This window comes from Triturus cristatus, chromosome 7 (genome assembly GCF_964204655.1).
Source record: "Triturus cristatus chromosome 7, aTriCri1.1, whole genome shotgun sequence".
Lineage (NCBI taxonomy): Eukaryota > Metazoa > Chordata > Amphibia > Caudata > Salamandridae > Triturus > Triturus cristatus.
This window is the reverse complement of record NC_140590.1, coordinates 509,151,337-509,295,515: the sequence shown is the minus strand read 5'-3', so window position 1 is coordinate 509,295,515 and position 144,179 is coordinate 509,151,337.

Genomic DNA, 144,179 nt, shown 5'->3' with positions numbered 1-144,179 from the left:
TAGTACTCAGAGGAAATTTACACTCGGATTTCCAATGCCCTATCCTACCGCAATTATGACATGGAAATTTCTTTTTAGCTTCCTCGATATTTCCTTTACTTTTCCCAGAATTAAATTTTTGTCTTGACCCTGCTTGTTCTGCTAATTGAGCTTCCTGTCTCTCTGCTACCTTTACTTGTGCCCATATAGCCTTTTCTTTTAATTTTCGCTGTTTTGCTTCCATTTCATCACTGAAATATTTAGCGTGTCTCAGTACTTCGTCTATTTTCTTATTTTGCCAATCTACGGTATGCTGTTTTATCATCTCACTAATTTCTGGACGAAGACCATATACAAATCTGTATTCAAAATGACTCAAATCCTTTTTACTTAGATTTTCATCTCCACTGAATTGTTTAAAGGCCAAAATTAACCTCTCATAATAGGCATGTACTGATTATTTGCTTTCCTGATGTGTTCTGTCAATTTTTACCCAGTCTGTCTCTTTAGATGGTACCTTGTTTTTCAAAAATGCCATAACCTGTTCATATTCCTTCATGACCATTGGGGTCTGGAGCCCGTGTTTTTGGATCCCTTGGATATTCCTGTGTTGGCCAATCTATCATAATTTTACTCTCTGTTCATAGATCTGCTGGTAATATTATGTCAAACAAGTTATTTAGATCAATCCACAATACTTTGGATAATTTTACAAATCTGTCCACCTGTCTATACCACGGGTTTTTCACGTAGTTGAGGGAATTCATTCGTAAATGACAAAATATCCTGTCTAGTCCATGGGACATGTACATATCCTCCTCCTGGAATCTCTCTCATAGGGCATTCTGTCACAACCTTCTCTTTCTCTCTGACAGGGAAAGCTGAAAAGGTCTTATCTGAAACTTCATCTCGTTTTCGATACCATCTACTTTTCCCTTTGTCCACATCTCCCCATTATCTCAACAAAATAATTATCTCTTTAATCTGACCTATTTGTCCTGTGGTATTCATGTTTTCAATGTCTTTTTCAGTGAAATCTACCCGATATGGTTTCTGTAGTGCTTTTACCTTTTCAATATCAATACTCATTTCATTTGCCACTTCTTCTAATCTTTCATGGAGACTTTTTGCTCTCCATGTTACGCTTTTACACAGAAATAACAACTCCTCATCTTGGTAAGTTTTTTACTTTTCCGTAGGGATCGTTCCTACTATTAATTCTTCCAGTACCATTCGTTGTTTGGCCACATCTATTGACTGAGATTCTTTGTCTTTCTTCTGCAAGCTTCTCAACCATTCACTCAATTGCTCTGTAGATGGTCCTACTGGCTTCTCTACATTTCCTTGCCAAAACTCCTTCTGTGTTTCTGATATTGACTCCACTATTGTCATACTCCTTTCTGCACAGTTTTGGCCTACAAACGGGTTATTTGTCATAGTCTGTCTCCATGGATTCTCATTCTGACTCATTCTTGGTTGTTCAACCGGTTTATTACTTTTATAGGGAACCGTCAAACAGTGTTCGCTATCTTTCTGTTTATCAAAAATTGGCATTACTGGACCTATCGTTACTGGAACTGTTACCGCTTCCAGATTTTTAGACAATTCTCTTATTTTCTCTGTTAATTCTAGGGTCGTTTTCGCTAGTTCTGCTGAATTTTCATTGTTTATTTTACCTCCGGACTTCTTCTCTACCTCTCTAATGGAATTGTTTCTTCCCAAATCTTGGAACTCTGGTTCCGATTTTATGATTCATACTGTTTCTTTCATTGGGGCACTTGGGGTTAAAATTTCTGGTTCTGTTCGATATGGAGGTGGATTTTTATAAAACATGTCATCGAGAACATCATCCTCTGATTCATTCACTCCATACCGTCTTGATTCCAGATTATGCCTCTTTTCTACACACTTTCTTCCTTCATTCTCTCCTGCAGTTCTTACGGGAAACAAACCCTCAGTCATACTCGCATTCTGCCACCTTCTCATTCGATCATCATGCGTCTCATGTCCATATGATCTACCAAACATGTACCTATACCCTCTGCCACTTCTCTGTCTTTCTCGGTCATGCATCTCATCTTCCCACTCCGTCAATGCTTCGAATTGTGTCGGTCTAGGTCTTGGTTCTAAATTCATCATTTTCTCTCTTAAATTTCTCAAAACTGCCAAATTAAATGAACCATGTTTTGGAAAAGCCAACACTCCGTCCTTTTCGGTATACTTGACCCAATTATCTAACCCAGTACAGGTGTGATATCCATATTTCGCAACCATAAAGGATGCAGGGGTTTTCGGTGAAGGAAGTAACTGTACTTCCCTAGTTACAATCGGTTTGTCCTTTTTAAACCACTTTTTAATTCTACCCAACCAAGACTTTTTTTCCTTTACTGGTGGATCGTAATACATTTTCCTTTCTTTCATGTATCACTAGTCTCTCCTTACAACTGTACCGCTATTCTGTCCAATCGTAGCGCGACTCACACTAACGCACAAATACGGAGCGTCTATGTCACTTTTTCAATTCACCAATCCCAGCGCGACTCACACTAACGCACCAATACAGAGCGTTTACGTCACCCTGTGCTTCTCCACTCCTAGCGCGGCGCACACTAAAGCACCAATCCAGAGCGTTTTACGTTTCTGACCGACTGTCCAATCCTAGCGCGATCGTTCTGACGTCAGCAGCTGCTGCCGCAGCTCCTGCTCCTGTCTACCCCTCCTTTACAAAATCCGCTTGGTACGTTTTTGTTTCAAATTTACAATTCTGTTTGTAACAACATAAAAACATCACCATTGTCCACTTTGCTAACCAAGGAATAGCAATAGACCTTTCTCACAAGAATTCCGTCTTTCCCGAGAACAGCGCTTACCTCTGCCCTACTATGGAATCGTTACTTCCGTTGTTAAAGTAGCACATGCCTCTACCTTACACGTCTAACAAGCATTAGCTAACCTTTTCTCCAGAATTAAGACACATAGTTGGAGACCCAATGCTCCTGAGAAATAAAACTAGAGTTTCACAATTAACCCGAATGCCTTTACATTCACGCACTTTCACACTAGAAAATGTAGTACATTCACACAGAATCCTGTCTTTCCCGAGAAGAGCGAACAGTCTGTCCTACTACAGAATTATGACATACGTTAACAAAGCAGCGCTTCCCTCTACTTTGTCCTTCTAACAAGCTCAGAGAACACCTGTTGCCATTTGGACTCCTGGTACCTAAGACCAAAATTTCACAGGTGACCTTCGCTATCATATACACTTCTCTCACACCGAAAATGTCTCTAATGGCAATACACGACGATGTCACCAAATCGAACCCAGACAATGCGTTGTGCAACTTCAATCGTTACACGTTTCTCCCTGTGTACCTACAGGGTAACAACAATTCCATCTTTCCCGAAAGCAGCGCTTACCTCTGCTCTACTACGGAACCGTTACAAACTTCCGACTTCCTACATCCCAGAAGCCGTGTAAACAACATAAAACTCAATGCGACTCACATAGTGTTAGTACATAAAACAATATCAATAACCAATACTTAATAAGCAATTTATAAGCTATATTCACCAAACCAAAACAATAAAAACCACAACTCTGCTACTAGAAAAACTGTTGCAGCGTGGAACATCACATTTCCCTTTTGTCACAGACCAAATACCGCAATAGCAAATTCACTCAAAACATTCATTGGTGGGGCCCATACCACCAACACATACTTCATTGATCTGCTTCCCTAGAGGAATAAGTTTCCAAGCGCTGACATGAAAGGAATATCTTTATCTAAACCCTAAATGCATTGAATACTTTATTAACTCCAACCTTGTGATATTCCCCTCATTGGGTGATTAATCATTTAGTTTTTTTGTTGTTTAGTGATCCAATTCATTTATCTATACTCTTCTCTTTATCCTAGTTCTCTTCTTCAAATAATCGACACAACACATTTATCAATTAATCAAATATTGTTTATCGAATAAAATTGCAAATTGTTAGAAATCATCATCCAAACCACAGAGCATCATATTTACCTAATCTGGCTAAAAGTCGTCCTCTAAGTCAGTCAAGTCATGGAAAACCTTTAAATTCATCAAAGTCAGGCTGCAATTCAGTCTTTTAAAGATTCAGGATAACAGCTGTCCAGCAGTGTTACCGTCCTCTCCGTCAGCATAACGTCAGGAAATCGTGTTCGTCAAAGAAGGAAGAGTTTTTTGGTTCACTTTGCTACCTACTTTTATAATGAAAATAATGTCAAAATGTATCAAGATTGGGGTTTTAGACTGTCCCCATTGGTGGACGTGGGGTCAAGCGGTAAAGTTCTCACATAGTCCGCAAAATGAAGTCATCGCACTTGCTGGTTCCGGTTTTAAGACAGTTCATTGTATTATCGTTGGCGAAGCTCCCAGAGTGTCCTTGGTAAGAACATCTTCTCCTGGGGTCAGGACTAGGCCATTGTTGCTGGCAGTGATGCATGTGCACTTCACCCAGAACCTCGTTGTTGGACTTGGCCCTTCTGATGGGTTCACCCCCAAAACTTTCTGCAATTATCCTAGTTTTTTTCCTCTGTTGTGTAAGGGGTTTTAGGCCTCTAGGCACTTTTTACACTGTGTCCCAGTGGAGAGTGCGTGCGCGCTGTGTATGTCTTTAGTGAGACTGACCTGCCCTCCCATAGGAATGCATGGGGAATGTGTGTGTCCATGGTAGTTCCTGGTGCGTGGGGAGTGCAGGGTCGAGTTTGGTATGTGCGAACTCATGAGATTGAATGCTGTGCGATGATGTGTGCGGCGTTACTGTGTCTAGTGTAGAAGTGCCACTTCTAGAAGCTGGCATGTCTGTGTAGTAAATATGAAGTGACTGTCTGGCTTGTGATTGACTGGAGTGCCTGGCTCCAGGAGTCAGGATGGGTCTGCCCCAGTGGTGAGTGGAGAGATCTGCAAGTTGATGAGTGGGAGGAGTACACCTGGGACCTGAATAGGGCTCAGCTTTCCCCACACAATGCTGGCTCCGCCCCCTGTGGTGCGACTGATGACCCTGGCCTGTTCTGTGTATAGGGAGAGGGGCTGAGCAAAACAAAGTGCTCAGGAACGTGTTGCATCTGGTTCGCCCCTTCCCTGCACCTTGAGACAAAGGAAACCTGTGTATAAAAAGGGGCTGTGACCCCATGTAAAATGTTCTTCTTCTGATCCTAACTGGAGGGGGGGCCTGCTGCTGCTGCTGGGTGCCAGGAGAGACCGCCACTGGGGACTGCCTCCCTGCCTGGAGGGCCCTGTGAGCTGGCCCATGGGCCCAGCCCTTGCCCCCCAGCCTACTGAAAGACTTTCTCTGGATTCTGCATGTAAGCACCTGAGAAGCGCTTTATTTTCATTCCTAAAGAAGCGCTTTATTATTCCTAAGGAGCGCTTTGCTTTCCACTGCTGAAGAGGCACCTGGCATTTCTAAAGAGCGCTTGACTTTTTGTCTTTGGAGCGCTTTCTGCCCCAGGAAGACTGCTGTTGGCCTGCAGCACGAGGCTGCCTCGGGTGGGATCCCCCCTTCTGGGCGTGGGGAAAGCGGGAGCCTACCCCGCATTCTTATGCCCTGTTATAAACTTAGCGGGAGCCCACCCCGCTAATTCATGCTCAAAACCGAGCGGGAGCCCACCCCGCATCGGTACGTTGAAAGCGGGTGCCCACCCCGTGTCTTCGCCTCGTGTTGGATTTATTGACAACGGGAGCCTACCCTGTATTGCAGGCGCCGAAACCTTCAGGGCCACCGTGCTGCCCGCGTCGACCCGGAAGTGGATCTTGGCAGCCCTAGTTGCGGGCGGGCTGGAGAGGAGCCCGGAAGAGAAGCACTGTGTCCCAAGACCCAGGCGGGAGCCCACCCCGCACTGGGACGTGCTGCCTTGAGGGTTTGGAGCCGGCAGGCTCTGCATCCAAGTCCCGGGTCCCAGGATGGGGCCGGGGTGAAGAGAGCGCGTCGCTTGGGCTTAAGAAGCAGATGGGAGCCTACCCCGCGCTCCCGTGCTCATGGAGAGCACCGCCATCCTTCCCGCCTCACCGGCCGGCGAGGAGACCGCCGAAGACGGAGCGGAGTCCCTTGGAGCAATCCCGGTGAGTCTCGAAGGGCTGGGGGGCTCCGTGGGGACTATTGTTGCTGCCAGATAAAGGCACAGTGCAGACCTGCCTTTAGAGCGGCCCCGGATGGCAGCGGGCCGCTCCAACCCCGGGGGTATGTGTTATTAAGAGCTCAGAGGGGCTCCATCGTTGGGGGCATTATTCTTTTAGAGCCCAGAGGGGCTCCACCGAAGGGGGCATTTTTAGTCTAGAGCTCAGAGGGGCTCCAACGTTTGGGGGCCCTAGCGTTTTCAGAGTCCCAAAGCAGGACTCCAACGTGCACCTGGTTGATGCTGGCATTTCCCCCAGCTGCCCCGTGTGATAGAGGGCAGCTGCAACGTGGCGCAGTTCTGTTAGAACGGGCACAGTGAATGCCCGGGCCCATCTTTGAGTCTACAGCTGCCCAGCAAGTAGTGGGCAGCTGCCACGTTTAGGCCTGATCTTTTGAGCCTTCTGCCTTGGCTGCCTGCGCAGCCCAGCCCTGACATTTGGCACAAAGGGCGTTTGAGCCCCTGAGAGGCCAAGTTGGCCTGGGGGCAGTTTTCTTGTGTTGTGCCCTCACCTAGGGTGCATGGTTATTTTTACGTGTGTACTTTTGCGCAATGTGCATTGCCTTTATGTTATTTTTATTCCTAACTGTGTCTATGCATAGGAGACTGTTTTCCTAGTATAGGATATGCTAGTGAGTTCATGGTTCCCTCGTGATATATGCCTAGGGTGTTTACGATTGCGTAGGGTGTACTTACCTTTTTCCAGTGGTTACTGGTTGTGCGCTACATTTATTATTTGTTCTACATTTCTACAGTTACATTCCTACAGTTACAATTGGAGATTTGTGATGATTCTGACAGGGGTCCATTGGCCCTGTCTGTTGTAAATAGTCCCCTGTAAATTCAGCCCAGTGCCAGTTGGCACAGTGTAAATTGTGTGAATATATTATCTAATGTGTTTATTATAATACAAAGGCTATTTTTATATATATCCTTGTGTGCAGTTCCTTTTGTGGTGGGCCTAGGGTGTTATTGCTGTGTGCGCGCGCAAACGCTTTACACATTGCCTCCGGGATAAGCCTGACTGCTCGTGCCAAGCTACCAAGGGGGTGAGCAGGGGTTATCTTTGGCGTGTAACTTCCTTGCCCTGACTAGAGTGGTGGTTTCTGCTTGGCTTTGGCGCAAGCCCTAGCCAACCAGAAATCCCATTTCTAACACTCGTGTGTCAGGAGTAGTCACGTTATACGTCTCGTTCAGCCATCTTGGATTAGGCCAAAATGGTCAACTTAAGCAAAACAAACACAAAAACGTAATTAAAACATAGAAATGGCTAACAAATTGTTAAACCATCACTAATTCCCTTATGTGTATAGTGATGTCATAAAAAAGCCTTCCAGTCTAGGCTAGCAGGCCTCCCTGAGAGTCTGCAAGCACAGCGCTGGATGTCTGCTTTAATAGTAAGCAGAAAGAACAGCTGCAGGAGGGGGAAAGAAGGCAATTCGGAGAGGGAAAAGTGGGCCCTAGCCTTTCAGGTCCCACTGACAGAGCCAGCTCTGTTCTGCAGAGAATCTTATCCTGATGACCTTGAATAATTTCTAAAGAGGTTGTTTTAAATACCATTTTCCCTTAACTTATTTTAATGTGATTGAAATGTGTGAGTCTATTTCAGGCATTTTGCAGAGAAATTTTGTGTTTATGTTTCATGTAACATACATACAAAAAGCTTCCTTTGGATCAAAACAGGACCTCACATATGAGAAAAGTGAGAGGTCACGGAGATTATTTGCAATAATATCAGTGAACTGCTGCTGTGTTACAAAATTGAAAACATACATCACTCTCCATGAAAATTTGAACCAGTGTGTCTGTGCACTGCCAGTGACCTTGCCAATTAGGTTATGAAAGAGCTGAAATTGGATCATAAATTCAAATCAGTTCTGAACTTGTGCCCCAGTATACGCTTGGCCCGGGGCCCCCAAAATCCTTAAGATGTGCCTGAGGCAAGTAGGGTGGTGGGTGTTAGTTATGGTTGGCAGGTAAGGCATTTTGTTCCCATTTGGGTCAGGTGGAGAGAACATGTTAAGTCTAGCTGCCCCATCAATCCTCTACCCATGTGTAGCAGCTGAAAGGAGGAGCAGATGATTTTTGGGGCCCATACATGACATAAAATTATACATGGGCAAAAAGTGAATTACGGGGTCGTATTTCACATTGGGGTTCCGACTGACATTGTAGACAACTCAAGCTTCGCTCTCGTTGTCTATTTGATGCCGCTCAGAATCCCTTGGTGAGAAACATCCCTGTGATTCACTCTTGCACGTCCATAAATCTATATCATATCTGTCTACTGAGGAGCATCTGTGGCGTGCTATGTTCCCTAGATTTTCATTACCAATTCCAATTTGCCTGCCAGAATCAATATTCCATTTTTTAAAGTTTAAATACAGTTCTTTGTGGTGGAGGCTCTTTGTGGGGTTATTGTTAATAGAGATGCATCTATATTCATTTCTCAAGGCTTGTGGCTTCTTAATAGGAAGGCGGGTTGCTTGCGATATCGAGCGCCATTGTTCAAAGATGAATTATTCCTGTAATTATATACTTAGACTGAAGAAGTTCTTAAGGAGACATGATTCCTTTGTAGAATGTAGTTCACGTCCCCTTTCGCTTAGGTTTATTGCTGATCGTGTTTTTACTTTGCACAATGCCTTCCTTTTGAGTGATTGCATTTCACAGCCTCTCAGCATCTAGCAACAGGGCGTCTTTGTTGATCTTAATGAAGAACCGTATCTCCCTGAGGATTTCCTTTTTAAACGCATTAAGTTTGCCAGCTTGACATATTTATATTCGTCATTATTTATAGGTTAATAGCTCTTTCATCTGCTGCTGAAAATGCACCCTTTTGCTTCTTTCGACTCTCGTCCCTCTTTCTTTATAAAATACATGTATTGGAATATTTTCTGTTATTAAGCATGGAGGGTTTAACATGAGCACATCATTTCTGTCATGTGTCCTAGGTTGATTTTATGCTTCCCCTGAAAGCCAACTTTGCCTTCGCCTGACCTTCTCCTCCCTTTGTTCTGCTGTGACGGATACACCCAGATGGCCTATGGAGTCTTATGCAGGTTTCTGATGTGTGGGTCTGGCATGCCTCCATTTAGCGCTCGACACCTTTTTCCTCTTTCTTTGAAGTAACGCATGCTGGGATTTGCATTGTGCTTTCCTCCTAGCTACCTTTGTGGTGTGGCTACTTCCCTGCGGTCAGTGGCGTAACGAAACTTGAGGGGGCCCCCCTGCAAAGTACATAGAGGGGGCCCCCCATTCTCCTCGCCAGTCAAGAGCCCTCAGGCCAGCGACCCGCCATACTGCAGGGGCTCACCCCAGCCATAAAAAAAGGATTCTGGTTCCTCTATTGGTCACATCCGCCCTCTCATCGAGCGATTTACATACATCAGTAAATGCTGCTGCGCCCTCCAGCAAAGTTACATAACACTGCCTCCAGCCGGCCCACCAAATACATCCTCCTACTTGATGAGCCACCTTCAAGCGAAGCCCTCTCAGTGGACCACCTCCAAACTGAGATCACTTCCGTCGTGCCTGCTACTAACTCATCCATTACACTCTACCCTCACCCCTATGAAACCCGCAATTATGCTTTTCTGCCCGCCTTTAAAACCACCCCTCGGATGTCACTGCAAACCTGTGACCGCCGCCTACTGCTCCCCTGTCCATCACCCACAGAAAGACTGATGACCGGTCACCATCTAACCACTGCCTACCAGTAAAGACAGAGCCTTTCAGCTGCTGGCCTCCCCAATGCCACTGTGGAAGTTTAAAAAATGTTGAACAATCTCTGCAACTGACCACCTCAAAACATTTCTTCCTGCTAGCCTATACGGCATCAAAGCCGTTCCTGCTACTTTTCATCCTCTGCATGATGCACACAATAATATCAAATGTACAAAGGGTCCGATTTTTGTTTCCTCACGCCAACATTAATTTACACTATGTACCCCACTAAACCATACCTGCTGTCAAAGGCAAACCAGATCCCATATGTAGCACCAGTCAACAAGTACCCCAAGGACAAACACCAGAGAGAATGAGCGATTCATGAATTAAACCTACAATGACAACGTAGCATTTCCCCACCAACTGTCAGCCCAGCGAAGTCTGCAACCGCACAGGAGCCATCAATACCGGCAACATCTAAAGCGCATTTCCACTTCCTTTCTTTGGCAGCTCCTGATACATATACGTATGCCTTCTGGGCGCCATCTACCACAGACCACAGCATTCTTTGTGTCCCTAAGACTAACCGAATGCTGTTGGTGAACGCTTCTCTTCCCCCTTCCTTACTAATAACTAATGGAGGATAACGAAAAAAAAATATAGTATTTTCTTATGCAAATAGCGTATCAAGCACTTGCTGCCCGCAGTCCTCACCAGATCCACACTAATCAATATTCTGCTATCGCACCATCCTGTCACCCCTATTATTATCTGAAGATATTTTTTTATCCCTTCCTTGAACTGGGAAAAGCAATACTTTGCACACAAACAAGTCCCTTTAAAACCTTTGCTACTTACAGACTCGCAAAGCACTTCCTTGTTTTAGTAACTGTTGTAAAGCAAACGGATAACTCATTCTAGGATTGGGATTATTGTTTAGAGGTGTGGAAGTTAATACTGAGACATAGGATGATTTTTTGCATACACTCGTTCTTCCCTGCATGCGCACACAAAGCAACATTACAATTTAGCTAAACAAATTGTTCAGAAATGTACCGGAAGGTAAAGAAACAGCCCAAATAATTTTTACAAAGAAAAATAGACAATCGTCAACTTTATACCCCATGACATAAAAGCCTTAGCGTGCACAGCTTGCTCAAATCCACGCTACCTAATTCTACCAAACTCAGCACATTTGAACATCTCATAATTCCATGCCACACAGTTCAACTATAAATAATTTAACCCTACATTCCATACCACATAATTACAATCCTAAAAATTAAAAAACATATATTTCTACTTCACTCCATACCACATAAGTCCACATCACATAATAACATTCCACACAACTTAATAGCACTCCAAACCACATAATTACACTCCACACAACAAAATTTAAGTATACATAATTCCACTTCAACCTATATAATTATACGTCACACAACATATTTACACTCAACTTTAAAACACAGAATTACCCTCCACAAAATACAACTCTGCAACATGCTACATAATTCCACTCCGCACAATTATACACCACACCATGCCACATAATTCCACACGTCTCACAATTCCACAATTCATCCCCACACAATTCATCACACATAATTACTCCACATAATACCACTCAGCACCACATAATTAACCTCCACATAATTATGCTCTCATCCATATTGCATAAATACACTCCACATAAATCTAGTCTATGCCACGTAGTAACATTCCACATTCACTCGTTCTTTCCTGCATACGCACAAAAAGAAACATCACAATTTAGCTTAACAAATTGTTCAGAAATGTACCGGAAGGTAAAGAAACAGCCCAAATTATTTTTACAAAGAAAAATAGACAATCGTCAACTTTATACCCCATGACATAAAAGCCTTAGCGTGCACAGCTTGCTCAAATCCACGCTACCTAATTCTACCAAACTCAGCACATTTGAACCTCTCATAATTCCATGCCACACTATTCAACTATAAATAATTTAACCCTACATTCCATACCACATAATTACAATCCTAAATATGAAAAAACATATATTTCTACTTCCATCCATACATCATAATTCCAAATCACATAATAACATTCCACACAACTTAATAGCACTCCAAACCACATAATTACACTCCACACTCCACAATTCAAGTACACATAATTCCACTTCAACCTATATAATTATGCGTCACACAACATATTTACACGCAACTCCAAAACACAGAATTACCCTCCACAAAATACAACTCTGCAAAATGCTACATAATTCCACTCTGCACAATTATACACCACACCATGCCACATAATTCCACACGTCACAATTCCACAATTCATCCCCACACAATTCATCACACATAATTACTCCACATAATACCACTCAGCACCACATAATTAACCTCCACATAATTATGCTCTCATCCATATTGCATAAATACACTCCACATAAATCCAGTCTGTCACGTAGCAACATTCCACATAACTACACTTCACACCATGCCTCATAATACCACTCAACATAATTTTCACCCAGCAGCAAACACTTCCACGTCACACATTTCAACTCTACACATTTCCATTCCACACCACATAATTCAACAACAAACTACATAATTCAAACCAACAACAGAATTACATAACACACCACATACATCCAATCTACACCACAAAATTCCACATCATGCTATAATATTTAACAGCACACCACATAAGTAAACTCCACTACATACCACTCCACAACGCAAAATACCATTCGAGATAATCTCATTCCAAGACACACAATCCCACTCCATGACACACAATCCCACTCCACATAATTCCAGTACACTCAATACCACACAATTACTATCCACATAATTACATTATTTCGCTACACAGATCCAATCCACACAATACAATGCCACAACTAACAATTCCAATCCAAACCACATATGTCCACTTGACACCACACACATTCACTCCACTCCAAGCAGAAAACACATAGGCAAAATACACTGTTCTTTACAATGTCAATAGCTCTAACTCTCACAAATGCGAGACCAATTGCATTGCAAATGCTTGTTTACCTTCCAATGCGACCGAGCAGATCCTGTTCATTTTTTTTATTTTTATTTATTTTATGGAGTTTTATATAGCTCGAACTTGACCCGTATCGGGTATCATAGCGCTTTACATGAGCACCAGTTGCGTTACATGAGGACACATTCATATTTGTTAGGCACAGGTAGATTAAGTGATTTGCCCAGAATCACAGGATGTTCAGCGTCATTGTTGAAACTCGAACCCAGTTCCCCAGATTGGAGGTCGACCACCCTAGCCGTTAGGCCAACTCCTCTCCCAAGTATGAGTAAGAATAGGCATAAGAAGGGCTAAGCAGAAGAGCTGAAGTATTTAGATGTAAAAGTAGTGGAAGGTAGGTTCAAGTAGGAGTATGCAGGAGTAAGAGTGCAAGTAGGAGTAGGTAGGACTAAGTTAATGGTAATAAGGGCATTGGTAAATACGGTAGCAAAAGTAAGAATAGCAGTTAGAAGACGTAATAGGAGTAAGAGGAGAAATGAGTAAGAGCAGGAGGAAATAGGCGTAATAAATTGTAAGTGGAAGCAAGAGTATGTTGGAATAATAAAACGTAAGAGTGGGAACAAATATGAGGTGTAAGAGAAAGGTAAAATTAAGAGGTTACGTAGCACAGTAAGAGGAAGTATGCAACATATGAGTAGAAACAAAAATCAGCAGTAGGCATAAGTAGGAAAAGTTAGTAAATTAAGTGCAAGAGTAATGAAAGTAAGATTGAAAGAGACCAAGATGAGCAAAGAAAGACGAAGACAGCAAATCCTTCCATTTTCTTCAAGGACTCCAGTGCTAACAAAGCGTGACATGCTTTTCATTTTATGTACACATCAGATGAAGAGCAAGGACCTTCCATTAAGCGCTATTGTAACACGCTTCAGTTGTAACTTGCGTGCAGCTACAATAGGTACAATTTATGTGTTTTATAGCGCTCACAAACAGCATAAGCGTGTTTCATGGCACTATTTCAACAAAAGTTAACACTATGCCACTGGCAGAGGTGCAATTTGTTTTATTAATGGGTTGCACACAGACCGCTCTCTGTGACGTGCTGTTCGACGAAAAAGTGCAAGAAAAGACTTCTTAATACCACGTGAGCAGCACTTCAGAACTGTTTGGATAAAGCTTAGCCGATGCCCGGGAGCCGAATAGTGATTTTTGTGTGTCTCTGGCGCCCAGTAGCAGTGTGTTTACCCCGAGGGCCACATTTGGCATGTTCTGATTTGAACTCACCATTATAGAGAGAATGTAATACTAGGTCATTTATTGTCACATGCAACAAGGGTTGTCAATCCCGGCCCCCTTTCTCTGTAGTCCCCGGCACCTGTTTAGAGGTGGACAGGAAGGAGCACTCTCTCCTTCCAGCACAGCAAGCAATACCACAGAACAGCGCCAAGACCAACACAAACGGCTCCCGGTAGCTCAGCTCATGTGCCCCGGTAGATGTGAGGCTGTGAGCTGATGAGTAAGAGGATTAGGAGCAGGGTGAGGAGCTGGCAGCCTACACCAGGGTGGAGCAACAGCACCGAGGCGTCTACAGCAACAGGGGACGGGTCTCCTCAGCTCCGAAGTGTGAGGCCAGCACGTGGGAGCCATGCAGCGGCAGCCAATGCTTGTGAAGCAAGTAATCAAGCATTGGCAAAGGTAAAATAAAACCAAGCTAGTGCCAACTAACACGAAGGGTGGGACGGGGAATGGTAAAATTGAGGGCAGGAGGCAGGCCCGGCTCCAGGAATTTTTATTTGGGTGGGCCAAGGGTACATTCGGGTGGGCCACTGCTGGCCCAATTTATCGCTTATATATCTAGCCAGGCCTGCTTCTGGGCCCTCCTTTATCTCTCCTTACTCTTACAAGGCACAGTAAAACGCACTCTTTTCAAAGTCTCTTTCTAAATGTTATCACTCTCAAAAAGTGCTTTTCTTCCATGCAATGTCCCTTTGATGGGAAGAGGAAGTTTCTAAGGTGGGAGTATCAAGCAAGTGACACTACCCGGGCTTCCTCTGTGCGAGCCTTCAGGGAGAAACCCTCTTCATTACTACCTCCACCTGACCTCTGACTCTGCAGCGCACTCTCTCAGAGGCTTGATTATCCACTTTTCTACCACCCTTCTCCATCACACCTTATCTCACACCTGACCTTGGGCCCTAGCCCCATATCAGCCACCATTCAGTTCCACTTTCACTATTCCCAGTAAAAAACAATAGTAAAATCACCTTCAAACTTGAAACATTGAATATAGCAGTAAAAATAATTAGCATGCATGATAAAGTATGCCCCACAGTTGTCCTAATCACCTGACTGTTAATTAAATAAATGAAAACAGAAAGGCCATGACAGGGCCGGCTTTATTGCTGGTGCAAACGTCTTTTTGACCTCTTTTTTGACCTCTTTCTCTGTAGATAGCTTAACTACCACCCTCCAACAGTACCCTTCATCTCGCCATAGCCACTCCCCCTCATGGCCTCCTCCTCAGACTCCCTAACTACCACCCTCCACCAGTGTCCCCCATCTTTCTGTAGCTCCCCCACACCCCATGACCTCCTCCTCAGATTCCCTCACTGCCACCCTCCACCAGCGCCCCTCATAGCTTTGTATTTCCCCCCACTCCATGACCTCCTCCTCGGATTCCCTGCCACCCTCCACCAGTGCCCCTCATCTCTCTGTAGTTTCCCCCCCCATGACCCCCTCATCAGATTCCTTCACTGCCACCCTCCACTAGTGCCCCTCATCTCTCTATAGTTCCCCCACCCCATGACCTCCTCCTTGGCTTCCCTCACTGCCATCCTTCACTAGTGCCTCTCATTTCTCTGTAGCCCCCCCACCCCATGACCTCCGCCTCAGATTCCCTCACTGCTCCCTCAACCAGCGCCCCTCATCTCTCTGTAATTCCCCCCGAGCCCCATGACCTCCTCCTCGGATTACCTCACTCCCACCCTCCACCAGTGCCCCTCATCTCTCTGTAGTTCCCCCCCACCCCTGACCTCCTTCTCAGATTCCCTCACTGCCACCCTCCACCAGTGCCCCTCATTTCTCCATAATTCCCCCACCCCCATAACCTCCTCCTCAGATTCCTTCACTGCCACCCTCCACCAGCACCCCTCATCTCTCCGTAGATCCCCCCACCCGTGACCTCTTTGGATTCCCTCACTGCCACCCCCCACTAGTGCCCCTCAGCTCTCTGTAGTTCCCCCACCTCATGACCTCCTCCTCAGATTCCCTCACTGCTCCCTCCACCAGCGCCCCTCATCTCTCTGTAGTTCCCCCACCCCATGACCTCCTCCTCAGATTTCTTCACTGCCGCCCTCCACCAGTACCCCTCATCTCTCTGTAGTTCCCCTCCACCCTGTGACCTCCTCCTCGGATTCCCTCACTGCCACCCTCCACTAGTGCCCCACATCTCTCTGCTGTTCCCCCCACCCCGTAACCACCTCCTCTGACTCCCTCACAGCCACCCTCCACCAGTGCTCCTCATCTCACTGTAGCTCCCCACCCCATTACCTCTTCCTCGTTTTCCCTCAATGCCACCCTTCACTAGTGCCCCTCATCTTTCCGCAGCTCCACCCCCACTCCAGGACCTCCTCCTCGGCTTCCCTCACTGCCACTCTCCACTAGTGCCCCTCATCTCTCTGTAGTTCCACCCACCCCGTTGACCTCCTCCTCTGACTCCCTCACTGCCACCCTCCACCAGCGCCCCTCATCTCTCCGTAGCTCCCCACCCCATGACCTCTTCCTCGGATTCCCTCACTGCCACCCTCCACTTGTGCCCTCATCTCTCCATTGCCCCTCTCTCATATCCATTCCATTTGTTGTACAGCGCTACTCATATGAGTGTAGGTTGTCACAGTACTTTACATAACAGCACGCATTATACAGAGACAATAAATCAGTCTATGGGGAATGTCACATAAGCCAATGAGGATTACAAGGTGTAGAAATCACGTCATCCATACTGGTGGGCAATATATTTTACGAGGGTTTGGACTGGAGAAGCACAAACTCAGGATTTAAAGAGTACTCCAGTGGTTGGGGGTCAGCTTTACTGATTAAAATGTATAACTGTGCAAACAAACTCTTTTTGGCAACATTAGAATAATGAAGGAATGGAGAAGTTCTAACTATATCACAATACAAAAAAGCGAAGTTTGTATGCAGCTCTTTGAAGACAGTTCATAGGTCACTGTCCTATGTTAGGATAGTAACTTCTGAACTGCAAGTAACACAAGGATATCTGTGACAGAGGTAGTAACCCACTGAGCTATTCTCATAAAATACAGTTTATCAGCACTTAAAAACTACCAACAGACAAATGGTTACTCTGCAGCAGGATCGTAAATCACCAGTTATCTGCACAGTTTTTATTGTAGTTGTACATCGGTGGCAGATTCACTGGGAGGTGTTTGGGTGGGCCAGGCTCATGTTTGGGTGGGCCTGGCTCACCCGGCCCCCCCACCCTCTAGAACCGGGCCTGGCAGGAGGTAACATATCCTGCACTTGTTAGTGGTGTGAGACAAAGAAAAGGGTCAGCGACAGGAGGATATTTACAGCTGGAACTAATTAAAGTCCCAGATAACCTATCTGTAGAAATGTAAATGCTGCATTTTAAAACATATCAGGCATTTGTTATCAACCCACAACATAGCATGTTTTTTGAAGGAGCTCACAATGAAAACTCACAATTAAAACTGCTAGACTTACCGACAAGCTGCAGAATGTTATCTGTCCTGCTCTTTACAAGTCTAACCTCTCTCCCTGAAAGCCCCGGTGTTTCTGAAGAGTGCAGGGCCCCATCCTTTTTCCGGCCGGGCTCCGACTGAAGAGAAACAATGTAACTTGTTACTTTGTTTCTCTTCAGTCCTGCCCTGGGTCAGCGCGAGGAGCTCTGAGCAGGCTGCAGACTGCACCTGCTTTCTAGAGCAAGCATTTCTCTCCCAGCTCTTTACCGAAGAGCTGAGGGGGCCCCCTTCACCTAACCAAAGACTGGGGCCCCCCCCCGCACTGCGGGGGCTGCGGGGGCGTTTGTTACGCCCCTGCCTGCGGTCCAGTAAGTGCTTGTCCCTTTGCTCTTGATACTCTGCTCCTGTTGCCTTCAACATGCTAGGCTCTCCTCTGAGAAGCCATGCTCGCCCTGATGACATATGGGCCCTGGAGTCTTCTTTTGCACAGAGTGTGCCTCACTCGATCTTCTACGAGGGCAGGGCCTCTGATCTGTGTGTCTCTCCCTCTCTGTCAAACTATCTTTCCCACTCTCTCCTTCACTCTCTAGCTGTAATTTTCTCTCTATCATTACCTAAGTTGTCTCTCCCTCGCTCTGCATCTCTGCCCTTCTCTCGCTCACTCTGTGTCTACCCCCTCTCTTTTTCCCAGTCACTCTCCTGTGCTCTGTCCACTCTCTCTCACTCTCTTTCTCTCTCTCTAAGTCAAGTCAATTGAAGGTAAAGCTGTGTGTGTATTTTGGGCTATGCTCGCATTGCAAATAATAATGTCTATACTTTCTAGTTCACGTAGATCAGGCTGGTTAGGGTGTTTCATAGCTCATGTTTTCCACTTAGGTCAGTGTCGACATGATATGATGTAGTTTTGGTGATTCATCCTTGACCAGATGGCTGCCTATCTGTGCTGTGTATTGACACACTGGTGAGGTTGTTGGAACGCAGTCTATGTGGGTGTTGAACATGTACAATCTTTCAATAAAGCAACAACACACATCTCTACTCATTGTCTAATTTGTAAACATTCACTGTCTCAGATCCTGCATCTGGATCATCTACCTGCATGTGCCTGTGTAATGTATACCTAAAACCAGACAAAAACAGTATTTGCCCACTTTTGGAACAGGAATGTCCTCTTCATGATAAATAGGTGTGCACCCCTGACCTGAGTGCTTGCTTGTGCAACTGGCATCCTGGCTTTTAATTTGGCCCTGGTATCACTCATGTGCACAGAGGCCAGTCCCTTGTAATGCGAGGTCCTAAAATGTTCTGTGACCTGAAGGGGCACACTGAGCATGCCCTCATAGTGGGCTCTGGGGAATTGTTTCTGCCATTTGTGTAAAAGTGTCAGCCTCTTCTTCCTAATCACCTCCTTCTAGCACCGTTTTCAGAGCTGCTTACCCTATCTCTTCACCACCACCACCAGCTACCTTTTAAAGGTGCTCCTCCCAACAGATTGCGTGATGTTTTTTTTCATATGGGATGTTTGGTCTCCAGTACCATAGTGTGAAGCATGCTTACATCGATGATCACGTGTGTGGCAAATGGAGCATATTTCAATCTTATCTTCCTACCTGCTAATCATAAACAAGTCCCAAACTGGGGGGGGGAGACATTTTTTAATGTGCCACTGCTAAACCTTGAAGAACTGGAGATAAGTGGGTATGTCATTTGCCTTTCTGCAGTGCGAACTTCGAATGAGATAGTGGTGGATGCAGGTCTCAGCAGGGACCTTACAGATATTGAAGCTGGCAATGGTGGTAGTGGAACCAGCGTCACATCCCTCACAGCAGGTTGAATATGAGGTCTAATCTTGCTGTCCTCAGAGCCGCCTTCCATAATTACAGTCACTGGCTCATGCTCTTCACTGTCAATTTCCAGAATTCAAAGGCTTTCAGGGATTTTCCTTTTCCCTTTTCTCTCGTGGCAAGTCTTGGGCTTGGCCGAGATCAAATCCTTTCCCAGATCATCAAAAGGGGGGCTTTTTCTTGCTGGAGATCGGAAAGCCAATGGTTCGACAGCTACATCTTTCTCAGCAGGAAGCTCAACCTCCTGTTCTCTAGTTCTGAGCCTACTTCAGGAAGAACTGTTGCTGGCTGCAGCTCCTATTGTCCACTTTGCTAGTTTTCTTGAAACAATTGGGTATTTTGTGGCTGAGACAAATCCAATTCAGACTTGCTGCTCATCGCCATAATTGCAGTGGCTGCCCCGCTGTGAAGCATGGCCTTGGGCTTAGGTTGAGGTGGTGCCATTCATGTGGGAGTGCTGCTTCCAGTTTGCTGCCCTGAGGACGGTGCGAAAGGCACACCCCGTTTCCTGAAAAAGGTGGAGGGTGGCACACCAGTGTTGGCAATCTGCTTCTTCTTCTCCTCCTCACTGGTCACTTTCTTGGCAGGAACACCTATCTTTGGGGCCATCTTCTAGCTCTGTCAGTTGGCACTTAATTGCACAAGCAGAACCAAGGGGAGGGCTCAGGTGGTGTGGTGTTAATTTCTGCCTGCGTTCTGTATGGCAGTACTATGGGTGATGTCTCTTGTGCACCTAAAAGCAAACTAAAAAGAAAACCCTACAGTGAAACCTGACGTTTTTGCACTTTGTATTATTCATACAGACACTATATTTTAACAAGGTTATCCCAAATTATTAACAACAATAGTGTATCCATTTCAATCCAAACTAAAACATAATATTTCATTTAGGATAACAACATACAATTTTAAAAGTTTGCTATATGTGTCTCTAAGGTGGGACACCTGTGGCATGCAGGTCGGTGCACTGAAAAAGGGAATAATCCCAGGGGCAGCTCCCCTGTAACTACAGAGGAGTGTCGCCCTGCGGCCCATGCCAGCAGATGATAAATGAAATAATAATAGCACAATGTTATTATTATTTTATGTATGCTGTCTGAGCCCCGCAATAAGTATAGGGCGGGCCGGGCATGAGTCAGGGAGGAGTAGTAGTGTGCACTTAAAAGTGTGCATGTGTGTTTGGCTGTCTGTCCTCGGCGGGCCAAACACACATGCGCACTTATGTTTCTACAACCCAGCTGTGTTACACAACCGAGTTGGGGAAAAGCCACAGGCTCCACTTTAATGTCAGAGCGGCAAACAAGGCTGCTCAGACCAATTCTGGCACTGCTCTCATGCTGTGAGAGCAGCGTCTCGATTGAGTGTGGAGCCTGTCCCCTTAGGGCCCATCCCCTTCTGGCCTGATGAAAGAAGCAACGAGAGTGCCATCAGCGGGGTGTTAGGTAAGTCTTTTATTTGCTTATTTTTATATTATGTATTTTTCCCTTCCCCTATTTCCTGCCCTGCCCCGCAGCCGCCCTACTCTTTAGATAGGAGGCGGCCACCACTGAATAATCCTTAACAAATGAATGCTGGTGTGCACCTATGCCATAACTGACCTATGACAGGTAAGCGGAAATGGAATAATCCTTTAAAAAAATCAAGGCTGGTGTGCGCCTATGGCAGCCAGGGGGTGTAGGGAAAAATGACATAATCCTAAATAAATTAATGTTGGTGTGCGCCTATGGCCTAAGAGACCCATTACAAGCAGGGGTTGTAGGAAAAATTTGAATAATCCTTAAAAAAGTGAAGGGTGGTGTGCGCCTATGGCCTTAGAGATATATGGCAGGCAGGGGGTGCACGGAAAAATCAAACAATATCAAACAAATAATTGCTGCTGTCTCACTAGGGATAATAAGAAATCCATTGAGAGGCAAGGAGGTGCAGGGGAAAATGGAAAAAATACATTTAATATTATATAAACACAGTATATGCATACTGCAATGATCCTCAATCACATTAAACTTATATTAGAGAAACAAGTAAAAAAAATACAAAAAACAAAAAGGCATAGCTTCTTCTATCAATGTGCCCATAAAGTGGCTTTGTAAACTGGAAAAAAAGATTTAACACATTGCGTGGCTACACAAAATGGCAGCCGGCCACATGTTCAAACAAGAACAAGGAAAAAAAAATGGCTAACAAAGAACACATGCAGGCCTATAACAAAAGCACAATAGATTGCTATACAACATGGTGCCAGTCACATATTTAAGCAACAAGAAGCAAAGAGACATGGACTACAAAGATCATATGCAGTCCGGCTGACTACACAAAATGGCCGCTGGACACATGGCAAAAGCACACTGTCTGGCTACACAAACATGGCCGCTGGACACATGGTCAAACAACAACCAGAACGAAGGCATGGACAACAAAGAACACTTGCAAGTCTATGGCAAAAGCAAACTGGCTGGCTATGCAAAATGACCGTCGGCCAAATGTCCAAACAGCAACAAGCAAGGAGGCATGGACAACAAAGAGCGTAGACACTGACTACACTGACAACACAAAATGGTTGCTGGCTACATGGCATGGAGAACAAAATTGGTGCCCTTTGGCAAACACACACAAAACCTGGCCAGACAAAGGAGGCATGTTAAATAATGCAGAAAACACTACCACCAATTCAGAAATGCAAACAATAAAAATTAAGTCAGCTATAACATTTTTCCAAGATCACACACCCTCCCAGGGAATCAAAATATTGTTATCTCACCTTGCCATGGCGACGAGAAATTGCACATGAAGCTGGCAAATCTAGCTCGCACTAGAAAGCATGCATTGCGGAGCCTCACGTTGTTCCTCTGAACAATGCGAGGAGTGAATATTAGAAAAAGAGCAAGATATATGAATTGATAATACCTGGTCTCTGTATTCTTCTGATGGGAGGGGGGCTGAATCTTTCCTCTGGAGATCTGCGCACATGTACTCAATATTATGCTATCCTATTTATAAAGCGTACGCAGTGGCGTAGCTAGGGTGGGGGGCGGTAGGGGCGGTCCGCCCCAGGCGGCACCACTTTGGGGGCAGACAAAGGCATTCAGATAAGGCTCGGCTTGCTTGCGGGGACGGGCAGAGAAGGAATAGGACTCGGGCAATGTCCTCTTCTTTTTTGTGCTGGCAGCTTTCCCCCCCCCCCTCTTCCTATTATTCCCTCTCTTTCTGTCTTGCTCCTCACTTACTGAAAACCGTAACTTGAAGAAACGGTTCACAACCTCTCTTTCCTTCTTTCATTTAGTTGCTTCCCTGTGAAATGGATACAAAAAAGAAAAACACTCTTGCGGGAAATGCCCTTTTTCTGACATTTTTCTATTCCAAAGTGCAGCGGGATGGAGAGAAATAGAAGGTTTTAAATATGAAAAATAAATACATAACTAAATAAAGCAAGACAGGGTGGTTGCAAAGTGGCCAGATTGCTTTTATTCACATCCAAACACATCAGCCTCACTTTACAGACTTTGCAGTGAAGCGCTACTTTTGTTTTCTCGTCTTTCTTTGAACAGCATTGTTGTCCCCAGGTGGGGAAGTGCACCATTCCTGGAGGTACTGCAATACCTGGTTGATGGATGAATTGGAAAACAAAATCTGTACCATGGCTCTGTTTATGGATGTGGTCTTTTTAAACCATACTGCTTACGTTTATTAAGGATATAAGCAATGGACAATGAAACGGTTCCCTTCAGGGCCCTGTAGTCATGTCCTTAACTTTTCAGGTAAAACCACTCGCTGATTTCTGAATAGTCAGTGAGAGATCGTTAAGGTAACCATGTTGTTTCTGCTTACATTTCACATGCTTTACTTAATCTTGCATTCCCTATGAGTGGTTGCTTTTACTTTTTTTTTTTTAGGCAGCATATTACTCTTATCAAGTGCATAATTTGAATTGAGCCTCATCCAAGTGTTTATAGCGGGCACAATTAGGTTGTAGCTGAAGGCAGTGTGAGTTTCTCTCAGTGGGGCAATATGGTGTTAAGTGTGGAGAGGATGTGGCACTATGGCCACAGCTGTCGAATTTGAAACTGGGGAACAGGGTTCAGCCTTCATGACCAGTCCACCAGACCACTCTACTGAGGGAGCATATTCCCATGCTAGACCTTACAAGGCCCCACTAGACCTTAGAAGGCTTGATGTCTTAGCACAAGCAGGTGTACCCTAGTGGTGTCAATTGTGAGTTAACCTTGAAGGCCTGTCCACCACAATCCATACTGAAGTTCATCTCCAGTCTTCCGGGCAGGCCTACGAAGCAGCACACCCTAGAGCAACAGTGATCCAGTCACTTTGACTCTGTCACCGAGGTCACATGAACCTTGAGCAGGTTAGGGCGGTGCAAACGGTGTGACCGCACTGGGTACCTATTTCGGGTGGGTGCGTAGTGTTTGCAAGTATATCATGGTTTAAAAAAAACTTGCTGCCACCTTCCTGGCCTCCAGCAATTTTCATAAACAATAAAAATGTCATGATAACTTCGGTGATTAATGTTCTTCCTAGAGAGAGATCCGAGTTTTGTCTAGTGGAAGGGTTGACTCCTGGAAAGGTAGCACAGAGGGTTAATATGCCTGCTGCAAAGAACATGTACCATGCAGATCACAAAGTGCACTGCTTTAATGGGGGGACCATGATGAATGGTCATTTAATGTCAGCTGTAGATGATGGATCCCTGAACAGTGTCATGTATGTGCATGTTTGCATTGTGCTGAGGGGATTACCAGGTAATTGTTCACGCAGCTCTCTGATGGATGTCACATGTGGTTTTTCTGAGTTCCCAGATAGATCATGCAGTCTGTGTGTTCTCTTTTGTACTGCCAGTCACTGCCAGTCACCAGTGTATTCAACTGTGTAGCCTTGGACCGTGTCATGTATGTGCATGTAACTTGCATGATCGAGGTAACCATTAGCGGCGATACTACGTGTCTCTCGGTCCTCTTTCAAGTGCTTGCCGTCCTTTTTCCCCAGCATCCTCCCCCCCAGGGGCGGCAATCTGAGGGATAGCCCCGGGCGCCACGAGCTCTAGCTACGCCTCTGAGCGTACATACACCACAGTTTCTTGGCACCAGGACAACATGAACCTTACCTAAATTGACACCAGATGTATTGTGGAACAAAAAGGTTTTCAATTGCCTTCTGAAATACATAATAGATGTTCTGAAGTTATTGACAGAGTTGGTGCAGTAGCACCGGGGCCCAGAGCCCTGATGGGCCCCTAAATCCTGATAGTGGCTGTATTGTACAACGTCAACAGCCGTCGGAGAGGTCATTCTCCTTGCTTGTACCAGAGCCCATGGCATCCTTGCTAAGAAGAAGCCACCGAGTATATACTAGTGTGTAAACAGTCTTGTGTCTGATGTAGCATCACACGAATGTCGTGCTTGAATATTGAGTTTGATTTGCGATGCTGTATACATCCTAGAAGCAGAGAAGCCTCGGGTCGATATCGATAAGCAGGAATGCAGTTTCTTGACAATATTCAAGCAGCTTTCATTTTTTTCCTGCACCCTGCCTGCCCTGCTAATAGGAGGTAATATATTCTGCGGCGTCTCAGACCTGCTCCACTGGACACGAAATTGCTACGCCTAATGCTTGCAAAAATGAAAACCTCAATTGACAATCTGCAAACACAACGCCTAATCCTCCAATCAATCGTGTCGTTAGCCCCGAGCCACCTGCCCCTCCCCTCTGCTCCCTGCCATTACAAGGACAAGCAATCACCAGCAGCAGCAGCCTGAGATTAGACTGCTGAGCCAGGCCCGATTAAAAAGCGCTCAGAGGATAACGCAGAAACATTGCTTTGTCTAAAAGGCTTGCTTGATTTGGTGCAATGCCACGTGTACGTTCTATGGCATCAAACGTGTGCAGGGGGCTCTCAGTGCATAGTTCAGGGAGAGCAGTGCTCAGGCCGTGTTGCTGACTGCCCCAGTTTCATGATACAACGCAAAAGAAAGGTAGCAGCTCGCAGGACACTGGATGTCGTAGCAAATATTAGTCTGATTTACCTGAGCACAAAATAGGATACTTATAAGCGAACTGACTTGTGTTTTCGCATCTTGACCCGTCGCAAAGTCTGTTCTGGTGATGTGCTGGGCGCATATTGCGAACTATGCCTCATCCACAAATGAATGCACTAAAGCAGGCTTCTCCAACAGGCACAGCTACTGGTGGCGCTCCAGCTGCTGGCAGGGGCGGCTCTAGGCTCATGGTGGCCCTGTGCAGGGAGCGCAGGTAGGGGGCCCCGGAAGAGTGGGTCCGGGCGAGGCGGAGCTCAGGAAGGTGTTTTAATAAAACGTCCAGAAAAGGCGTTAGATGACCAGTAACATGGTAACAGAAAAACGATGTTTACTTTTTGAGTGCTCATTACTTGGATACTTTGTTTTAGAATCTGGGTCTCTGGAGGGACCCCTTTCAACAAGAAAAACACGTTGCGCGTCCGTAAGAGAGTTCGACCACAAAGTAGGATCCCTCCAATCACATAAATCATATTCCGAACACGGGTCTGTAACATGGTCTTGCTCTTTGGCTTCCTTTTCAATACCAGCATCATCCGTCTGTAAACTCTGAACCTCCTTCAGAATGCCAGATGTTGATGGACCGATGAATGATGTTTCAGTTTCTCTGTCTGAGGGTCTTTTGTAATAATCCTCATCCTGAGTTGGTAATTGCTGCATGTTTGTATCAATTTCAGAGTCACCTTGTTCATTTTCATTGGTCTGCTCATGAGTATCATTCTGCTCATGGATATCATCATTTTTTTGTTCTTCTTTATGGTCGTCAGCGCCTGTTTTACCTAGTGCATCAGCAGTACTCTGGCCAGAGGATTCTCCATCTTTAGGTTTCCCTTGGGTGATAAAGTTCAGGATTGCTCCTTCCTGTGACACTACGAAAGCCTGCTGAGCCACCTTTCTCTTTCGTTTCGAATAACCAGATTTGTGTACTCGATTTCTTTTCATTTTGCTTGCAATGCAGCGGGCGAGGCTAGCAGTGGGTAGGGAAAAAATGAAGACAATCAGCAGTGGCGGCTGATGAAAGATTTTGATGTGTCATTTTTATTTTCTGGCAAAAACAACAGTTGAAGGACAGAATGCAGAACAATGTCATACATTCACCCCAGTACAGAGATCTGGGCCTAAATCCATCGTTTTTTTGCTCACCACACCACCCCAGTTCAGACATGGCCATATGCAAATCAGCCTTGACCCTGTGCCTCATGGGAACAGTCCAGCCCGAACTGCCAAGCCATATCTTCCCTGGACTACACAATGAAGGACCAGCATACCTTAATGAACGAGTGAATTTCCACCAACCTACCAGGAAAATATGTTCCAGAACCATCTCCCTAGCAGCCACCCAATGCAGCCGCTGATAAAACAGTGGAGGCCGCTACTTCTCCCACCTGGCAGTGAAGACCTGAAAACCCTCCCCTTGCACCTCAGAGCCTCACCATCGCTCCAGCAGTTCAGGAAGGACCACAAGACCTCGCTGTTCAACCAACAAGCAGCATGATCCAGCAGCATGAATCCCACACCGCCTTGAGACCCTTATGTGTGAAGCAGCTGAGCTTTACAAACCCTGACTGATTGATAGTAATTACCCTTCCCACTACATGTATGACACATTATGAGGACTAGCCACATATGGAAGGTTTATTTGAAGAGTGTTATAAAACTATAGGGTAGATCATGTAACTTGGCATACAAGGTCTGTTTTCTCAGTCCACTGAGAACAGTAGAGCCTGGAGAATAGTTCATGATCTATTTGGGAAGTGACCTTAGCAGGAAGAGAGTAAGCTACCTTGAAATCATGGCACACAGAGACCTGTCTCAGTACGTCACTAACTGATCCTGAAGACAGCCTACAGGTAACCAAAGACTCGTCCACTTTACCACATTGTCAAAAGACAAAATACAATATATTTAATTAAGGTTTCTTGTATAGTGCCATATTCCAGCAACCAGTTCTGCTCGCTTTCAGAGCACCTATTAAACAAGGATTAATTACAGTGAGTCCTAAGGCTATGAAAAGGCACTAGAGGTTCACTGAAGCAAAATTAATGTGCAAGGAACATCCAGTCAGGAGACAACTTTCAAGCAGACGTACGGATCACTAGCACAGCGTACCAACGACCCCATGGGCCGTGGCATAAGCAAGGAAAATGGCCACTTGTGGGACACCCCCGCGCCGCACGGCCACCAGCTGCTGCGTGTGCCCCAGTGCCTGCCTTCTGCCTCAGCGCCGGCCTCGCTGCCGCCTTGAGCGCTCCCCTTTGGTTTTCGACCACCTCTCCTTCAGGAAGAAGCTGAAGACCTGGCTGTTCGAGCAGTAGCGGCACCCCCCCCCCCCAGCGCCTTGAGACCCTACGGGTATGTAGCGCGCTTTATAAGTGTCATTGATTGATTGATTGATTGACTGGCATGCTATCCTCTGCAAGGCGGCCTTTCTTGCCCAGGGTCTCTAGTCGCGCCGGTGCATGGCCTCGGCCGGTCTCGGTGCTGCTCGCTGCACACCGGGCATGGGTGCTGCCACCCCTCCTGCCGCCAGTGATGCGTGGTGCTTCTGTAACCCCTTCGCTGCAGGACTCGCGGGCACTGCGCATGCGTGCGCATGCGAGCCTCCGGAGGTGCCAGATCTGGACTATTAAAACAAGCTCGATTCTCCTGGAAAAAAGTTCTAAACAAGCACAAGACCTACCAGAAGAGCCCGAAACAAGGCCGACCCCACACAAAGACGAGACTGGGTTAGAAAGGAAAAGAGTATAAGAACAACCATTCAGCGTGCATCACATTGGATTTACCACGCCTCAGTCGTTCATGCGCCAAATCCCTGCCAGGGGCCGCCACGAATTTGTATTGTATCCGATTCCTCGTGGTGGCCCCTGGGGTTTGGTGGCCCTGTGCAGGTGCACAGCTTGCACATGCCTAAGGCCGCCCCTGCTGCTGGTAAGATGCTCTCCGCTCCAAGCCGACGAAATGTGAAGCTTTTGATTGCCTTAATTAATATTTGTATATCAAAATTGAAAACCGTGTATTTGTGACGAAAATGCATTATTTTCGGAACTCGTAAACTGATGTTTGGAGAAAAAAGGTCGAATTACCAAAATATATTTAAAACTGTTGAGTGATGGGGCATTGCGTCTATGGCTGATATATATTACTAATGTAGAGGCATTCCCCATTGACCAAGCCTTTTTCTTACATTAATGCTGGCAACCTTGCCTGAGTCATTGAGGTGATTGCTGCCAGTGACAATATTAGTAGCAAGAGAGAACTTTCATTGAACAGAAGTAGCTCTTATTTCCCCTGCAGTAAAGTCTTCACTTTATGTATTTTCCTACCTCCTTTGACAGTCCTGAACAGGTGCTGGGTAGACAGAGGGGCAGTTGTTACGCATTCACTGAACAGAAACTTCCCATGTCTTCATCAAAGACCCCTTACTTAACGGTTCATGAAATGTCCAAGCGTTAGAGCACAGAATTACAATTCACCCCTAAATTCGGAATGTGAAAATAAATGTAAGCACGGACATGTTTGGGTATTTGCAAGGCCCGTGCACATCAATGGGCTTCTTTTGGTGATGTGGCTGCAAGTATGGGTGCCTGCTGACATTAGCAGGCTCCTGCCACCACAGTGGCTCATTGAGGTCAACAAATACTCCTGCTGCTCTGTTGTGCATCAGCGTGGAAGGACTTGGAATTAAAAGAAGTCCTGGAATTTTTTTTCAAGCAGACCTTCTCCCCTGCCTCCCTCCTTCTCTGCATCCATTCACTCTTTCTCCTCTCTCTCTGATCTCTATTCCCCCTCTCTCCCCCTGCTCTAATTTAACCTCATGGACCCCAAGGAACTGATGCACCAGCAACAGGCCTGGATCTTCAAAAGCAGGCATTCATTGACTCCAACCCCAAAAGATATACCCTATGAGATAAATATCTAGTGCGGCCCTGTCCATGAACGAGCAGGCTATATAGAGTCCTGGCATGGCAAGCTTTAAAACAAGGTAACGTATATGCACGTGTAGCCCAACCTACCTCTTAAACACATATAATGATGTCTCTGAAACTATTGTCGCTTCTTTTTGGGGTCTAAAAAATTAAATTGGCTGGAATAAGACCCAAGTGATTGACAGAAGATGAGACATTTGCAAGCATTCGCCTTTTGTTTTTTTTAATGCACATTCCTATAGGGGAATTGCATAGATTCTCATTTATTTTGCACAAGCACATGCAACATTTCTTAGCAATTATAAAATGGTTATAAATCTTTTATATTGATGTCAAAGGGTAAACTGCTCTTTCTAAAACGATATAATTATATATTTCATTTTGGTAATTCCATTGATTTTGCTTTCAAATGAAAACTTCAAAATCATATTGAATGAGAATGTTCCCATGATAGGGTTTATTCCTGTAAATTCTCGCAATGTTGGATAGCAATTCAGTTCAAATGTAGCAGATAAATAGTCAATGTGAAAGGAAACAGAGCTTTCTGCAGATGTCCCTCCATGTTTTGACTCCTTTGGAGCTACTGGATGCTGGTTTTCAACTCAGACAGTGCACTGAAGCCTGCTAACCAGGCTGCAGTGCCAGTGCTCTCTCCCTAAAACTGTTAGGTGTAAACTGGCATCCCCAATTGGCAAGGAATGTAACCCCTATATAGGTCCCTAGTAAATGGTACCATTGTAACCCAGGGAATGAGTGGTAAAGTGGTCACCTGGGCTTGCAGCACTGTTTGTGCTACTCTGAGTGACCCAAGTAAACCGCTGCCAACAGGCCTGCTATTGCAGACTGCAGGAACAGTGTAAATCCGCTCCATTTAAATTTTGCCCTCACCATGTGTGGCAAAGAGTTAATGCACTGCTTTTGATATATGTCTGTCACCCCTAAGGAAAGCCTCCTTAGACCAGGAGGCAGGGCGCCTTATATTAAAGGTGTGGGCATGTAAGTGCAAGCTTATATGTTCCTATAGTAGTCTTTACCACTAAAGTTGCCTATAAGAAATTGGCGGTCCATAGAATAACATGGGCTGGCACCTGGGCAAACTCGACGTTGGCAGCTCCATTGTGGTACCGCCTAAATATGTCATGTTTGGTAACAAACAACATGTCTCCTGAACCCTGACATGAATCTCGTCATGAGGGTGATGTAGCATGCACCAAGTTGGCTACCTTAGAGATTGCATACCTAGTTGCCACAGCTTTTCTGTGCTCTGGCTGTCAGGCTGCACTTGCTGCCACCAAAATAGGATTCTTACCTCCTGCCAGGCAGTGTGATCACTCCTAGGAGTCAGAAACAAAGGCCGGGGAAAGAAGAAGATCACTCCTCCTCCCTCCCAGGAAGGCTAGTGAAGTGGCATGTCAAGGCGGTGAGGTTCAAAGGTGACACCAACTCTGATATGCATCAGTGCTGATGCCCAAAAGAGGAAACAGTCCTCCTCCTGCCTCTGGCACATTTGCACTCGAGCAGGTGGGAAATTAGGAATGCAGGATGTGTACTCCCTCTGAAGGCTAGCCACACCTCTAGCTCAGTCTGTAGATCTTTGTAAGACTTCTGACATTACAAGTGGCAGAAATAGTGGGTTCTGGGTAGAGAAGGTGACCTACACCCCAGGATTGGGTCACCTCAGGGGCAGATTAGCCGCAGGAGCAAGCAGTCATTTGACCACTTGCACCCACACCTCTAATACTCCTAAATCTAGGATTTAAGGGCTACCCCTGACACCAGAACCTGAGTTCTGAACAACCTGCATCAAAGAGGACAAAGTGTCTGTGACAACAGGACATGCACACAGCCTGATCGAGAATTATCAGGCTGATCGAGAATCATCCTTGGCTTTCTCTCCCAGACAGAGGGACCCCTGTGAGACCCTGAAGCCTCCTCAAACTCCGCTGAACTAATGGCACTAGTTCCCTGCAAACTACAGGCAAAACAACATTGGATCGAAAGTATCACTGACCATCGGGCTCTCTGAGGGATTGCCCAAATCCAGATGGTCTAATGCATTGTGGGAACTGTAGTCCTGCCTTCCACAAAGTTACAGGCAGCTACCGTGTTCCTGTGACCACAAGACATTGAAGTACCTCTTTGCAAAGATCACTGCTGCCAAGGCTTGTTAGTCTCCAGTCCGGCAATCAACCCCTGCACTTGACAATGCACCTTAGAGGAAACTCCATCCGACCTTCGACTGACGTCAGCAACCACCCCATTGTTGTGTTTTTGCATCTTGTTTCCCACAGCACTGTGTAAGCGGTAAAATCAGATATCCCAAGGTTTCCGCTCAGCACTAGGGACAACCAAGACAACTCTGCACCCGGTTTCCGGTTCCACAGGCCAGGTAAAATTGAACTGCATGTTGTGGCCTGGTCCTGGGACCCACATCACCTTTACTCTGTAAGCGTTTCATGCAACTCGACTGTCACTAGTGGTTGTTTCCTATGAACCGCAATGTTAAAGTCTTACTGTATTCTTTTGCACTGATCTTATATTGCTTCTAAAATCTATTGTTATATGTTCATTTTGGTGTCTATTAAAATAAAAATACACTATATTTTTATAAATTAGTGTTGAATTTCTCTCAAGTTGTGTCAATGACTCATCGTCCATGTTGGTATTCTGAAATGCTACACATGTTCCTACAGTAAAGCCTGACTGCTCTTTGCCACACAACAAGGACTGAGCTAAGGACTTATAATTGTGAATCCAAGGACCATATTTGGAGTCTGTTAGATCTTGGGGTCTCTAGTTGGCAGGGGTAGGTACAACTGTCCAAATAGGGACCCTTGCTTCTAGTCAGGGTAAGGGGGATACACTCTTTAGATAACCCCCGCCCACCCCCTTGGTAGCTTGGCACGAGCAGACAGGCTTATCAAAGGCAATGTGTAAAGTATTTGTACCACCACTCACAGTAACACAGTGAAAACACCACAAATGGACTCCACACCAGTGTAGATAAATAAAGTACTTTTATATAAACTACACAAGACCAAAACGACAAAAATCCAACATACGCAGTTCAAGAATATGGTTTCAAAAGAGTTCTTAGCTTAGTGAAAAAATAATCCACATCAGTGTCGATTTTAGCCAACAGTACCTGGTGATGCGATAAAAGTTCCTAGCGGTGCTCAGGCGTCAGTCCTGAGACCCTGGGGAGGCGATGCGACAACCCCGCTGCCTGCAGCGGGCATGTGCGACGAATCCGGTCTGTATAGGGAGTGAGGCAATACCTGTATGGATTCCAAGGCGTAGCTTCTCCGGTAGAATTTTACTCGCAACGGCACGATGCGACGATCTTCGATGGCTCTGCGACAATGTTCACAGCGACGAAATGTGATCCGCTAACGAGCGGTGCAGCGATCTCACCAGCGACGGCAGATTCTGCGACAATACTCGCAGCGACAGGAATCTTCCCGCTCCGGGGGTGATGTGCTCCGAAGACGAACGCGGCGTTGACGTTGCAGCAGCGACAATCTTCGCGGCAACAGAAATTTTCTCGCTAAGCCAGCGGTGCGTGAAAAAGTTGCAGATCTTTTACTTCTTTTCTCTTGGTCAGCTTCCCAACAGCAGGCACAACTTCCAGAGGCCCCACAATTGGATCAAGCACTCCTGGAAGGGCAGAACTCACACAGCAGAGTTCAGGGGGAAGCTGGGGGTGAAGTCCTTTTGTTCCTGGGTCTTCTTAACAGGAGGCCAGCTCTACTCAGGCCCTTGGAGATTCCTTCAAGCAAGGGGACACAGCACACAGCAAAGTCCTTTCCCTCTCCTTGGCAGCAAAGCAACTGCAGGTCAGCCTTACAGCAGGTCAGTCCTTCTTCTTCAGTCTTCCAGCTTTCTCCTTGGCAGAGGTTCCTTCGTGATTTCAGGATGATCTAAATTCTTGGGATCAGGGTCCCAATATTTATACCCCAAAATCCTTTGTCCTCTGTGGGCAGAGGGGCCTTTGCCCAGTCCAAACCAGTTCTAGAGCACTCTGTTTACATGACTCCTTCTTTCCTTTCACAGTTCAGGGCAGAAACATCAGACGCCCCACTGGAGGTGGAGCCAGCATTGTGGAGGGAAAGCACAGCCCTGGAGCACTTTGTTGACATGATTCCTTCTCTCCTTTCACAGTGCAGGGCAGAGACATCAGACGCACCACAGGGGGTAGAGCCAGCACTGTGGGGGCAGGCACTGTCCTATTCAGGTCCCAGGTGCAATTCCTCCCTCCCATCTAGATGCAGATCTCTCTATTCAGCCCTGTGCTGGCTCACCCTGTCTCCGGGAATACCCCAGCCCCCTGGAATTCCCCAGCCCCTGTCACTCAAACTCCAAACAAGGAATACACAGCCTAGCAAAGGCAGGTGTGGATGGTTAGACAAGAAAATGCCTACTTTCTAAAAGTGGTATTTTCAAACACAGAATGTTAAAACCAACTTCACTAAAAGGTGTATTTTATCATTGAGTTGAGGCATACTAAACCCGAATTTCTACCATGTTCCCTGAGTCAGTTTAGGATTATAAAATGTAATAATCAAACTGCCCATTCTGGCCTATGGAGAACAGGTAGCCTTGCAATAGTGAAAAACAAAAATGGCTGTAATTCACTACCAGAGCATGTCGCCCACACTAGTACATGCTCTACCTTTCACATACACTGCAACCTGCCTAGGGGGGTACCTAGGGCCTTACATAGGGGTGTCCAATATGTACAGAAAGGGAAGGGTTAGGCCTGGCCAGTGTGGACACTGGTCAGGTCAGCATGGTAGTTAGCAACTGCACCCAGGCACTGTGGTGGCAGGCCTGTGACACCATTTTAGGGCTACTCCTGTGGGTGGCACAATCAGTGCTGCAGGCCCACTAGTAGCATTTGAATCACCAGCCCTGGCACACTCAGTGCACTTTACTAGGGGCTAAGAGGTGAAACAAATATACCAATCATGGATAACCAATCAATATAACAATTTACCTAGAGAGCACTTGCACTTTGACACCGATCAGCCGTGGCAAAGTGCCCAAAGCATCTAAACCAGCAAAAACGAAATCCAGCACAGCGTCAAAAACACAGGAGGTAGAGGCAAAAAGTCAGGGGAAACCACACCAAAGAAGCCAGGTCTGACAGAGTCTGTGAGAGTATTACCTGGTGAAGTCTAACCAGCATCACCACGTAATAGTCTACTTTCCTACACAATTTAAATATCCATTCCTACTACATTAATTAGATGACCATTTAACTTACTGAAACCTCTCTTTTGAAAAGAAAAACACTTTAATTCTTGCACTAGCAGAATTGTTAAGGGATATTTAATTAAGGGGAATCGCCAATCCACTAGTGTTGTGTTTTGAAACCCTGGAATAGCTTGTTGGCATCATGGAAATGAATGGCCTGGTTACTTACAGTTAATCTTCATATATCTGCGTCCTGGACTTCCTCATCACAGCCGTAATGCAATCCTTTTTACACAGACAAAATGCACCAGTTCAATTAAAAAGAAAAACTAGAATGTGTTTCTGTTTCCTAGACTAGACTCTTCACCTTGATGACAGTCTAAAAGAAGGGATCAGTTTAAACACTTCCTGTACTGCTCGGTGGATTCCTTATGATGGGAGAGCAGGAACTTGGGAGCATCATGAAGAGGACTGGAACTCGGTTTAATGAAGATTATTCGTAACCTACTAGTGGCCTAATTTAGGGGCATATTATCAAGAAACGGCGTTATGTAGAAAAGTAAGAACAGTCCGTGCAGAGTTTCAGTGAGCTAGTCTGGGCTATGCTATCCTCTCTAGACCAATTCTTCCTCACAGCAGTAAAGGAAGGGGAAGTCCAGGAGACCAGGCTAGCATAACCACAAACATAACATCAGCAGATAAGGCTTAGCATGGGCAGCGAGAGCAGGCCTGTTATTAGCCAAGGCCCAGCATCAGACCATGCTTGGAAAAAGAGAGCAATTAGAGGGCACAGGCTGGAAGGAAACTACAAATTAGTGGGAAATGTTTCAAAATACCTTGCAGTGTGTAATGACATAAGGCACCTAAAACTCAAGGAAAGGAAAGTTTGAAACTACTGGGGCCATAAAACCCATGTACACTGTGGTGAGCTACACATAAAAGAGTCATATATCGCATGAACATTCCAGGAAAACAACATGAAAAGACAAATACTCATAGGATATGCAAGATGAAGCACAAATTAAATGCAAACAGAGGCAGTATCGCTGTTATGGATTACTTCAATGCTTTCTCAAGACGTCATTGGGAATTTGAGCATTGCTTTTAATTGTAAACACATAAATTAGGACTCAAAAGAGACCCATTTCGAAGACAGATTTTAATTACTGCATCAGGACCTGACCCACTTAAAGCCCTGCAAGTGGCATACTAATGTGAAGTGAGAGGCCCAATTGAAGCTCAGGTTAGATGTCCTTCACATCTAACATGGGCTTCAATTGGAATTCCATAGAGCATATTATCAAGCCCATTATCGCCGTTTTAGCGGCAGTTTTCTGCCGCTAAAGCGGCGATAATTTTATCACCTGTCTTGATAATATGCCCCTTGGTCTCATCTAGAGGTTCAACCGCCATGCCCCAAACGAGCTGAGCTTTCATGCACCCTCGGCCCTCCTTGACACTCTAACCTCATGCCCCAAGAATTATTGACAAAAGCAGTGACCTTGATATAAAACAGGCAAGAGAAAGAGATACCACCAGCCCCAGCTTCTCTACGTGAACAAATTTAGTTATCAAAGGCATATATTTTATTTAACTGAAACTCCATTTTTCTCATTATCACAAATGAGAGTACCTTCAAATGCATGAGTTCAGGAAGAGTGCTGTACACAAACCTCTTGTTTTTGATTTAAGACTATAATGTTGCTCCGTCTATATTAGGAATGTAGGTCACATACAGACTATACATGCCATTCAGGCCTCTGATTTTAGTACTGGCGTAGTGGTCAGAGTGGGGGGGGTGGGTAACATTTTTAAATTCAAGTTTTAAAACTATAATGCATGCCTCTCAATTCAGTGAAAGTGAAATGCTTCTACATGTTAAAATAATGCTAGACATTTTAAAGCAACTTTATCATATTGCGACATGATTTACATGCTAAATATGACAAATATTTTCATGACTTGACTTGTGCACGGGCCCTTAAAGCCTAGCCAGATCATCGGCTTGGTTATGGCTTGGCTCTCTCTGGTCATATGCTGGCTCACCAGCCTCGGATTTGGAAGGCGGGCAGTCAGGCAGGGAGCAATGGGCTGATGCACGAGGCAGTGGCATAACGAAACATGAGGGGGTCCTGTGCAAAGTACAGAGATGAGCCCCTCTCCAGACTCACTCAGGAGCTCTCAGGCCAGGGAACTGTGCTAAGGGGCCCCCCTGTAGTGCTCACTGGCCCCATGCACTGGCCTGAGGGTCAATTGTGGCCCGTGTTTTGTGCGGAGTGGTGGGGAATTTTTGTGAAGTTTTGCACTGTGCGCCTTCGCTAAAAGTCAGTTCGGCAGCCTGCGCCCGTTACAGTATAAGAGCTGTCCTAGATGCTTGCACTAAAGGGAAGGAGTTTATTGGGTCCTCCTGGGTGGAAAAATGAACTGATTATGCTTTGTGTCCTTCCCCTACCAGCTAGGTGGGCACACTGTGCACGGGTGGGGGTGGGAATGGCTGCGCAACCACTGCAGATATCAAAAGCAGACACCAGGTGAGTCTTTGTCGCCCCTCGTCCCTGCAGTGCCAGTTCATTAGTGGCAATGCCAGGAGGTGTGGCCAGACTGTCTCCTTACTTCATTCTTTTTCGTCGCAGACCACTACAAAGTGTGACCAATCGTCCGTAAATTTCACGGACTGTCCGTAATTTGGACCTCACGTCCATTGTCCGTGAGGATCCCTTTAACAGACGCCTTTTATCTGTCATTTTGGGAATTGCAGGGAACAGCACTGTTCCCTGCATGAAGCCTCAACTCCCTGATGGGGCCGCCTTGCACTCCTCCTCGGAGCACAAGAGCAGCCCCACCCGCCCATTGTCATTCTGTATGCTGGCTGATTGCCACATACAGAATGACAATGGGCCAATCTGGGCTGCAAAGCATGTGGTGGGCCCGCCAGCCTCTGTCTAGGGTAGAGCATTCTGTCAGACAGAAGGAATGTGCAAAAACACCAATGCTGTTAGGTGAGAATCCACTTCAAGAAAAGAAGGTCGTGAAAGAAGTTAAAAAGAAGCGGCTGGAGTGCTTTCAATCTTTGTTAAAAGAACCCTCACTCACCAACCTAGTTGGTGACATGCTTCATCATCGGGTTCCCACCAGAGAGGCCGAATGCCTCTCTGGTGTGCTGCGACGCCTGTGTTACAGCGGAGCTGGTTTCTGGTTGTGAAGGGAAGTGAGATTAAAAGGTAAATGATTTTAACCAATGACAAGTTTATTCTTGGCAAATCAAAAACCAATAAAAACGTGAATTGGGCAAGATCTGGCTAGTGATGTTAACCAGGGCTTGACCAATTTTTAGGTCGACATGTTTCTGCTTTTGGTGCCCAATCGGCTAAGCTTTCATCAGGACCATGGGAGACTCCACGGCGGTATGCACACTCTAAGGCGCACCCTAACCTGTGGAGATCAAATGGTAAAACTCACGGTTTTACCCAGGAGCCTCCTAAATATCCGGGGCTCAGAATGTCTGAAAAAGAAAATAAGACAGACAAACCACATATAAAGAGACATACAGAGACAAAACATTGTTTGATTGCAGTTTTGAAACGTGCTTTAGTGAACAAACATTTTTTGGAACCGTGCTGTGGAGCGAAAGTGGGTGTCTTGGTAGCGATATTAGCTATCAACACCTCAATACGAGTGATTATTCATCGTACATAACTTGTGAAAATGTGGACTAATATTCACAAGACAAAAAACACTACTTGTGTCTACATTCGATTACATCAAGTGAGGTCAGAACTACTGACAAGGTGCAATCGTAGTGGCTAATTGGCCGGAGTGAATGTCGAACATATAGCGAACTCGTGAAGTGGCAGACATGCTGAAAAACAAGCGTCTGTGGTGTTTGCCAGGCGCCGTTGCTCCAAAGCATGTATAACGATAAAAATAGCTGCATGGAAAAACCAAATGGCCCTCTTACTTATGTTGTAGTTGTTACTAACATCATGGGTCCGGGAGGGGGGTAGTGAGCTATAGTATCTGGCGAGATAAAAAAGCAAATCGTAACTGTTATCATCTGCTTTAGGAATAGAAGTTGGAAGGAACCTAATGCGGTGTCAGAAAAGCGGTTCGTCAACTTACTTCCATGCTCGCACACTCCCGCGATCAACCTCGATCTGTCCTCCTCGGCCCGGATCTTAGTGAGTGAGCGGGGAATCCGACCCTAACATTCGTCATTACCCGCCCCTCCTGTTGCATCAATCACGAGGGTTAGACCATTAGGAATACATCCTCAACAATCAGAATCACCCGCCCCTTTGGGTTACACGCATACGTACGTAGAAACAATCACGTGATTGGAACCAGGAAGTATTTACTTCCGGGTTCCCCGCTCACTCACTAAGATCCGGGCCGAGGAGGACAGATCGAGGTTGATCGCGGGAGTGTGCGAGCATGGAAGTAAGTTGACGAACCGCTTTTCTGACACCGCATTAGGTTCCTTCCAACTTCTATTCCTAAAGCAGATGATAACAGTTACGATTTGCTTTTTTATCTCGCCAGATACTATAGCTCACTACCCCCCTCCCGGACCCATGATGTTAGTAACAACTACAACATAAGTAAGAGGGCCATTTGGTTTTTCCATGCAGCTATTTTTATCGTTATACATGCTTTGGAGCAACGGCGCCTGGCAAACACCACAGACGCTTGTTTTTCAGCATGTCTGCCACTTCACGAGTTCGCTATGTGTTCGACATTCACTCCGGCCAATTAGCCACTACGATTGCACCTTGTCAGTAGTTCTGACCTCACTTGATGTAATCGAATGTAGACACAAGTAGTGTTTTTTGTCTTGTGAATATTAGTCCACATTTTCACAAGTTATGTACGATGAATAATCACTCATATTGAGGTGTTGATAGCTAATATCGCTACCAAGACACCCACTTTCGCTCCACAGCACGGTTCCAAAAAATGTTTGTTCACTAAAGCACGTTTCAAAACTGCAATCAAACAATGTTTTGTCTCTGTATGTCTCTTTATATGTGGTTTGTCTGTCTTATTTTCTTTTTCAGACATTCTGAGCCCCGGATATTTAGGAGGCTCCTGGGTAAAACCGTGAGTTTTACCATTTGATCTCCACAGGTTAGGGTGCGCCTTAGAGTGTGCATACCGCCGTGGAGTCTCCCATGGTCCTGATGAAAGCTTAGCCGATTGGGCACCAAAAGCAGAAACATGTCGACCTAAAAATTGGTCAAGCCCTGGTTAACATCACTAGCCAGATCTTGCCCAATTCACGTTTTTATTGGTTTTTGATTTGCCAAGAATAAACTTGTCATTGGTTAAAATCATTTACCTTTTAATCTCACTTCCCTTCACAACCAGAAACCAGCTCCGCTGTAACACAGGCGTCGCAGCACACCAGAGAGGCATTCGGCCTCTCTGGTGGGAACCCGATGATGAAGCATGTCACCAACTAGGTTGGTGAGTGAGGGTTCTTTTAACAAATATTTTTGTTTTTTGCCCGTGCCTCTTTTTGCTCCCTATCCCCTTGTCACTCTTTTGTTGTTTAATTGATTTAACCAGGGGGAACAAGAGTGATAGTCCCTCACCCTCTCTGTGTTCTTATGATATTTTGCAGCGCACAGCTGCGAGGGTTAACTCCCTTTCCTTTTTGCCCTACTTTAGCGACTCTACTTATAGCAGCATGGATAACCTTGGCCTCTCTTACTCGAATGAAGAGGTGGATGCTCTGTTGGCAGACCCCTCACTTTTTTCTGACCCCTCGATCGCCCAAACAATCTCACAAACCACAGAGTGGGATAAATTGAGCGAACAAAAAAGAGGGCGAATACGTACCATTCTCCATGGCACGATCCTCACTGAGTATTTAAGAAACAACAGAGCACCCAAAGGTCTGCTGGTTACCAACGCCCCTCGCATTTTTCTGGATGATGCACAATTCAGAAAAGAATGGGCACAGATCGCCTGGCACTGTACCAGGGATTGGTTAGTGCTTATAATAAAAACAGCGCTAAGGCTCTCGGAGGCTATTATGGTAGAGATCCAACTAACGGAAACCCACTTCAGAACTACCTTAACTGGCTACAAAAAACGACTGGACGAACTGAATAAAGAGATTAATGAGTACAAGGATTCCCTCACGCAATCTAAAGCACAGAAATTCCAGAAGGATTTATCAAGATGGTCCTATACAAAGGCATACCCATACACCAGCCCAGACTATACTCCACCTTCAAGAAATGACTACAATACGGATAGTTCATTTGATGGTTCAACAGCAAGTGATTCGAGTGGTGATAGCTATAAAGCACGCCAACGGGGAAGGGGAAGGAATAGGCGACAATATAACAACCAGACCTGGCATCCCTTCCAGCAATCATCTTTCCAACCCCCACCATTCCATCCCATGATGGGTTGGAACCCTGGTTTTCTACCGCATCCCCAATACCAACAGAACCAGTATCGCCCCCCTTTTTTAGAGAGGGGCAGAAGAGGCCGCGGACGGAGAAGAGGACCGACTCAAGTCCAATGGCAACAGGACGAAACAGTGGGGGACAACACGCGGAGCAAGGCACCACGAGCAGGCCCCAGCAACCAAAGAGTTTAATTACAAATCTCTCCTCAGTGATACTGACACCTGATGAGACATCAGTCTTGGAAAAAGGGCTAGGTTTTGTACCTACGGCCCGTTTCGATAAATTCAAACTCAAATGTGAACTCTCAAATTTCTTCAGGAAACTGAAACTTAAGAGTTTCTTTGAAAGGCAGCCTCTGGATAACACCCAGCCGCTACCAAGTGACACAGGGTTTAAGGTAAAATCCACCTTCACCCCGCCTCCTTATGCTATTCCACCGGAGATTACAGCGTTTGAACAGGCAGTATCCAACGATATTGACGCCTTTGTAGAACCAAATCGCTTCAAGAACATGAAATCTGGCGAGTTTCAAGCTTTACATTCTTTACAAGCCAACCCAAACATCGTGATAAAATCGGCAGACAAAGGTGGCGGAGTAGTAATACAAGACACTACTGCCTATGACACGGAGTGCAGACGCCTCCTCAATGACCCTATCAGCTATACTCCTCTTGTTACTGATCCTACCGATGAACTCCGAAGTACAATTCACCAACTGGTAGAAAACGCAGAAACCCAGTGTTTTATCACCAAACAAGAAGCAACTTACCTCACAACCAGTGAGGGTATCATCCCTTACTTCTACACCCTCCCTAAAACTCACAAGAACAGGATACCTCCTCCTGGACGTCCCATAGTATCTGGGATTGGCTCTCTTTTGGAACCCTTGTCACGTTATTGTGATTTCTTCCTGAAACCACTGATACAGGCTACTAGTACCTACCTTAAAGACACGAAAAGTCTACTGGCCCTCCTCCAAGAGATCACTCTTCCGGATGGGGTAATTTTTCTGGTGACCATGGACATTGAAAGCCTGTACACCTGTATTCCCCAGGATGACACCATCAATGTAATCAGGAGCACCCTTAATTCCAGCCCTTGGAATCATACAACACCGCGTGATTTTGTGATCGCATGTGCCACACTTGCATTAAAAAGAAATTTCTTCGAATACAAGGGCAATCTGTTTTTACAGTCAACCGGCACATCGATGGGCAGCACTTTTGCGCCTTCGGTAGCAGGGCTGTATGTATTTGATTTTGAGAGTAAATTCATCCTAACGCCACAAAACCCTTTTTCGTCCAATATTTTCTTTTGGAAAAGATATATTGACGACGTCTTGATCATCTGGCAGGGTTCTGAGGATTCCCTCCTTGATTTCTACAACTGGGTGAATGGATGTGATCCTCACCTCAATTTCACACATACTCATAACAAAGATGAAATGATCTTCTTGGATGTGGTAATCACCAGGGTAGGCGATATCCTCCAAACTAAAACCCACCACAAACCGACAGCAAAAAACAATTTACTACATTTCACCAGTTACCACCCTCGCCCACTGAGGGAAAACCTGCCATTCGGTCAATACCTACGGCTCCGTCGTAACTGTAGTGAGGTTTCAATGTACAAAAAGCAAGCCAATGATCTTACTGCCAAATTGAAAGATCGTGGTTACCCTACCAAAATACTGGCTAAAAGCAACAAACGAGCTCGTAACCAAAACAGAGAAGCCCTTCTGGAAGTTTATGAGAAAGGTGATCAGGACACTACACCTCTCACTTGCGTCACAACTTACAACGCAGCCTCCAACGCAGTGAGCAAGTCCATAAAGAAAAATTGGAATATTCTGACGAGCAATAAACATGATTGGGAGAAGCCCTTATTCTCTTATAAAAGAGCAAGGAGTATTAAGGACTCCCTTGTACATACCCGTCCGAAAATTCAAGAAAGAAATCAAGATCAGTCAGTACTTGGGGTCTTCCGCCCATTGTTGGCCACTACCCCTGCGGGTCATGCAGTGTCTGTCATTTGACCTCCCCCTCTAAGTATTTACTACTGGAACAAGGCAAACAATGGATACAGAGAATGCACACCAATTGCAATTCCACCGATGTGGTCTACATGATCACTTGCCCATGTGGACTGAGATACGTCGGTATGACGAGTAGAAAAATAAAACAGCGCATTTGCGAACATCGCAGCACCATCCGATGTCGCAAACTGAGCACTAAATTGGCTGAACATTTTTTACAGTTGAACCATACCACAAATGACATGAGATGGACGATCATCGAAAAACTCAGGCCTGGAGCAAATAACAAACAATTGCTATTTGAGAAAGAAAAACGTTGGGTCTATCGTTTATCTACTCACCTCCAAGGTCTGAATGACAATATCCCTTGGGGTTCCATTTTGAAAAACTGATTCCACCATACATGACATCAACTCCTTAGTAGCCTCCGTGTAGTTCTTGGATCCGCACACTGCATTCTGTGTTTGTTACCAGCACGATTTACCATGTTGATATTAACTCCCTCGTTCATGGCTGCCCATAGATATTCCTTATGATGCGATATATGCCAACCCGGGTATATTAACATCCAGGAAAATAGTCTTTAATTTGAGATTATACGCTGGAAACTTACGTTTTAACAAACGTTTACATCAAAACAACCTCAAAATTACGAAGGGGAAGCACTAGATCACAATCACAAACTTTCCCATCGCTAGCCCCTTCAAACTGCATCACACGCATATGCACATAATAATTATTACAATTGGAGATCAGACATGGAAATCACGTTTTTCTAATGGTAGTATTTGACGGATAAATGCTCCAACTCACAACCTCCCAATCGTGAGGGGAGAGCCAATAGGAATCCGACCCTAACATTCGTCATTACCCGCCCCTCCTGTTGCATCAATCACGAGGGTTAGACCATTAGGAATACATCCTCAACAATCAGAATCACCCGCCCCTTTGGGTTACACGCATACGTACGTAGAAACAATCACGTGATTGGAACCAGGAAGTATTTACTTCCGGGTTCCCCGCTCACTCACTAAGATCCGGGCCGAGGAGGACAGATCGAGGTTGATCGCGGGAGTGTGCGAGCATGGAAGTAAGTTGACGAACCGCTTTTCTGACACCGCATTAGGTTCCTTCCAACTTCTATTCCTAAAGCAGATGATAACAGTTACGATTTGCTTTTTTATCTCGCCAGATACTATAGCTCACTACCCCCCTCCCGGACCCATGATGTTAGTAACAACTACAACATAAGTAAGAGGGCCATTTGGTTTTTCCATGCAGCTATTTTTATCGTTATACATGCTTTGGAGCAACGGCGCCTGGCAAACACCACAGACGCTTGTTTTTCAGCATGTCTGCCACTTCACGAGTTCGCTATATGTTCGACATTCACTCCGGCCAATTAGCCACTACGATTGCACCTTGTCAGTAGTTCTGACCTCACTTGATGTAATCGAATGTAGACACAAGTAGTGTTTTTTGTCTTGTGAATATTAGTCCACATTTTCACAAGTTATGTACGATGAATAATCACTCGTATTGAGGTGTTGATAGCTAATATCGCTACCAAGACACCCACTTTCGCTCCACAGCACGGTTCCAAAAAATGTTTGTTCACTAAAGCACGTTTCAAAACTGCAATCAAACAATGTTTTGTCTCTGTATGTCTCTTTATATGTGGTTTGTCTGTCTTATTTTCTTTTTCAGACATTCTGAGCCCCGGATATTTAGGAGGCTCCTGGGTAAAACCGTGAGTTTTACCATTTGATCTCCACAGGTTAGGGTGCGCCTTAGAGTGTGCATACCGCCGTGGAGTCTCCCATGGTCCTGATGAAAGCTTAGCCGATTGGGCACCAAAAGCAGAAACATGTCGACCTAAAAATTGGTCAAGCCCTGGTTAACATCACTAGCCAGATCTTGCCCAATTCACGTTTTTATTGGTTTTTGATTTGCCAAGAATAAACTTGTCATTGGTTAAAATCATTTACCTTTTAATCTCACTTCCCTTCACAACCAGAAACCAGCTCCGCTGTAACACAGGCGTCGCAGCACACCAGAGAGGCATTCGGCCTCTCTGGTGGGAACCCGATGATGAAGCATGTCACCAACTAGGTTGGTGAGTGAGGGTTCTTTTAACAAATATTTTTGGTTTTTGCCCGTGCCTCTTTTTGCTCCCTATCCCCTTGTCACTCTTTTGTTGTTTAATTGATTTAACCAGGGGGAACAAGAGTGATAGTCCCTCACCCTCTCTGTGTTCTTATGTGCTTTCAATCTTGCCATTTTAGAACTGATGCCATTTCAATATTATATTCAAGGAAGCCATGACTGCTACTTTTTTATTTTATGAAACTAACAACCATTGACAAAGCCAATAGTTCTGGCTTGTTGCAGGTGTAACATTTCTTGTTATATATCTGGATACAATGACAGAAGAGGCAAAATACCAGTCTGGTGGTACACTATACCACGCACAGATTTTTAGCTTAGGTGTTTTAAGCCACACCCTTAATTACATAGAACACCCCCTTTGGAGAGACCCCCCAGATTTTTCATCCCACTTAAAGCCTTGGAAACAAAACCATGTCATAGTCACCTCATGGCCTGGCACTGTGCCTCATGCATGACTCATGACTCAGATTGCCTATGTACAGGGGCATAGTGAGCCCTCCCCTGCCCCACCGCTTGCTTTAGGAACTACAGCAAGGGTGACATTCTTGATGGGCCTCTTCTGTCTGTAACTCTACAGACAAAGGATCAGCTCATAATTAATATGAAAAGGTGGGCGAGTGAGTAAGTAAAGGGATGGGTGGTCGGCTGGCTAGATTAGGGTGAATGGATGAATGAAAGGGTGAATGGATGGACAATGAGAGAAAGGATGGATGGATGAGTGAGTGGAAGGATGCCGGAAACTGGAAAACATATGGCACAGTGACAAGACGCCAGACAGCCGCGCTGCCCACAAAGACTCCATCTGCAACCACCACCACCTCATCAGGACCGCCAAGAGGACCTCCTTCACATACCGCCTTGACAACAACGCACACAACAGCAAGGAACTCTTCACCATCATGAAGGAACTCTCCAACCCCAGCTCCAACGCCAATGACATCCCACCATCGCAAGCCCTGTGCGACTCCCTCGCCGCCTTCTTTCACCGGAAAATCACCGACATCCACAACAGCTTCAGACCCCGAACGACCCATGCCGACCGCACCGCACCAAACTCACCGCACCCCTCCGCCCACGACACTCTGACAACCTGGGCCAACGTGAGCATCAAGGACACAATCAAGACCATGGGAACAATCCACTCCGGATCCCCGTCCGACCCTCTCCCGCACCACATCTTCAACAAAGTCGACAATTCCATCGCACCCCACCTGCACAAAATCATCAACCTCTCCTTCGAGACCGCCACCTTCCCTGAGAACTGGAAGCACGCAGAGATCAACGCCCTACTGAAGAAACCCAAGGCGGACCCGAGCGACCTCAAGTACTTCAGACCCATCTCCCTGCTTCCGTTCCCAGCTAAGGTCATCGAGAAGATAGTAAACACCCAGCTCTCCCATCACCTCAAAGACAACAACATCCTGGACCCGTCCCAATCAGGATTCCGCAGCAACCACAGCACCGAGACCGCCCTCATCGCCACCACAGACAACATCAGGATCCTACTAGACAACGGCGAAACGGCGGCCCTCATCCTCCTGGACCTCTCCGCCGCCTTCAACACCGTCTGCCACCGTGCACTAAGCACGCGCGTCCACGACGCAGGGATCCGAGACAAGGCCCTGGACTGGACCACCTCCTTCCTCTCCGGCAGAACCCAGAGAGTCCGCCTCTCCCCATTCCGGTCCGAGGCCTTCGAGATCATCTGCGGCGTCCCTCAAGAATCTTCCCTCAGCCCGACGCTGTTCAACGTCTACATGGCGCCACTAGCACGCATCGCCCGACAGCACGACCTCAACATAATCTTCTATGCCGACGACACTCAGCTGATCCGCTCCCTCACCAAGGACCCCCTCACCGCCAAATCCAACCTCCACCAGGGAATGAAGGCCATCGCAGACTGGATGGAGGACAGCCACCTCAAACTGGATATAGACAAAATGGAAATCCTCATCCTCGGGTCCAACCCCTCCGTATGGGACAACTCCTGGTGGCCCACGTCACTGGGGTCCACGCACGCAACCTGGGAGTCATCCTCGACTCGAAACTCTCCATGACCAAACAAGTCAACGCAGTCTCCGCCACCTGTATCAACACCCTCCGCATGCTCCGCAAGATCTACAGATGGATCCCGACAAACACGAGGAAAACAGTCACCCAGGCCCTAGTCAGCAGCAGACTAGACTACGGAAATGCGCTCTACGCTGGAACCTCTTCCAAGCTCATCAACAGACTACAGAAAATCCAGAACGCCTCGGCATGCCTGATCCTCGACGTCCCACGCCGCGACCACATCACCCCCCACCTGAGGAACCTGCACTGGCTCCCCGTCGACAAAAGAATCTCCTTCAAGCTCCTGATCCACTCAACAGTCGAATATCCTTCTACATACCCAACAGGAAACTCCGCTCCACTGACCACGCCCTGGCCACGGTCCCACACATCCAGGGAACTACTTCCGGAGGCAGATCCTTCTCCCATCAAGCCGCCAGGACCTGGAACACCCTCCCCCTCCACCTGCGACAAACCGAAAACCTGCTGACCTTCAGGAGAAAACTCAAGACCTGGCTCTTCGACCAATAGCAGCAGCATTCCCCCCCCCCCACCTCCCCCAGCACCTTGAAATCCTCACAGGTATGTAGTGAGCTTTACAAATCATTGATTGATTGATTGATTGATTGATGAGAGAAAAGGTAAAAAGATGGATGTATGGGTGGAAGGGTAGATGGATGGGTAAAAGGGTGGATGGATGAGTGGAAGGATTGATGGATGAGTGACAGGTGGATGATGGGGGAGTGAATGAGGGGATAGATGAGTGAAATGATGGATGGATTAATGAATTGATAAGTGAAAGGGTGAATGGATGGACGGATGCGTGAAAGGGTGAATGTAAGGATGGAAAGTGAGTGAAAGGGAGGGAAGATGTACACAAGGATGGAGAGATGAGTGAAGGAGTGAAAGGGTTGATGGATGACTGATAGGGTCAATGGATGGATTCATGAGTGGATGAGTAGATGGATGGGTGGAAGGAAAGATGGCAAAGTGAAAGGGTCGATGGAGAGAGAAAGGGAGGATGGATGGATGACTGAAAGGGTGAATGGGTGGAAGGATGAGTGACTGGGTGGATGGATGAGTAAGTGAAAGGATGGCTGGATGGATGAAAGGCTAAAAGGCTGGATGGACGGATGAATGAGTGAATGGATGGATGGGTGGAAGAGTGGATGGATGATTGTACCAATGGATAGGGTGAAAGGGTGGATGGATGGATAATGGATGGATGAGTGAAAGGGTGGATGGAGGGATGGATGAGTGAAATGATCGATGGAAGGATAAATGATGGGATAGGTTTGCAAATGATTGAATATGTTTGGATATGGATGGGCTTCATTATATTCTATTGCGCGAGCTCCTCTGATGTATCTGTAAAACTTACCTTTTGTCTGAAAGTTTTGTCCTGAATTTTGACCTCCTGTCCTGAATTTGTGTCCTGAATTTTGACACTTTGTCCTGCATTTTAACACTCACTGTCCTGAATTGGCACCTTTGCCAGTTGGTCACTCTACCACTACACCAGGCTAATGCATGAACCCCACACAGAAAAGACATATCAAACCACTGATCCCTTGCTCGACCTCGATCTTGTGTCCACACTCTCCCCGGCAGCTCCACTGTGCTCTGCTCGCCTCTGAGGCCAGCCCCCTCCATTGCAGGGTTTGAGGCTACCCTGATTCAGGTTTTTCACTGTTGGACACTCTGTGGCTTATTTTAAGTTTATTTTAGGCTGATTTTCCCTGCTGCTGTTTGTTTTCATTTTGCTTGCTCTGTCCTTTGCTGTGTACTGTTTTCTGTTTTACTGGTTTCCCTCCGCTCCCGCCGCACCCGCTGACCCGTGACCCCTCCCCCTACCACCACACTCCCGCCTCCCAGCTGCACGTCCCTCCCCTTCATATTCTTGGATCGCGCAGCAGGCGTGCCGCTGGCGCGCCTAAGGCGCGCCTACGGGAAGCCCGTCTGCGTCCATCTGCGACCCTGCCGCAACCAATGCCAGGACCCCTAGTTCTCCTAGACCCCACCGCTACGACGCAACCGCCCTCCGCGCACTCAACCCCAGAAGACATGCAGACTGTGCTGAATCCTCGCTGAGCACCACCCATGGGCAGTTCTCGTGCAGACCCTGCCGCAGATCCTCCACCATCGACAAAGCTTCCACGACCATCAAGGGAATGCCCAATGCACACACCACCGGAACCCTACTTGCATCCTTCTCAACATGCACTCCCTGCACCAACACGCCATAGAGATCTGGGACCTGATCAACACCCTCTCGCCCGACGTCGCCTTTTTCACGGAAACCTGGACCAACACCACCTCCAGTTCTGACATCACCACCCCAGACGGCTACAAGATGCAGAGAAGGGACCATCCGCACCGCCCAGGAGGAGGACTCACCATCGTACACAAGACCCCCCTCCGACTCTCCACATCCAGCACGAGTGACCCCCACTCCAACACAGGACACCTCCACCTCAAGATCCAGACAAGCCCCAGGACCACACTACACGGCACCCTCATTTGCAGACCCCCAGGACCTCGCACCCACCACGCATCTACCATCGCCAAGCTCACCGCACCCCACGCCATCACCTCCATGGACTACATTCTACTCGGGGACCTGAATTTCCACCTCGACAATGGCAACGACCCCGACTCCACCACTCTCCTCGACAACCTCGCCAACCTAGAGTTGAAGCAGCTGGTCAACACGCCCCCCCCCACAGAGCGGGCCACACCCTTGACCCCATCTTTGCGGGAGGAATAAACATCCGCTTCTGCCACACCACCCAGCAACTCTGGACTGACCACCACCGCATCCACTTCACTTTCAACACCACCACCACACCCAAACCCGCCCTGCGTTCGCCACGACTGAACTGGAGCAAGGTCACAGAGGAGCACCTCAACACCACCCTCTGTCAAAACCCCCCCCATCGCCTCGACCGACGCCAACTCCGCAGCCAGGGAATTTCACCGCTGGGTCTCCTGCTGTGCAGACAAGCTCGCACCGCTCCACCCCCGCCAAACAACACCCACTAAAAGCCGCTTGGTTCACCGCAGAACTTCCTGCAGACACCTATAGAAAACCTGATAAAAGCTGAAAACCACAGAAGCACGGAACAACCACAAGAATGCCCTGAAGGAATACCACCAGAGCATAAGGGACACCAAACGAACCTTCATAAGAGACAAAGTCCAGACCAACATGACCAACGTAAAAGACACACAATTGATGGACGGAATGCAGAACCAATCAAAACATTCACCCCAGTCAAGAGATCTGGGTTAAATCCATCATTCTTTTGCTCACTATGCCACCCCAGTTTAGACCAATGTGACCAACGCCAAGGAACTGTTCAAAGTCATACAGCAGTTCGCAAAGCCCACCTGTGAAGCCACGGATGTCACACCTTCCCAGGAACTCTGTGACAAGCTCAGCTCGTACTTCCATCTGAAGATCAAGGCCCTCTACAACAACTTCAGCGAACCAACCACGAACACCACCACCCCACCCACCGCCACCGACAAGCCGACCATCACGTCCTATGATCCTGCTACCGTCAAACTCAGCACCGCGACCATGAAGAAAACCCACTCAGGAGCTCCTACGGACCCCTGTCATCTGCACATCTTCCACTGGGCCGCCACCGTCATCGCACCCGAACTAGGACGCACCATCAACGCCTCCCTTAGATGAGGCATCTGCCAAGATTACTAGAAACAGGCGGAGGTGAACCCCCTCTCAAGAAACCAACGGCCATTCCGACAAACCTGAAGTACTACCGGCCCATCTCTCTCCTCCCCTTTGTGGCCAAACTCACAGAGAAACTCGTAAACGCCCAGCTGAACACCTTCATAGAAGAAAACTCCATCCTGGATGCCTCCCAGTCTGGATTCCGCAGCAACCACAGCACCGAGACCGCCCTCCTCGCTGCCACTGACGACATCCGCATGCTGCCAGATCAGGGACACACCACGGCCTTCATCCTTCTAGACTTTTCCTCAGCCTTCGACACAGTCTCACACCTCACTCTCGCAGCCAGACTACACGGCGCGGGAGTTCAAGGAGCCGCTCTTGACTGGATCCAATCCTTCCTCTCTGGCAGAACCCAGAGGATCGGACTCCCTCCCTTCCTCTCCAAACCAATGGAAATCAACTGCAGAGTACCCCAAGGATCTTCACTTGTCCCCACGCTCTTCAACATCTACATGACCCCCCTCGCTGCCATTGTCAGACAGCATGGGCTCAGCATTGTATCCTACACCGATGACACCCAGCTCATTCTCTCCCTCACGAACAATCCTGAAGACACCAGTCTCTGCTTCCAGGGAGGAATGAAGAAGTAGTGTAGTGTATTTCCTATATCCCTGATAGGCTCTGCGCATTGGATTAATATCCACTATAGATTTGACATAGGACTGAGGTCAGTATGTCTCTATCGAGTACATTAAACTTAATTACTTGTGTGTGCCAGCTAACTCAGAGGTCACTAGAAACTTTCCCTTAGAGTTGGAACAATCTCAGAACCGTGGAAACAACAGATAACAGTTTCACTCATTCAATCGTGCATGCTTCGTTTCTACAGAGTTGCGCAGAAATAGAGAGACGGCGTTTCAATAAAAAGGGTTTATTGAACAGTCTTATTTCTCATGCAAGAGATATGAACTGCTACAATCGTAAGACAGTCTGCGAAGTACAATATGTACAGAGTTAGCAGTAAGATAAAATAATACTGCAATAGCATGGTTTGTAGCTATGACATATATTAATTAAAATACATACATCAATAACACAGGCTAAAAGGTGAAAACTCATCTGATGCTTCTAAATAGTTCTACCCCAGTTTACCTAACCTAAGTGTAGTACGAGGTAAGAAGTAGGTGCTATTTTCTAAAGTATAGCTAACTATAGCTATAGTTTTAGTTTTGCCAAGAGTTGCCAAAAGTTTCTTTAAGTTCTAGTTTGCTCCTTACCTTAGAACACAGGCTTCAAACCGTGTGGCGCGCCCCCCTTGGGGGGCGTTGATGGGTTCCCAGGGGGGCGCAAAGGCCTCTGCTAGCACATGTAAATTAAGACGCCTGGAAGTGCAGCGATGTTTATTTGCTATATTTCCAGGCAGCGATGTTTATTTGCTGTATTTCCAGGCTGTCTTCATTTACTCTGAAGCCCTCAGAGTGCCGTGGGGCCAGAGGTCAGTGAGTGTGCTGCTGGGGGCTCTCAGCTTGGCAGTGTCTGGAGTCTTATAAAGACTCCAGCACACCCGAGATTTTCACAGGTCTTTAAAGACCATTTGCATACCTTTGGAAACTGGTTACAGAGGCTTAGTTTTTTTTCTTTTTCCAGTAACCCCTGGGCCCTGACTCTGCCTATTCCTTACATTTGTACTGTAAAATATACTGCTGTAGTGTGAAAATGTATTTCATGAAAAGGAATATAGAAAAGGGTTGCCAATAGAAAAAATGCCAGCCATGTATGTTTAAAGAGCCTGCAAAAACCTTGCTTTGACACTAAATAGGGTCATAAATAAAAAAGTTTGTGTTAATTTGTAATTTGACTTTCTGTCTGTTCCTTTTATTTTCAGTCATGAAACATTCAGGCAGCCCTAGAACACATTTAAAAGTGCTTTATATTTGCTTTTCAAAGTACGCACAGATAAGTGCTGAAAATAGGACTTTAGGAGACTGTTTATTTTTGTACCGTCTGCAACATCTGAATAATGAGCTGGCAACCCTAATCATAAGACTGGAAGTTTGTTGCAGGATCAGCACATTATTTATTTCCTTCCCCCTCGATTCTCTGATTAATTCCATAATAGCAATAGTTTAACTTATATCTGAAATCATACGCCCCGTCAATAACATGCTGATTAACTTCAAGTGTCTGGGAATTCACCCTGCATTCAGACAACTCACTCCTCATTCTCACCCTTCACTTTCACGCTCACCCTGCACTCACAGCGCATAGTAATGGTTTTCCCGCATTTGTCACATAATCCATCATCTGCTGCATAATTGGCAGATTAACAAATGCAGCAACACATGTTACCTCACAGTGGAAGGCCCTTTCTAAAGGTTGACTGGTCACCTTTCTATTGTTTATTGCTATATGTAGGTGTTCAAGCGGTACTTATGAGAGGCAATAAAGGCCAGGACAATGTTAACAAGTGTAAAAATAGGGAAGTAGTGCAGTAATGCTATCACAAAATATGCAGCATAATTCGCCTCTGCTTGCTGCAGAATTTAGTCAACAATGCTGCATAATTTGGCCATCTCCTGCAGCATAATTCCAATGGCCCTGTTTATAGTGCTATGAGGTCCCAGCCTGTGGCAGAAAGCACTGTGGATATGTAAGTCATTATTATAAAACAGTATTTACATACTTTAAGCTAGGCTGCTGCAAAATGATGCAGTGATTGAGATAAAACAAGTTCTTACAAAACATACTTTTTAGTAATAAGTAATCAAACTGTATATAATGCAGACATTTTTCTAATTGTCTCCACTATTCCAGATCCCAGCTGACAACTCCTTTACATTACATCTTAAAAAGAATATATATTTGCCACCATAAATCTTTAAGTAGATCCACTGGAATTATTCAGCAGAAGAGGAAAACATTATGCGGCAGGTTTGACTAAATTATGCAGCAAGAAAAGGTAAATTATGCGGCACAATGTGCCACATTTTGTGGTTAGCATTACTTCATTATTTTGTCATTTTAACTCACGGTAATGCTATCAGGGGAAATATTTCACCTTATTAGTACCAGTGTAGCACCAAAATACAGCAGTAAGCAACTACAAGATTAACAGTCAATCTTTGCAAAGGGCCTTCCACTGCTCCTGAACACTTGTCACGCTTTAAGTAAATTTTGTTCCGTTTGAGCTAGAATCAAGATTTTTTTGTTGAAATCTGCAGATTATGTAGCAAATGCAGTAAACTGATAATTATATGGAGAACTCTGCTGCTGCTGCAGAAACTCATAATTCCATGGTTTCTTTTTTAACTTTCTGCACTACCACCCACACTTCAATTTCAGGCAGAGGCATCTCAAAGTCATTGTTAACCATTCAGGGGCAGTTTTTGTGTGAAAGCGGAGTCCATGTAGTGGCCGGTAGAAGGCCAGCAGGGTTGCATTCAGATGCAGAGCCCTAATCCGCTCGATCCCTGGGGCCTCACAGTAATGGTCTAGAAGACAGAGGAAAGGAGCGAGATTCATAGATATTGTCAAAGAGAAGGCGCAGAATAGGAAGCACTGTATGCTGACTCATTTTTGTGTTTACAAATGGCCAGAGACCGCTTCTTCAGAGAGATACCCCAAAGAAGGGGACAATATAAGTGTTTTTTTTTTTTAAGAGAAATGTATTAGTGAAGCTGGTGCTGTTGCCAAGTGTGTAAGTGGCCACTACTGGTTATCATAAAGGAGCAGATGCAGCAGGACAGGGGCCCAGGGATTGAGGGGGCCCACTGCATCACAATTATGACTGTCTTCCTTTAAAAAAAGGGGCATCAGAGCTTATTGTCCTTTCAAGCATTAGGACAGAGGTGATGATCCATCATGGAGGGGAAGAGGTAAAAAAGGCAAAGGAGATAGCCTGCTACTCAGGACTGCAGTTATCATTAGTGCAGCAGGTATAGTTGCATTGCGGTCAAAGAGTGTGAGGGGCTCACAGCACCCCAATTATGGGAAGCAGTTTGTTTGGGATATCTGTTTTTGTTTGATGTATTTGCTGTTTTATAAGTCTTAGATTTGGTGCAATTCATAAGCTATAAAAAAAAGTATTCCTGAAATCATCTCATAAGCCCCGCTCCCTGCACGCAGCCATGTCCCTTCCGCTCCCCAATCCTTGTCATAAAGTTTTGGAGGGGGGCCCGACCTCAAAACATTTTGCTTAGGGGGGGCTCGGAGTTAAAAAGTTTGAAGACCTTTGCCTTAGAATGTGCGAAGTTGGAATCTCTTTTCCGGGACTCGATATCTAACATCCCGCAAGGGGAATAAGAAACACTGGAGCTGGATTCTCTGCAAAGAGGATGACAGCGTCTGGTCAGTGCATCAGGCTGGAACTCAATTTCCTTCCGAACTTGCCAAGGCGAACCGCAAGTAGGCAGTCAAGCTGGATCGTGCCGTAACCGTGGTTTACCAGGGCAAGTGCAGGTATTTATACCTTGAAGGTGTTTAGGAATGCCGGTACTGACATAAAAGTCGGGCATCGGAACGTCATGAATTAACCCCTAAGGAATAGATGTTCATGCAAACTAAATGGGTTCTCGGAGAAATCAATATCCAAGCAAGGGAAATCCCTAAAGGCTTAAGAGGCCGGTTTTCCAAGAACTTGTTGTAACGTGGATGAACGGATGTAGGAGACCATGCCTGTATTTGGTTAGCATGAACAATGCCTAAATAAGGGCTGGATTTTCTATGCTTAAATAAGGGCAATATGAATTGTACCTATATAAGGACATAAATCGGGAAACCTACATACGGAATCTAAATCTACACACAACACCCACACCAGTTTCGTATGAACGACATTACTAAATCCTAAACATAATAAGCATGTCTAAAAGAGAATATCGCATGATAATCGAAAACATGCTAAAACATATCTAAAAACATATGTATGCATTACAAACCCAGTGCTATGCATAAGGTGCTGTACATAATAAAAGCAATGTTTCATTCTAAGCATATGCGTGTATTGAAAAAACGCCAACAAGAATGAATCATAAATATATACATTTGATGAAATGGCTCGTTAATACAGAAGAAAAAAGGGCAGAAACCATTTCATATCAGGGCCAATACAAATCAAATGTTGATTTGACAAAGTGGCATAATGTCCCTGGAAGATTTTCAAATTATTCTATTCTCTATGAATAGTTTTACTATAAGCAGATTACTGTGCCAAAAATTAAAAATACAAATTTGGAGAAAAAAAATAATCATAGGAAAAAGTTCCAAAGTTAGTCCCTTGTTTGAAAAGAATGAAGGCCAAATTCAGAGTCTCTTCGGAACACTGTGTGCCTGAATCAAAAGTCAGTGTGTGGGCCTGGAGAAACATGAAATCTTCTAATCCTGTAGACAAAAAGTTGTCTACCATTGTAGGTGAAAGTTGGAATACCTCGTTTAGAAGATTAACTGCACATAGATCTGAACTATCACCTTCAGCATTGGTCGCATCAGCAATGTTCGAATCGGATGTTACCTGCGTGCCTGTTTTCTCCTCTCATACCTCAGCAGTAGCAATTTGCGTCTGTGAGATCTCAATGAATGCCATCATCAGGATTGGTAGCCGTTGGAGACAACACGGAGCATGGGCCGTTACCGGGTCCAGTAGAATATCAATATCCATAGGCATGACTGATGGGAGTGTTAGACAGATGTCTAGCACGCATTCTTCACCGCAGAGCAGGCAGCGTAGAACAGGTAAGATGCAATTTTGCCAGATTGGTCTGAATGACAGAAACCATGTGGTATTTAATTCTCGTAGACGAGGTAAACCCAAACTTTGGACGATGCACTCACGACACTTCATCTCCAATAGAGCTCTCTGTATGGTGCCTGGAGTGACGCTGGTGATGAGGCTTGCCATATCGTAGCAGTAGGAGCAAAAATAGGATCCCTGCAACCCGTGCTAAAAGGAGCGGCAGTCCGCCAAACACAGAGTGCACGAAGTTTGGAAAAATTCCAAGGACTGCTTGAAAAGGTGCTAACAGTCCTGCACACACGTTCTTAAATACATGTATAATACCGCTCGTATCAGACATGTTTAAGATACGACCTAACATTTCTGAGAAGTGTACAGGGCAGTTTGTATCTCTGCAGAAGTCCTTGCGACTTGGAGATCATAGGTTTCTTTGGCCGAGGTCAGTGGCACTGTGTTTTGTAAAAGAATGGCTTTCATTCTGCTTAGAGTATCAATTCGTATAGAAGAGATGTTCAGTGAAGGCCATAAAGGTGACTCCCTGACTGTATCTATTTGTGAAAACAAGACTTGCATACAGCAAGTGACCCTGGATGTAACCGTAACTAGATGTGGAATACCTGACAACATGCCACAGCAGCTGTGATCATTCAACATAATGTAACTCCCATTAGAAAGTTGGCCAAAAATTGGATTCATCACTGCAGCCGGTGAACCTTGCAGGTGACAGGATAAGTTTGTAGTTGAACCATCACAGGCCCCGTGTAAGTTAATACCCTGTCAAAGGATAGAATCGCTTAGTGTGTGCTCACAGTATTCACCGCTAAGAAACACTTCACGTTCCCCATTCCAACATCTATGTATGTAAGGTAATTCCCAGGATGTCTTGATGTATCCTTTACCCAACCTTTCATATTTGCCAACTGGTATATGTTTTAGGCAATACTAAAAATGGAAAGCTGTAACGGGCAGAGTAATTTTACCATGTATGATCTACTCGGCAGCTGTTTTTTCTGCCACCGTGAATGGTAATTCTTCCAGTTTTCAATGCTCAGCATAGTGTAGTCGGCTCCCCTTTGTGCCAGTCTGATCTGTTTATCAGTGAGATTGAATTCTGAGAACAGTGACGTAGTGTTGATTAAACGCCAAGGCACATAGCATGCACACAAGTTTTGTAGCGTCCAGCCTAATAGCATGATAGAACGTAGCTGAGACTGACCATGTTGCAACATTGTTTCATGATGTCTATGACAGAAGACACAATGCTGTCCAATGAATATATTCTGGATGACAGAGTTGTTAACCCATTGTCTACTACAGAGAGAGTTTTCTCTAAATTACTACGATCAATTTCTCGTATTCGTTCTGCACTCTCTGCTTGGGTAACCTTCCATGCTTCATTATAAGCAGCGTAGATACCGGCATATATGAAACGTTTTTGATGCGGTTTTCTTGGTCCTAGCAAGAATTCCCTAAGGTCTGCGCCTTCTTGAAGTAAAGTTAAGTATTGTTTAACATCCTTCAGTGTAGCTTTCTGCAGCCAATCAAGGCAGAATTTCCCTACACTCTGCCTTGGATGCTGTCTTTGAACATAGCGTGGGTCTGGCCTATTGATAGTGAAACCCTGTGTTTTATTCAGGAATAGATCTTGACAGTTATTCATGTATGTTGGCCAGAGCAACCATTTATTCCATTCTGGATCTGATCTGTTGTGATGTAAAATAATATGTACGCCAACCTCCCCCCTTGTAGTGCTATTGCTTGCAGGTATAGGTATGGTCGGTGTGTTCATGTCTTTGATCCTGGCTAATCCAAGGCAAGACGTTTGCTGGACAGTGTCATTCAAAAACATAATTTGCTCTAGGATGATACAGGCTCTAAATAAATGTTCTACCCCCTGTACTTTCCAACTTTTTGTACCCCAGGCAGTCTTCGTCTCAATGTTGTCTTTCCAAAATTCAAAACCTTGTCTAGACAGTTGGGCAATAAAGGCTGCAGAGTAAAACGTGGTCGGAATAGACAAATTGCAGCCGGAAAAATATGGAAACTTAATTGCAAAAGTTTTTAAGCTACCCTTTGGATGTGTAGGACAATGTTCACATAAATATATTTCTAGGCATTGCAGATTTATGCAAGAAATGATGACCATAGTGGTTATAACAATACATTTGTTCATAGTCCGATGAACCCTCTAAATATTCATGATTTGTGAATAAAGTACACATCTCTAGATCAGACATCATGTTATTAACAGTCTCGAAGTCCCAATCATCAGAAAAGGTACTAGAGGTAATAAAGTTACTTAATGAAATCTTAAATAAATGTGGAATCTTCAAAAGCTCCGACGGGCCAAAAATGTCATATTGAGTTTTGTCCCAAACTATACCATCATGTATAGGAACGGCTGTGATATTCACTGCTGACAAGTCTTTTGCTTCACGATGGGATGATTGTGTGGCTGGAGAAGTAAGTTCACTCTTTTACTTGCTGTGTCCATTTGAATATATCTTCCATTGATCAGCATACTCAGAGTTATTACCAGAGCTAACCATAGTAGAAAGAAGAATATTCCCAAAACAATATATAGTTCAATCCATGGTGAAAGAGAGATGAAAAAAGTCTGTTGCTTGTTCTTTGAAAGTTCTTTTCGCTGGCGTCGTTTCTGGTTCGCTTGGATTCTCAGAAAACGTATCAAAGTTCATGAAATAGCCAGAGGCAGTTCTGTCAATGGTTGGAATTGCATCAGGATTTGTTGAATTCGCTGGAACCAGTTGATCACTTGTTACTTCCTTGTATACATGTGTATCAGGACGAACTGTTATTTGGGTTTCAAGAGGGACAAGTTCCATAGCTTTGTTGCTTAGTCCTTCATTTCTCACTGCAGAATCTTCAAAGGTGGTGAGTCACTCAGTTTGAACCTCTTGGATTGTAGCCAGCGGAGTGCATCTGCTACATTGGCGGAGTCCACTTGGCCTACTGCTTAGTATCGGCCACATAGTGTGGTTTGATCAGGTCGATGGACACAAATCTTTTCTCCTTTTTACCAGCAAGGGCGGTAAAAGTACTTGTCTTCATCCGTGAATCCGTGGATTGCTAGGACAGGTAATGGTTGTTTGTAAGAAGGCCCAAATTCCTTCTTGTCCGTGATCTTTTCTCTGACTAGATCACCAAGCTTTGGGATCCAGACAGGCCTTGCTGGGACGGCTGTTTTTTCCTCAGTGATGGTTGGCTTCAGGAGCACGTTGCTGTGTTTCGTTCTTAGTTCATTTAAGTCCTGTAAAACAGCCAAACGATCTTTGATATCAAATTTCTTATTTTCCATCACTGTGCCTTGCCTATCAAGGTACAGTACCAACATTCTAGTTCCAAATAGGACTGTATATGGAGTGACTCCCCCTAGAGAACTTCTTGGCAAGTTGTTAAGTGCATGTTGGACCCCATAAAGGGGTTTGACCCACCCATCACCCGAACCTAATACCCTAGAGATATCTACTCACACTAAAAACTATTGCTTGTGTCGTATCTGATTGCAATATTCTTGCTGCCTCATAACAGGACCTAATACCCAAAAGCTGACAAATGGGTTTGATCCATTTCCTCCTAGAGTATACATAAGCTGGGCAGAAGAATAAAACATGCAATTCATTCTCTTTTGCACCAGTGTGGCAGATAGCACAACAGCCATCGCTTGCGTCCCCAACGCTACGGGCCCATTTTACTATATTTGCATTTATCTGCAGAATGCCGTAGCAAAATTTGAGGTAAAGAGATTTAGCAAGCTGTGGTTGTATTTCATCCGAAAAGGACTCACATTTCCCACTTGGTTTCATTAAAAGGAACCTTGTAGATAAAGTGTCTACATTTGAATTGTGGGACAGAATATCTTGATTAAATTCCAGAAAGTCTGTTTCAACAGTTTTTTGAGCCCATAGACAACCCCCGAGGATCGTCCCAAAACTGCTTTAATCCTAATTTATAAAACCAATCACGAATATGATTTAGCCATGCCAACCGTGTACCATTTTTAATTCTAATAATTTCCCCCAAGCCCTCTCTATAGTGAACAAGTTCATCTGTTGACCACAGGCAAACCCAAAACAATAAAGGCCGTAAAATTGCCTGCTGATCAGTGCGACGAATATTTAGGTCCATCCCTACCGGCATTATTGGTGTACGCATAGGTAAGCTTAACAGTTTCCTTAGGAATTTATTCTTGACCACCATAAAGGTATTCCTTATTACATGACCCCACAGTTCAGCCCCATAATGGCATGCAGATTGCACCCTATATTTGTATAACTCCAGTGCAGGAGAGACAGCTTTAGACAAACTGTTCTCATGCTTCCTTCTTATTGGCACTGAGTTTTGGAGTACTATAGTTTTACTTTTTTCCAACTGTGGCCTCCAGTTCATTTTATTTCTGAACCCTTTGTTTCACAGTAAATTTCTAAAGTATTCAATAAGCTTTGCAGACCTTTTGGGGTTTGTGACATTAAAATTGTATCATCGGCAAATAAAAGTGCCGGTACTGGAACCCCCCCTAACTTGGGAGAATCATGTTTGCAGCCCAAGAGATATTCAGAGATGTCATTAACATACAATGAAAATAAGGTAGGGGCCAGCATGCATCCCTGCCTTACCCCCCTTTTTACTTGTATGCAATCTGTAAGTTCGCCATTTGGACCCCATCTAACCCTTGCAAAGTAATCCTCGTGTAGTCTAATGATCTGCACAAGGATTTCCCCTGGGACACCCTGATCTCTTAGTGATTTCCACAGGAGATTTCTGGGGATGAGTTCGAAGGCTGCCTTGAGGTTCACAATGGCAATATATAGGTGACCTTTCTTAACTGTAATATACTTCCAAATTATACAGAGAAATCTAAAAACCTGGTCAATTGTGCTAGTTTTAAATCTAAAACCTGCCTGATAAAATACTGTACTCTCCAATCCAGTTACTCAATTTATTTAAAATTTGACGTGCATATATCTTTTGTAAAACATCGATTAAACTAATCGGCCGATAGTGCTACAGGTCATGGCGGTTACCCTTTTTAAAAATAGTTGCAATCTCTGTCCCCCTCCACGTTTCAGGAATCGGTGCACCTGCTGCAACTGTGTTACATAAAAGATTAATATAAGGAGCCCAAACCTCTATTTCATGTCTCCATAAGTCACCTGGTATCTTGTCTGGTCCAAGTGCCTTCCCTGCTTTTACTGCATTTATTGCTACTATTGTTTCCTCCATACTGAAATATAATGGAGCATTACTTGGATACATTTCATAATCTTCATGATTATAATCGATATCATTGTTAGAAGGTGAATGGAGTTGTGAAAAGTGGGTTATCCAGGTGTTTGCATCTAGGAAAAGGTTCTTGTTACATTTCCCCTTTTTATTACCCTTAGATATCAAACGCCAAAAGGTTGCTTGGTCATTTGTTTTGCCTGCAATAATCAGCTCAGTCCAAATATTATCTTCCCAGTTTTAACTAGCCAGGGTTAGTACCTTCCTGTAATAGATCTTTTTTCCCTTAGAGTTACTATATCTTTAACCTTTGATGCCTGGATCAGTACTTTTTTTGCATCACGGCAATCTTTGTTATACCATGGGTTCTCTAGTGTAGCTACCTCAGATATTCCCTTTTTAAATTCCTTTGGAACCTTACTTAGTATTGGTGCTAGTCCTTCTACCAGCTTATCATGCATTTCCATGATTGGGATCTCTGTTATTGGTAGGTTTACATGTGGGGAAACTATTTTTACATAACTATCATAGATCTTTTTGATAGTCATTTCATTTCCCAATACCAAGGGCCATCTAAGTGCTCTGCGGTTATTTGTTAGTAATGGCTCAATTGGACTACAACTAGAATCACATTTCCTTAGGGAACTGAGCTGAAAAAGAGAGGCTGAGAGTGTCAGACATAATGGATAATGATCGATCTCTGTTCTATCCTCAATTACTAGATCACATACCATGGACCACAGGGGGATAGATACCAATATATAATCTATACAGCTTTCGGAGCTACCCCTAGTGAATGTCGGTAAATTTGGGCTGTCAGAAGGCTATTACCCATTACAGGTACATAGACCATGGCCTGAGACCAGCGTTAATAGCTCCACAACAGCAAATGTACATGATACTACTGGGCTACTGTCCAGTAGTGGAATGTTATTGGCCAAGTCCTCATCCTCAAAAATGTTTTCAAATCCAAGCACAGGTTCGAATTTGCGGTTGAAGTCACCCCTCACAATTATCAAAGCACTTTGGTTAATCGTAGTTCAAAGTTGGTACAGATGTTCAATGACTTCCGATTCCCTACTTGCTACATTTGGTCTACTGTATATATTAAAAATGTGGACTTCCCTTTTATCAGGTGCTAGGAACTTTATTCCCAAGATATCTTGGCAAGGGGAGTCGATTTGCTTAATATCAACACCTAGAGTGGTTTTTATCCAAATAGCAAGCCCTCCAGAGGGCCTTCCTCTAACTGAGGGAGTGGCAGCAGTACTAAAAGTTTTAAAACCTACCCTATGAGGGCATTGCAAGGCCCAAGTTTCTTGGAATAGGACTATTTCACTTTGTCCAATATATTCCTGCCATATCACATCCTTTTGGTTTCTACTAATCCCTGCAATATTCCATGAAGTCAATTTTATCTCTGTTTTACATCCTTCCATACTTTGTTCACAGTTTGTTCCCTCAACCTCATTTTCTAATCTTGGGTTTTCATCACAATCATTAATAGAGGTACTGATAGAATTACCATTTGTAGTGTCCTCCTCACTATGCTGAACTATTAGGTCTATCTCTACATGCACACTATTTGAGTCTGCAATGCTTTTTGATAGTCCATCTAAATTCCTACACAATATATAATTCTGGCTATTATTAAGGTTACCTATCTGGCCCCTTTTTCTAGTATTTATGCCTCGTTTTCCTAGCTCTCTTTTTAAAATACTGGTGAGAGTTCCTGCAACTACCTTATCAGCAATTGTAAGTTCCAAACCATTCGGGGCAGTTAAAGCACTAGTAGGAATTCCTACAGCTACCTTATCAGTGACTATAGGTCCCAAATCTTTAAGGACAGTTACCAGTGTCCTTCCCGGGCGGACTTTATGTAATTGTCAGTCTTGGAAATCCAAGTCTGACAATGCTTGAAACCTATTAGATGTAATAACTGGTGGAAATCTGATAACTTTATTCTCACCTTGCGGTTTATAAAAATATCTTAGAGGGAGTGCACTGATCCCAGTATTAGGGGCAAAAGTTGCATCACAGTAATGTAGAAGATAATGAACCATCTTTGGCCTATGAAAATTAACCACAATGCAGTCACCTCTGATGGTCTTAGTAGATTGCCCTATCCACCCTACTCGACGAACCATTAAGATCTCATCGATAGCCGAAGGATGAAAGTTCTTGTGTTTCTTCAACCAATCTGGAGTTTTATTCCTTAAATCATTCCAGTTTTCTTTCTGCCCGGCCCTTAGTGCAGGAACCCCAGCCAAAATCAAAATATAAGGACATGAAGACGTAGAATCTCCATATTAGGAACTGAAGAGTCGCTAGATTTCGTGTCTCTCAAGCTCCCAACAGAGGCACTCACACCGTCTCCCCTGACTAAAGATGTTACATGTCCACTTTGGGGACCCTGCGGATCTATCACATTCAGCCCTTCAGATAATACCTTCAAGTTATTTCTTTCCTCATTGCTAGAAGTGGGGTTGTTCACTTGATTTTTATCGATTTTCCCTTCATGGACAAGATAGGGTTGTCGACCCACCGTTAACCTTGTATCGTCCATTTCTATTCTAATTAGTTGCAAATCCACATTATTACATCATAAGGATTTTATTGCAGACCCTAAAAAGCTAATTTTATCCCACAATAAAGAAGAAGAAATTTCAACCAAATCATGAACACAAGTCAGAGCTGCTCCCAACCCTGGGTCATTCAATCCCGCACAAAACTCAGTCATAACACCCTTGATGTTAACAGCCCTCAACGCTGGTAGGGGCGAGATCATCTCGGTTTGTGTGCCAACTGATGTGATTTTCAGGGGGAGGGAAGTGCCATTATGATTAGAGTTAGGATAGGCATTACCTAGGGTGACCTCACCATCATTACTACCCTTGCCCTGGGTTTTTCTTAACCCAGTCCCCCGCTTTCTTTTGTCTAACGGGGCCTCGGTCTTTCCAATCTCCACATTTTTTGAGGCCCTAGTCCTAGTAGCTCTACTTGAAAGTACTGGGGAGTTTAAGGTCGTTTCAGAGGGTGGTGGGGAAGGGGTAAGTAAGACACTTATAGCGTTGTTGGGCAAGCTCTCTTGGACATTATCCCCCGATGAAGATGAAGAAGTACCAGTTGTTAACTGTCTCTGCAATGTAAACGGGTCCAAAGAAAGGCGTCGCTCAGTCAGTTGAATTGCATGAGATTAGTGTGATTCTGCCCTAACCAGGAAAGCATCCAACATACCAACAATTCTACTACGTTTTTCCATTTTAAACACCATTATAAATTTAGCAAACCAGGTATTCTCTATTTCAATTGCTCAGTTGCTCAGTAACTTAGTTCTTCAATGGGTTGTAAAGTTTTTGCAGGATCAAAGCTTTTCAGGGGGATAGCAGTTAAGAGTTCTCTAAATCGCAACACAGTACCTTTACTCTATGATGAGTCAGAGAGTTCACAGGGACAATGGTTGGGATCCAAACTTTTGAGGGGGATGGCCCAGCCTGGCCTCTTCCGGCCTCAGACGGGTGCAGACGGGCCCGGGCTTCGCCCGCGCGCGTCCCGGGCACGCCAGCGCACATCCTGGGCACGCCCACGCACGTCCCATGCTACGGGAGCCCTGGCTCCCTTTTGAACGCCTCCTGGCGCTCAAAGACGCTGTGCGCGCCGCAAGGGGCGATGGGGGATGTAGTCCCCTGGCAACAGGTAGACAGTGGCAGCACTCAGGCATTAGCGTGGCCCAGAAGTCATCCCAGTGGCGGTGGCGACAAGTTAGTAGCAGGTCACAGCAGGTAAGAGAAACAGGTTCTTTTTCACCTTCGTTAAATGTTAAGTAGGTGACTCCGCATTGACCCGGAATGATTCGGATCACTAAGTTGCGTACGTTTATGCATGTTTAGTTGCTAACATGTCTGTTTGAAGTGAACGCAGAATTTCTGTGTGTCCTTGTGTCCACGTTGTGGATTTGAAATCAGGTTTGATTAATTCGTAGAGAGGTTTAACCCTCTCTGCGTAGTTTAGAATGTATGATCTTCCAAAATTCAGGAAACCTAGAATCGACTGTAAATTCTTGAGCGTGTTTGGGGGTTGGAGCAGCGCACACCTTTCTAAAAAGTTGGCTGCCAGGCTTTTGCCTTCACTTGAAAGTTCATATCCTAGGAAAAGGACATTGAGATGGGCAATTCTTGACTTTTTAAAGTTGAATTTGTAACCCTCAGAGGCGAAGCCAAATATAATGGTGTTCACCCTGTTCAAGTGTCTGTCCAGGTTATCGTCTGTCAGATGTATATTTCATCGACATATGACAATGCCTCGTCATCATAAATTTGTAGTAACTCTGTTACCCTTGCTGAGAACAACCCTGGGCTGTTCTTGAACCCCTGTGGTAGTCGACAAAATTGACCCTGGGTCCCCATTATTGAGAAAGCGGTCAAATATCTACTTTCAGGTACAATACTCGGACAAAAGAAACCATTTGAAATGTCTAATATGGTTTTGTACTTTTTACGCACAATGTTATTCATTAATGCTGTACTGTTTGCATTTTGCACTGCAAATGTTTTACAACATGAGTTTAGGTGTCTGTAATCCAAAACTAGACGATATGTATTGTCTGGTTTGGAAACAGGAATCAAAGGATTGTTTATTGATGAGGTGCATGTTTCAATCACCCCCTGGAATTCAAGTTGATCTAAGATTTCCCTGACCTGTTTTTTAGCTTTTTGCTTAACTGGGTACTGCCTTTGTGCAGTTGGTTGATTTTTTAACTGGATTTTGTGATGAGGTGAATCCTCATCCCATCCTACATGATTCTTGTACAATGCTGGGGCTTGGGCCACTTCCATAAATCCATTCTGTGAATACCAAAAGTAGTAAGTGCATTCTGTGAACACCAAAAGTAGTAAGTTTAGGATTTTGTCTTAAGTGAATTCTGTGAATCGGGCCCCATGTGTTTTTGTGTAGATTTCAGCAAAGACTGTGCCCCAAGTGGTGCAGTCTTCCAGGTGTGGTGTGATCCCCATCAGTAAACAGATTGTTAGAATTATATGTTTCTCATAAGGGCTAATATTAGGAAATACTGCTTCAATTTGAGTAATTTTTTGAGCTATCCATAATGGAATTTGTTCACATTTTGTGGGCATTTTACCCATGACTGCGTGTAAAGTCTGTGGAGTAATTTTTTATGTTTTCCCCTGAAGAGGGGCTGGATTTTGAATGGTTAATGGTGGTCGGACTGTGAAATTCCGCATGACATATTGAACCAATTGTCTATAAATCGATTAGCTCCTTGAGTTGAGCTAGTAGATCCACATCTGACATTTCTTCAATGTCAGGATGAGGTGTGTAGCTGGCCAAAATCGGCCATGTTGCTACTGGTCTACCTAGTGGACTGAGCCTGGTAATGTGATTGTAATGTTTTAGGGCGCCTTTAAACCAGAGCTCATGCTCCTGGTTTGTGAATGGAATTTTGATATCCTCTAAAGGAATATATTCCTCAGGTGGATCATCTTCTTTATAGAAGTGAAACAAGTGTGTTACTGGATTTGATTCTGGGAATACTATCCATGAATAGAATACCTCTGCCTGGTGCGATTAATGTGCCTCTATCACAAAAATTGCTCTACCACCTCTTGGTGTTAGGCCATGTTTTATAAGTTTTAGAGTGATGGCTCTTCTTAAATTTGGATGGATGATTATAGCAACCTCGTTGGTTTCTTGTAAACCAGTACGATTAAAAGCTGCTGTGACTTGGTCAGCCGCAGTTCCACCAGTATCGGTGTTTGTGCCGTTTTCGATCATTGTTTAATGAAAGTTTTCAGAGCAAGTTTCATGGAAAGATAAGGTGCACAATATTTTGGAACACTGTATCCTTCAACGTTGAACAAACCAAACAGTTAATACATAGGATTTTTGTCCTACTCAGCTATGGCGGATATTATCCCTACCCAACCCAGACGTCTTATGGAGTACTATGAGTAGAGGTCTTTGAGAAAAGCACAACTGAGTTACTTTAGTATCTAGCATTAAATTAGTGTCTTGCCAAACGTTGGGCGCCATGTAGTGTAGTTCCTATATCCCTGATAGGCTCTGCGCATTGGAATGATACACACTTTAGATTTGACATAGGACTGAGGTCAGTATGTCTCTATCGAGTACATTAAACTTAATTACTTGTGCGTGCCAGCTAACTCAGAGGTCACAAGAAACTTCTCTAATACACAAGAAGGGATTAGTTTTTGACAACCGCATAAACATGACAACTTTGTTTCCCTTAGAGTCGGAACATTCTCAGAATCGTGGAAACAATAGATAACAGTTTCACTCAGTCAGTCGTGCATGCTTCGTTTCTACAGAGCTGCACAGAAATAGAGAGATGGGCGTTTCAATAAAAAGGGTTTAATAAACAGTCTTATTTCTCATGCAAGAGATATGAACTGCTACAATTGTAAGACAGGCTGCGAAGCACAATATGTACAGAGTTAGCAGTAAGATAAAATAATACTGCAAAAGCATGGTTTGTAGCTATGACATACACCAATAACACAGGCTAAAAGGTGAATACTCATCTGATGCTTCTAAATAGTTCTACCCCAGTCTACCTAACCTAAGTGTGGTACGAGGTATGAAGTAGGTGCTCTTTTCTAAAGTATAGCTAACTATAGCTATAGTTTTAGTTTTGCCAAGAGTTTCCAAAAGTTTCTCTAAGTTCTAGTCTGCTCCATACCTTAGAATGTGCGAGGTTGGAATCTCTTTTCCGGGACTTGATATCTAACACCCCGCAAGGGGAGTCAGAAACACTGGAGCTGGATTCTCTGCGAAGAGGATGACAGCCTCTGGTCAGTGCGTCAGGCTGGAACTCGATTTCCTACCGAACTTGCCATGGTGAACTGCAAGTAGGCAGTCGAGCTGGATTGTGCCGGAACCGTGGTTTGCCAGGGCAAGTGCAGGTATATTTATACCTTGAAGGTGTTTAGGAATGCCTGTATTGACGTAAAAGTCGGGCATCGTAACATCATGAATGAACCCCTAAGGAATAGATGTTCATGCATACTATCTGAGTTCTTGAAGAAATCAATATCCAAGCAATGGAAATTCCTAAAGGCTTAAGAGTACGGTTTTCCAAGAACTCGTCGTGACGTGGATGGACGGATGTAGGAGACCATGCCTGTATTTGGTTAGCATGGACAATGCCTAAATGAAGGCTGGATTTTCTATTCCTAAATAAGGGCAAGATGAATTGTACCTATATAAGGGCATAAATCAGGAAACCTATATACGGAATCTAAATCTACACACAACAACCACGCTCGGAACCTCAGCATCATCCTTGACTCCTCCCTCTCCATAAACCGCCAGATCAATGCCGTTGCCTCCACCAGTTTCAACTGCCTTCACATCCTCCGTAAGCCCTTCAAATGGATCCCCCTGACTGGAGAAGGACCATCACCCATGCACTCATTACCAGCAGACTAGACTACGGCAACTCCCTATATGCCAGTACCAACAGAACTCTACTACACAGACTCCAAACCATCCAGAACGCCGCTGCTATACTCGTCCTTGGGACACCAAGCCACGAACACATGACCCATCACCTACAAGACCTCCACTGTCTTCCCGTCGTGAAGAGGGTCACCTTCAAACTCCTCACCCACACCTACAAATCCCTCAACAACATCGGACCGAAATACCTCAACGAGAGAGTACCCTTCCACGCACCCAAGAGGAACCTCCGCTCCCCCGACCTCGCCTTAGCAGAGGTCCCCCGCATCCCCAGAAACAGAACCGGTGGGAGAGCTTTCTCCTACATCGCAGCAAAAACCTGGAACGAGCTCCCGTTGAACATCAGAAGCTACCCGACCCTGCACACGTTCAGGAAGGACCTCAAGACCTGTCTCTTCGACTGATCCAGAGCCGCCGCCTCCCCCTCCCCCCTCCCACCTCGCGCCTTGAGACCCTCAAGGGTGAGTAGTGCACTTTATAAACCCCTGATTGATTGATTGAGTGACATGCGAGAACCCTTAGGCGTCGAGGCCACTGATGTAGACCGTATTACATTTCACACATTTTATTTGTACGATCACCGAATTCCTTTTTCCAGGTACAATTCTGTAGTTGTTTTTTTTCCACGCAACTAGGCCCAGTAGAGTTAGCTGATTCTGTGGAGGCTTTTCCACATAACTATTAATTTGCTGCACTTTTCACATAGTTTATCATCTCATGTAAAATTTTCAGATTTTAACCAAAATAAATTGTTTCCAACACAAACAGATCAAAAGTTACTAAAAATGTGATAACACGAGTTCCAGCTCAATGGCAGCCCTAATGTTGTGCAGAAGCTGGTCATCTTTCAGTTGCTAATAGATGAATTTTGATATTAACCTTGGATCATAGTGTTTCCATGTGTAAAAATGCGAAATACTGAAGCTTTAATGCTTCAAAATGTGCTACATTATGCCACATAATTTGCTTTCTGTTGCCACATAGTCTAGTGAACCCTGCCACCTAATTTGGTCCTTCACTGTTTCTTATTCTTGTGACCCTGCCTCTGACTCTTCATATCCATTCTGCCAACTGAGTCATCATGTCTGTGTGAATTTACGGTTGTTATGAGTGTTTAAGAGAGGGCACGATTCACAGCTCTAGATATGAGCGGGAGGTGTTACACTCATCCAATTCTTGGCCTCTCTACTGAGAGCATAGAGCAATAGTTGTATATTTATCAATCATCTTTACAATTTCTGTGTATGTGTGTGTAAGAGAGGGGATGAGGAAGGGGAGGTGACAAAAGAAAGTATGCAGAAGGAGGAAGTGAAAAGAAATGTCAGGAGGTGATTTGCAGATAGGGCTAGACTTGAGAAGGCGATGTGACGAGAAAAGGGTGCAAGCAACTAACACAGCGAGGGAGACTGCAGTAGAAAGAGATATGAAGGGAAGAACAGTCATTTACGTGATATTGAAAAAACAGTGCTAACAAGCAATGGTAAAGTAAGATAGTCAAACTTGTTTTATGTTCCTTCTGTGATGTATTTGGACTGTTAGGTAGCATGTATTGAAAGCACAGGATCTGTGCTCACGTTTTAGGCTACGTACTCAATTACCTTAACATGTCTCTTATAAAAGATTCCTTGCTACTTTTCTTTGGCCACGACCATGGTAGAAACCCCATTCATCTTTTCACCCCATTTAAATCAGTACTTCATGAGCAATAGCCTTTATAAAATAATAGTATTTTGAGGTCTATCATGCTTCATACTTCTCAGCTATCAAAACTATCTGTCAGTAGGCCTAAGAGACAATAGCTCAGTGAGATGAATGTTTGTCACCTGATCAAACCGGGTTTTGGCAGGTTACTCATTTGCCCTAAATATCTCACACAATTAACCCTGTGAGACCGATCAACACATGTTTGCGAAAGGATGCGAATGGGGACCACTTTTTTAAGAGTGCCAAGGCCTATATTTTTATCCCAATCCGATCCTGTGGCTCGCCCACCTCTACCCTGCCTGAAGGAACAATGTAAGCTGATCTTGCCGTCATTGCCCGGCCAAGACCCCACAAAAAAAAATACAAGGTGTGGGTCCCACCTCATACACCACCCTAAAGCTATATTTCTTTGACTCTTTGTTCTGCTGTCCTTACACTGTACTTTGTTTAACTTAACTTCAATGCGAACTTTCGTGCACTTTATGGTTAATCTGTGTTTTTTGTTTTTTTCCTGTGGTTGTTTCCTGTTCTAGTTTGAATGTAAAGCGCTCTGATATCCCCTGGGATCTTGTTCGCGCTATATAAAACTTTATAAATAAATAAATAAATAAATATAGTGCTGCTTATAAATGCGTTACAAATATCCTTAAGGTGAAGCGTCAATGAACCCAGGGGGTTGTTATCACATGCAAACCTACCCAGCACAGAATGCGACAAAACCTACCTAGCTATAAAAAAGTAGATTGTAAAGAAGAGCCAATGGCTAAGGATTTACAGCGGTGAATGATGTTTCTGGTTTGCTGAGCTGAAAGTGACAAATAAAGAATCAAGTTCCCTGTAGAGGACAGTGTGAGCCAAATAAATGGAAAGTTCTCATCAGTGTGCATGTAAAGAATGAAGGTGTTCTTCCTCGTCTGATTAAGAAAAGGGAGAAAAATAGCAGGACCAGATTCTGAGGACAGTGACAAATGGGAGGCCCCTTGGGTAAAAAGATGGATATGCTCTCAGGACTCGTTTTTCCCAGAAAAAAAAGGTATAAAAGAGGTCAGGGCAAAGGAAAGCACCGAGCTCTGTAATGCGCTTGCCTTGAACAAATTGCCACAAAAAGCAAAACTTTCTCTGAAATGACCTTAAGATAAAATGTACACTAAAGTTCGAACGGTAGGCCCTGAGGTGTTTGTAATAGGAAGATCCCAAGGCGGGACTGGACCATGAATAACAGCGGCAAAGAAAAAAGCTTTTAAGCAAATGAGAAGCCAGCACTGACACTGAAAGAACGTTGACCCCCTAAACGTTTGACTTGCCTCCCACGGACTTCTTAGTATAGATACCAGCCATCCCTGAGCAATTAATGAAAACAAAAACATTTTTTGTCAGCTCCCAAGAAGCTCCCAAGAAGTTGCTAGAAAACCTCTAGCAGAACAGCACTCCAAATCCATCATCCAAAGCTCTGGCCCCCAAAGAAAGGGACAACTCCAGAAGCAGAGAAGCTCAAAGCGGTGATGGTGATTGGAATCACCAAATGTGATTAGGTTGATAGTTGTAGGAGAAGTGGGTACTAGTGGCGACGAGGCCAGCATTTAGCTACTATCAGAACTTTTACATAGTTGTCCTGACTCTTTCCTAGAACTCTGCGAATTAATGGGAGTGGAGGAAAGACATATGTAAGACCTCTGACTACGGAAGGGCAATGCATCAGCCACAAGTACTGTTTTAGATAGTGTGACAGAGCCGAGTTCACTGAGTTGTGAATTCTGATCGAAACCAAAACATCGAGGTTAAGATGTTCAAATAAGACTGAAATCTTTTGGAACCAAGTCATACAAAGACGCATGGTTACCCATGAAGGAAACGCCTTGCCCAAGCAATCCCGAAGTCTATTTCCCTCCCCAGAAGATAAGTAACTGTCAGGAAAAGATAGTGGGAAAGATGGTGGGCATCTGCCCAGGTGCAAATTTACTGCACTAAAAGTGCAAATTCAAATCCTGGGTTCCCCTCAGTGATTGTTGTAAACCCCAGCTTCTCTGTTGTCTGTTCTTACTAATACAGACTGAAAAGTTAGAAAAGAAGCAAAGTGCAATAGGGCCAGCTAAAGTGCTGCTAGCCCCTTCCAACTAAAATAGTTGCCCATGTGCCCTCAGTGGTGGCTGGTGAAGTTTGGAAGTGGGGAGGGGTGGTCGTAAATGCTTCTTTTGAGTTGAGTTGTTTTGAGCAAGCAAGCCCATCCCCTTGTACGGTGACCTGGGGGATTCTCCTCTTTCCTTCAAAGACAATGAACAAATAGTGTCAAATGTTGCACTTCACAGGTAAAGCATTATATAGAAAAGTGCCTAAGCACTAATGCAATATTCCTATACCTTTTGTGGCATGTCAGGCATGATGTGCTCCCCCTGGTGTGTTGGATCTCATCCTTAACAGAACACTTTGCAAACATCAAAAGAATGTCCATTAAAAGTTGCTTATAAAGCTATGCACAGTCCTGGCACATATAAAAATCCATTTATGGACAATCGCATGAAGTTGAATTTTAAAATATGTTTCTAGCATCTTTCTTCACATAACTTTTCAACCCAGACTGTTCCAAGCATAATTTCAGTCTAATGTCATGATGACAGAGACTGTACTTGGAAAGGACAGCAAATCAAACGTTATATAAATTGTACACTGCTGGCTGTAGACAGAAGTGCTAGATACAGGCTCATAATAGAATGTTACATACTAATTACACAAAGCTCCATGAATCAGGTTCACCATACTTAAATGCTCAGGGCTGAAAGAGCAGTTGTGATAATGTTTTTGTGTGTGTTTTTTATCAACGTATATGAAATGCTTCAATGAAGAGGCTGAGACCAATCTCACAATGATTGGCTCAAATGGCTCTGATTGTTCACATCTCTCCCGCTTCTTTGAAAGAGGGTATAACCGAAATGTACAATTCACAGAGAACAGAATTAAGCATTTATCTCTTCTAATTCTAGGAAAGCACCTTAAATCCTTTCAAACAATGCACGGTTATCATTGGTTTTATGCTGTCATCCACTCACAGTGTGCAACCCTTTGTATTTCTACCAGCCATGCATTCCACGTGGGTGTGGGTGCTTGACACCAATTTCGGAGTATATGTATCATGACTAAGCGTGGGTGGAGCTCGTGGAGTTCTCCTATGCAGAGAAGGGCAAAAATTCAGCGAGATTCTGTGGAATTCCACAGATGGGTGAAGCTGCTCGACATGCTAGTTCGCTCTACGTTTTTGATGTTCAGTAGCACAACGCATGTCTTGTGCTGGAAACTGCAATGAAATGACACCACGCGGTTCAAATGGGCACGACCATTTTGTTTTCTGTTCTATGCATGGTGCCGTTTAATCCACCCTTGATAATTTCAATCCTCCCTCTATTTGACTCATCCACCCCTCATTTTCCTTATTGTATCGGTGTGTGATTTTGTGTATTTTACTTTTTTGTCATTTGTTTGTCGTTCATGACTTTTTGTACTATTTTGGGTTTTCCCTTTAAGTCTTTAGTTTTCCCTTCTTCCTTTTCCTAGTTCTTCTCTTTTTTGTTGTTGGCCACCCAGCACCATGGCAGAGCAGGGTGAGAAAGGGAGCAGTGGCGCCAGTACTGCTGCTACCCACACAATGTGCGGTCGTCGGTGCCGCCAAGTGGTGCAACCCGGACCATTTTCACAGAGGTGGAGGTGGCCGCACTTATTTTTCACGTGTGGCGCAACCTCCCCTCCATGCTTGCAGGAGGGGCAGGCATGGCAGTGGGTACGGCCTGCAGGGGCGTTGGCTGTTGTGGGGGAGGGTGCGCCATTGTGTGTGCTGTATCTCTGGGTTCCAGCACACCCAACAGCAGTTGACGCTCAGGTGGGCCGATATCCTCAACAGGGAGCACGATCTGCTTGATTTGCTGGGCATCAAGGTTGGGGGGCTCAATGAGTAATTATTTATTTGTTGTATTCTTTCTTTGCTAATATTTTTTTTCACAAACAGCATGCTACTCCAAGGTAAATTATGTTTACGTTACAATTATGTGATCCAGCCAGGTGCTCTGCGCTACCTAATCGTACTTGTTGGTGCCCGCTTGGGCTGATTATTTATGAAATCATGCAGACTCTTCTAACCTGTCACTAAGATAGTGGTAGTAGTAGTAACATAAGTGAATTAGCACTCCCTGTGCTTTTCTTTATGTAGCTCGTTCAGTCCCTCACAATTCTCAGTGATGTGCAATATGCATCTATGCATTGAAAACAAGGAAGACTGGGTTGGACCGCCAAAGGGGGTTGAGATTGAGAATGAGATGAGAAGCAAATATTTGTTGCAATGCATTAGTAGTTCCAAGATGTGGTTTAGGTTTAGGAAATTTGGAATAGGTCAACTCGATAATTGGTGATTTGATTTAGAAAAGTACAATGTTACTGCAATTGCCTGTCAAAATATACACGGGGAGATTATTAACTGTACTACTAATCTATTTTGTTTAATCTTCTTTATTTCTTACACAGCATTCTGGGGTAAGAAGAGGTCTAGCAGCGTGGAGGTGGGTCAGGGAGCCGGGGGTGCCACCATCAGTGCTGCGGCAGGTGGAAGTCCCACCACCAGTACCACCAGTGTCACTGACAACACCGAACGATCTGCTGGACCCAGAAAGTCCTCCTTTTATTAATATTTCACTAAATTTTACCGATTTTACATTTAGAATATTTTTTTCTGTTACATTTTTTTTACTGCCCCTCTCTCCTAATTTTTCCAACTCGTCTTCATTTTATCTAATGTTTGTTACATTCTTGTTATCCCTGCATTATCCTTGTTATTTTCTATATTTCAAGTTTCTGTAGTTTACTTCCTCCTGCCTGCACTAGTCTATCTGTAGCTTCCTTTCTTCTGATTTGTCATTAAGCTTTCCCTTTCCCCTTATATATATTGTGGACGGTACTGTAAGAATAAGAAAAATGATTTTAGGACTGGTACTCTACTGTGAAGATTGTATGCCCAAGTAATCTATATTATGCATGTTTGTTGAGAAGGCTTTCTTTTTCTTGCTCATGTTCAAACATAAAACTAGAGAGTGTCCATGTTCATGGGTGGACTTCGTCTAATTGTGTATATGTATTATCATTCATTTATACAGTAGTATACCAGCAGCTTTGATGTGAGTGCAGCATGGCTGCAAACTAGTATGAAGTCGGTCACATTTTATTTGCCAACCAAGACCATATGTCCTTCATTGACCAATTATTCCGCCCTTTAATTTCAATTCAATGACCCAGACTCATCATAGCTCTACCTCTCCATTATGAAAAGCTTTTCGTTGGCTAGACTACCCGGCTTTTTAAACATTACCAACCAACAAAATGCCCAACATGACATTTTTGATAGAAGATACTGCAACCCAACTGTAGCAACATTATGTGGTTGTATTTTGTTAAAAAAAATAATAAGCAGAGGCATATCTGTTATCTAAAGCGTGTAATGTTTTTTCTAGCCACACAGTCCACCAGTGCTGGGGCCACCAGACACTGCGGTGCTCCAAGGGGGAGTCCCAGCGGCGCCAGGGATGGACAATGGTAACTCATATTGCTTGCTTATTGTCAATTAGTGCTATACGTACTGCACGGGCATTGTGATACCCCCACTTTAGCAGCTGCAGCGGGGATTGAGTTCTTAATGGCCTTTTCCATTTGGAACTCAGCAGACAAAAGCTCATAATGAAAGTTAAAAATGATGGGTTGATGGAAAAAGGAAAAATGGATGGAAGGAGAAAGGTTGGGTGAATTGGTATATGAGTGAAAGGATGAATGGGTGAGTGAAAGGATGTGTAGGAGGTGATAGGAAGCATGGGTGGGTGAAGAATGGATAAAAGGGTATATGGGTGAAAGGATGACTGTCTGGGTGGTAGAAAGGGTCAGTGGGTGAAAGGATGCATGGGTGGGTAAATGGACTCATCTGTGAAAGGATCGTTGAGAGCTGTGGATAGATGAATGAATGGTTCGATATATATGGATGGATGGATGGTATTCAATGGTGAAAGACTGGATGAGAGAATGTAAACTTAAAGGGTGGATTTCAAAGGGTGAAGAATACTAGAACAATGATAGGATGAATGGATACTTGCGTGGATGAAGAAATAAGGGAGCTCTTCTGAAGAGGGGCATGCTCACCTACTTCACTTGCTCGTGATGGTTTTTTCAAAGCTTTGATTCAAACTGGAGATTATTTCTATCTGTTCCATTGATTAACTGTGTTTGTTAAGCGCCGCAACCATGTATACCTCCCATCATCAATTATTACCTCCCTGCCCATGGGATTTGTTCAGTGCCATCCATTACCTAACTTCTGCATGGTTCAATTCGGCACTGCAGTGTTGGCTGTGGGTTGTGCATCTGCTTCAGTTAATGTGGCATTTACAAAGTTTTCAATGCATGGCAAAGTGAAAAAAAGGTGTGTTTCCCTTCCCTGTCAGTGCCCACTCAGTCATCTCCTAATACTTAACTTCTTTATTATTTCCTAAGTACTGTCCCAGCCTACCAAAATAAATTACCAGGCGCCCCCTGCAAATATAAGTAGGGTGACTATTAGTTGCTCCATATGCAAGAACGACCCAATGCGGGTAGTCCTTCAGCTGTTTCACCATGGAGAGGGGCGGCGCTTGTGATTTCAGAGCTGCACGGTATAAGGCCCTACAAGGTCAGGGGTGAGCCTCTTTTCTCTCCACTGCACAACCTGCCAACATGCCTCAGCAACCAGTGTCTGACCAGGCCCATGGTGTTAATAGACGGCACGGCCTAATATGAAACCTGGAACCAGGTTCGAGTACCAACATGGGTGCAACATTATCTAGGCGGGAGATGCTAAAAGGTGAGCATGGTAAATGGAGTAGCGCAAGTGAGGGGACTATGAGGAGTGTCAATCAATCATAGGTTTGTTGAGCGCAACTACTCACCCGTAAGGGTCTCAAGGCGCTGGGGGGGTGGAAGGCACAGGGTTCAGTCCATCAAGGAGGCGGTCTATTGAAGAGCCTTGTTTTGAGGTCCCTCGTGAAGTTGGGGAGTGAGATCATCTGTCTGAGGAGGAGCAGGAGTGCGTTCCAGGCTCTGGCCGCGAGGAAGGAGAAAGAGCAGCCTCCTGATCTGGACTTCATGGTGCGTGGGACCACAGTGTAGGAGAGCTGGGCTGATCGTAGGGTCCTTTGGGGTGCGTGGAATGTGAGTTGACTATTCAGGTATGCTGGTCCGGTGTTGTGGAGGGCTTTGTGTGCGTGGGTGGGAATCTTGAAGGTGATTCTTGCCAGTGGAGTGTTCCCAGGTGCTGGGTGATGTGGCAGTGTCGTGGCAGGTTGAGGACTAGTCTGGCAGCGGTGTTCTGGATGTTTTGAAGTTTGCAGGTGAGTTTTTTGTTGATTCCGGCATAGAGTGTGTTGTCGTAGTCGAGTCTGCTGGTGACGAGGGCGTGTGTGATGGTCCTTCTGTGTTCGAGGGGGATCCATTTGAAGGTCTTGCATAGGAGGCTGAGGGTGTGCAAGCAGGAGGATGCGACGGAGTTGATCTGGCGGTCCATTTTGAGTTTGGAGTCCAGGATAATTCCGAGGTTGTGTGTGTGGTCCGTGGGAGTGGCCGGGGGTCACCAGGTGTTGTTCCATGCTTCGAGTGTGGGCCCATGATGAGTACTTCTGTTTTGTCCGTGTTGAGTTGTAGACAGCTGCTCTTCATCCATTTGGCGATTGCTTCCATGCCTTCTTGAAAGTTGTGTTTGGCTGCGTTGGGTTTGTTGGATGGGGAGAGGATGAGTTGTCGTCTACGTATTGAACAACGTTGAGTCTGTGGGTTCTGACGATTGGGGCAAGCAGAGTCATGAAGATGTTGAACAACGTGGGGCTGAGGGAGGATCCTTGGGGGACCCAGCAGGTGGTCGGTGTGGGGTCTGAGAGGAAGGAAGGGAGTCTGACCCGCTGTGTTCTGCCAGAGAGGAATGAGCGGGTCCAGTCGAGGGCCTTGTACTGGATCCCTGCGTCGTGTAGTCTGCGTGTTAGGATGCGGTGAGAGACTGTGTCGAAGGCCACTGAAAGGTCGAGGAGGATGAGGGCAACTGTTTCTCCTCTGTCCAGGAAGGAGGGAGCGGATGTCGTCTGTTGCAGTGAGGAGGGCGGTTTCCGTGCTGTGGTTCTTTCTGAAGCCGGATTGGGAGGATTCAAGGATATTATGCTCTTCGATGAAGGTGGCAAGTTGGCTGTTGATGGCTTTCTCAATTAATTTTTCTGGGAACGTGAGAAGGGAGATGGGTCTGTAGTTTTTGAGGTCGGTGGGGTCCGTCGTGGGCTTCTTCGGTAGGGGGTTGATCTCAGTGTGCTTCCAGTCATAGGGGAAGGAGCGTAGCCATGAATGCTTTATCCAAACATTTACTGTGCAACATTTTCTCTTCTTTATATGTCGGCACGCCAAGGATTGGCGGATCAGAGGGAACCTGCCTGGAACACAGAAATGCTTGGAGGTTGTGTTTCCTCACCCTTATCAAATACATTTTGGCACATGAGGAAGGTCGACCAGCCGGTGGCAGATGGTGGCCGAATCCTGTAAAGAACTTCCGAATCAACCTCACTACACCAGCAGACATAGTTAGTATGCAGATTGACTGTAGTTTAACAGGAGGCTGATGCGGGCAGAATCACGTTAGGCAGTCCACATCCCCTTACTGTGTTGTGTTGATCTCCCCATCGTCTCATGGAGTATCCTTAATGAAACGTGCCAGTCTTTTGTCTGATGTGAGTGTGATGTTGTCTCTTTTTCAAACTTTCAAGACAATGAGTCAGTGAACTTTGAGTCTTTGGCTAAAGTCATTCTTTAAGCACTCGATTCCAGTATTTTCTCATTAACATCTTGTTATAAGACATCCAAGAAACGAAGATAATTGAAGAAAAGAAGTGCGTTTATTTCTATATACAGTTCCTCAAACTGCCATGCCTAACGCTTCTCAGGCGGATTGCCAACATTCTCAGGTGCACTCCTGCTCGCATTCTAAGATGGAACCACAGTCTCTGGCAGAGGGGTGGAACATACCAAAAGGGGAGGAATTGGTACAAGAAGGAAAGATGATATATTTTGCGCCGAGCATTTAACATGAAATAGGGAAAGGTTATAACACACCTCCTTTCCCAAAGGTATTGAAGAAAAGGAAGTAAGGAGAGGTAGAGAGGAGATACAGGAGAAGAAGGGAATACAGGAAGAGGAGGGAACAAAAGTGGAGGAGATCTAAAGTTAAATCACAGTGTATGACACAGATGTGTTGTTTAAACATACAACCGTCATTTGACTGGTAAACATATTTTGCTAAAATTATTTCATGACATAATCCCCAAGCCAGTTGGGTGATCTTACAATTCTGTCACTCCGTTTAACAATAGGCATGTTGGTTTGCATGTTAAAACCATCATTTGACTTGTTACCACTACTTTGCTCCAAATATGGAACTAATCTGTCCATGCTCGACATTCTGCCATCAGCCATGCTGACCACATGTTTCTTTGACATCCTTAATCCGAGCAGGACCATAGTATTTGTTGTACCTGTTCGAGATAATGTGGGGTCTTTTAACAAGAACACATTGACCCACTCCCCAATCACGTGGTTTGGCTCCCATCTGTGATCATATTCTTGTTTGTATTTCTTTTGATGTGCACAATCCTTTCCTTGGTCAATTGACAATCCCATACAAAAGAATTGTCTTCGAATAACCAATTTGGTGTAAGTTTGGAGCCAGGTTTGCGCCCTCTTAGAAGACAAACAGGTAAGTAACCAGTCACACTGTTAGGTGTAATATGATAAGACCATATCATGTCCTTGAGGGACTGAATAATGGGTTTATGTGCAACAATCGCTAATTGTAAAGCGTCTATAATCATCCTCTTGCAGCGTTCTACCAACCCATTGGCACACGGACAGTATAAGGGAGTGGAAATGTGTTTTATGGCCAAACTGACAAGAAATTCTTTCATTTCCTCAGAAAGAACTGCACTCCATTGTCGGTAATTCGAGTGTGTGGGATACCTTCACTTGCAAATACATCAGAAAGGAAAAGTATTATGGTTTTGGTGTCCACTTTATTGACAAACGTTAGGGTGACCCATTTGGAAAAATAGTCTACCAAAACTAGACCAATAATGTCCAAACCCAATTTTTCCCAGGCTTTAATGGGAACTTGCACTGGTTCCAACAGTATTTCCCATGTACTTTTAGATTTGTCGCTGAGACCACAAGAATGGCACTCCTTACCAGGAAACCAGAACCCTGAACGAAGCTTGCTTTTTGTAAGGCTCCTTCCCAGATGACCTTCGTGACCTATTTTACAGATGTGTTTCCGGAGTTTTTCAGGGGAAATTATTTTGTCGGATTCGAACACATTGGTTCCTGCAATAGACAGATCCTCCCTAACATTCCAAAATGGTTGTAACACACAAGGAAGGTCACTACATTTCTTGGGTCAACCATTAGTGATGTTTTGGATAACCGCTTTCAATGTAAAGTCCCCTGACATGAGGCTTTTACACTCTTCCTCTAAGATGGCAGGAATGGCTATCTGTAAGACTTCAAACTCTTCCACATTTTCCTCTATATGCTTATTGAGTGGTAAAAGAGAAAGGCAGTCGACAACTTGGTTCTTGTTGCCTGGCACATACTCAATTTTAAAGTTGAAATTTTGTAGAGACACTAGCCATTTGCCAATCCTGGTAGTAGTTTTTTCAATGTCCTTAGAAGAAAATAAAGACACTAAGGGTTTATGGTCAGTCCTGAGTACAAATGGTATACCCCATAAAAAATATAAAAAATGATTTGTAGCCCAAAAACAAGATAAAGCCTCTTCCTCTATAGTGGAGTAGTTAATTTCCGCATGTTTCAGTGTCCTTGAGTGACCTGTCCAAAGGCGGTGATTTTTTCTTTTCCTTCTTGCATTTGAGAAAGAGTGGCACCAATGCCTCTGTTACTGGCATCAGTGGTAAGGAATGTGTCTTTGGTACTGTCAAAGTTCCCAATGCAGGGTGCAGTTGCAGTAGCTTTTTTTAGCCCCATAAACGCACTGTTGTGGATAGATAGCCATTCAAATTTATTCTCTTTCTTTAGTAGGTCTCTAATAGGTTGTACCAGATCCAATAATTTTTTTATGAATTTAGACATATACTCAGCCAAACCTAAAAAAGATTTGAATTCATCCTTGTTGACAGGGATGGGAGCTTCAAACACGGACTCTATTAAATCCATTTTGGGTTTCATGCCTTCACTGGTTCACTGAACAAAGTGTGTCCCAGAAATTCAACAGATGCTACTTCAATCTTGCACTTGTTCTTCTTGATGGTGAAACCTGCTTCATTAAGTTTGGCACACACTTTCCTCACATTTAAAGTGTGTTCATCTTCATCAGAACCATAAATGAGGATGTAATCTTGAAAACAAATGGATTTGCTACACCCCCCAAATATGTTACTTCATTCTTTGGAAAGCCACTGCGGCCGATGCCAAACCGAATGGCATCCTCAAGAATATGTAGGTACCAAAGGGCATGGTAAAAGCTGTGAGAATTTGTGACTCAGGGTGCAATGCCACTTGGTGATATGCTGATGTTAGGTCTAATACAGAAAAGAATCTGGTACAATTTATTACGGATAACATATCATAAATTTTGGGAAGCGGGTACCTGTCTACCCAAATGATGGCATTTAGACTTCTCAAGTCCACACGCATGCGGATGTCATTACTCTCTTTTTTAGAAGTTATAAGAATGGGGACCAACCATTCTGAATTTTCCACAGCCCCACAGCCTGGTTTATGCCTTGCTTCTCTAGTTTCTCTAGTTCCTTTTTTGAAGGTTCACGCATCACCAAACGAATGGACCTGGTCTTGTGTGCGACCAGAACTGCATCATTTTGGAGTTTTATTTTGTTCAAATAGTTTTTTAACAAGCCAACGTTATCCATGAAGACCTCTGGAAATTCATTACATATCCCTTTTCCTGTGAATAATCTATCAATCAGTAATACATGTTCTATGTTGTTTGGGTCAAGCGTGATGCCTAAATCTTTCTGGTACTTCCACCCTAGTAAATTACTTCCTTTTCTGTAATGTAGACCTCTCCAAAGGTATTTTTGTCTTCAAAGGAGATTCGCATCTTCACCATTCCTTTTAGAGGAATAGGATCCTTGTTGTATCCCCCTGGTGAACATCAGGTTTTTCCAAAATGTATTCCTCATCACTAAACAAACCTTGGAATGTCTCTCTGTCTATTAGGGTGTAAGGGTCTGCAAATGCATTGACTTTTTTGCCATCCAATTGTATTTCACACACAGGATAACTAATCTTCAACTCCTTAACCATGCACATGAAAGATAAATGTGTTTTCACTAGATTCAGTGACCTGATCATAAACAACATGTACATCTTTACCTACATCTTTAGAATTACACATTTTAGAAAAGTGACCAACTCTATTACACTTTCTGCAATTAACTCCTCTGGCACGACACCTAAGGAAATTTGCTAGATGATTCACATTCCAACATCTATAGCATCTGAAATTCTCTTTTTTAGGCTTGGGTCTAACCACAATGTGTTTGTTTGATACTTTTAAAATCTCATCATCTTCTTTAATTTCATTTATATGCTTCTCCTCCGACATTGATTCTTTGTTACTTTTCATTTCTTTTACGCAATAAGCAGTATGCTCTATACTCTTAGCTATTGCTACAGCCTCTTTCAAACCAGGATTTCTTGCACTGTGTGATCATTGGTGCAGCGGATCAATTGATCCCTGATGAGAGAATTGGCAAGTGCACCAAATTCACGAGTGGCAGAGAGCCCCCTCAAAGTAGCAATATATGAGGTGACTTTTTTATTTTTACCTTGTACCCATTGAAAGAATTTGTGTCTCTACAATACAACGTTAACCATATCCTTGAAATTGTAACCCAATTTTCTTAAAGTAGTAGTGAAAACATCAACATCACCATCACCCTCCTCCTCTCCCCCATCAGCAAGATCTTCATAGACTTTCCTCTCTTGGATGCCCAAATTATGTAACAAAATATGTTATTTCCTTACTCAAGAAAAGTTTTCTCCTACTATGGTAATAAGATAGGAATGGAGTATTTTGACCCACCTATCCCACGCAATTTCTGGTTCACCCTCATCGTTTAAAAATGGAGGTGGGTGATTCATATTAGCAACTGACATGGTGGCAATGCAAATCAGAGAAAGTAGGATGAAAATGGAACCAAAGCGCAGCTGAAAGTATGATAGGGGAATGAGAGGGGGGGAAGGAAGGAAACAACTGCAGGCAGATATGCTGTGCCTACCAGCGTACAGGATGGACAATTGGCAAAAGTTTAAAACATGAAGTAGAGCTGTGCCTGTCAGCGTGGTTGAGTCAAAGCAAAGCTGCAGGCAATTAAGCTGTGCCTGTCAGTGTATGGGCTCACAGCAAGATGGAAAAAAAATATAATGAAGAAAAACTGTAGGCAAGCTGTGCCTATCAGAGTACAGGATGGGCAATTGGCAAAAGTTTAAAACATGCAGGAGAGCTGTGCCTGTCAGCATGGTAGAGTCAAAGCAAAGCTGCAGGCAATTAAGCTGTGCCTGTCAGTGAATGGGCTCACAGCAAGATGGGAAAAAAAATAATGATGAAAAAGTGCAGGCAAGCCTGTCAGCGTGTAACAGTAAATGCACTTACTTGGTGAGTCCCTGAGAGAAATTAAACGAGTGCGCTGGATACTTGAGAGAAATTTAGGAGCGCCACACTACTCTGATGCATTCAAAGGCAATGCTGAAGAAAAAACACCATCGAAGAAGCACAGAGTGAAGACACCTCTCCTGAGGCGAACGCTAATGAGAAACTGCTTTGGGTGGCGGGTGCAACGATGGAAAAACTTCAGGGGCATGTGCCGATGAAATAACGCTGCACAGAGAGAGGAAGCTTCCCCTGAGGCAAACGCTGGTGAGACACTGCTCTGGAGGTGGGTGTAGTGACGGAAGATCCCGGGGGCATGCGCCGAAATAGAGACACTCCACAGAGCTGAAACTCCTTTTCTGAGGCGAACGCTAATCTCCTGAAGCAGGCGCTGATGAAGTAACGCTCCACAGAGCGAGGACGCCTCTCCTGAGGCAAACGCTAATCTCCTGAAGCATGCGCTGACGGAACACAGTTGCGGGGAGGTGATGAAGAGGAGACGCCTCTCGAGAAGTGCGCAATGACCCAAGTGAAGGGGCAATTCCACAGGAAAAGAAGGAGAACGACCGGCCTGAACCTCAGGGATGGTCACTGCATTGGTGCAGGCAAACAGTATGAAGTAGATCGAAGTGGAGTCACCTCAGTGAAGAACAGGAAACTAGCAGAGAAATTGCATGAAGAAAATAGTGGGCATGAGGAGGCACTGAGATAGCTGGTGAGGAAGTAAGGAGGAGCATAGAAGCAATGAAGGTAGACTGGTGAAATAGAGGTGAGGAACGGTAGCTGCCCCCTGCACAGCATCCAGTAGTCCAGTCGTCACCAAAAATGTTATAATAAATCCAAGAAACGAAGATAATTGAAGAAAAGAATTGGGTTTATTTCTATATACAGTTCCTCAAGCTGCCATGCTCGTCAGGCGGATTGCCAACATTCTCAGGTGCACTCCTGCTCGCATTCTAAGATGGAACCACAGTCTCTGGCAGAGGGGTGGAACATACCAAAAGGGGAGAAATTGGTACAAGTAGGAAAGATGATATATTTTGTGCAGATCATCTAACATGAAATAGGGAAAGGTTATAACACATCTCTTTGTTGCAAAGGTGTTGACTCTAAAAAGTGAAGTGGTTTCTTAAGCATTGTATCTGTCTTGCAGGCCTTCAGTTCACTCATTCCTAGCTCCAGATGGCGTTCCTTTGCCTCATTGTATCACCCTATGTTTTATCACCTTAAACAATAAGTACAGATATAAGTTTGGGATCTCTGGGCTACATTATGCCTGTTGCATTTAAGGCATCTACCCAGATCTGTCGCTTTACGGTTGTGATGTTGACTGTAGCCATAAGGGGCCAGCTGCTACTAGTATTGTGCAGTGGTTGTGCGCTGCCTTCACCATGATAACTTAGTGTGTGTTCGAATCCCAGCAGATGGGGTTAATGTGTATCTATTGCTTTTTATCGTTGGCAGCATGTTGTGGGTAATCCCATGGGCACAGACTCGAAGAGGTGTGATCGCAAAGGCGGGACTATAATTCCTGTATTTTAAAGTTTTTTGCCTATCGCCTGACACACTCAGTGGTAAAATATTCTGTATGGTTTGCACCAAAATGAAACCCTTTTATCAAAAACTGTAAGATCGGGGATGTAGATGGATCGCCAGGTTGACCGTGGCCCACTAAGGGCAATTGAGCAGAGATGATGAGTTATTGAATGTTAAATTGGGAGTTCGCTTCCCAGCTTTCCCACTTAATCAAATCAAATGGTGTGATCTTGGGAAATCAGGGCTATCTTTGCCCTTAAGACAGTGCTCGGTGTATCGGTGAAATTTGCAGACTGTGGAGCTGAGGGACACGGTTCATGTGCCGGCATCGGCTCGAAATCCTGTGATTCTGGGCAAAAGTCATTAGCAAGGCCCACTGGCATGTTATCTCTCTTTGCCTGTAAAGTTGCAAGTCCTTGTATAATGTAACGGGTGCTCCTGTAAAGTGCCCGATACCTTGAGGTTGAGTGTGTGCTAGATAGAACTGTGAAAAGACAACCAATGGCACTTTGAACTTGTTTGAGTAAAAAAAGGGAATGTTAAACAAACAGACTTATTTGTGAAGATTTATTAGTGTCTGCTAGATGTTTGGAGCTAGTTGGGCACAGGTTCGAGATCTGTCTCTTTCCCTCATTCTGTTTTGTTTGGGCCAGTGACTGACAGGCCATCCTACTGCTATTCTGCAAGTGGTGTATAGCTATTCTATGATATTAACAATGCTCTTCACACATGATGGTACAGATAGGAAAGTGTTTACGACTGGTCATCTAGGGCCCCTTTATCCAGCACTTGTTTATTTAAAAAAAGAAAACCTTGAGCGTCTATGTCATCTTACTTCTCGTAAGAGCTGCCCATTACATTAAATGCTATCTGCTCCGGAGGCACTTGCTGACCGGGAGAAAGCTAGAAGGTAGATTTCAAGAATGCTTATAATGATGATATTTATGAGTGAAATTCCAAGTAAATGCACCTGTTGGGCATACCATGCAATCACAAGATAAAGTCTAACAGGGGAAGTGGCGTTTACTTAGCATGCGTTACTTCGCATGCCGTTACTACGCGGTCGTTAGTACGACCGCGTTGTTAGTTAGCATACCTTTACTTCGCAATTCGGAAATACAAATTGCAGTAAGGGGGGAAAGGTGTTGGATTTAAAACCCAACACCTTCCCTAGTGTCCGCATAGACTGGAGTTGGAATAGTAAATTATACTATTCCAACATCCAGCACCCCCTTACTGCAATTCGTAGTTCCGAATTGCGAAGTAAAGGTATGCTAAGTAACAATGCGGTCGTACTAACGACCGCGTAGTAACGGCATGCGAAGTAAACGCATGCGAAGAAAAGTTATATATTCGTCTAACAGCAATGCAGACAGGTTACGCATTCCTAATTGGGGACGACGGGTAGATGATGCCTGTAGATGGAGGAACATAACTATTGGTTAGAAAATTCATTGCGGTATGGTTTGTTAAGGTTTAACACTAATGGGTGCTAAAATCCTACTTTACCTCATAGGTGGCTAGGTACTCACAAATGGGTGTGGCCGCTACACCATGAGGCAGGATAATTTATCACCAGATGAGCAGTTGGGCCTCTGTTAGGCAATTATAATTGGGCTTGTCGTGTGTCCATTCCTGCTCGGGTCTCAAACTAGGTGGGCAGAGCTCACTGCTGCAATCAGTGCATGAATCTAATGCGGGTTTAAACAAGGCACGAAATAGCACAAGGCCTGCAAAATAACTTGCATCCTCCAGTTACCTTCAATATACCTGCACACCTATTTCTCACACTTCCGCCATCTTCCCTAGGTGCTGAACCACAAGATGAGTGCTACCCTTCCTTACTGTTGGTGTCAAGTACCTGATCTTCACGGAAGCAGAATGGCCGCTAAATCCCAATGCCCACGCATCGGTGTCACCGCGCTAGTTTTCTCTCAGCAGTTACACCAGCGAGGAGGAAAGGAGAATGGGACAGAGAAGAGACAACTCCATAATCAGCAAGTTCTCTCAGTCTCCTAGGAAGTCTTCACCTTCTCGAAGTCAATGTATTCCAGGGAAGGAGAAAGTACCTAATGCACAGAGTGACAAACGAGAAGAAGCAAATGATCAACAATCTTACTGTAACTACCTAATATTAACCAAATCTCACTCTAGTTTTCTCTTCCAGCATTAGCAGGAGTGTAAGCTTCTCTTCTGTAATTTGTACAGATCAACTGGATACTATATGTAAGGACTGAGGCTCCCAAATACAACAGGCAATATAAAAATATACAATGTTACTATACAGTTAGCCAATATGCATTTGGGGTCGCACATCCTTTTGGACGATTGTGGGGAGAGAGAGGGTTCCTTACTTCCCATAGTACCAAGATACAACATGGACATCTAATATGCTGATTGTTCTCCGCTCTAACACTCCTTAAGAAAATGGCGATTGTGAAGTGTAGCTCCCATAGAAAAGTGACTGATGATGTAGATTGAGGGAATGCATTTGCAGATCAGACAGCCAAAGAGACTGCTCGAAGCAAGATGAAGAGAATGTTTGTTGCAGGTCCAGCTAAATGGGTTCCAGAGAACGCCGTGTTTGAAAATACGGTTGAGAGTGTGAAAGAGATACAAAGTGAGGCCATGATAGAAAAATTTGCGGTATGGCAGGAAAGTGCAGCACAGTTAAACAAAGAAGGATGCTGGATTGCCAAGTCTGGAGAGCAGAAATGGGTGCTATCCGATGCATATGTGCTCCCTGTGGTTACTATGGCTCAAGCTCCAGCTCATATCAGTGCAAAAGGCATTTGTAAGCTATTGGCCCTGGTTTGGTGTAACAATACTATTTCCAAAACTGCTGCACATTTAGTGAAAAGTTGTATGCTTTGCATGAGGCACAACCCAGGGTAGGGTACCCCTACACCATCCGGTAACTTTGCACCACCTACTTTCCCATTTGAAGTCCTTCAGATGGACTTTATTGAGCTGGAACGATGTAACAATCTCATGTATGTCTTAGTGGTTATATACACGTGCAGTAAATGGGTTGAGGCTTACCCAACTAAAGACAATACGGCCACCACAACTGCAAAGGTACTCCTTAAAGTGTATTTTCCTCGCTGCGGAAGGTCCCAAATTATCTGAAGTGATAATGGGTATCATTTGAATGGGAAATGGATTAGGATAATCTGTGAAGGTTTGCATATTAAACAGAAATTTCATGCTGCCAATCACCATCAGTCAGCAGGTGTTTTTGAGAAGTACAATGGTACACTCAAACTGAAATTGGCAAAAATTCAGGAAACAACGGAGTTAAAATGGTCAGATGCTCTTCCGTTAGCTCTTTTGTCAACTAGAACTACAGCACATTCTAGAACTGGTTTATCACCATTTGAAGTCATGTTTGGATGCCCAGCAAATATCTGGTGCGTCCCTAAGCCAAAAAGGTTCTCGGATATCGAATATCCTGTGTTGCTTGATTACCTTGGGCAGTTAACAGAAAGTTTGCGTTCTATTCACCAACAGGTGCGTGACTTCTTAGCTACTAAACCAGGGGGGCCTGGCCACAACACCCAGCCTGGAGACTATGTCCTAATTAGGAACTTTCAGAGGAAGAAATGTTTGGAGCTTACATGGGGAGGTCCGGAGCAGGTCCTGTTGGTTACACAGACGACTGTAAAGGTTGCTGGACGAAAGAACTGGGTCCATGCTACCCATTGTGTAAGAGGATACCTTTGCCGTTGCCTTATGACCAGTGGGGCAAGGAAGGAATAGGAGATCTTGAACGTGAGCAAGTGCCCAGATGTGTGCCTTTTAGTGATGCACAATGAATCTGGACCCAAACAGACAAATAGAACGATGATGTTCTGAACAAGGCTGTACCACCAGAAATGCAAGCTATTCAGGAGCCTCTGTTCTCTGATCATATAGTGTCTGGGGCTGCCAGGTACAATTTACATCCTCGGACGAGGACCACCGAGCCTAAGTAGAAAAATGATTATGGATGGACTTTACAAGGTAGGAAAGTACTGAGTAGCAGTACCAACAAGGGATCGGAAGAAGTGAAAATTCTGTATTTGCTTTGCTTTTTCTGTTTGAACATTAGTTAGGAAAGTTTACTCTGATAGTATACCACCTTTATCTACATGGGATAGATTAGGAAAGTGCTTAGGACAGAGCAAGCTCAACCGCCGGTGCTCAAGAGCGCCAACTAATTGATGGACTATAGGAGCCTGTACCAGTGAGGCTCTGACGGACACTGGGAACATTCGTATTTCTCTTTGCATTTTTTTCCTTTAATTCACTATACATCCTTTTGGCAGGAACTTTAATGAGGAGGAGCAGGCAATTGTCACTATACAACACAGTATGACTTGGTCAATGTGGAGTAAAATTACATGTGTCATTTTTTTTATAACGATGATAACAACACTATGTGGGGTATTGTGGTTTTTGGACGATATGCATAGTGTGCCTATTCGTACTAAGGGTGAAGGCACTTACCCTAGACGTAATAAAAGGGCTGTCCTGAGTAATGTGTTTGTGGGAACCCATACAAGATTCTTTGGGAAAGGGACTGTTTGATACACCACTCAATCTGTTACTAGCCTTTGGACTGCACACCCACTATCACTTGTGAATTACACGTACACTCGGACACCTCAGTTTGCAGAAGTAAATGGTATGTTTGGATTTGGTAATCCTGGGCAATGCTTGTATTATCTTATAGTGGTGCTGGTGCTCTGTTGCATCTTCATTCATTGCCTTCATCTCTGTTGATCCTATTGTGGCTCTGTTTTCACACCTAAACAGAAATCAGCCCATGTTACAAATTCCGGTAACAATGCTCGAGGAGGATATTGATGATCCTATTAATACCTATGAGGGAGTTTTCGAGGATTCCTCCCTCCTTGCTGTTCCCCTTTTTGATGCTGATTGTAAGGAGTGCCCATAGTTTTACCCCGCTTACACTTCTTGATTTTGATGCTTTGCTGACTTCTGGTGGTGTTTCCTTTTGCATATAAGAAAATGGTTTTAGCTCATGCTAAAAAGAGGGTGTGTTAGATTAGGCCTGTTGATGCTCATGCAATGCCATGTTTTAGTTATTATTCGTTGCACCATTTTCTTATTAGACTGTTTTGTGTGCTGTTCGAAACTAATCTTTCTTAGTTTTGAGAAATGCCCTTTGCTAAGTTTTGTTTCTGCAATAAAGACTGTTAGTGCCTGCGCATAGATTTCCCACTCGATAAAGGTCCTCTTCGACCTTTCTGGTTGTTTGATTGCAGCCAGGGTGAAATGGCCTTGGACTCTGCTGGGTTGTGCAAGATAAGGGACAGAAAACGTTTTTTTGTCTTTCACTGTCCAGTTACATCTGCCTGGAAAATTCCACTGTGGGCATGTTCTTGTCTAACCATGAAATGTACATAATGTAACTCTATGCTTACTGTTCCTTAGTTCCCTCTGTAGCACTCTCTCGAGACTGTGCAGACGGGGCCTCGCTCTGAGCGTATATGAATAAACAGTTATTGGTATATCTTCTCTACTGTCTCTTCTACTCTTCATTTGGTACGAAAGGCTGAAAGGTGGTCAGAGGTGACCCGGGTTGCCCTAAGCGGGCCATTTCCTTCACTAGTATCCCGAGTGTCTCTAGTGGGCTGATTATTGAAATTTGAGTAAATCATAGAGATCTTCTCCTGAAAGAAAGTAACAGGGGAGTCACACAGGTCCTACAACACTAAGGAGGCCTACGTACACGCCTGTGGGCTTGCGAAATTCTGAATAATTTTGAAGTGCACTTTAGGTGCATTTCCAGATTGTTCAATTTGCTTTGTGATAAAGTGCTTACGCGTAGATTTAATGTTTATAATGATTTCTAGCCAGCAGTAATTTGTAAGCGTCTTTGTCCTGCGTATTATGAGTTCTACGTCATCGTCTCTCTATGTTTTTACCAAAAGATTTTTCTGTTTTTACTTCAGTTGTATACCAAGGAGTGGAAGAACACAATTTCGTGGCGCTCATCTTTTTGAGAAGCACAGTTTTGTTCAAAACCTTTGTTAGAGCTGTGGTGAAAGTTCTTAACACGGCATTAACATCAGAGATGCTTGCTGGAAAATCAATCTGAAACGACCCACTAAGAGAGTCCAGGGAGAGTAAATGCCAGGTCCTTCCTATGGTTTTATCCATTCTTCTACCGTCCATCATCTTGGATGTGTGAGAAGATTGGAATTGGAAGGGGATTAAATAATCGTCATTCCAAGTTAGAGGCATAGGTGGTTCACATATTACTGCCTCATTATTCGTAAATAGTTTGGAATATTAAGAAATAATTACAAATTGTGGTGGAGGGTGAGGACTGGAAGTAAAGTGGGACTAAATTCCTTGAGTTTTGCAGGTGGGATAGTCTGTGACAAATGTGCCCAATACAATCTATATATCCTGTTCCTTAATCCTTTCCCTGTACTGCAGTGCATCATTTTCCACGCTGTCTACTTACGGCTGACAGGATATTTGCATTTTATACGTGATGTGTGTGACGTTGTATCATTATTGTTCATTTGCTTCTTTGGAGTCAGGGTAAAGTTTAAATGCACTTTGAAAAAGAGCAGGGCCATTGGAATTAAAGTTGTCTATTACAGCTGCCCCAGCTGCAGACTGCAGGGAGTAGCAAAGTACCAACTACAAACGCATTAGTTAGCATGTCTCCAATAATTTAGAACAACAAGAATACTCCATGGTGCATAATGACTTACTCATTAATGAGAGATAATTTATTTTTATTTTCCCCACACAAATTTTCTTTTAAGTTTTTACTAGGAAATCCTTTAAGAAAAAAATAGCAGTTGTTTTAAACTGGTGTGCCGTTTATTCTGCCTTTATTCCTTTCAGCCAGTTAGTTTATTTGCATTCTATCTGGGACATGCATGGGTAAAAAATTGATGTGACTCTAATAACATCAAATTTAAATGGCCCTAGGGGACCAGCAATGTACTGCTACTGTGCCACTATATAATTTTAAACAAGTGCTTTGCATTGAACATTGTTTACAATTTGTCTATTTTCTTTGTTGCTATAGCTACTCCTCCTGGTGTACCACCTACTAGGCAGGAGATAGCAGCCTGGCTGCAGCAGCAGTGGCAGGAGGCCATACTGGCCAAATTTCAGTGAGTGGTGGTCCTAGAGGAGGAGGCTGCTGGTGCTGCCCAGGGCCTCAATCAATCGTCAGTACCTCCAGCCTCACAGCAAGAACAATGTCAGCGCCGCTGGCAGCCGATCATCAACCCACCACTGCTGCCTCTCAAACTGACAGCGTTACCTAGCGCCATGTCCCACAGAGGCTGGCATGGCTAGAAAGTCGAACAGCACGCATTTAGAGGCACCTCAAAAAGCTTCTAGCCTGCATGTAGTGCCCTCTTTCTTAGCGTCTTTCTTAATATTTATTTTGGTGGGAGGAACGTTTTGTGGGTGGACAGGGTGGGAATTGGGATGATATTTTGGACTGGGACTGTTTCTTTGGACTTTTTGTAGGACATTTTGGCATTGGTTGGGGACGAGGAGATTTTTTGAGGAGAGGGGTGGGCCTGTTGTGGGTGGACAGGGTGGGTTTACTTTTTTAATTGTTAAAACTTTACATGAAAAAATATTCTTCCACTTTATGTCTGAAGCAGTTTTTTGTTTTTCACTTTTAATATGCACTGTTGCCTTTTCGCACAGCCTGCTTTATTATGATTTTCAGATTGTATGTGTATAGTATACCAGTTAGTTGTAGTTAGCTATACCTATGACCGACTATCCTCTGTAACTATATTATTGATTGAACATTAGTGGGGTAGGGTATTTTGCCAAAACCTATATTGCTACAACAACCTAGATAAGCAAGAAAAGTCAAAGTAGTACTATCTGTGTTAGAAGTTAGTTACTTAATAATTCACTTCACTCCATAGTTCTCTTATTTGAATAGTTTCCCAATGGTGGTTGTAGTAGTAGCAGGCTAGTGCACTAACAAGTGAGGTCGCATTCACACCTAGGTGAGTTTCAACTGTAGGTTTAATCAAAAGCAGTATCCATCACAGGCAACTGAATTGAAAGAAAAACACACAGTCAGTGGGTTATATATTATCATAGTTTTACAAAGAGTGAGACAACACTACTACCACCATGACGCAATAAAGAAAAGAATACCTTATATTATAACAAAAACTAGCAACAATAACTTCTAATGGTGAGCTGGTGAGCTGGTAATTAATTTAAAACTAAAGTTACAAAATCCTCAAGTTAGGCTGAGATGTGGATTCAGAGTCAGGATTGGATTCAACAAGTTTAAGTGTTAACACAACACAAGGCCTGAATGATGATGTTGACAAATGTTGTTCTCTGTATCTAATCTAATGCCTTTTATGCATGGGTGTGGGCTATTGCTCGGGGAGTAGAAGATCCTACAGTGACTTGTAGTCGTTTTCACCACATCCGCCCCACCAAGTGTGCCATCCATTCATGGTGTAAATTAAGTTATAGCAAACACAAGGTGATGATGGACAGAGTGATGAAACTTATCAGACACTCACCCCCAGTCACACATCTTGGTTGAATCATGCATCGGTCTTTTGCTAACTGCGCCACCCCAGTTTGGACCTAGCCATATGCAAATCAGTCTTGACCCTGGGCCTCATGGGAACAGTCCATCCCAAACTGCCTGGCCAAGTACTCCCTGGACCAGAAATAGGCATCCTGGGAACAGTTTTGGGATGACACCCCTCATCAGCCAGGCTAGCCCGAATCCAGTGGCAAAGTGAGCAAAGGACCCATTGTACCCTGCCAACTTAGGGCGAACAAAGCAAACACAAGGTGATGATGAACGGAGTGCTGAAACTTTTAAGACACTCACCCCCAGTAAATTAAGCCACTCCTCAATAAATGACACATCCTGAGGGAAGAGGGTGAGGGGCTAGGGATTAAGAGAATTGATTTGAGGAAAGGCGTTTCAAAGACAAACACTACACAACAACACAGTATTCATCAGGGCGATGAGCAGCACATCATCAACAAACTGTTGTGGGAGAAAAGAAGAACAATTGTTAGACAGTTTAGTAGATGCTTTGCAAACAGTCCTTCAGCTGCAGAAACTCAAGTTATTAATGTATCTGTCATCTATGTTTGAAAAACACAAATTATGGAGTAGGGAAAACTTAGGAAGTGTAGTTTGAGTGTGCTGAGGAACTGTACAGAATGGTAACTGCCTGGATAGTGTATACCTGAGCGATGTATATCCAACAGGCCACTTTAGACTTGAGGCTAAACAGTGACAGAAGCATCTGGGTCACTGAGAGAAGGCACACGAATGGCAAATAGGAAGGGTGTTGGTATGGTCACTCAAAGGCTTGAAAATGAGTTGGTGCACTACCAAAGTTGGGGATCCAGGAGGGAATGTTTGAAGGGCAATGAGATGGGGGTACTACTGAGAAGTCAAAAAAGGTGTTAGAAGTACAGAGGTATGGGGATCCTAGTCCCACAGCGAGGGGGGTCAAATTCCCTGCTAATGTTTACTGTACAACACTGACCACATTTTGTGCGGCCTGGCTCCCTCTGTAGTTAGTGAACCCACACTGTTCTATAAATTATGATTGGTAAAAAAAAAAGGATACTGTTTTGGCAAATTGGGCACTGCATTTGCATTCTTCTTGGTTGCCTGGCTGAACTAGTCCGCTGAGGTAGGCAAGAGTGTTATGGAGCTTTCACGTTTTGTGTAGGAGAATAGGCCTGCAGATTGTAAAGCAGAAATAATATTGTAGAGTCAAGGAGAAGAACAAAAGGTAAGCTTCCTGAGGAGTGTCAGCCTTGATTGCAGCGACAGACGACATACAACCTCTGCTCGACAGAGGCGAGACAACCACCTCCATCCTCCTAGACCTCTCCGCAGCCTTCGAAACCGTCTCCCACTTAACCCTCATTCAATGACTCCACTAGATCGGAATCACAGGCAACTCACTCAAGTGGACAGAATCCTTCCTATCAAGACATACCCAGAAAGTCTGCCTCCCACAATTCAACTTGCCCCCAAACATATCATCTGCGAAGTACCACAAGGCTCTTCCCTAAGCAGTACCCTCTTCAGCATCCACATGACACTACTCGCGGACATCGTTTGATCGCACAACATCAACATCGTCTCCTATGCCGATGACACCCAGCTCATATTTTCATTATTGGTAAGCCGCACAGAGGCCAAGAACAACTTCCACAATTGCATGCAAAGTGTCACAGCAGGGATGAGAAGCAGCTGCCTCAAATTAAACACAGACAAGATGGAGGTTCTGGTCTTTGGCAGAGATAACTCCCTCTGGAACGAATCCGAGTTTTGGACCCATACCGTACCCAAAAACAATGCACGCAACCTAGGCATGATACTCAACAGCTAACTCACAATGCAACAACAGATAAACACCTGTCGCCTCTACCTTTCTCCACATGATCGGGCTACTCTGGAAAATTTTCAGATGGATCCCCACAAGCACACTGAAAACAGTCATGCAAGACCTCATCCCCAGCCGACTCAACTATGACAATGCACTCTATGCAGGCACCTCGACCGAAGTCATGCAAAGACTCCAAACCATTCAGAACACCTCAACCAAACTCATCATTGAGCTACCCAAAAGTTCACACATCTCCACCCACTTGAGAGACCTCCATTAACCTCCCGTACAGAAGAGATGCCAGTTCAAGCTCCTCACCTATGCATAGAAAGCTCTCCACAACATCAGACCCCACTATAGGAACCACCGCCTGACTTTCCACTAAGCCATGAGAAACCTCTTCTGCTATCACCTTGTCCTCGTATGCAGACAGCAATCCTGCCTTACCCACACCAGAGGATGATCATCGCCAGAGCCTGGAACTCCCTCCCTCTCCACCTTCACACCACCCCTTCGCTGAACACCTTGAGGAAGGAGCTCAAAACCTGGCTCTGACTTGGATACCAGCCGTGGTGATTAGCAGCTCTATACAAGTGATTGATTGATTGATTGATTGATTGATTGATTGATTGAGTGTACCTCTACCAAGACTGAGAGGCAGAGAAAGAGCACAGACTGCTGAAATCATTAATTTTACTAATCATGGCAGATTGGTTAACCAAGAAGTGAGAGCAATTTACAACCAACTCCAGAGAGTGCAACAGTAGGGAAAGCGTTGGATAGCGGGAGGGTAAAATTTACTATTCCCACTCCAGAGAGTGCAACAGTAGGGAAAGCATTGGATAGCGGGAGGGTAAAATTTACTATTCCCACTCCAGTGAGTGCAACAGTAGGGAAAGCGTTGGATAGCATAGGGGTAAAAATTATTATTCCCACTCCAGTGAGTGCAATAGTAGGGAAAGCGTTGGATAGCGTAGGGGTAAAAATTACTATTCCCACTCCAGTGAGTGCAATAGTAGGGAAAATAAGTATTAATACCCAAAAAAGTATTAAAATTAATTACCAATCACACAATATTTAATTATTAATTAATTATAAATACAATTTTTTTAATTAATTACCTATTAATAATTAATTAACCAAATAATTTTCAATACCAAAAATTAATAAATACAAATAATACCAATTAATAATTAATTAATAATAAATTAATTATCAATATACAAAAAATATTTCAATAATTAATTATTTACAATTAAATTACTTCCCACCATATTCCCCTATAAACCCACAACCCGCTACAAATAATAAATTAATACAATTAACACAATTATCAATTAAACAATTACTACAAATTAATTACCAATTAATACAAATTATTTACCAATTAATAATTAATCAACAACCAATTAATTTTCAATACCATTTAATAATTACTTAATAACAATTAAATTACTTCCCACCCTATTCCCCTATAAACCCACAACCCGCTGCAGAAGTAAAATGCAAAATTAAATTAAAAATAATTAATAATACCTAAAAATTATAATTTAATGTACTATAATTAAATGACTTCCCACCCTAATCTCCTATAAACCCACAACCCGCTACGGAATTAAATTACACAAAAATTAAATAACATAAAATTAATTACTTTAAAAATATTCAAACATATACTCCAAAATTAATACATACTTTTAACACATATACTAACACTTAAAACACTATAAAAAAAATTATATTTTTAACAACTGTATTATGACTGTCGATATTACTTACTTCTATATTATGTAAATCGATATTTCTTACCTGATTTTCGATATTCTTCTCCACTATATTTTGGCAATTCGATATTCTGTCCATTCTATATTAAAAACTCGAAATTCTGTCCAGTCGATATTTTTTTTTCGATATTATGACTGTTTACCGTTTTAGCACTGTAAATACACTGAAGAAGAAGAAGAAAATAAGACTAAGCAGAACAAGCAGAGTGTTTGAAGCTATCTCTTCTCTGACCCAATCCCCTTTCTCCCCTTACTACTTACCCTCAATGGATTACTATGAAACCAAGCAGGGTGGTTCAGAGAGGGGCTTTGGAAGCCAGCGTCTTTCTGCTCCTGTGTGATTCGAATAGTAATTGTTAGCCTTGACAACTTGATCAAAGAAGCAGAGTTTGTCCCTAAACTCAGGTGGTTTGCCCAGAAGTTGGTCAGCTAGCATATTTGAGTCTGACTCTGACCAAGCACCCTCATCCTCTACCGATGATATTTAAGGAACAGTGTAATTGTGTGTTATAAAGCATTCGTTTATTTTGATCATGGTCAATCTCTCCATGTTTTGAGGAAAGAGACTGATCCTTCTCACTGTGACGACTGTGGTAGCTGCACTGAACACATGTTCAACAGACACACTGGCTACTGGACAAGCCAGATACTTTATTGCCAGCCTGATGAGCTGTGGCCATTGGCTCTTCTTCACATACCAATACACCAATGGGTTTTGATCCACATGACCTCTTGGGTCATCAAGACACTCATGAAGCATCCTTGTAATGGTCATTGGTGTTGCCACTTGCTTAAACTCTTTTGCCTTTGCCTCTGTACTGGACTGAAGGACTGCCCTTCGATACCAAGTTGATGCATAGGCTGCAGCCAATTCTTTTGTTCCTGTTGTCATCATCATCATAAAAACGTTAGTTTGGCCTGTATGGCCTTAAAAGCACAGATGCAAAAATGTTACACTACATCCAACTCATAAAAAATAACCATTGCTCTGCATGAGGCACCAAATAGCACATTGTTGATATACACTAACAATCCTATTACATAGCGTACTCATCTCTACCACTCTGTTGTAGTTGCCACCGGTGTTCTTGTTGCTGGTGTTGGTTGCTGTGAGGCAACAGGACTGCCCTTTTTGGAAGTTGAAGGTGGCCCATCAGAATTTCTTTCTATGAGATGAACTCTTTGTTCCAGCTGTTGTTCTTCTTCCAGGACTAAGGCTCGCTCAACAATCTACATCTTGAATTCAGAAACATCCCCTTCTGAAAAACGAATGAAAGTGGCCAGTATTTTTTTGTAATGTGAATTAGTGGTGTGGCACATATGTGCTCTTTTGATGACACCATGTCTCTTTGCAGCCTTGTATTTTCAGTCAATCAAAGGTTTAAACTCTGAACCATGGTATACACATCTTCATCGTCCACCGCTGTGAAACTGTCAGACACACTTTTCACACTCTGATTGGCTCTCATTGTGGTTTTTCCTAAGCCAGACCGTGATCCCTTGGAAACACAGTCCTAAAGGCCACTCTCCATGTTGAACCTGGACTGTAACATTTTGGAATAGGTCCTGCTACTCAGCATCCTCATGCATTAGATCAACCAGATTTTGTACTAGTGTGAAGCACATTTCTCAACACCTGTTGATTGCTATGGCTTTTTCAGACGGATCTGGACACCACTGCTGTTCCATTGGTGATGTCACTTGACATTGAGAAAGCCTTCAACACCTTTCAGGTGGGATTAAATGTTCACAACGCTCAAGGCCATGCAGGTTGGGCGACACTTCTTACGGTGGCTCAATACCCTTTAGGGGTGCCCTAGCCCTAGAGTCAAGACATGCCAGTATATTTCTGGTATACTCGATATTCACAAGGGGACACGGTAGGGCTGCCCACTGTTCCCTTTACTGTTTGCCCTGGCCATGGAGCCAGTGACTTGCGAGTTGCATATGCGGGCAGAGGAATGGGGAGTTATAGCTCAAGGGGCAGCCATGTGATATTGCTGTATGTGAATGATGAGGGACCTGGAAGCCCCCTGTTAGAAGAGTTTGGGGGTGATGTCCAGTCTTCGTTTTAACTGGGCTAAGCCTTCTCTGTTCCCACTTCACCCAGTCCCTTTTTCCGAGATAGCTGATCTCCCTAGGGCAAGCTTTCAAAGTCAATGTGATACATTGAAATATCTAGGTATAAGGATTTAACACTCCAATGCTGACCTCTTGGAGGGGAACCTGTATAGGGCCCTTGGTTTGGTGCGTGGGTCGCTATCTTTTTGGAAATCTCCCCTCCTGTTGCTAATAGGCAGTATAGCCATCTCAAGTTGTTAGTATTGTCACGCCTTCTATACTGTCCGCCCTCTCGTTTGCTTCCCCCTAGCGTTTCTTGGCCAAATTTAAATCACTGCTAGTTACACTGATTTGGGGCAAGAGTGGGTACAGGGAGGCCTTAGACAGGCTAGGTAATACTTTGCTTGAGTTTGGGCTTGGGGCGCCTAACTTTTGAATTATATTTTTCTGCTGCCCAGGTGCAGTGCCCATTGTGGTGGCTCAGTTGAGGCCCTCATGGGGAGACTGAAGATCATGTGTCTTTTGTCAGGAACTCCCATGTATACCTTGCTATAGGCCCCAGGTCTCAATATGCCTGGGGAGGCACCACAGATGATGGTGGACAGACGTTGCTGGCTGAAAAACATCCAGGACTGTGGATTTCCTCCCAGTACTCTCCCTTCATATCAGTGTTGCAGTGGCCAGCTCTTCAAGATTATGCCCGACTTCTTTAAGTTGACTGCTGGAAGGTGTGATCAGTAGTGATCCGGATGGATGTTATTTACGAAGATGGAGTGATTTGCTCGTTTGCCGAGATTTGTAATGAATTTCATATTCCTGCTGGACAGTTTGTGACATTTGCAGCAGTCCACCAAGTGCTGACCTCAGTGTGGGGTGTAACTGCAACAAATGATGGACGGAATGCTGAATGATTCAAACATTCTCTCCCAGTCAAGTGATCTGGGTTAAATTCATTGTTCTTTTGCCCACTACGCCACCCCAATTTGGGCCCAGCCATATGCAAATCAGTCTTGACACTGTGCCTTATGGGAACAGTCCAGATTGAACTGACAAGCCATGCCCTGACTGGACCTGAAGCAAGCATCCCGGGAACGGTTTCAGGGTATGTCACCCTTCATCTGCCAGGCTAGCTTGAATCCAGTGCCACAGTGAGCAAGGGACCCATTTCTGGGCATACACATCCCACTTAGGTTGAAAAGTGTAACTGCAACAAATGATGGACGGAATGCAGATCGATTCAAACATTCTCCCCCAGTCAAGAGATCTGGGTTAAATCCATCGTTCTTTTGCCCACTACACCACCCCAGTTTGGACAAAGCCCAATGCAAATCAGTCTTGACCCTGTGCCTCATGGGAATAGTCCAGAATGAACTGCCAAGCCAGGCCCTCCCTGGACCGGAAACAAGCATCCTAGGACCAGTATCAGGGTATGTCACCCTTCAACAGCTAGGCTAGCTTGAATCCAGTGGCACAGTGAGTAAGGGACCCATGTCTGGGTATACCCATCCCACTTAGGATAAAAAGTGTAACTGCAACAAATGATTGACGGAATGTCGAATGATTCAAACATTCTGCCCCTGTCAAGAGATCTGGGTTAAATCCATTGTTCTTTTGCCGACTATGCCACCCCAGTTTAGACACAGTCATATGCAAATCAGTCTTGACCCTGTGCCTCATGCGAGCAGTCCAGACCGAACTGCCAAGCCAAGTCCTTCCTGGACTGGAAAGAAGCATCCTAGGACCAGTATCAGGGTATGTCACCCTTCATCAGCTAGGCTAGCTTGAATCCAGTGGCACAGTGAGCAAGGGACCCATGTCTGGGCATACCCATCCCACTTAGGGCAAAAAGTGTAACTGCAACAAATGATGGACGGAATGTCAAATTATTCAAACATTCTCCCCCTGTCAAGAGATCTGGGTTTAATCCATTGTTCTTTTGCCGACTATGCCACCCCAGTTTGGACCTAGCTATATGCAAATCAGTCTTGACCCTGTGCCTCATGGGAACAGTCCAGTACGAACTGCCTAGCCAATTCTTGCCTGGACCGGAAACAAGCATCCTGGGACCAGTTTCAGGGTATGTCACCCATCATCAGACAGGCTAGCTTGAATCCAGTGGCACAGTGAGCAAGGAACTCACGTCTGGGCATACCCATCCCACTTACGGCAAAAAGTGTAACTGCAACAAATGATGGATGGAAAGCTGAATGATTCAAACATTCTCCCCAAGTCAAGAGATCTGGGTTAAATCCATTGTTCTTTTGCCCACTACGCCACCACATTTTTGACCCAACCATATGCAAATTAGTCTTGACCCTGTGCCTCATGGGAACAGTCCAGACCGAACTGCCAAGCCAGGTCCTCCCTGGACCAGAAACAAGCATCCTGGGACTGGATTTGGGATATTTCACCCTTCATCAGCCAGGCTAGCTTGAATCCAGTGGCACAGTGAGCAACAGACCCACGTCTGGGCATACCCATCTCACTTAGGGCGAAAAGTGTGACTGTAACAAATGATGGACGGAATGCTGAATGGTTCCAACCCTCTAACCCAGTCAAGAAATCTTGGTTAAATCCATTGTTCTTTTGCCCACTACGTCACCCCAGTTTGGACCCAGCCATATGCAAATCAGTCTTGACCCAGTGCCTCATGGAAACAGTCCAGAACAAACTGCCAATCCAGGTCCTGTCTGGACCTGAAGCAAGCCTCCTGGGACCGGTCTCGGGGTATGTCACCCTTCATCAGCCAGGCTTGCTTGAATCCAGTGGCACAGTGAATAAGAGACCCACATCTGGGCTTATCCATCCTACTTAGGGTGAAAACCACTGGATTCCAGCTAGCCTGGCTAGGGGTGAATGTCTGCATTGTCCAGCATTCCGTACATCAATTGTGTCTTTTGCATATGTCACCCTAAGAGGATAGGGTATGCCCAGACATCGGTCCCATGCTCACTACACTACTTGCTTAAAGCTAGCCTGGTTGATGAAGGGTGACACCCTGTAACCGGTCCCAGGGTGCTTGTTTTAGGTCCAGGGAGGACCTGGCTTGGCAGTTCGGGCTGGACTGTTCCCACAAGCAACAGGGTCAAGACTCATTTGCAATTGGCTGGGTACAAACTGGGGTGGTGTGGTGAGCAAAAGAATGATGAATTGAATCCAGATCCTTGTGACTTGGGGTGAATGCTTACATTGTCCAGAATTCAGTCCAACAATTGTTTCATTTGCATATGCCACCTTAAGTGGGAAGGGTATGCCCAGACATGGGTCCCGTGCTCACAACACCCCTCGATTCAAACTAGCCCGGCTGATGAAGGGTGATGCCCTGAAACCAGTCCCAGGATGTTTGTTTCCGGTCCAGGGAAGACCTGGCTTGGCAGTTCGGGCTGGACTGTTCCCACGAGGAACAGGGTCAAGACTGATTTGCATAAGGCTGGGTCGAAACTTGGGGTGGTGTGGTGAGTAAAAGAATGATGTATTTAACCCAGATCCTTGTGACTCGGGGTGAATCAATTGTTTCTTTTGCATATGTTGCCCTAAGTGGGAAGGGTATGCCCAGACACGGGTCCCGTGCTCACTACAACAATTGATTCAAGCTAGGCTGGCTGATGAAGGGTGATGCCCTGAAACTGGTCCCAGGATGCAAGTTTCCAGTCCTGGGAGGACCTGGCTTGGCAGTTCGGGCTGGACTGATCCCACAAGGAACAGGGTCAAGACTCATTTGCATGGGGAGTGATTTTGGCGCCATTGCAAGATGGTGGAGACAAGCTGAGTTGCGACGGACCGGGGATCACAATTAAATTCAGAGACCACTCTGGCTTTCAACGAGGAAGGAGAATGAGGGGATTCTCTTCCTCTTGATATGGTGAGTCACTGGAGTGCAGCAGTTTTACTCCCCTGTAGTTTTTCTGGCTAAATGGCCCAGGGGATTTCTCCTCAAATGAAGAGGTTGTGTCTGCCATTTTGAATGGTGGGTGGGTTTCCTTCTTTTTTATTGCTGGAATGCTTTAACTAAACTGTGCTTGTGCCATAACACATTTTTTCACTATCGGATACTATAAAATGATGTACCAACCCTTTTTTGCCTCATTTTTCCTTAAAGAAGGGTCTCTACAATGATCAAGTGCAATAAGTTTCATTCCTTCACTTCCTGTGAGATGTTTTGCTCATCACCGGATTCATTTCCTTCGATGTTTTGATATTACGTTTTCAAATACTGAAAGTAGTTTTTGACGTCATTATACATATCAGCTTTCATACTTTTCTGTCTGCACTGCACTCAAAGAACAGTGGTTTTCAACTTTTTTCATCACTAGACTGAGTCTGTCTTGTCACACTACAGTGTTTCATATAAGTTTCTCCCCACTTTTATGGGGAGACTAAGGAATCTTAGGCTCTCAGTTTCTTCTAAACTTGTTATTCATTCAGATTATGGTTCCATCCACAACAACATGGAGGAAAGCACACCTCACAAACCTGATCTTTATCAGGAGCTATTTCAAAACTGTATCCATCAACAAAATCACTTGTGAGCTCTACTAAACGGAAAAAAAGGACCCTCCATACCCAGTGCATGCTACTCATGTTTCTATGGATCTGATTCTGGAGGAAATATGTGCATTAAAGCCTTTCATGGAAAAAACTACTAAAACTTTGCAACTTCTGGACAGTAAGTGGTCTTCCCTGGAATCACGCGTTCTTATCATGGAACAATCCACGGAATCTTTACAGTCCTCATGCTTTTGTCTTCCTCAATTAAAATCAGAAATTGCTCTCCTTAAGAAGCACACTGAGGCCCTGGAGAATCAGAATCGCAGGAACATCATACGTATTTATGGACTTCCTGAAAATATGGAGGGCTCAAACCTGACAACTTATTTTCAATCTTTACTACCTAAGCTTCTGGATATGTCTTCCTCTGTATCACTCAATATACAACGTGCCCACAGGCTTGGTCCCATGACCTCTTTAAAACCTCGTGGTGTCATCCTGTATTTCTTGCAGTATACATATTTGTTATAAATCCTGTCGTCGGTCAAAGCCAAAAAACAAACCAATTGGGAAGGTCATCATTTGTTTCTCTCACAGGAAGTAGAGAAAGTAGTGAAAGATACTGCTGATCCCCAGAAATAAATTCTCGACCTTCGTCCTCAATTAAGATCCATAAATGCTAGATATGGACTCATCCATCCCTGTCTTTTTAAGGTCACTTATACAGAAAAGACCACCACCTACAATGATCCAGCAGTTCTGAAATATTTTCTTCTACAAGTTGGAACGGACGTCATGGACACTACTTAATTGTTTCTTAGATACCCTTTGTCTGCTCTTGTTCCGTAATTTATGTATATTCCTGTTTGGTGTATCTGTTCTAGTTAATTTTTTAATTTTTCTTTATTATCTTATGACATTATTTCTTTCATTTCCTATTGCAGGTGATTCTCTCATTCCCCATTTCTAATTTGGTATCCTCAATTGTGTTGATGTTTCACTCATTTCAAAGCTGCCCTGTCATCCGGTGGGGCTTGGATGTTGTCTTTGTTGCTGCCTGGTGTCACCCACTCCAGTCATCTTGTGTGTTGTAGGTATGTTTTTCAGTCGACATTTGTATGACTTGTACTGTCTCTTTGTTTTCCGTTATGTTCTTCCTTTCTCCCAGGATCTTTACATCACTACTCTATTTCTCTTTATTCTTTCTAGTATTTATTCTGTTGCTCCCTCTTTCCTTTCTCTTCTGAAAAAACTCTACTATTTTCTCTATACTCCTACCCTTTCATTCACTTTGTGTAAATTTTAAGACTGGTTTTATCACTGTGCGCTTAATGATTGTTCATGTTAATACCTTCTGGTTACATTCCGAGTTACTACATGGAATATTAAGGGATTAGGTAATTCTATTAAAAGACAGTGGGTGCTAACCCATTTAGCTGAATTAAAAACTGACATAGCATTACTCCAGGAATCGCATCTATCTGAAGCTGAAGCTTCCAAGTTAAAGAAATGCTGAGTAGGCAATGTATTTTCTTCTCCGGCCTTAGGTAAGGAAAATTGAGTTTTGGTTCTCTGTCATAAAAAATGTCATGTTTCAGTTGATCACCAAGAATCTGATTCTGAATGGTCGTAGGGTTATTGTTAAGCTCCTGATTAATGAAATTCCCTTGGTTATTTTTAATGTATTGATTACCTCTTTTTAATTAAATCCTTAGCTCAGCATGTCCTTCACTCCGAGATAGGATCTATTTTAATATCAGATCATGCCCCCGTCTTTGTTGACTTTGATCTGATACCATTTAATCCACATACTGGCAGGTGGCGTTTTAATAATTCATTACTTGTGGACCCTAATTTCTGTAGCCAATTCCGCTCTTTTGCCTCTGAATTCTTTGCTAATAATTCAACTCCAGATTCCTCTCCCTTAATGATTTGGGATTCCTTTAAGGTGGCAGCTAGAGGTTTCATAATGAACTTTGTCTCACAAAAGAAAAAACTAACTAACTAACTACTCAAATACTTATTAAAATTAAACAACTAAAATACACTTGTTATCATTCCGATACTGAATATTCTTTATAAAATCTTATTGATGCCAAGCTTACTTTTAACAGACTATCCACAGACGCTGCTTCTTCTTTTAACAAGCAGCGCACGCTATTTTGAAGGCCAAAATAAAATTGGAAATTACAGGCCAATTACTTAAAAATAAGGAGAGAAAGAACTAAAATAGAGTCTTTGCAGAGCAATGCTGGGACTCCACTTTTTAAAGACAATGATATTTTAAACGAATTTGTTTCCTATTATAAAACCAATATACTCCAGAGACACAACCAGTTCAAACAGATATGTCCCCTTATTTTCAATCTATTAATTCTCCTCCTTCCCAATTTATTGATTTTTACTCTGTGGGAATTGATATTACCTTAGCACAAAATACCCATGCAGTATCGGTATTACGACGAGGGAAGGCCCTTGGACCTGATGGGTTCACAGTTGAGTTCTATGAACATTTCGCGAAGCTTCTTTTTCCAAATCTTTTACTTTTGTTTAATTCCTTTATTACAAATGGCTCGTCTCATGGCACTTTTCAAGAAGCATTGATATGTTTAATCCAAAAAGATAATAAAGACTCTTCCCGTTGTAAAGAATTTCACCCCATTTATAGACTATTAGATCTTTGCTAAAATTTTAGCTCTACGCATTGATCCTATCCTACCTGAACTTATTGAACCTGAGCAATCTGGCTTTGTAAAAGGTTGATTATTGTCTGATAATTCTAGAGTCTTTTTCAATATCCTTAGCAAGGCTTCCTCCTTAGACTTTCCTATTGCTGCTATAGCTTTAGATGCGGAATAAGCATTTGACAGGATTAGATGAGATTTTATGTTTCATGCTTTAAAATGGATAGGTTTCCCCCAAAACTGATCTGCTTAATTTCCTTATAATATTTGGGTCCCAGACTTCTATCTTCGTTAATGGTAAAGACATGTATTATTTTTCTCTTCTTATTGGGGTACGACAAGGGTGTCCTTTATCACCTTTATTGTTCGTAATAGCATTGGAACCCTTTTTAACTAAAATCAGACAGGACGCTCAGATATCTGCCTTTCCAGCTTGGTTCACATCAAGTTAAAGTGTCTGTTTACGCAGATGATATACTTTTATATTGTTCTAATCCAGCTACTTCTCTCCCTCGTTTCCTCCATCAGGTTGATATTTTTTCTCAACTATCAGGCTACCGCCTTAATATGGAAAAATGTTAAGTCTTACCTTTCAATGTTTTATGCCTTAAGCATTGCTTTACTCTTACTGGTTTTTCCCTACAACTCTCTAAGCTAAAATACCTAGGCGTATGGTTCTCCTCATCTATCCCAGAGTCTTTAAAATGAAACTTTGACCATATTATCAAAATGTTAAATGATACTATTGCACGTTGGCACCCTCTTTTTCTCTCTTGGTGGGGACATGTGAATTTGATTAAGATGATGCTTACTCCTCTGATTTTATATATTCTTTCTATGATCTTGGTGCACATTCCCGGATATTATTTTAAGAAAATTGATTCACTTTTAACTAAATTTCTTTGGAAGAACAAATCTCCTTGAACAGCCTTGTCTTCCTTAAAAAAAGACAAACCTAATGGAGGCCTTAAATTCCTGGACTTCAAATCTTATCATTCTGCCTTTTCTCTAAAACAAGCTTCCCATTGGCTTTCCTCAAAACTTCCCACGCATCCCCCAGAATGGATATCTATCGAGAAATTTCTAGTCTCCCCTTTTGACTTTCAGGAAATTCTTGCGTTCACCAATAATATCTCCTTTATACGTTCTCCCATTATTTCTCACACTTGTAAGCTTCTAACCCCTCTTCTACCATCTTCTTATCCTTCTATTACTTCTCCTTTTCAACAACCCATTTGGCACATTAAATTATTACGCATCAAGAATCGTACCATTTATTGGAGACCTTAGAGATCCAAGGGCTTGCTTTGGATTTCCCAACTCGTGACTGATAATTATCCCCTATCCTTTACTGATCTTCAAACAAAATTTTCACTACCTAATTCTTTCAATACACAATATAACCTTCTACTTTTTTCTCTTAATCAATATCTCCTCACGATGCCAACTACCCCCAAACTTCCTACAACATGTTCTACTCTTTTTCTCATATTAGATACCTCCCCATCTGCATCTTCTATATATAAGTGTTTATGATCACCTTCAGAAAGACTCAAGTCAAAGACTGAATTAGCATGGGAAAAGGATTTACAACCTCCATCTGGGATAAATTATGGCTTAAAATTCACAAAACGTCAGCAGCTGTTAGTACTTCCCAAACACTTTTTTTTGTTTATCTACGTCTATTTTTTCCCCTGCAAAATTAACATATTTTTTACCTGACACTTCATGTACCTGTTGGCCCGGTTCCTGTTTTAATGCCGATTTAAAGCATATGCTATTCGAATGTCCCAGCATCTCTCAATTCTGGCTACTAGTTTGGTCCCAAATTAAAAAGATTTTTAAAGTTAATATTCCCTTTTCTTTATCCAACATTTTCTTAGGTTCATTATCATTGCAATGGCCTCAATCACCATCACCTTCAAGACTGATTTGCATAAGGCTGGGTCAAAACTTGGGGTGGTGTGGTGAGTAAAAGAATGATGTATTTAACCCAGATCCTTGTGACTCTGGGTGAATCAATTGTTTCTTTTGCATATGTTGCCCTAAGTGGGAAGGGTATGCCCAGACATGGGTCCCGTGCTCACTACCCCAATTGATTCAAGCTAGGCTGGCTGATGAAGGGTGATGCCCTGAAACTGGTCCCAGGATGCTTCTTTCCGGTCCTGGGTGGAACTGGCGACCTGGCTTTGCAGTTCGGGCTCCACTGATCCCACGAGGAACAGGGTCAAGACTTATTTGCGCGAGGAGTGGTTTTGGCGCCATTGCAAGTTGATTGAGACAAGCTGAGTTGTGACGGACCGGGGAGCGCAATTAAATTCAGAGACCACCCTGGCACTCACTGAGGAAGGAGAATGAGGGGATTCTCTTCCTCTTGATAGGGTGAGTCACTAGAGTGCAGCAATTTTACTCCCCCTGTAGTTTTTCTGGCCAAACGGCCCAGGGGATTTCTCCTCAAATGAAGAGGTCGTGCCTGCCATTTTCAATGGCGGGTGGGTTTCCTTCTTTTTTATTGCTGGAATGCTTTAACTAAACTGCGCTTGTGCCATAACGAATTTTTTCACTGTCGGATACTACAAAATGATGAACCAACCCTTTTTCGCCTCATTTTTCCTTAAAGAAGGGTCTCTACAATGATCAAGTGCAATAAGCTTTATTCCTTCACTTCCTGTGAGATGTTTTGCTCATCACCGGATTCATTTCCTTTGATGTTTTGATATTAAGTTCAAATACTGAAAGTAGTTTTTGACCTCATTATACATATCAGCTTTCATACTTTTCTGTCTGCACTGCACTGAAAGAACAGTGGTTTTCAACTTTTTTCATCACTAGACTGAGTCTGTCTTGTCACACTACAGTGTTTCATATAAGTTTCTCCCCCCTTTCATGGGGAGACTAAGGAATCTTAGGCTCTCAGTTTCTTCTAAACTTGTTATTCATTCAGATTATGGTTCCATCCACAACAACATGGAGGAAAGCACACTTCACAAACCTGATCTTTATCAGGAGCTATTTCAAAACTGTATCCATCAACAAAATCACTTGTGAGCTCTAACAAACTAAAAATAAAAAACCTCCATCCCCAGTGCATGCTAGTTCTGTTTCTATGGATCTGATTCTGGAGGGAATTTGTGCATTAAAGCCTTTAATGGAAAAAACTACTAAAACTTTGCAACTTCTGGACAGTAAGTGGTCTTCCCTGGAATCACACATTCTTATCATGGAACAATCCACGGAATATTTACAGTCCACATGCTTTTGTCTTCCTCAATTAGAATCAGAAATTGCTCTCCTTATGAAACACACTGATGCCTTGGAGAATCAGAATCACAGGAACATCGTACTTATTTATGGACTTCCTGAAAATATGGAGGACTCAAACCTGACAACTTATTTTCAATCTTTGCTATCTAAGCTTCTGGATATGTCTTCCTCTGTATCACTCAATATACAACGTGCCCACAGGCTTGGTCCCAAGAGTTCTTTAAAACCTTGTGGTGTCATCCTGTATTTCTTGCAGTATACAGATTTGTTATAAATTCTGTTGACGGTCAAAGCCAAAAAACAAATCAATTTGGAAGGTCATCATTTGTTCCTCTCACAGGAAGTAGCGAAAGTAGTGAAAGATACTTCTGATCGCCAGAAACAAATTCTCGACCTTCGTCCTCAATTAAGATCCATAAATGCTAGATATGGACTCATCCATCCCTGTCTTTTTAAGGTCACTTATAAAGAAAAGACCACCACCTACAATGATCCAGCAGTTCTGAAATATTTTCTTCTACAAATTGGAACGGACATCATGGATACTACTTAATTGTTACTTAGTTACCCTTTGTCTGCTCTTGTTCTGTAATTTATGTATATTTCTGTTTGGTGTATCTGTTCTAGTTAATTTTTTAGATTTTTTTTATTATCTTATGACAGTATTTCTTTCATTTCCCATTGCAGATGTTTCTCTCATTCCCCATTTCTTATTTGGTCTCCTCAATTGTGTTGATGTCTCACTCATTTCAAAGCTGCCCGGTCATCCGGTGGGGCTTGGATGTTGTCTTTGTCGCTGCCTGGCGTCGCCCACCCCAGTCATCTTGTGTGTTGTAGGCATGTTTTTCAGTCGTCATTTGTATGACTTGTACTGTCTCTTTGTTTTCCGTTATGTTCTTCCTTTCTCCCAGGCTATTTACATCACTACTGTATTTCTCTTTATTCTTCCTAGTATTTATTCTGTTGCTCCCTCTTTCCTTTCTCTTCTGATCAAACAGTACTTTTTTCTCTATACTCCTACCCTTTCAATTTGTGTCAATTTTAAGACTGGTTTTATCACTGTACGCTTAGTATTTGTTCATGTTAATACCTTCTGGTTACATTCCAAGTTACTACATGGAATATTAAGGAATTAGGTAATTTTATTAAAAGACAGTGGGTGCTAACCCATTTAGCTGAATTAAAAACTGACAGTGCATTACTCCAGGAATCGCATCTATCTGAAGCTGAAGCTTCCAAGTTAAAGAAATGCTGAGTAGGCAATGTATTTTCTTGTCCGGCCTTAGGTAAGGAAAATGGAGTTTTGGTTCTCTGTCATAAAAAATGTCATGTTTCAGTTGTTCACCAAGAATCTGATTCTGAATGGTGGTTGGGTAATTGTTAAGCTCCTGATTAATGAAATTCCCTTGGTTATTTTTAATGTATTGATTACCTCTTTTTAATTAAATCCTTAGCTCAGCATGTCCTTCACTCCGAGATGGGATCTATTTTAATATCAGATCATGCCCCCGTCTTTGTTGACCTTAATCTGATACCATTTAATCCACATACTGGCAGGTGGCATTTTAATAATTCATTACTTGTGGACCCTAATTTCTGTAGCCAATTCAGCTCTTTTGCCTCTGAATTCTTTGCTAATAATTCAACTCCAGATTCCTCTCCCCTAATAATTTGGGATTCCTTTAACGCGGCAGCTAGAGGTTTCATAATGAACTTTGTCTCACAAAAGAAAAAACAAACTAACTAACTACTCAATTACTTAATAAAATTAAACAACTAAAATTCACTTGTTATCATTCCGATACAGAATCTTCTTTATAAAATCTTATTGATGTCAAGCTTACTTTTAACAGACTATCCACAGACGCTGCTTCTTCTTTTAAAAAGCAGCGCACGCTATTATGAAGGCCAAAATAAAATGGGGCAATTACAGGCCAATTACTTAAAAACAAAGAGAGAAAGAACTAAAATAGAGTCTTTGCAGAGCAATGCTGGGACTCCACTTTTTAAAAACAATGATATTTTAAACAAATGTGTTTCCTTTTATAAAATCCTATATACTCCAGAGACACGACCAGTTCAAGCAGATCAGTCCCCTTATTTTCAATCTATTAATTCTCCTCCTTCCCAACTTATTGATTTTTACTCATTGGGAATTGATATTACCGTAGCAGAAATTACCCATGCAGTATCGGTATTACGACAAGGGAAGGCCCTTGGACCTGATGGGTTCACTGTTGAGTTCCATGAACATTTCGCGAAGCTTCTTTTTCCAAATCTTTTACTTTTATTTGATTCCTTTATCACAAATGGCTCGTCTCATGGCACTTTTCAAGAAGCATTGATATGTTTAATCCCAAAAGATAATAAAGACTCTTCCCGTTGTAAAGAATTTCGCCCCATTTACAGACTATTAGATCTATGCTAAAATTTTAGCTCTACGCATTAATCCTATCCTACCTGAACTTATTGGACCTGAGCAATCTGGCTTTGTAAAAGGTCGATTATTGTCTGATAATTCAAAAGTCTTTTTCAATATCCTTAACAAGGCTTCCTTCTTAGATTTTCCTATTGGTGCTATAGCTTTAGATGCTGAAAAAGCATTTGACAGGATTGGATGGGATTTTCATGCTTTAAAATGGATAGGTTTTCCCCCCAAACTGATCTGCTTAGTTTCCTTATTATATTCGGGTCCCAGACTTCTATCTTCATTAATGGTAAAGTCTTGTATTATTTTTCTCTTCTTAGAGGGGTACGACAAGGGTGTCCTATATCACCTTTATTGTTTGTAATAGCATTGGACCCTTTTTAACTAAAATCAGACAAGACGCTCAGATCTCTGGCTTTCCAGCTTGGTTCACATCAAGTTAAAATGTCTGTTTACACAGATGATATGCTTTTATTTTGTTCTAATCCGGCTACTTCTCACCCTCGTTTCCTCCATCAGGTTGATATTTTTTTCTCAACTATCAGGCTACCGCCTTAATCTGGAGAAATGTGAAGTCTTACCTCTCAATGTTTTATGCCTTAAGCACTACTTTACCCTTACTGGTTTTTTCTTGCAACACTCTAAGCTAAAATACCCAGGCATATGCTTCTCCTCATCTATCCCAGAGACATTTTGATGAAACTTTGCCCATATTAGCAAAATGTTAAATGATACTATTGCACATTAGCACCCTCTTTTTCTCTCTTGGTGGGGACGTCTGGATTTGATTAAGATGATGCTTACTCCTCTGATTTTATATATTCTTACTATGATCTCTGTGCACATTCCCGGATATTATTTTAAGAAAATTTATTCACTTTTAACTAAATTTCTTTGGAAGAACAAACCTCCTTGAACAGCCTTGTCTTCCTTAAAAAAAGACAAACGTAATGGAGGCCTTAAATTCCCGGACTTCCAATCTTATCATTCTGCCTTTTCTCTAAAACAAGCTTCCCGTTGGCTTTCCTCAGAACTCCCCATGCATCCCCCAGAATGGATATCTATCGAGAAATTTCTAGTCTCCTCATTTGACTTTTAGGAAATTCTTGCGTTCACCAATAATATCTCCTTTATACATTCTCCCATTATTTCTCACACTTGTAAGCTTTTACCCCTCTTCTACCATCTTCTTATCCTTCTATTACTTCTCCTTTTCAACAACCCATTTGGCATATTAAATTATTATGCATCAAGAATCGTACCATTTATTGGAGACCTTAGTGATCGAAGGGCTTGCTTTGGATTTCCCAACTCGTGACTAATAATTATCCCCTATCCTTTACTGATCTTCAAACAAAATTTTCACTACCTAATTCTTTCAATACATAATATAACCTTCTACTTTCTTCTCTTAATCAATATCTCCTTACGATGCCAACTACCCCCAAACTTCCTACAATATATTCTACTCTTTTTCCCATATTAGATACCTCCCCCTCTGCATCTTCTATATATAAGTGTTTATTCTCACCTTCCGATATACTCAAGTCAAAGACTGAATTAGATTGGGAAAAGGATTTACAACCTCCACCCGGGATAAATTATGGCTTAAAATTCACAAAACATCAGGAGCTGTTCGTACTTCCCAAACCCTTTATTTTGTTTATCTACGTCTATTTTTTCCCCCGCAACATTAACATATTTTTAACCTGATACTCCATGTACCTGTTGGCCCTGTTCCTGTTTTAATGCCGATTTAAAGCATATGCTATTCGAATGTCCCAGCATCTCTCAATTCTGGCTACTAGTTTGGTCCCAAATTAAAAAGTTTTTTAAGTGAATATTCCCTTTTCTTTATCCAACATTTTCTTAGGTTCCTTATCATCTCAATGGCCTCAATCACCATCAACTTCAAGCTGTTAGATGTATTATTAGCTGTAGCTTTACACTTAGTAACCTCAAATTGGAAACAAGCAGATAAAGGTACTTTTAGAGCTTGGTGGAATGCTGTGTGTTTTCATCACAGAGTCGATACCAACTATGTCACACCTATCTCTTTAGCAATCAAAAGGGATCTTTTATGGCTTCCACTTACTACATATTTATAATGGTCCGCTTCTTCTATTCTTAATGTTGTTAATGCTTCAGATGATGTCTGAAAATCACCGGAAATACACCATGTTGTCTTTTTCTTAAAATATTAAGATATTGTTGTTCATACCTATGTTTTTTGTACTATTATATTTAATTTCTAGGTATTATTGTGCCTACAGTGTTTAATTTTATATCCTGTTTTTCTTCAAATTTTTTGTAGAGTCATAATATATAATATATCTTCACCCCCCTTTCTTCTCTATTTCGGATGTATTCATTTTCTCCATACAGCATGATTATTATAACAGTTATATTTCATCATTCTTTTATCATTTCCATGTTTTCTGAAATTCAATATGCTTAAATATTATGCTTTTCTTTTTCTTCTGGCTTTCAATATACTCAAACTTAAAAAAAAAACACTGATTTGCATATGGCTGTGTCCAAACGCGGGAGGTGTGTTGAGCAAAAGAATTATGGATTTAATCCAGCCAGATCCTTGTGACTTGAGGTGAATGTGTGCATTGTCCAGCATTCCATCCATCAATTCTTTTGCAGACCTCAGCTTGGTGATGGAACTAATAGGACTTGTGACCGCGCTCCCAATCCACACTTTGTTGGCATTTGGGGGTACTCTTAGAATAATTATGCCCCTATATGCGCCTCTTTTGGGCCTGTGGCAGAAGCCATTTACCAAATCCAGAGAGCGCTGGTCTGCATAGCTCCACCTCCCCTTGTCCAATAAACCGTGGACTCAGGCCTTAAAACAGATCAAGGATTTTTCATGGAACTCCCTTTTTCATTTAAAACTTAATTTCCTGCATCAGACATATCTTACATCCCATTGTTTACTGCACATGTTCCCTATGTCAAATCCAAGCTGCCCACGATGTGGGGTTATAGAAGCGGGATTTTTTCACATGGGGTGGGATTTTTTCCGAGGTGCACCTCGTTTGGGAAGAGGTGGCAAGGAGTACCTTTGACTTGGTTAATACTGTGCTCTTGCCATCCCCGGAGTCCTGCCTCTTAGGTATACGTCCTAGGGCCACAGTGGCTAAATATCGCCACCGATTTATTAACTCAGCGTTTGTGCTGTGCAAACGCCATATTGCAATGGCTTGGAAATCATCCGCTGTACCGGGCAAGTCCATTTGGCTCCCCACCCTGCTGCACTGCTCAAAGGCCGAGATGGCTGCACTCTCTGATGCCCAGCGAGGGGGGCGGGCTGAGCAGGGGATCTTGACATGGCATATCTATTTACAAAATCTGGAGGCGAAAGTGGAGGTGGTGAAGGACGACGCCAAGCTACCATAGGCTGGGTACGGTGTAGACACTTATTTGGATGTAACACATGCATTATGCAAGGATACCAATCTGTGTGTGGGGGAAAATTACTGTTTTGTGTTAAAATTATTACTGTCATGTTTCTTTTTTCCTCAGTACGTGCTGAAATTACCTTCTTTATTGTACATATGCCATCGATAGAGCCTGAGATTCTGAATGAGCTTGTGTGTCCGTGCATCCAGAAGCCCTTTAATAGTGGTTGTGTACTGACAACAGAGAATATGTTGCAAAATTTATGTAACACAGGATGTAGGAGCCCATTCACCTGGGCATGTTTGGAATGTTCTTAAAATGCAAATAAAGAAATGCAAATAAACCATAAAGGAGAACTTGTTAGAAAAATAAATATTGTAAGGTGGCTTTGCTGGTATTTCCCTTTTTTCTTAGAATCCGTGATGTGTAATGTAGTTGTAAGATGTCAGCCATTTTGAGTTGCGACTATCACCAGAGGTTAGCTCGATTCTAATTATTTTTGGACATTGAGAGAACTGACAAAGGAAGATAGTGACTAGCCTATTATATTATAATTCTGTAGACTAATGATCGAAATGCTCATCTCACTGGTCAAGAATCAAGATTCAAACATGCAGCCTTCACACATCCTCTCTAGGCCATAGGTAGATTCTCTAACGGATACACACATTTTGCAAGCGAATTAGAACCATGACTGAACTAGATGCGTGTATTCTTGCCGGGCAAGTTTACAGCTACACAACCTCATCTGCGAGCTCTACAGATCTGTTGACTGCCCGCAGTGATAATTAACATTTATATAACTACTATGACATACTGTCTGTGATAAGGATTGCATGTTTGAACTGTATTCCGACAACACTTGGAACAACTGGCTCTGGGGTGGCCTAGGAATCCCAGCCAACTCGAAAATGATTGGCAAAGTGTCTGGAGGCGAGCAATACACTGTCTTAAAAAGATAAACAGAGATTATTGAAACGCATTCAGACATAGCTAAAAAGTCAAAGTCAGAGCTGGAGCAATTCCCAAGACGAAGGAACAAACACTATCAACAAAAACCTTGTGAGGATCCCGGGGACTATCTAGATGGAAATCTCAACAAGTTCAGTCAAATAATGTGATCAAACCATGGACCCTGAAACAGAGGACGGTAAGCAGAGCACAGTTTTGACTAGGCTGCTATACACTGCAGCACAGTGACAGAGGTAAAAGTGTTCCAACTGCCTAGAGACAGTAAATAGCTGTCTCCAGGCAGACCACAATATGTGTTACAATTTAAAACGAGGCGGCATGAATATTAGACAGAAGAAATGAAATCAAAGAACTCTGTGGCAGATTTACAAAAAAATGATGCATCTGTATATATGCGTCAGTTTCCCTGGGCCTGCGTGAAAAACACTTGCGCCACCATAGATGCGCCGTATTTATAATACGGCCCACTATGGCGCAAGGATTGACATATGTGTCAGAAAGTCTGACGCATCTGTTGGCGGAAAAGTCACGCATTGCTGGAGTTGTGTCGCAAGCACGAAGCAACTCCAGTAATGCGTGTTGCGGCCTATTCCCAATACACTGCGGGGCAGATTTACAAGCCCCTTGCCTCATTTTTGCCCCGCTGTTGCGTCCTTTTTTGTGACGCAACAGTAGCGTAAAAATGCGTTCCACTTACAACGTGATGCATCTAGGGAGATGCGTCACATTGTAAAGCCCTGCGTCACATTATACCTGCGTCAGGTATAATGTAAGCAGGGTGGGCGTTCCAATGCAAAAAACCCTTGTAGAAGTGATGCAGTGAAATCTACAAGATTTCACTGCGCCACTTCTAGGACGCCACTGCATCAAATTCTTACACCTGCTTGAAGCAGGCGTAAGGAGTGACAGCACAATGAGGATAGGCCTTCCCCTGCATTGATGGAGTTGCGTTGTGCTTGCTACAGACTCCAGCAATGCGTGACTTTTGCATCAACAGATGAATCAGAATTTCTGACGTATCTGTCAATCCTTGCACCAGGGTGCGCTGTATTGTAAATACGGCGCATCCATAGTGGCGCAAGGGTTTACAATGGTGGCGCAGGGAAAGTGACGTATCTTTATAGATGCGTCACTTTCTTGTAAATCTGCCCCTGAGTCACTCCTTACGCCTGCTTCAAGCAGGTGTTATGTTTTGACGCAGTGGCGTCCAAAACGTCTCGCAGTGACACTTTTATGAGGCTTTTCTGCATTGGAACGCCCACCCTGCTTACATTATACCTGACGCAGGTATAATGTCACGCAGGGCTTTACAATGTGACGCATATCCCTAGATGCGTCACGTTGTATATTTGCCGCATTTTTTACGCCGCCATTGCGTGAAGCAACGGCAGCGGAAACGTCTTGCAAGGGGCTTGTAAATCTGCCCTTTGAGATTAGCCTTTGTTACAGGACATATTTTATTGTCCTTACAGGTACATTTATGCAATGACATTTATCCTTATTGCACAGATTTAAACGCAAGTGCTCTGTTCTGCTATTTCGGCTCTCATTATGAGTGACCAGAGGACATTGCCGGGAGATATAGACCCGGGCAGTGTGGCCAGACAGAATTTACAGCGCTTTACCGAGCAAATTCTTACCTAAATGTGGAACCGCTAGGGCTCCAGGTGTCTGTAGAGCCCCCAGTCACTCACCCTCCTGAAGCATAAGGTGGCAGCTGAAATCACTCCCCTTGGTCCATGGCAGCCTTTCCAGGCCCCAAGCGAAACTACCAAAGTAGGATTCCCTACTATCCAAGCTCAAATATGGGGCATGATGAACTTTGTACTCCACACAGAATAGTTACTTATCTTTACATAATTTTTTTTTTTTTTCCTTTTTTAAAAAGCTTTTCATATTTCAATCACAGTATGATAACTATCATAATTTTTCAAACCGTTCTGTATATTATATACACGTGATTTCAACACTTTAAGAATCACATTTTATGCAATGGTAGCAATTTGATTCTACACATCCCCACAACCAATCATACCTCTCTCAACTCATCACTCATGTCTCTTACACTCAATACATTCACACTCTCCACCCCAGAACAACACTGCATGCACAGATGGAAACCGGGTGATAGGATCAACCCTCAGTCACTGTGCTGATAGATGCTGTGTCGCACTCAATCTCTGTCCGGCGTTCATTTCAATGTTAATATTATTTGTAAACCATCTTCTTCAGGACCTGTTATTTGGTACTTTATAACGGGTAGAAGGACGGGGAAGAATATTCTGCAATTATAAAGGAGAAAAAGATCAATGTTATCTGCTTTCTTAGACACCCCAGGAGATATTTTAAATTTCTCCAATATGTACTAATATAACAAGCGAATGTGCCACTTAATAACATTTGTCTTAAGCGAGTCTGTTGCCTCCTAAGCATTGCATAAAGAATGAGCTTAACCAAGTGAAGAAAGAGATTAAATGGGTTAAAAAGGGAATTGAGTTCAGAAAGAGTAAAATATAAACAAACGACAGTGGTTCTTTATTGCTAACATGACCCATAGTGTGACAAGTATTGCCAAGATATCATATGGGGATGTATCGCCAGCATGTTTTAAATCAATATACTTTAGCAGAAAACCCAGGGTACTGACATATTCTATGGTCTTATAATCATGGGCCTGTGTAGAGGAAACATATGTTATATGGTCTTATAATCATGAGCCTGTGTAGAGTAAACATGTGTCACAGTACTTACTGAAGTTTTGAAGGAGAGTTTTTTTATGCACTGATAAACAAGGAAAAGGACGGAGATACTGGTGTTCCATCCAACATCGACTCTAGCAACTACTATCTCTATATTAAGTATCTAAGGTAAAAAACAAGTTGCTAGTTACCCGTAACTAATATTCGTGACATGTTTTGCAAAAAATTCATATGTGCTTAACGGACAGGTTACATGAGCGCCTACAATGGACCTTGCTTCAAAGACAGTGAACAACCATACTATCACCGGTACCTCACTACTAATGCTTTTGCTCTAACTACCTTGCTGACAGTCCCTATGTTTATCACTTCCCCTTTGGTTTAATTCATCTTATGATATCTTGCAATGTGTGTGAAGTCCTAATGCAATTCAACACCACTGACAATTCTGGGATGTTCAAAGCTTCTCAACATGGTGCCGAGGGAGTCCTCTCTCCGATAGCCTGAGTTTTGTAAAAAGACAGTGCATGGTGTCAAGTCTACTAATATACTAATGCTCACTATAGTTAAAGTCTAAGAGAGGTTTATTAAAGCAAGGCTTACTGATGGTTTTGTAGGATCACATACCTTTTTATTTGTTTATTGGTCCTCTTAAGGTTTATGTTGCTCTCACGCTGACCAAGCAGCGTCCTTATTGTTCTTAAGATTAGCGGTATATGTTGATGTGGGTTACTTCTCGATATGGATAGCGTCTTGTGTGAGACCCGCGGCGCGGTCTAAAGGAAAAGAATTACAGAAATCAATTTGGCCAGAGATTGAGTGCGACACCCCACTTATCAGCACAGCGACTGAGGGTTGATCCTATCGCCTGGTTTCCATCTGTGCATGCAGTGTTGTTCTTGGGTGGAGAGTGTGAATGTATTGAGTGTAAGAGACATGAGTGGTGAGTTGAGAGAAGTATGATTGGTTGTGGGGATGTGTAGAATCAAATTGTTACCATTGCATAAAATGTGATTCTTAAAGTGTTGAAATCACGTGAATATAATGTACAGAACTGTTTGAAAAATGATGATAGTTATCATACTGTCATTGAAATCCGAAAAGCTTTTTAAAAAAGGAAAAAAATGAAATAAATTATGTAAAAATAAGTAACTATTTTGTGTGGAGTACAAAGTTCATCATGCCCCGTATTTGAGCTTGGAAAAGCCGGTATTTAAAGAAATTGAGGTCTTGAGGGAATCCTACTTTGGTAGTTTTGCTTGGTTGTTTTTCTCCCACTGTTCCCTGACCGGCAAAGCTTTTTCTCTAGGCGGGTGCCTTGATAAAGCAAGTTTCTAGTGGTTTTTTAATCACAGGCTGTGCAGAGTGGTCTCTTCCCATTGATGAGGTAAGCGAATGTGCACGTCAAAACAATGTCTTCAACTTAACAGTTAATTTTGTTTTTCTCTTTCGTTTCTTGACACAGTGGTGCATGTGTGTCTACCTAAGGGGTTTTTGTGGTCTTATCATTCTTTTCTAGAATTATTTATTGTCTTAATGGCTTTCACTATATATAGATAAGCAATCACAGGTTAGATAGGTCATTTAAGGCTAGCTGAGTGATGTAATCCCTTACATATAATTCTTTACATAGTACCATGGAAGCCCTTCAAACTTTTGGCTTCACTGATGCAGATTTCACAGCACTCATCGGTAATACTCCTAGCTCGAATCAAAGAGTAACACTATCGAGTGCTGAAAACAATGAATGGATGACATTGCTAAATCTAAGGAAAATGTCCAAGAGAATGGAGTCGCATGCTACATTCATGTTGAAGTATCTCCGGGCAGGGGTAATTTCATCGGGCCTACGGGTACAAAACGTACCGGCTCCGTTTGTAGAATTAAGTAAATTCCTAGAGAGATGCTCCCACATAGGCAATAGATGTTCCAGAGATTGGATAATTCTCATTATCGAAACAGCCAGAGAACTGGTAGCTGCTCTTAATTTAGAAATCCAAGAAGTAGAAGATAACATTAAAACTGGAACAGCAGTAGAAGAAGCTAAACTCAAATTGGACAGTCTCAATGCTGAATTGCATGATTTCGAAGAGTATTTGATAAAAAAAAAGACAGACAAGTTGAGGAAAGATATGAAATGGTTTACGCAAGAAAAGGCGTACCCATACCTCAAAACTAACTACTACCGAGAGTGGCAGAATGAAGGTGAAGCTCAATCCCATGGAGATAATAACAAGAGAAAAGTCCTGACATTTTCGGACACCAACTCATCAGACTCTGATGGTGATGCCCCTACAAACTATGAAGGACAATTTTCAGGACATATTCCAACGAGGGGTTGAGGAAGACACTATCCATCCTATTATCAGGCACCACCTCCTTTTTTAGGGAGAAGCTGGGGCCAGAGCAGAACCCGCTTTTCGAAACTAGACAGGAGAGGGTACCGAATGGACCCGCAACCTCCACAAATGTACCTGAGGACCAGGAATCATCAATACTGGAAATCATGAACAACGGTTCTAGGTCAGATACCATACCGATCTTCAACTTGTCTAAATATAACCTGAACCATGACGAGTCAGCAATACTTAGCAAAGGGTTGTCCTTTCTACCTAGCACTCACTGTGATAAATTTAGACTCAACCAAGATATTTTTGCCTTGTTCAGGAAAATCCGCCTAAATAAATTCTTCTCATTAAGTGAAGAAGTGGGAGACGATGACAACCTCTCCAGTTGTAAACCCAAATCAACTTTTACACCCACCCTTGATATGGTGGGGCCAGAGATGTCAAGTTTTGAAAAGTCTGTACTCAATGAGATCCAGAGAATCACCAAACGTAGCAGACCAAATTTGTCTAGATCAGAGAAAAATGTGCTGTTAAAGCTCCAAAACAAATCTGACTTTACTATAAAACCCTGTGACAAGGAAGGAGGCATAGTCCTTATGGTCACGCAAAAATATGATGACAAAATTAAACAAATGCTAGCAGTATCGGACCACCATAGACCCATTAGATCAGGGACAGTCACCAAATTGCAAGATCAGATAACTATAGTCACAAAAAAAGCCTGTGAAGATCAGGTGATCTGTGAGAAAGAATATCAGTTTTTAAATAAACTTAATCCTGTAATGCCGCCAATATATGGTGTACCGAAAACCCATAAGAACACCAGTGACCCACCCCTGCGGCCAATTGTATCTTCCATCAGTTCGTCCACAGAGCCCCTGTCGAAATACATTGACACATTTTTGTTTCCACTTACCACCAAGTGCCAGTCACACATCAGAGATATGGGGGATATTATCAGTAAATTAGAACATGCACCATACGACCCGGACTGTGAAATTTTGGTCACATTAGACATCAAAGCATTATTTACTAACATACCTCAACAGCAGGCAATAGAGGCAGTAGCTACTCTTCTTGACAGAATGCCAGGAGATCGGCCTGATGCATTAATATTGGAATGCCTAGAAATTGTTCTAAAAAACAATTACTTTGATTTGAAAGGTAAGTTGTATCACCAAATTAAGGGCACCAGTATGGGGGCACCTTGTGCCGAAAGTGTGGCCAATATTTACATGGGAGAATATGAACTCAAACATGTTTTCAACGAACTAGCCCCATTTTATGAAAATGTGCATAGGTGGCACAGGTTCATAGATGACATTTTTTTTATTTGGTGAGGAGATGAATCGAATCTCCTGACCTTTATTAACTGGATCAATGCAAGCGATGATAATCTGAGGTTCACTAGTCACCATAGCCACAGGTCAGTGGAATTCGTGGACATAGTAATTAGTGGTGAAGCTGGCGAAATTAAGGTCAAATATTTTCGCAAACCTACTGCAAAGAACACGATCCTGACACATGACAGCTATCACCCTAACTGCCAAAAAGATGCAATTCCGTTTGGAGAAATTTTAAGGATCAGATGCAATTGTTCAAAGATTGAAGACTATGACAAAAACAGAGAAGTGTTGAGACAAAGACTATCACAAAGGGGGTACTATAATCGTGATGGTCTCCTGGCAGGCAGCATCCGCCCTAAAAAATTTGGTTTGTGTCATTAACCATTCACCTTCGAATTTCAAAATCAAAAGGATGTTGGCCAAAAATTGGCACATTCTTAATACGAATGAAGACGATACTATACAAAAAACAATAGTAGCATATCGTAGAAACAGAAACCTAAAGGACAACTTGGTACACACAAGGGAAAAACTGATCCCACATGAGAAACAAACTACCATCACAGGTTCTCCCATTCTGGGAAACCATAGATGTGGCACCTGTGTGGCTTGTGACACTGCCAGTGTGACGCAATTTTGGGAGTACCACGAAAAGAAGGAAAAGCTAAAAGACTTCACAAATTGTAGAAGCCATAATTTAGTCTACCTTATTCTCTGCCCATTCAACAAAGGATATGTGGGAGAGACGAGTCGCAAGTTCAGAATCAGATATAGTGAACACAGATCAGCTATCAGAACACGAAAAACTCTGTACCCCATGGTCCATTATTGTACCTTTTTTAACCACAACAAAAATGAACTACGATGGCTCATTTTGGAAAAAACTAAAGGCATTCCCGGAAAAATATTGATGCAGTAAGGAAACATTGCAAAACTTATTGGATTTATACCCTCAATACAGTAAAGGAGGGCCTAAATGAAGAGATAGTATGGCAGATAACTTAATGGATTCAGTGATATTAAGCATGCCTTATGCTGTGGACCTATGATGGGCCAGGCCTGTGGGGATGCGGACCGTTAGTTGTTCTCAGAACATATAGACTTCTGCTTCTGTTGGCAGACACTTTCTGCATCTGCACAATATATGCAATATATAATTGGGGACTAATAGGAGAACATGATTGGATCTCCTTATAGTAATAAATAACATTCTAGGACCTATCATACAGGTAGCCCATCATACTATCTATGTTAGGATAATACGTAAGTCGCAACCCACATAATGTGTGGTATGTTTCCTCCTAATCACGGCAGTGCCTGGTTGGTTCATCTCATGGTAACATGGAGATGTGCACATCTCTGTCTAAGGTTACAGTCTGTTAAATATATTATAAAATATGCAGATTATGGGATGTGAGAACACCCTATTATGCTATTCAACAAATGTAAAGTGGGTGGGTATGCCCTACTTACACCAGTATATTCCATCCTACTGCACATTTGTTCTGCAATACTCAGGCTGGTAAACATTCCTCTCATTGTCTCATCTAGGTAAGATTCCGGAATTTAAATATCGATAAAACACCATTTTCAGGCACTGGACAGTATGTCTCAACATGCGCAATTTGTGTAAACACTCAGAAATACATACCATTTCTCTATATTACGTACATTAATGGAATTACAGCTATCGCATGTGAATTTACTTTCCCTCTAGATGACGTTACTGAGGCTCATTGTTGTATTAACATTAATGAGCCCCAATTGTATGCAAACAAGTCACTCAACACTTAGGTGCCGATTCCGATCCGTTAAAAAAAATAACCGTACGACTCGTATCCGTATTTTTTTACGTACGAGTCGCACAAGTACCGTACAAACGGCCAAGTACGATTCGTACGTGAAAAACATCTATGAGTAGCGTCGGGAAAAGTCTACAAGAGTGCGTCGGAATTTTTTACGGCCGAATATCGTCGGGAAAAGTGTACGAGAGTGAGTCGGACATTTTTACATCCAAATCGTAAAACACAAGTCCTAGCGTGCAAGAACGATCCCGACCGTCCGTCCTAATACACAATCGTACGGAAAATGGCCCGTACGGAGCTAACGCAGTAGCACACATGTACACAGGTAAACCCATGCCCGTGTACGAGCCGTACAGCCCCCCCACCCCCAAATCTGTCAGCACTGACACCACCCTGTCCACACTGTACCCCAGCCCCGCAACTGTATGCGCCGTCCCCCCATGTACGCGCATCACCCCCGCATGTACGCGCCATGCCTCCGTATGTACGCGCCGTACCCCAGGGCCGCACGGGTACGCACCATACCCCCACCGCATGTATGCACTGTACCCCCAGCCCCCCCCACCGCATGTACGCACCGCACCCCAGCACCGCATGTACGCACCGTACCCCCTGCCCCCCCACTGCATGTACGCACCGTACCCCCTGCCCCCCCACCGCATGTAAGCACCGTACCCCCTGCCACCCACCGCATGTACGCACCGTACCCCAGCACCACATGTATGCACCGTACCCCAGCACCACATGTACGCACCGTACCCCAGCACCGCATGTACGCACCGAACCCTCTGCCGCCCCACTGCATGTACGCACCGCACCCCCCCATGTACGCACCGTCCCCCCCTGTACGCGCCGTACCTCTGCATGTATGTGCCGTACCCCAGGGCCGCACGTGTATGCACCGTACCCCCACCGCATGTACGTGCTGCACTCCAACACCGTACCCCAGCACCCTCACCCAGCATCACGTATGTACGGATCGTACCTACACGAAAAAGACTCATACAGAACCAGGACACTGTAAAACAGCACAAGGAGGATCAATTTGACTCGCACAACACCACAAAACACGTCTACACGACAAAATACATCTCAATGAGTGACCTGGCACATCCAAACAGGCAAACAGAGGCCCCAAATCACAACCACCTCTTATAACACCCCCACCAAAATTCAAACACAGCCACACCCAAAAATTGACCAATAAAAAGGGCCCACACACACAACCCATGAGCCTTTGCTACAGACCCACTGCTGCCAGACCCCACAGAGAAACAACTCCACATTACTCATACCTTCACTACACCTTCACTCACACACCTTCACACAACCTCCTCCACAAACATCCCCCTCTTCACATTCACACACACACACTCACATTCACACCCACACACCCACAACCATCCACACTCACACCCACACCCCACACCATGTCCACAGACAAGAATCCAAAGTTCACTACGGCGGAGCTGGACCTCCTTGTCAACGAAGTCATCAGAGTCGAGCCACAGCTGTTTGGAACATTGGTCAGACAGACCAGCCTATCTGAAAAATCTGCCATGTGGCAGAGGATTGTCGATAAGGTGAATGCTGTTGCGCCCATCCGAAGGACCAGGCATGAATGCCAAGCCAGGTGGTACGATCTGCGCCGGGCGGTCAAGAGGAAAATGAACGAAGAATATGCCCAGAGTAACATCACTGGAGGTGGGCCGCCCCGCAGTCCCGTACACTACCATCCCTGGGAGGAGAAGGTGATGGCCCTGCTACCGCCGGTGGGAGTACACGGAGTTGAAGGAGTCGCAGAGCCTGGTAAGTACACAAACAACTTACGTAACATGGGGGCAATGGGGTCCACACTAGGCCTGGGCGGTAAATTCCGTTCCGCTTGCGAAATGTGCGGAATTTGCGTAATTTCGCGTTCCGCGGAGAACGCGAAATTGCTAAAAAGTCTGCTTTCCGCGATTTCGTGAAATTTTTGCTTGTTCGCGTTCTCAAAATGCATGTACGCGAGATATTTCTCCCCGAGCACGCAAACAGCAATTGTGAACAGGAAAAAAGCATCGCGAACAAGCAATTCCGCGTGTTCGCGGAATTTCTGCGTGTTCGCGGAGATTTTTTACTGTTTCGCGGAGATTTGCGTAAAGCAATTACTCAAATTCCGCCCACCCCTAGTCCACACCACATATACACCAAATGCACGCAACTTCCCCCAAGCACTCACCGCACACAACCACACCCAAAAACCACGCTCATGCCACTAACGTCTCCATGCACCCTTCACAAACCAAGGCAAGGCCATGTCCAAGGCTACAACAACCACAAACACAAGACTGGATGTCCGGGAGGCTGGGAGGGTGGGCCCCACACAACACATTGTGGTAATGAGACGCAGGCAACAATGCCCTCAACCCATATGGCATAGGTACATACCAATGCACAATGCACAGGGACTGGCAAACTACTGACAAAGTAGCTGACACTGGGCCCTGCTGTATGCAGCACAAGGCCCTCCTGGGACCACTGTACACTCAAACACCAACTCCACAAGCACAGGTATCTAGCACAGGAACTCACACTCACTGTCATGCCAGCATGCACCATGAGGGGACAGACTCATCACCTGGGAGACCCAATGACAACTCACACTACACACAACAGCACGCCCGGTCACACCCCCAACCCCCCTAAGGGGCAGGCAACGGATTTACACACTCCCACAATGGACATGTGACACAACAAGACCAATCCAGAGCCAAATAAGCATCAGAGCCAACAATCTACAGGTCAAACACTCAGGAGAACATCCCAATCTGTCCCCCGCAACATACCCATCCCCAAGTGGACATTGAGAGGAATGCTAGGGACATCCAACTACCTGGAGGAACTATGTCAACTTGAATATGTATGAAACATAGATGTCGCATGAAACACCATTAACATTGTCTCTCTCTCACACACAGGGCAACGTCGTGGATCTCCCCCCAAACACTGGGGGTGAAGAATCACAGTCCCAGGCTCCGCGTGAAGACGATCCCACCGGCAGCGACGACTCTCACCACTCCGTGGATGACCACGACCAACCTGGACCCTCTGGTGCCCAAGCCCCTGCAGCACCTGCGTCAGGTACATCTGTGCCAACCACCACCCCCATTCCTGCCACATCCCAGGACACACCCAGGAGCCCTGTTCACACTGAACAACAGAGCCAGTCTGACCAGGAGGGACAAGGTTCTCCGGGCACCCAGGAGGAGGCAGGCAACCCTGCAAATGCCATCCCTCAGGGGTCCCGTAGACCCGATGTGCCCACAAGGGCAGGCCAGGCTCAAGTGGGCAGGGGTGGTGGGAGTGGAGGCAGGCAGAGGCGCAAACCTGACCAGCCAGCTCAGGACACCCGTATGTCACACATACGCAACATCCTGGACTCATACCGGCATGACACCAGAGGCATTAACCAGGTCGTGTCAAGACTCTCCGAGATGCAGGGGACCCTCGATGAGATTAAGAACCTGCAGGTCGAGCATCATGCCAGTCATCAACAACACCAAGGACGGATGGAGGCAAGACTGGCTGAGCTCCTGGCGGTGCACAGGGACATGAGCCAATCACTCCATCAGATCGCCCAAAGCATGGGCAACCCTCCCTGTGCCACCAGGCGTAGACCAGCACCAGACACAGGGAGGGAGGAGGAGGATTCGTCTGACGGAGCGTCCCAAGCAACGTCAAGGCCTGCATCTGAGGGTCCCCGGAGGAAGGTGGGTCGTCCACGGAAAAGACCGTGAGAGTCAGCGGACCATCCACTTCTCCCAGGTCACCTGGACTGGCACCTGGCCCTCTGGCGCAACAGCAGCACCTCATCCAATGACATTCTCTGCCACATGGACTTGCTGGTCACAGTCTGACCAATGATGACCAACACTGTGCTCTGGACTCTGATGACTTCCAATGCCAAGGATACCATCTCCCCCTGTGAACTTTGGATTCTATTCCCCCGGTAGAGCACCTTAGCACATCTACCAAAAGACTCACCCCACCAAAAATAAAATCTTATTTTTCTTCACATGAGATGTTGCTGTCATTTGGTATTATTCAACGACATATGTGTGTGGAAATGTCTAACTATGCCTGAATGTTGAACTAACTCCAGCCATCCATACCCTGGGATCAGAGTCTGGTACAGGACACACATTGGTCACAAGGTATCATACAATGTAGGCATGGAGCACAACATTCACCTGTGATGGCCTCTGGCTGCTGAGGGGGTGCTTGCTAAACTGTGCAGAGAGACCTATTTGGGAGATTATCATCAAGGCGTAGAGGTCATGGCTCATGTGGAGGTACCCGGGGAGGGAGTCCCAGGTATGTGTGGCCAGGTAGGAGAACAATGTCCTGTATGCTGGAGTACGGTGGATGTGAAGAACGGTGGCCAGGGCAAGGTTGGATGCACGGAGATGGCCCAACGGGATCTAGGATGACAGACGTACAAGGTTGGTGTGGGGTCGGGTTTGTGGACTGCCTCCTGAGTGTGGGTGGGGAGTGTGGAGGTCATCCTGCAGCAGACAGTGATCCATTGCAGCTATCTATGGTGGATGGTGAGGTGGCTGGGACGCAGGGTGTTGAAGCTGAGGTGTGCAGATGCCCCCTGGAAGTGGACCGGTTTCCTGGGAGTTTGGATGTACTTCCTCCGTAGAGGGCAGGGCAGTATTTGAGACGGATGTTGTCATGGACCTGGGGGATGGTCTGTCTTTACTTGGAGTGGATCTATCTGTGGATCATGTGCATAATGCAGAGGGCGTTGCAGCATGAGGTACAGATGCTGTGGACTAGCATGGCATATGTGAGCGAGCCAAACATGATGCACACCATCTTGTGTGTGTGGCCACTGGGTGTTTGTGCAGGGCTCTTGCGGGTGGGACACAGGCACTTGACCCAACTGGAAGGGGACAATCCTCAGATGCTCACCTCAGCCCTGTCCAAGTCCAGCCTCAGGTGGCTCGTGTTCAGCCATTCATCAATGGATCTCATGCATACTTGAATGATGGAACTGCCAATGTCTGTGTCTTTGTTGAGGGTGAGGAGCACCTGGCTGAAAATGGCATACGAGCTGATGATGAGGTGCTGTGCGCATGTGATGGTGGAGAGGGGGGTCCTGGACACTCTGTAGATTGACATGCTGAGAGATGATACCTGTGCCATGTCACAGACGATGACACCATACTACATGCTGAAGCCTTGAGTCCCACTCCCATGCCCTTGCTGGGGTACAGAGCCTGTGGGGAGTATTAGGGACGTGACCTGGTTGGTGTGACAGGGCCTGGAAGGTGGGGCAGCACAGTGTAGGCAGTTGGAGTTGCACACTCAGCATGCAAAGGTGTTGTGTGTGTGCTCAGGATATGTCTGACAGCAGGCGTTAGATGTGCGGATGGACATAGCTCGGAGTGTGGCTGATACATCAGACTGTAGTGTGATGTGGGTTGTGCAAGGACAGGATGGTGGTGCAATGTGCACCTTGCATGTGCTGATGGTTCAGCCTTTGGCACCGCGTGGCGGCAACAGTGGCCATGGGCCCTTGCTGCAGGGGCCGCAGCAGCAGGCAGCATCTCCTTGCAAAATGACCGAATTTGCACACAAAGACTAGGATGTCAGAAGGACAACTGCAACAGGCGCGTGTGGAAAGTAAGGAGTGTCCGTTATCACATGGCACACCCAGAGACAATGCATGCACAATCACCAAAGAAGCATGACACCGGATCATGAAACAGAAGGCCGACCTGCGCACAGGAGACACATCCTCAGCAGCTGTTGATGGCCCATTGTGCGGACCAACTTGCCAAAATACATACACGACCATGTACTTCATGCCCAATAGGGAGCCTAATCCATGAGCTACTGCATGCATTTTGTTAAACTACACATGGACTCCTATGCATAATCTTCCACAACTATGCCAGATATGCCGCATGTAAAGTGGCAAGAGACCTGCATTGACAGAGATGAGGCACCTTGGAGTGTGACGAACACCTTTATTACACAGCCTCACACTAATGCAAATGCATCCATTGGAACAGACTCACAGGTCATTTGGCTGACCATGTGTGACCTACACTGGACACCCCCTTCAACACACAGATGTGGTAAATCCCACTGAGCTGGCACACAAGTGAAGGGGTTGAGCCTAACACCCCTTGCTGCACACGGAGAGTCTGAAATTCCCCATTGAGCTTCATATGGGGATGTCCCACACTATGTCTACCATTAGCATCCCGTATGTGCCTGAGGGACGTTATACACACATTGATGCCTTCATCAGAATCCACAAACCATGACAGATGACTGTCAGGAAGGGTGACTATCAATTCATGGGAGCCATGCAACACGTCATGTGGCCCATGGTGAGTCGACATGTATGCATGGTAACACTACATGCACAGGAGCAGTTCCCACATATCACAAACACTTACCACCCACAAAATGCCTTGCTGCACTCCTTACCCCAAATGACTTTTCACCATGTCTGTGCATGTAACTCCGATCCAGCACACGTTGCAATACTCATGAGGAATAGCAGGAGGGCAATGATGACATGAGCAGACGACAGCCGCAATAACCTGGGGAGGACAGACACACAACAAGTCAGCGAAGAGCTAGTAATCCGCAGACATGTACATGTACTCTACAGGAATGATGTTGTCACCATGCCCTTAATAAATTTAGTGTCCCAGCTAAAATGTGTGGACTGACATCATCACTTGAATGACACATCAGAACACACCTCCAAGTCACTTAGCACACAGTCAGCTCGACACACACAATGCAACACATGCCACACAAGGCTCAAAGCGTGCACACTCAGACACAGGGACTCACCATCATGAGAAGAAGTTGCGGATAAGCTGACTCCGGATGTCCTCATCCTCATCCTAATCCTCACTTGCCCCGTGCCCGAGCCCTTCATCCTCCACGGGTGGATGATCCTGCTCATCCGGATCAAGGATGAGTGGCACGGCCTTCTCCACTGCCATGTTGTGCAGCATGCAGCACACAATGAAGATTTTGCAGACCTTCACCGGGGCATATGGGAGGGCGCCGCCGGTCTTCTGGAGGCACCGGAATCTGCTCTTCAGGAGTCCAAACGTCCTCTCAATCACGCGCCTCGTCTGCCCATGGGTGTCGTTGTACCGTTGTTCTGCGGCTGTTCTGGGGTTGCGGAGAGGCGTCATCAGCCATGGCATGTTGGGATAGCCAGAGTCCCCTACATGGAAACATCATGTGAAGAAGTGGGTCCGGAGATGCCGTAAGATACAAAGATAGCGCTGAACACAGGACCAACAGAGTATACCCACCAATAAGACATGCTCGTTCCCCGTGCAGCTGCAGACTCATTTCTGGCACCCTGCTACGCCTCATGATGTATGCATCGTGTGCGGACCCTGGAAAACGGGCACAGTCATGGGAAATCAGCATGTTAGCAAGACACACCACAAGGGCATTAATGGAGTGGTAATGTTTTCTGTTTCTATAGGCTACCTCCTGTGCCTGTGGTGGTACCAAAGCCACATGTGTCCCATCAATGGCCCCAATTACATGAGGCATCCCTCCCAGGGCATAGAACTCCCCCTTGACACCTGTCAACTGCTCACGAGTGGAGAAATGGATGAAGTCATCCAGGTGCACCAACATGGCTTCTATAACATCATGCAGGACACGGCTGAACATAGTCTGGGACATGCCACCGACATTAGCTATGGTCAATTGAAACGTGCCAGTGGCAAAAAAATGTAGGGCTGCCATCACCTTCATCTTGGGGGTCAGAGCTGTAGGATACCTGTGTTGTGGTTGGAGGTGTGGTGCAAGCCGGCGGGTCAAGTCCTCTATCAACTCTTGGGAGAAGCGGTATCTGCATATGCAATCATGTTCACGCATGGCATCCAGGTCTGGCATTCGTCTGGGGAGAGGCGGTGCCCTGCAGTGATTTGGAAGGACTAAGGAAGAGTGAGTACATTACCACACCAATTTCACTGAGGTGAGCACATGTTCAACAGCTAATACACATCTGCTTAATACAGAATCTGTGCTGTGCAATACATCCAGGACACGTAGGCCAGCCAGGTGATACTCCTACGAAGAGCCAGCCACAATAGTTGCATGGCAATGTTGACGTGACATGCAATTAAAATAGCTGTGGGCCAGTGTAAGTGAAAAGCCAGACACATTACATGAGTGACAGACATTCACATATCAGCATTTGAAGGATGTCATCTCATACAGACAGCTGGCGGGAGTCTAGACACACAGGTCACATGTAATCTTGAAAAGGACAGATAACACACATTTCCATGAAGGGGTACATGTCAAAAACTGATGACACAGACATTGAGAGAATGCAGATATTGCCTCATGTCAGGAAGTCATCTTCGAACCATCATGACACATGTAACGTGTGAGTCCACATGTGGCATGGTGTGCGTATATGTGTGTCATGCACATATGCACACAGACACATGTTGGATGCTGCAACAGCAGATGGATTTGACGGAACACCAACGGAAAGCTCATGGGAACACATGACATACACTTGACATAGTCACATCGTGGCACGCTGGGAGTCACATGTCACGAGTAATTATCCGTGGACCTGGCATCAGGGGACAGTTGCGGGTGTTGCTGACAGTGCCATACCAGTGATGCAGTGCTTGACACGTGTGTCGTACATGCACACATGTGCAAAGTGTGAATGGGAAGTGTGCCACGTAGTGCCCCATCACCCATGACATGTGTAATTAGTTCATCACACATCTATTGTGCCACAACATGAGGAGACATGTGCCACATCACTGCCTGACACACCTAGGCCCTGCACATGAAGGACTGCACTGACAATGACTTGATGTACAGCCTTGTGCGAGTCTGACACCTCCATTCCTTTCGTGTGTGCCTCCTATCACCAGTGTAAGCTGTGAAAGGCAGTACACACGCTCTGAGGGCGTGTGTAGGGCCCGTACTCATGCGTGTATGGCCCATACATAAGTGAGTATGTGCCTATCACTATAGTTGGGGTTCCCGTAGGTCCTAGTGATACGGGCCGTACTCATGCGCGTACGGCCCGTAAACGCGTGAGTACATGCCTATCACTATAGTTGGGGTTCCCGTAGGTCCTAGTGATACGGCCCGTACTCACGCGTGTATGGCCCGTACACGCATGAGTACGTGCCGATCACTATAGTTGGGGTTCCCGTAGGTCCTAGTGATACGGCCCGTACTTACGCGTGTACGGCTCGTACACGCGTGAGTATGTCCCGATCACTATAGTTGGGGGTACCGTAGGTCCTAGTGATATGGCCCGTACTCACGCGTGTACGGCCCGTATCACTAGGACCTACGGTACCCCCAACTATAGTGATATGCACGTACTCACGCGTGTACGGCCCGTACACGCGTGAGTACGTGCCGATCACTATAGTTGAGGGTACCGTAGGTCCTAGTGATACGGGCCGTACTGACGCGTGTACGGCCCGTATCACTAGGACCTACGGTACCCCCAACTATAGTGATGGGCATGTACTCACGCGTGTACGGGCCGTACACGCGTGAGTACGGCCCGTATCACTATAGTTGGGGTTACCGTAGGTCCTAGTGATACGGGCCGTACTCACACATGTACGGCCCGTACATGCGTGAGTACGTGCCTATCACTATAGTTGGGGGTACCGTAGGTCCTAGTGATACGGGCCGTACTCACACGTATACGGTCCATATCACTAGGACCTACGGTACCCCCAACTATAGTGATCGGCACGTACTCACGCGTGTATGGGCCGTACACGCGTGAGTATGGCCCGTATCACTGTAGTGATGGTGCCCTAGGGGTACGTGTGAAACGCCGTACCTGTGTGGGGATTTAAGATTTACAATGGGGACACATGAGGGACAAGTATTAGGCCCTAAATGCATGCTGGTTGTCATGGATACCGAGTTTCACGTTCAAAATTTAACATCATGTGGTCTGGAAAAAGCAGTTGGCCACATTTAACATTGTTGCAAAGTGGTTGTTGACTTGACATGATGCTGCAAAATCGAAAGATGCAAAGGCTGTCACTGGTGTATGTTTAAAGGGATTGGAGGAAACGTAGGATGCAAATGAGTCTGACCAATCACTCTGTCCTCCTGTAAATGAAATAGGCCAGCAAGGCAGATATAAGGCAGCCAGAACCCATGAGAGGGCACTTGCCTGCACAACATGTCAGTCGATACCACTGCTGCTGTATTGTCTCCCTCTGGCACCATGTCAAGGACTGTGGAGAGGGCCCAGCCTTTCACCCAGGAGGAGAACCAGGCCCTACTGGATGTGATCCTCCCACAGTACCCCATGCTGTATGGTCGACCAGGGGAGCAGGTGAGTGCTGACTCCACTACCTTTGCCTGTGCACCTTTCTTGTGTCTGTCACTTCTGGCATTGTGGCCAGGTGTGACAGACATGCAATGTTGGTTGGAGTGGGTCCCGGGGGGGATGGCTTATGTCTCTCATGCAGGGCTTGATGTAGTTCATGTGTGCACTCCTCACTTGCATTGTGCTTACTGTGACATTCACTGCATAGTGCATGGCACATCCCGCCAGCCTAATCCTCTTGGGCATTCTTGTTCTTTTGTCCTGTGGTGATTCAGTGGTCACCCCGGTGTGACAGGTGATTGCACCCACAGATGTGTGTGAGAGTTGAGTGGAGCTGTGGTGAGAGTGGTGAGAGTGTCCAAATGATGTGTACGCCCCCTGGACATTGGTGTGTGTGAATGTTCCTTGTCATGTGGGTGAGTGTCTATGTGGAGTGTTGCACCACAGCTGCATGGAGGAGGCAACTGCTCAATCCATCTGATGTGTGAAGTAAGCCGTGCTGTGTGTCTGACTTGCTGAGCTAGCCCCACACCTGTGACACCCCCCTGGCAAGTGGCACATGTGCAGAGTGAGGTGTGCATCCGCAGTTGGCAATGGCAGGTGATTGATGTGTGCCAGTGTGTGTCTGTATACTCTGCTGAGGTTTTGTCAGTGGCCTGGGGCATGTGACTGATATTCGGTGCTGTCCATCAGCCTTGTGTTGCTTGGGATGCACAATGTGTGCCATGATCAGGGATTGTTTTGCACCCCTCATGCCACCTTTGCACTTACTATGCCATGTTGTACATTGGTGCGCCCACAGTGGAAAAAGTCCCTATGACTAAGGTGCTATTACTTGCTAGCATACTATGCCCTGTTCAACAAATCAAAGATGTTCAAATGTGTGTCTCTGTGACATGGTGCAGGTGTAGTGATGTTGTCCCACTTTGTCATACACACAGGTATCCCCCTACCACAAGGGGAAGATCTGGAAGGATGCCGTCAAGGCCGTGCAATCGGTGGAGGGTCGCAGGCGGCGCCTGCCACCAGTGAGGAAGAGATGGCAGGACATCCGGTGCTGGACCCGGAGGATCGCCCGGGTCATGCTGAAGGAGGAGGCTCCTCGCAAGCATGGCGGGCGCCGGCGCCTGACCCACCAGATGCGGCATGTCCTGGTGGTGGTCTTCCCTGACCTGGATGGGTGGATACAGGAGTTACAGCAGCAGGAAGGGGGTAGGTACATGTGTGTTTGATGTGTGTCGCCAGCTTTTGGATCTGCTCAGTCGCCTGCATACACTGCCAGGCTATATATGTGCAGTGCATATCCTGTTCCCCAAAGTCAACCTGTGCTGTTCTTCCTCCCCTCCCCTCCTTGACATGTGTTACCTGGTCTGTGTGCCATCACTATTGCACATGGTCATCTAGGCTGCCAGTTTATCATGGTGCACACTGCTTTCAGCATCATGTGTGGGGGTGGTCTGCCTGTGCCCTGTCCTGTTCGGTCATTTGGGGGTGCTTAATTGTTGGCACTGATGCTGAGTCTCAACATAGGAGTATGAGGGTTAAAATGAACAGACTTGCAGCAATGTTGTGGCCTCAGACATGATGTGCATGAGTGGGTAAGCCCAATATTAAACCGTACCTGGGAGGTTTGAAAAACCAGCGAAACTCTGCCCCACAGCAGCGGCTCATCATCTTGTCTGCCTGAGAATCCTGTCTGATAGCTCCTCCATTGCTGTAGTCACCCCGCCGCCGCTCCTGCCATCAGCGGCCGCAGAGCGGGGGACTACATTTCCCTTGGTGCTTTGTGGCAGGAGCCGCCACCGGCATCTCCCGCCCCCCAGGAGGCTGTATAAAGGCCTGCGCTGTCCGTGGAGCGGGCGTAAGCCCAATATTAAACCGTACCTGGGAGGTTTGAAAAACCAGCAAAACTCTGCCCCACAGCAGCGGCTCATCATCTTGTCTGCCTGAGAATCCTGTCCGACAGCTCCTCCATTGCTGTAGTCCCCCTGCCGCCGCTCCTGCCATCATCGGCCGCAGAGCGGGGGACTACATTTCCCTTGGTGCTTTGTGGCAGGAGCCGCCACCGGCATCTCCCACCCCCCAGGAGGCTGTATAAAGGCCTGTGCTGCCCGCGTCGCGGGACGCGAGCGGGATGCCGGGCTAAGCCCGGGCAAAGTACGGGTCCTCTGTGGCCCTCAGAGGCCTGAGGAGTCTGGGCTGGGCCAGAGACTTTGGTTCTGCAGGGAATGTTCATATGTTGCGATCTGTGAGTGTACATTTTAATAATTGTGTGGGTAAAAAGTGCTGACTGTTGTAGGGCTGTATCATTGTAGCAATTTTTAGACAGTGGGTAGAAACAAGTTAACTTGATGTCTAAAGGAAAAAGTGATAAAATTTCGCCTGGGGTGGGTACAATGGATAATTATCTGATCAGGAAGGTAAATCAGATCAATAATGATAGAAGGGCATCCCTGGGACAGGAGTCCTCTATAACGATACAGGAAGAGGCGCCTCTCTTAGTGGCGGATACACTCGTGCCCAGTAATCCCACTATTGGTGTAAGGAAAGTTGTGACGGCTATAGCCAGGTGCATGCTGAGAGGTATGAAGATCGGCCAGACATCTCTAGGGCTGAAATAGAGCATGCTTTGTCATCCCTAAGATCGGTTAGAAAATATAAAAAAGTACAACGGAGATGTAGGGGGAAGTATAATCAAAAAAGAGTAGTCATATCCAATCATAAAAGGGGCTTTTCCCTGGAGTCAATGGCGGGAAAAAGTCCTTCTCTGGGGCAAATAGGGACTGTGCCATCGCCATCGACAAATCCAACAAACATCTGAGTAGAACATACTGGGTTATTAAATACTGGTGATACAGAGGATAAAGGAGAAGTACCGGTTAGTTTCTGTACTGATGATTCTCTGTTAAGTACGCTTGCCAATACCAGTGAGTTTTTGCCGAGTTTTTATAATAGCAATGATGATGAAGGGTTACCAAATCTCCCTAGATTCTCCATTGCATCTCCCTCAAACTCAAACGATATGTCATTACCTAAGGTTAAAAGCAAAAAAAGAGGGGGTGGTCTATTAAAAAAGCGGCAAACCAAAAATACAAAAGAGGAGTTCAACCTCAATTTTGAGGGATGTGGTTGATTCATTGGCTCCTCTCATGGTCCCCTTAATGGCAACCCACTGTTCTATTAGTGAGGGTGGTTTGTTGGAAAAAATTGAAAACTTGGTAAAATTATTATTGCAGCCCCTTTTAGAAAAGACGACTTTGATTAGCATGCACTTGGACTTGATCGAGAAAAAAGTAGAGGTTAATACACTCTTACTATCTGACTTGGCGAAAGGGTTAATTAATATAAAACCCAGTAAAATACCTGCAAAATTGACGACAGCAATAACACAAGCCCCACTATGTCTTACTCCCTCTTCAAAATGTAACCAGGTCGGGAAAAAGCCAACTTGTCCTTCCCCGAATAAAGTACAAACACCTCCCTTGCTGAAGAAGAAGCCTGCCTTTAAGGTGCAACTCCAAAGTTAAGTAGGTGACCAAATGGGGGATAACTTGATCCTAGAAGAAAAAGCAGTACCACCGCAAAACAAGGCCAATAAGGATAATGGGCCCGGGAATATACATAACAAAAACTGGCAATCACACAGAATAGTAGATTTACCGCCAGAAGCTGCCCCTTATGCGATTGTCATGGCGGGTGTCCCCGAGCTCCCTTTTGGGAATAGGAAAGATCATCAAGCCTTAAGGAACAAAGTCACTCATTGGCTTCGTAATAATAGACCCTTGCCTGCCTACATAAATGGGGACATTTTAAATGTTAGGCATTCAAATTGGGTGGGGTCACGACCTAAAGAAAAGAAAGGGGATGTAATCATCGTAAACTTTAAAGATCATAGAGCTGTTAGGCATATTGGGGATTGGTATGACTCAAGTAGTAGTGACTCCATCTCTACACATTATCTTAGTTACTTCTATCCATACTCTCCAGTTCAACAGCCTATAAATCAGGAGGTAAGAAGGCAGCATGTAAATAGGCTTGGCTTTAACCATCATGGATATAGCCGGATTCCGTTTTTGCAACCACAGAGCTCTTTTAATTTCCATCCTAGGCAGTTTTATCCTTCCACCCCAGGCCCTAATTATGGAAATAATCATTTTTGGGACAACAGAGGTATGGCTCTACCTGCTTATAACATACCAACTCACAATCGGTTTGATGCTTTTTCAGGCCTTGAATATGTGGATTGACACAAGAAGGATACTCGTTATAGTAAAACATTAGGTTTAGGTGGGCACACTGACGAAATCAAGGGGAACGCAAAAGAACAGAGGATTTGGGATGGTAATGAGGATATTATACAAGTACAAATTGCCCAAAGAGTGATTTGTGCTGATATCGAGGAGGATTGTTGCAAGATCTTTTGCAACCTTGACTCTTAAAAGAGGAGGGAAATAATGGAGGAGTTAGTTACCCGCGACATGAAAAGGTGTTGGGCAATGCCTCCTTGGGTGATTTTGGAGCAAATGAAACAAGGAAATCCTGCACACTCCTATTTTGGAATGTGGCAGGATTAAGGGAGAGAATTAAAAACCCATCCTGGGAAACTGATATAAATGGACATGACATTTTGGCCCTCCAAGAAACCTGGTCTATTGAACCAGTGTATATACGTGGCTATAGAAGCTTTTTTACTCCGACCGTGGGGGGCCAATATGGGAGAGCAAAGGGAGGTTTAATTACGTTCCTCTCAAACCAGCTCAAATGTGAGCAGGTTTGTTTTACGCCGAAATCTAGTTATTATCAATTAATAACCTTAAGCAACAAGAAGGGAGTTAATGTTTTTTAAAATAATATTCCGAGAAAAGAAATTCCTAGCATTTTAAAAATGCTGAGGGAGGACATACAACACAAAATAGATAAAACCGACAGGGAATTAATAATTTTATGGGGGGGGGATTTTAATTGCCCACTCTGTATAAAGGGCAAACAGGGTATCTGTGGCTTAATGTTAGAGCAGGAGATAAACCTAACCCATTTTGATCACTCTCTGACCGGGGACCTATTAAATGATATATTGTTTATGTACGATCTGGGCTATGCAAATGAAATAGCCCAAAAACCTACTACCTTTGTGCCCACATTTATTGGTAGAGGAGCATTGTCCACTATTGACTTCATCATTGCCTCAAACAGTTGCAGCCATAAGATCAATAGGATAAAAATTATGGAGTTGCCATTAAGTGACCATCTGCCTCAAATAATGGAGTTCGAAGACCCATTTTTTGATCGGCATGAGGATGTGCCCTCTATATGTATAGCTCCTGATGTGGCTCTTGGGAGACAGAATGGGTACACTCTAAAATGGGGTAAGGTTGTCCCAGAAATGTTTTTAGGTAAATTGTTGAATGTTTGCTCAAATAGTTTTGTGATCTGCCTGGAAGAAAAGTCTAACAATGAGCTGATAATAGAGCATTTTCATATATATTAGCTTCCACAATTAAGAATAGTCTGCGGGTGGAGGTAAAGAATAGGGCAAAGGGTAATAAAAGTTGGTTTGACAATGCCTGCACAAGGGCATTGAATGACTTGAAACATGCTATTCATAGGATACCCCGAGATCTTTTAGAAATAAGAGGTTTTAGGAAAAAATATAATGAGGTTTTAAAAAATAGAATAAATGCTATAAAAAGGAGGCCCTAGAAGCTCCATGTGAAGCATCACAGCTTAAGGATGCATTTGCATTCTGGAGGGCCGTAAATACCCCGTTCCTCTATGACAAGTTTAAAGCGCGCATGGAGATTGCAATTGCTGAGGAGGACTGGGTGGAGCATTTCTCGAACCTTTATAGGTCCCAAGATGAAAGCCATAATATAGATCCTGTTACAATGGGTAATATAGGTGTAGGGGCTGAAAAATTGGTAATAACCCTGGAGGAAGTTAGGATGGGTCTGAAAGCAACGAAGGGCGGCAAGGCCGCAGGGCCTGATGGGATCCCAGCAGACTTGTACAAAGCAAACATGGAGATCTGGGGACCCATGCTGGTACAACTCTTTAATGCAGTACTGGCATGGGGTTTAAACCCGTCCTAGTTTACCTCGGTCATTGTACCTATATTCAAGAAGGGAGATAGACAAAGCTGCGTATGTTACAGACCAATCTCCCTTCTAGACTCATCTGTAAAAATCCTTGGGAGAATCATTCTGGCAAGACTACAAAGCTGGGCTGAGGAGAACGAGATAATGAGTGACCTACAGTATGGATTTCAAAAGGGCATTGGTACTGTCGAACAATGTTTAAATTTAATGATTTTGCAATCTAAGTACACGAGGATAAAAGGTGAACGTCTGTATCTCACGTTTGTTGATCTCATGTCGGCGTTCGATTGTGTGTCACATGTTAAATTATGGGCAATCCTGAGAGGGCTGGGTGTGGAAAATTCCATCATTTGCTTTCTGAGAGAATTATACTCAGGAGCCACATCATCAGTCCGCTATGGTAGGGGGGGCCAATGTACCAGAACATTTGGGGTGGGTCGTGGTGTACGCCAAGGGTGCGTCCTGGCCCCATTCTTATTTCTGGTGTACATAAATGGACTTGAGCATCGCCTGCTGCAGGAGTGCAGGGATATGCCTAGGGTTGGGAAGAGATCTATCCCTGCACTCTTGTATGCGGACGATGCAGTCCTAAAGGCTCGCACTCCCTTGGCCATACAAAACTTGATAATATCTTTTGAGAAGTTCCTGTCGAGTTTAGATTTAAAAGTTAATTGTAGCAAAACCTTCTCCATGAACTGTGGCACAAGATATGGAAAGCAGACAAAAAGAATGTTTATAAATAATGTTCCGTTGGAAAACACTTCTACTTTCCCTTATCTTGGTATTTTGTTCAATGAATCTGGGGTGTGGACAAGTGCTGTAAAGGCCAGAACCCTTTTGTTCTTAAAAACAATAATGGCCTTAAAGAATTTTATTAAAAAGCTGGGCAAGAAACCGATAAAAGAAATTTTAACAATATATAACGCCACGTGTACATCAGTAGCTCTGTATGGCTCGGGTCTTTGGGGGTATTCCAACATAGATTCAATTCAAATAGCCGAGAATAAGTTTAGGAGGGATGTCCTGACAGTACCACAAAGTGTTGCCACCTACATCTGTCATAATGAATTTGGACAACCTCATATATCAGACTTAATTAGAATACAACCCATCCTCTTGTGGCATAGGGTATGGATAACAAATGAGTGTGTCATGAACCGGGCTATAATGCAGGATGTATTAAAATTGGAAAATGTGGGTAGATCTGATTGGCTAAATTATGTTAAACATTTCCTTATTGAAATTGGCTGCCAACTATGTTTTGATGACCCACCTTCAATGGGTAATATATCCAGAAAAATGTTGAAAAAGCTATGTATGGAATACCTCGAGGAAAAGAGAAGGCGAGAGGAAATGAAGAAAAAGACAGTAACCTCGCATCTCTTTTTGTTAACTGGCAATAAAGTACAGCCATACTTAACCCTGCCGATGTCAAATTATGATCGATTTCTTTTGACCCGTTTTAGATTAAATATTGTTTTTAGGCTCTTGTCCTTCCCAGAAATGAATTCATGGTTGCGAAATTTGCCTATGTGCCCGTGTGATGACTCCTCGTCCCAATCTGACATCCATATTTTATTTTTTTGTAAATTTTATATTTCACCACGTAGGAAATTCATTATCCCACTCCTCAAAGAAATTAACTTAAATAAATGCCGCCCAGCTTTCTTAGAATTCCAGAGAA